Source organism: Paroedura picta, unplaced genomic scaffold, assembly GCF_049243985.1.
Source record: "Paroedura picta isolate Pp20150507F unplaced genomic scaffold, Ppicta_v3.0 Ppicta_v3_sca21, whole genome shotgun sequence".
In the NCBI taxonomy this organism is placed as follows: Eukaryota; Metazoa; Chordata; class Lepidosauria; order Squamata; family Gekkonidae; genus Paroedura; species Paroedura picta.
In genome coordinates, this window is record NW_027518618.1 from 2,380,834 (window position 1) to 2,519,356 (window position 138,523).

Genomic DNA, 138,523 nt, shown 5'->3' on the forward strand with positions numbered 1-138,523 from the left:
TGCCTTGCATAGTGCAGGGGGTTGGACTAGATGACCCAGGAGGCCCTTCTGATAATGCAGGACTGCTCAAGCCCAATGCAGTCCCAAAACCCAAAACTTAAAAATCACACTGTAGGTCTGGTTTCATTCAATGCACCCCACCAAACCATCACACACACACACACATGCACAACGCACAAAAACAACCCAGTGGAGGGCTGCTTGGATCCAACATTCTCCTAAAAATCCAACATTTAAAAAATCACAACACGGGGGGAGGGGGGTTGCTGGAATACAGAGCACTCCTAAAATAAGATTCTCATCCGGGGCCTGATTCCCGTCTGTGGGTGCTCTTTAGATGTGGTCGTGGGACTTGGGGGGCTCGTTCCAACCCCTGCTCAGCAAACCTCATTGAATTATCACCCCCCCACACACACCCCATGCATGCGAAAGGTGAGAAAGGCAGGGTGCAAATGGGGGGGGGGAGGAGCCTCCCCCGCCCTGCCTCTTCCCTCCGCCTCCCTGGAGGTGGCCTGGTCTGGTGCTGATGCGGATGCTGATGGTGGTGCTGATGCTGCGGGGCGGCGCATGAGCGCAGGGCCTCCTCCCCTCCCTCCCTCCCTCCCTCCCTCCCTCCCTGCCTCCTTCCCTCTCTCCCTCCCCAGCACCCAGGCAGCCGCATCAGGATCCGCCAGCCGCCCTCCGCTCGCTCCTCCGGTAGGTAGGGGAGGCCTCCGTCCTCCCCGCTCTCTGGGGTGACCCCCTTGCAATGGGGAGAAGCCACGGGGCCTTTCGAGGCAGGACCCCTCCCCTCAGTCTCCCTCCCCTCCCCAGAAAGACCTTCCAGGAGGCTGCCTGTGGCCCCTACCCCCAAGCCTCTGCTAAATGGATCCTCCCCCCGGAAAAACTCAAATGCACCCCACATCTTCCATTATGCATTCCCCCCTGCTCCCCCCTCCTGGCCTTTCCCTATTCAGGACTGCCCCCAACTGCTCATTGTGCCCCCACCCCCAATATCCCCCCCACTCGCCCCCTCCCAGAGACCCCCTCTGCCCCACGGAGAAGCAGCCACACCCCTCCCCTGTTCCCCAAAGCCAGCCCCATCTCTGTCTGCTTTCCCCTCCCTCTTGTTATGCCAGGGTAACCCCCCCCCCATATAACACCATCTCCCTACCCATGGATCCCACCTGGCAAAGATTTCTCCTTCCCTCTCCCAATATAACGGGGGGGGGGGCTACAGTCTTCCTATCCACATCTCTGTCTGCTCCCTGTCTGCTCCCCCTTCTCCCCAAAAAGGGGTGGATCTCTCTCCTCTCATCCTTCTACTGTGCCCCATGGTTGACCCCCCCTCCCTGGGTAGTTCTTTCTTTGTTTCCCAGCCCTGAAATCCTGCCTCACCCCTTCCCCTCATGGACCCCCCTTCCCGAGATGCTCCGTACCCCCAGTCTCCCCTCTCCGTGGGTCTGCCCTAGACCCTTCGTCCAGGCGTTGGTCTGACGTGCTCCTGAGATTGCAGGGAACTGGGTCTGTCCAAAGGGGGAGGAATGCCGCGGCCAAAATAGCAGCCCTCCAGAGCTAGCTGGCTGCGCATCTCTTGTTTTGGTCGGCCTTGGCGGAAGAAAAGCCCCGCTCTTAGCAAACCCTCTTGGTCAGGAACCATAGCTAGCCTTCAAGGTTTATTTTGCATTGTGCCCGCTGCGGCTGGGGGTGGGGGTGGGATTTCGCCTGACTGGTAATTGCATTAGGGGGCCGTGATCGAGATCTGGTCTTTATTCTTGGATCGAGGGATCCCCCGTCCCATTGGCACAGGCCATTTTTAATTTCCCGGTCCTTGGAAAAGAAAGGAGATGGAAGGGAGGCCAAATAATAATTCCTCTATTTAACAGTGGAGGGAATGTCGCATAGCTTTGATGCCCACATAGGAGTGTCAAGGAGTTTTGGTCCCCCCCCCCTCTGCCTGAATACTGAGAATAGGCCACAGTCGGGTTTCCAGCAGGTGATGAGGGGGGTCAGGTTGCCAACTCCAGTTTGGGAAATCCCTGGAGGTTGGGGTGTGCAGTCAGGGAGGACAGAAATCTCAGTGGGATGCAGTACCATAGAATCTGCCCTCCAAATAGTCCCTTTTCTCCAGGGGAACTGATCTCTGTAGTCTGGAGATGAGCTGTTATTCCAGGGGATCCCCAGGTCCCGCCTGGAGGCTGGCATCCTGAGCCCCCAGGCTTGGACCTCTTATTCCTGCAATCACCAAACCGCTGCTTCTTTCTGTTAGTAATTTCTGTTAAGAGACCGTGCAAAGAGGCAGGCAGCTGGACGGAAATAAAATTAATCAAGCAGAAAGAAAGACCAGTGGTAGAACAGAATGAAATAATTCACAGAGCAGTTAATAAAATAGCAGCCCCTCGTCAATAAATTCGACATCGAATGTAGGAAAAAAAACCCAAACTGCCAGAAATCTGCCATATAGAGGCTGTAGCTGACAGTCGACAATCTCTGAGTGGTTAAACATGACAGGATACCCCCAAACGACTGTTGTTATTTTTTCCCCAAAAGGATTTGCACCTTTTGGGGTGTGGTTCAGACATGTGGTCAAAAGCTAAATTGCTTATTTTTGGCCGCCCCCCACTACAAAATGCCCCGTTCCCTTCTGCCAATGCCGTCTGTGACTTGCAGAAATCCCGCCATCAGCCCAAATGTATAAATTGTTGGAGGATGTTTTATTCCTTTATTTCAAGCTCTCAGATCTCAGACTCTCTATCCCTCGATTCCCGAGGCAGATAAACATTGTCTGAAACGCTCTTAAGGTCGTTCCTAATGTATCCTCCTTCCGGAGAGCCCGTAATCGACGGGTTTTTACAGAGCGTTTTCCACCTGTGAATTGCTTAAGTGCTGGGCACGTCGCATTTGCTGTGTCTCCCTGTTAAACGCAGTTTATTTTCAGGGGGTAAAGGTAGCGGTATTATTCCCGTCTCCGCTCACGAACCGGCCCCACGGGTTGTGATGGAGGATGGCGGTGGGAAGAGCTGTCCAGTTGTGGCAGACATCAGGGGGGGTTCAAGGCCAGAGATATTCAGAGATGTTTTGGGAGGGACCATCTCACTGGGCATAGCTGGTGTGCGCATGAGCAGCACAACAACTGATTTATGACAATCCTGTGCAGGGGGAGTCAAACTGCGGCCCTCCAGATGTCCATGGACTACAATCCCCATGAGCCCCTGCCAGTGGCAGGGGCTCATGGGGGTTGTAGTCCATGGGCATCTGGAGGGCCACAGTTTGACTCCCCCTGCAGGCAAGGGATGTTAAGATGTGGTTTTTCCTTGCCTGTCTCTGTGTAGGGACCCTGGTCTTCCTTGGGGGTCTCCCACCCAGATACTTATCAGAGCCAGCCCTGCTTAGATTCCAAGATATGCCATATCCATACCCAGGTTCAAGAAACCCTGAGAATTGTAGTTGGGCAGGGGACTGAGGAATTGTAGAGGTTCCTTGGCCTGGGTATAATAATGCCACACAGTCCCCTTCCAGAGCAGCCAATTTCTCCAGGGGAACAGACCTCTGTAGCCTGAAGACCAATGATAACCCCAGGGGATCTCCAGCTACTACCTGGAGAATAGCAAACCTACATGGGGCGGGGGAGGTGGAAACCAGGAGGTCAGAGTGACTTCAGAGCCACGATCTCACGTCTAGGACAGAAATGCAGCTTGATGCTCAAGATTTGCCACCTCTTATTCGCCTTTAGTTGGCATTCCCTTCTGCCATTACAGGGCTGCAGAGAAGCCAAATACCCACTTGTCAAAACTCTCATTTCAATTTATCGTCAGGAAGAATAATTGGGTTTTACAGCCCTTCACTGCCCCAAGGACTCTCAAAGCGGCTTCCCTTCCTCTCCCCACAACAAACGCCCTGTGAGGTAGGTGCGGGCTGAGAGAGTCCTGAGAGATCTGCTCAGTCAGAACAGTACTACCAGGACTGTGATGAGCCCAAGCTGGCTGCATATGAAGGAGGAGGGAATCAAACCCGACTTGCCAGGTGAAAAGCCACCCCTCTTAATCACACAGCATGAGAGTGCCCCACTGGGTCTGGTATTTTACATTAGAAGAAATTTCCAGTGGGGAAAAACTGCTAGGCATTTACCAGCAGGAGGATCAGAACCCTGATTAACTCATTTATCGTGGTGTCAGAGGCTGGACTGGATGGGCCCTCCCTGGTCTGATCCAAAAAGGCTCTTCTTATGTTCTTATATCCTGATGTGTTTTTAAACTGTAGTTTTCAAATTGGACTACCCTGTTTTGCTGCTGATGTATTTTGTTGGATTGTTAGTGTTATGGACAGCTGGTTTCCTTGGACTGTGTCTGATACCTGACAGGAGCTGTCTTGAGCGTGCTATGAAGGCAAGACAGAAATCTTATTAATATTAATTTATTTTAAATAAATATAAGCCAGCTTTTCTCCAACACTTGAGATCCATCTACAGTTATAAATATTCGAAAATAAACAATGCAACAGGACAAGGTTTGAATCCAGGACCACCTAAAAGACTAACAAGATTTCTAGGACAAAGTGGAACCTTCAGGCACACAAACACTACATGAATGCACATGAAAACCTCTACCCAGATTTAATCTTGTTAGTGAAACGGGGCCCTCAGTCCAGCAACTGACCAAAGAGATGACACAAAAATGCAAGATGCAATTGAGATGATGCGGCTGTTAGTGAAAGATTATTTTCAAGATGGGTTTAAATAGTTTACGTTTATTTTAATTTCGCATTATTTGATTGATGCTCTGTCCCACCCTGAGCTGGCATCCTGGGAGGGCAGGATATGAATGGAATAAATAAATTCAAGGTGCTACCTGAATGAAGACTTGGTTCTATTGCTTTAGAACAACACAGTTTCAAGTTTTTGAGAATGTCAGTTTCCTCCATCTGATATTTCTGAGAAAATGAGCTTTGATTCGTCAGCCCTGATAGATTTAGTGAGTCTTTGAAGTGCTGCTGAATTTGAATCTTGCTCTTCCATTGTAGAACAACATGGCAACATAGAACAACAGAGGGTTGGTGGAGATTATAAGGCGATTGTTTTCTGCTCATCTGGTTACCTTTTCAAATGTCTAGACTCATCTCTCAATTTCCCCCCTCTTCTCTTCCTTGATCTCCGCCCAGAGGAAACAACTTCCAACAAGCATGACCAAAGATGACTCCGCAGAGGGCCCGTCCGAAGAGGACCACCAACCCCCGGAGTTCCAGAGCCCCGACATGGAGAGGAGGAAGAAGCCCATTGTCCACCCCTCAGCCCCTGCTCCACTCCCCAAAGATTATGGCAAGTCCTTTCCTTTAATTCAGAGTTTTCAGAGTATGATTTAGGCCTCTCTACAGAAGTGTGGAGCGAGAGACCCCAACAGGGTGCCCCTGGGTGCGGTAGCACCCACCAAGTACGTGGAGAATATGGGTGGGGATAGGTGATACTCTTGCCCAGCAGCATTTCTGATGGTCTGTGCAGATTTAAAAGGCATCCTGCTAAAAAGAAAAGAAGTTCATTCTATACAACTTCTCTGACGTTTTGTAGTTGGCTTCTCTGCCCCGCAGGCAGAAAAATGTGGGGGGCCAGTGGGACAGATGCTTAATAGAGAAGGCTTGTGCGAGTATGTTTTACTTGGGTCAAGAGATAAATTACGAATGCGCCATCCACTTATGTTCAGTGTCCCTTCGGAGTCAGGATTGTGCCCTGGATCCTGCAGATCCGTTCTGTGCCTTGGCACAGGGCTGGTCAAATTGTGGCTCTCCAGATGTCCATGGACTACAGTTACCATGAGCCCCTTCCAGCATGGAACTGGGAGGGGCTCATGGTAATTATAGTCGTTGGTGAGTTGCACCCTGTCCAGGGTGGGCAATCGCACTTCCTGATCTGGTCTCTTCCTACCTACCCCAGGACCCCCATCATGGCCGAGTTGAGTTTCAGGCGACTCTGCTCTAACCATTCAACTACAGCTTCCAAACTTTGGCAAATGTATCTGGGGGGGGGGGAGCTGTCCATCAGGAGATAGAGCTGGGTGTCATCCGCATAATGGTGACAACCCAGCCCAAAACTCTGGACCAGCTGGGCTAGAGGGCGCATAAAGATGTTGAACCATGTGGGGGAGAGCACTGCCCCCTGTGGAACTCCACAAGGGGAGTTGAAAGGGGCACAACAGCTCTTCCCCCTACCCCAACCCTCTGTGTCCAGTTCTGGAAAAAGGAGATCAGCCACTGAAGGTCTGTCCCACGTATCCCAGCCCCGGCGAGAAGGCAGGTCAACAACTCGTGGTCAACCTCATCAAAAGCGGCTGGCCAGGGGATCTTCTCCCAATTCAAGGGTTTTCCTTCTGTGGCCTCTGTTAGTGGAACGGATTCACAAAATTCCAACCCAGTCAATGCTTTGTGCTTAAATGGTAGTCAGAATTTCTGTGCCAAGAAATACTCCATTTTGCCTCTCAAAATGAAAGAAACAAGTTGGCACCTTCATCTGCATGGTTTACTCTTACGCAGGTAGAGGGGACGGGTGGGTCTGTATTGTGTGAGGCACTGAGCATCTGCCCATGGCCCCTGGAAATGGTGCTCATTCTCGGAATAGCTTTGCAGAGTTAGCATGGCATGTCCGCTGTGTCTTAAATCTTAGGTTTACCAGCTTCCAGGTCAGGCCTGGAAATCTCTCGGAATGATAGCTCACCTCTAAGCTACAGAAATCAGTCCTCCTGGAGGAAATGGCTAATCTGGACTCTATGGCCTTGTACCCCACTGAGATCCCTGTCCTCCCCAGGCCCCACCACCAGATCTCCGAGAGTTTCCCAACCTGAAGCTGGAAGCTCAACCCCCTTCCCCCTTTGGTTGACAGCAGGGATGCTTAGCAACCCCAATCCTATATGTGAACCATCAAGATTAAAAACATCCCCCCTCCCCCAATTAACAGAGTTGGGATTCCAAGGTGCTGAATTGTGCAGTGCCCAGTTCTGTAGATTTATGTGTTTGCAGGTAATGGCAGAATTCACTCAGCCCATATCCTGGTCTTCTCTGCATCCCACCCATCCCCATCCCTGCCTCTCGCTAGCCACTGCTTGTCAACTGCCCCACTGGCTTTCTAAATTCTTGCATATTGAGGTCTGCCTTCATTCAGGCACACACCCTTCTGTTACTTACGAATGGTCTGCTCTGCAGGGCTGGTATCCAGGACTGGCACTAGGATTGCCAGCCTCCAGGCAGGGCCTCGATACTCCCTTCATTGTCAACCGATCGACAGATGACAGATTGTGGGGGAGGTGAGGTTTTGGGATGGAAGGGCCTCAAATGGGTACAATGACGTGGAGTCCACCTCCCCCCCACCCCCCAAAGCAGTCATTTTCTCCTGGGCGGACCGATCTTCATCATCTGGAATTCAGTTGTAATTGGAGTGGGGGACGTGATGGGGGGGGGGTGACATGATAGAAGTTTACAAAACTATGGAAGAGAGAAGGCAGAGAAAGAAGTCCTTTTCCCTTTTATCCCAATGCAAGAACTGGTGGGTGCTCTAGGAAATTAATGAGCAGTAAGTTTAGAACAGATCAAAGGAAGTGCTTCCTGACCCAGAGAGTCATTCACCTGTGGAATTCACTGCTGCAGGAAATGATGGGGGCTACAAACCTAGATAGTTTCCAGAGGTTGTTGGATAAAGATCTCGAGTAGAGATCCATCAGTGGCTATGAGCCACAAGAGATAGAAGAAACACTCTGTCTGGGGCAGCAATGCTCTGTCTTCTTGGGGGGCAAAAGTGGAAGGGCTTCTGGAATTTTGGACCCCCGGTGAACCTCCTAATGGCCCCTGGGTTTTTACCACTAAGTGACACAGAGTGTTGGACTGGGTGGGCCACTGGCTTGATCCAACATGGCTTCTCTTCCATACTTAAGTTCTCTTTATCCTTGGTAAATGGGGGGCTGCAGTGGGAGGGCTTTTGGAGTTCTGGCCCTGTTGGTAGACCTCCTGATGGCCCCTGGGTTTTGGCCACTGTGTGACACAAAGTGCTGGACTGGACTGGGCGGGCCACTGGCCCAATCTAACATGGCTTCTCATATGTTCTTATGTGTAGGGTGCTTTGGGGCCATTGTTCTGACCCAACATAGCTTTCTTATGCTCTTATGAGAAGTTGATAACCTCAATTCTGGGAGATTTCCAGGCCTCACCTCCAGTTGGCCACCCTAGATACATGATATGCCATATGCTACATTTACATGCCCATTGAGAGAGCCACAGGATGGACTGAAATCTGAAGAAGAGCAATGCACACTCACAAAGACACCCCAAAGGGAAAAGTAGGAACTGTTTTTTTAACTAAAAATTAGGGTCTTTTATTGGTTATCACTGGAGAACAGGCTGAGGGTAGAGTTGCCATCTTTGCCCTGGGAAATTCCTGCAGATTTGGGAACAGTACCTGGGAAGGGCAGAGTTTGAAGAGGCATGTCACTCTAGGAATTCTGTTACTTCCAGACTCTACGATATACCATGGAGTCTGTCCTCTGTAGGTGTTCTTTCCTCCAGGGAACTGATTTCTAAATAGTGGCGATCCATTATAGTTCCAGGAGAACTCCCTGCCCCACCTGGAGTCTGGCAACCTTGAGGGCAAAAGGTTCATGCAGTGGCCCCTGGATCTGGACCAGTCGTTGCCCAGTTTCTTATTACTCTTTTTGTGGGCTGCAGCCTGGCATGTCAAAACAGGCCCTGGGGAGCCTGCCTTAAAAGGCAGCCCACGTAATGTAGCGAAGAAACTGAGCTTTGGGGGACGCCCTCCTCGGTGAGGGCTCTGGCATGGGGTCCTGTGCCACTCTGGGCATGCCAGGCCTCCACCGCAGGGGCTTTGTGTTTCATTGGGATGCCGTGCCCAGGGAGGGCTGCCAAGGAGGCTGAGGCGAAGGGAGAGAGTGAATAAGCTGGGAGGGGCGGGGGGGGGGAGAAAGCCGAAAAGGCTGGACCCGATTTAGGAAGGAAGGAAGGCCAAGGACGGCGTAGGCCCAGGGAACCGACGTGGTGGAAGGCTGGAGGTTGCCATGGAGACGACAGGGCCCATTCTTCGCTCTACTTGGCGACGGAGGGAAGAACAAGAGCCGATTCAAAGGGTGTTGCGGCTGAGGCTGCACACGCCACAAGGAGCTCGGACATCTCCGTTGCTGCTTTGCAACGCAACCTAAAAAAAAAACCCAAAACGTAGTGTGTGATGTGATGTTGCTGGTGGTACCAGGAGATCTCCCAGAAATGCATCTGCTCTACGCACTGCAAAACAGAGATCAGTTCCCCTGGGGAAAAAACGTTGTTTTATGGTGTTAGGTCCTGCTGGGGTCCCTCTCTGGGCACTGCTCCAAATCTCCAGGAATTTCCCAGCCTGGAGCTGGTAACCACAGTTGTTCACCTCTTTCTCTGAGTCTTTTGCAGTTAAACTTATGAGTGCGGAATGGATGCTGCTCGACTGTAGCCAGCACATATTTGAGAATTGCCTGCTCTGGACTGGGACATTTCCAGAGATTTGGGGGAGGTCTCTTGGGGGGGGGGGGAGTCTAGGAAAAGATTTCACCCAGAATCTATGGTATGCTATAGAGTCTGCCTTTCTATGCCCATACATAGTAATGGAGAGCACTGTGGCATAAATTAACATGGTCTTGATCACTTGTGACATATCACTACCCTAGCAAACTCCATATTTCTCAACCCCAAAGCTCTCCCCTCCTGCTGTCGTTAAAAGCCACCTACCATTCAAATGCTGTCTTGGATGACCTACTTCCCAAAACAGAACAGCTCGGGTGACTCAGGGGTACTGGCAGAAGCCCATGAGTCACAGGATGGATTGAAGTGACACTTTTAAAAGCCCCCCACACACACACACACACAACTGTTTTCCCATCAGTTGACTCTGCACACAACACAGTGCAATATTTGTCAGAGAAGTGGAGCACGAGAAAAGGGGGGGACGATATCTTTAAAAATAGAGAACAGCTCCCCCCACAAAAATAAATCAGGATTTGGGATTTGTCATCTCGCCGTTTTGCCCTGACCCAGATAACCTGGTCTTGTCAGATCTCAGAAGTGAGGCAGGATCAGCCCTGGCTAATATTTGGATTACAGGCCTCCAAGAAATACTAGGGTCATGGCACGGAGGCAGGTAATGGCAAACCACCTCTGATAATTTCTTGCCTTGAAAACCCTCCAGAGTCACCATAAGTCAGATGTGAATTCATGACTGTTTAGAATCATAGAATCATAGAGTTGGAAGGGGCCATACAGGCTTCCTAAAAATTAGATCTGAAATTTACACAATGACATTTCACCCTATACTTCTTGCATGTCCTTGAGAACCTGGGATCGCCTAGGCCAGCCGGATCCCGTCAGATCCAAGCAGGAAGCCAAGGAGGGCGGGCCCTGGCTAGTATTTGGATGGGAGACCTCTGAGAAATTGGGTGGTGGTTCCTCAAAGCAAGATGGTGGGGAGGCAGGCAGTGGCGAACCACCTCCAAGCATCCCTGGTTAGATTTGTATGAGAGACTTCCAAGCATTTGGGTGGAAGTTCCTCCAAGGAACACTGGGGGTCCTGATACAGGGGCGGGCAGTGGCAAACCACCTCCAAGCATTCCTGGCCCACCTGCCAGACAATCCTCGAATCTCCTGGAGCTACTGGATTGTGTCGAACACACCTGTAAGCAAAGAAAACGTTTGAGTGGGGATGTGTGTTGCGAGACCAAAGCAGAGGTTGTGCTATGAGAGGTGAAAAATACTATTGCAGGGTAGCTTTTGATGGTGCCCAGCGTGGGTAAGCGTGGCTAAGGTTAAGAGTAGTGGCCTCTAATCTGGAGAACTGGGTTTGACTCCCCACCTCCCCTCCACATGCAGCCAACCAGGTGACCTTGGAGCTGTCACAGTTCTCTCAGAGCTCTCTCAGCCTCACCGATGGGGGCAGGGAGCGAAAGGTGTTTTCGTTCCCTTCTAGGTAACCACCCATTCTAGGTAACACTGTGTGTGAATGAGACCTTGGGGTACTTGTGGATTGTAAACTAAACATGAGCAGGCAGTGTGATGTAGCAGTAAAAAAGGCGAATGCCATTTTGGTCTGTATCCACAGGGGCATCACATCAAAATCACAAGAGGTCATAGTCCCTTTGTATACGGCACTGGTCAGACCACACCTGGAGTACTGTGTGCAGTTCTGGAGGCCTCACTTCAAGAAGGACGTTGATAAAATTGAAAGGGTACAGAGGAGAGCGACGAAGATGATCTGGGGCCAAGGGACCAAGCCCTATGAAGATAGGCTGAGGGACTTGGGAATGTTCAGCCTAGAGAAAAGGAGGTTGAGAGGGGACATGATAGCCCTCTTTAAGTATTTGAAAGGTTGTCACTTAGAGGAGGGCAGGATGCTGTTTCTGTTGGCTGCAGAGGAGAGGACACGCAGTAATGGGTTTAAACTTCAAGTACAACGATATACGCTAGATATCAGGAAAAAAAATTTCACGGTCAGTGTAGTTCAGCAGTGGAATAGGCTGCCTAAGGAGGTGGTGAGCTCCCCCTCACTGGCAGTATTCAAGCAAAGGTTGGATACACACTTTTCTTGGATGCTTTAGGATGCTTTGGGCTGATCCTGCGTTGAGCAGGGGGTTGGACTAGATGGCCTGTATGGCGCCTTCCAATTCCATGATTCTATGATTCTATGTAACCCTCTTCAGGTAGTAAAAAAGCAGAGTAACCCCCACTCCCAGCTCTTCTTCTGACAAGCTGTTTCTCAGGTTTCCATCTCCCTTGTCCCCTTCCCTTCTCCCACCAGGACTGCTCTCCTCCAGTTAAGGGCCAAAATCAAGAGGTGTGGAGTGGATACCACAATAGACCAGGAATCCTTGTGCTAGAAAAAGCCACGCACAATCAGCAAGATTTTTTAAAACAAAACATTGTAATCAATTTTGGGGGGGAGAATTTTTAATCACAGTGCACCCAAAGTGATTATAAATGCTGTCTCGTCTTAAATGTCATGCTGTAATCAACACGAAGATCTGGCACGCTTTGTTTCACCAGACTTCTGCTTCTTCTGTGGACTTTGAGTTACAAACTGTGAATATTATGAATAATTCTTCTAGGACAGGGGTGGCTAAACTGTGGCTCTCCACCTGCACATGGACTACAATTACCATGAGCCCCTGCCATTTACTCCCGCTGGCAGGGACTCATGGTTATTGTAGTCCATAGAAATCTGGGTAGCCTCAGTTTTAGAACATTGGAATTTTGAGGTCCTTTCTTTTGGGAAAATTTGAAGCACCCAAAATCTAAATGGAAATTGAATAGGGAGGGGGGCGTTATTTGGGCTGAGAGCAGATAAAAAGCAAAGTGCAGACTTGACCTTGGTCTATTGTGTTATCCTCCAAGGGAGACTGATATCCAAAACAACAGGGAAAATGACAGTTTCAGAAAGCACACTCCCAGACATTATAGCCAGCTCCCCTACCCCCCACCCTGCCACCAGACCCTGCCCTCCCTGGGCTTCACGATCCAAATCTCTAAGAATTTCCCATCCAGGATTGGCAAAAACCCAAGTCCCAGGGCTTTGTTTGACCTAGGCTGGCTACCCCCTGCCCCTGAATCTGTGATCTTAGTTCAGTCTTTAAAGATGGATGGTATTAAGAGTGTCTGAGTACGTACAGAGTGCCTCTCCGCCAACATTTCCCCTTCTCTCCCCCTCCAACTAAACATCTTCTCTTTCCTTCCTGACTGCTGTAGCCTTTACATTTTTTGACCCCAACGATCCAGCCTGTCAGGAGATCCTATACGACCCCATCACCACCGTCCCCGAACTGTTTGCAATCATCCGCCAGTGGGTACCCCAGGTGCAGCACAAGATCGACATTATTGGCAATGAGGTGAGTGCTGGGGGGGGGTGGGGGGTTCACTTGCTACCAACCTCCAGGTTAGCCTGGGCAAATCCCATGAGAAGCAAACAATAGGAAAGAATGTAGATTGTAACATAGCTTATTCTGACCCCAGAGTCTTTCCAGAAATACTTCAAGTGTGTCCAGACTAGAAAATCCCTCCAAAAAAAGCTTTGCGTAGCTACCAATTAAAGCTATTTTCAGGAAGTATTCCTTTCTTCAGAAGATATTTCATCTGTGTGAATAACAATAACAAACAACAAGATCTGTACAAACAATGAACAATCTGTGTGGCCAATCTATTTCCCCCCAACCTCCAGGTTAGGCCTGGGTTGAGTCTGCACTGGGCTTTTTATCCACTCCCAGCCCAAATATATCCCTCCCCTGCACTATATTCCGATTTCATTATGATTTTGGATGCTTTAAATTTTCCCTCTGCAACATGCATGATTGATTTGCGGTGACCCTCCCTTTCCCCCGTCATATCCAGGAGCGGATATAAGCCTAGATATATGAAAAACCACCACCAGTATAAGTGTAGATTTCTCCTTTTTGCGAATTAACTTACTGCTCCGTGCCGTAGCAATGTAGTCTTCCCTGATTGGCCAGGGCATCAATTCAAAGACTTCCTGGTTCCTGGTTGCAAGGCTTCCATCCCTGTTTTAAAGTGACAGCACTCCAGATGCTCACAATTCTCTCAGCAGATATTTGCCTCATTCTCTGAGAGGCTGCTACTGGTTCGGGAGTCAAAAGGGAAGAAATAAAGCACTAGTGCCAGCTGGACTTCACACAACCCCTCCCCTCACCAGTTAAGGGAAGGTAGTTCACCTTTGTGACCACCACTCCCCTCCCCGCTCTGAGCTTCCCCAGTCAAGTGCAGAAGGATTTCTGTTTCAATTTGAGCAAGGGGGAGAGGAAGACCCAGGTTCAAATCAATCTGAATTCAGCAGGATTGACAACGGGGTAAAGAAAAGTAAGTGCAGAATCAGCCCTGGAGTTCTTCCGGAAGTATACCTGAGCTATTGATGACAGAGTTCAGTTCTGCTGGAGAAAATGGCAAAGGATGGACTCTATGGCCTTGCACCTCTGCCAAGCTTTTGCTTGTCCCCAAATTCTACTTCTCCCAGGCTTTAGCCTCAAATCTCCAGAAATGTCCCAACTCAGAGCTGGCAACTGTGCCAGCTCACTGCTCCCAGGAGAGCCATCAAGGGTAAGGTTGGCAGTCTGGTGTGCCACTGCACAATTCCCAATTATGGCAATAGCTCTTCTGACACATTTAGTGGGGATTTCTTCTACTGGCCTGATTTTTATTTCCCTAATAAGCACACATGGCTCCCTATCAAAATCAGCCAGCCACAGGGCAGGGAGGCTGAGGCCTTTCTAAGGACATCAGGGGAGCCCTGCTGGGTCAGGCTAGGGAGGGCCCATCCAGTCCAGCCTCCCGTCTCACCCAGGGGCCAGCCAGTTCCTCTGAAGGGCCAGCCACAGGGCAGAGAAGCTGAGGCCTTCCCAAGGACATCAGGGGAGCCCTGCTGGGTCAGACCAGGGAGGGCCCATCCAGTCCAGCCTCCCGTCTCACCCAGGGGCCAGCCAGTTCCTCTGCAGGGCCAGCCACAGGGCAGGGAGGCCGAGGCCTTCCTAAGGACATCAGGGGAGCCCTGCTGGGTCAGGCCAGGGAGGGCCCATCCAGTCCAGCCTCCCATCTCACCCAGGGGCCAGCCAGTTCCTCTGGAGGGCCAGCCACAAGGCAGAGAGGCCGAGGCCTTCCTAAGGACATCAGGGGAGCCCTGCTGGGTCAGGCCAGGGAGGGCCCATCCAGTCCAGCCTCCCGTCTCACCCAGGGGCCAGCCAGTTCCTCTGGAGGGCCAGCCACAGGGCAGGGAGGCCGAGGCCTTCCTAAGGACATCAGGGGAGCCCTGCTGGGTCAGACCAGGGAGGGCCCATCCAGTCCAGCCTCCTCTCTCACCCAGGGGCCAGCCAGTTCCCCTGCAGGGCCAGCCACAGGGCAGGGAGGCCGAGGCCTTCCTAAGGACATCAGGGGAGCCCTGCTGGGTCAGGCCAGGGAGGGTCCCTCCAGTCCAGCCTCCCGTCTCACCCAGGGGCCAGCCAGTTCCCCTGCAGGGCCAGCCACAGGGCAGGGAGGCCGAGGCCTTCCTGAGGACATCAGGGGAGCCCTGCTGGGTCAGACCAGGGAGGGCCCTTCCAGTCCAGCCTCCCATCTCTCCCAGGGGCCAGCTAGTTCCTCTGGAGGGCCAGCCACAGGGCAGAGAGGCCGAGGGTCCATCTAGTCCAGCCTCCCGTCTCACCCAGGGGCCAACTGGTTCTAGCACAGTTCTTCTCATTGCTGTTACCCAAAGTTCTCAAGCAAAACAAGTGCTACAGTTCTGAAGCCAAATACAATTCCAGAGATAAGGGTTTTGGCCTTGGTCTCCCCAGAAGGTGCAAACTGTCCCTTGACTCTGTGCCGTCTCGCTATGTCGCCTCCTCCAGATCTTGAAGCGGGCATGCCACGTGAATGACCGGGATGGGCTGACTGACATGACCTTGCTCCACTATGCTTGCAAGGCAGGAGCCCACGGCGTGGGTAAGTGGCTGCCGAGGGGCGTTCGTACTCTAGGATTGCTCCAGGACTGCTCGATCAGATCTCTTGGGGGACCTGTTTCTAGGTTGGCTCTTGGTCCACTTTGGAAACCTGATTCATCCCCTGCTTTTTTGACCCCATGGGTGTCTTGGGAATTCTCAGAGGGGAGAGTGAGCTCCAGTCCATAATGGTGGCTGAAGAAGGGGGAGCCAAGCCCCAAATGGCTGCTGCAGGAGGCAGAGCCAAAAGCCATATTCCCTCCCTTGCTTACAGAAGAATTTCAGGAGGGGAACAAAAGGAAATGAAGGCGAGCCCGAGGGGAGGGAGGGGCAAGAAAACGGGGAATAAAAATAGGGGAGAACTGGAACTGCACGATCTCCTTGGGGACTGCATGTTCTGTCCTGGCAAGGGCAAAGCTCATGTGAGTGCCTGGCCTTTCCTTTCTCTCCCTCCCTACTTCCACAGGTGATCCTGCTGCCGCTGTGCGTCTCTCGAATCAGCTGCTGGCCTTGGGCGCAGACGTGACCCTGCGCAGCCGCTGGACTAACATGAATGCCCTCCATTACGCTGCCTACTTTGACGTCCCGGAACTCATCCGTATCCTCCTGAAAGCCTCCAAGCCGAAAGGTATGTCCAAGGGCGAGGGGGCGGAGCCCTTCACGGAGGAGGCGGGACTTCACGACTTATAGCTGTGGGTGCCAACTCTGGGTTGGGAACTGCCTGGAGATATTGGGGGGGGGGTGGAGCCTAGGGAGGGCAGATTTGGGAAGGGGAAGGACCTCCACAAGGTATGATGCCACGGAGTCCCCCGTCTAAACCCACCTTTTTATCCAGGGGAACTGATGTTGGTCAGTTTTAGTAAATGTTGTAAGACGGTTCATTCGCTTTTTAAAAAATGATGATACACCTTTGCCAAAGAATTCAGGCTCACAGACTTGACTCTCCATGATACAGGAGCGTTTGCCTAATTATACCCAAATATTAACAAGGACGGACTCACTGCCACTGACGAAAGATTGAAAACGGAAAACAAATCTAGAGACCGTTCTGGCAGAGTTGAAGCCTGAATAAATAACATAAGAGACTCTTTATCTTTTCAAGCTTTATTAAGCCACTGGATAGATTCTGTTTCTCTCTAAATGTCACTAATTTGGAATCGTCCAGTTTTTTCGTGCAGCCAAGAATTCAGGCAAGGCATCAAAAACAAGTAAAATAAATTTAAGATGCTTGCTTTAGGAGAACCTTGCTGGAAGCGGGTGGAATCTCCAGCTCAAAGTAGCCATCTGTTAGGGTTGTCAGCTCCAGGCCAGGAAATTGGGGGAACCTGGGGAGGATGAGGACTGGGGAAAGAAGGGACATCTGCAGGGCGGAATGAGCCCCCGCAGGAGCAATTTTCTGTAGCGTGCTTTCTATGTAAAGCTTTTTATCCTCATGATATGGGTTAACTATATGTATCTTTTAAAATTTTGTTCTTATGATGCCCTTGAATGTATTTCGAGTTTGAGTTTTGGAGCAGAAATGGAAGCAGATGGCTGCTTTCTCCTTGCTCTCCTGTGGGGATTCGTTCCCCTCTCTTAGCAACCTCTGTGGTTGTGCTTCAGCTACATGCGAGATCTCCCTGTGAGCTTCCAGTTCCCGTCCTCGGAGAGAAAGCGGAGTGTGCACACGGCCGCTCTTGCCTGAGAATCGGTTGTCTAAGGCAGAGCTCAGCTCTGAAATACTGGAGGTTCAGCCACAATGCGGAGAGCTGTGTGGTGCAGTGGCTGGGGTCCCCAACGTGGTTCCTGGGGGCACCACAACCCCTACCGACATCTTTTCTGGTGGCCGCCAATTGTTTTCAGAAAGTGGACAGGGCAAGGTCAGGCTTTTGCTCATCAAGGCTTTGGATGGGATTTTGCAGGCCGGGTTCTGCTGGCCATTACAGAGGCATATAGATTCATAGCCCTAGCGCTATATAAAACATTAATGTAATGCAATTCCTAGAAATTTACAATAAGGTGCTTGAAGGGACAGGCAGATTTATGGTATGGATCTTCTTTGCACGGGTTTTCTTTGGATTTGACTCTCCCTCCCTTCCTCCAACAGTGAGCCAAGTGGATCGCTAAGTACATTGGGATGATTAAAATGTTTGACAGAAATCAAACTCAGCACATCAGTACGGATTATGTTTTGTGTGCTATATTTATTGGGTGCACCCCTCTTCTTGGACGATCCCTTGGGGGGAGCATTTGGCACGTCTCCAAAGTGCTATAACATGTTCTTTAGCATTATTTCCCAAATTCATTACACAGTGAGCTTCATGACTGAGTAGTAATTTGAACTCAGCTCTTTAATACAAATCCTGTTAGACCCTTTACACCAGTGGTCCCCAACCCCCGGTCCAGAGACCGAGACCGGTCTGTGGATCATTCGGTATTGGGCCGCGGCTCCTCCTCGTCCTCTTCCCCGGCTGCTGCCTCGGGGGCTGCCCTGCCACTCTGCTGCCAGCTCACCTTTGGTGCTCTCCAGTGGCCGCCATGGCTGGGGCTCCCCCTTGGTGTGGCACTGTGCAGCTGCTGCTGGCAGCGCCCCCCAGTGGGCGGCGGGAAGTCAGGGGTGTCGGTGGGAAAGCAAGTGGAGCAGGGGCTCAGGCAGCGGCGGCGACGTCCCTCAGCAAAAGACTACCCCCCCCCCCCGCCGGGCTTTAGTAAAATAGTCAAGCGTTGACCGGTAACCATTGATAAAAAGGTTGGGCACCACTGATTTAGTCCATTAGTATGCATTAAGAAACAGAGGGCCATAAAAAGGTTGGGGAGCCCTGCTTTACACCACACTAGCTTTCAGTCTTCAGCACGGGTGAAGATGGGTGGCCATGTCAGCCTGCCCAGAAAAGAGCCAGAGTCCAGCAGCACCTTCAAGACTAACATTTGTAGCAAGGAAGGAGCATTCATGGAACCATAGAGTTGGAAGGCTACCTCAAAGGTCATCTAGTCCAACCCCCTGCACAATGCAGGAACTCAAAACTAACTGCCCACACACCCACTCATAATCTGCCCTCCTCTGGACACGCTCCAGTTTCTTTACATCTCTCTTCAGTTGTGGTGCCCAAAACCAAACTCAGTACTCCAAGTGAAGTCTTAGCAGAGCAGAGTAAAGTGGTACCATCACCTCTCGTAATCTGGACAACCGTTCTTCTTTTAATACCCCAAATACTTCTTTTAAGCCCAAAATTCCATTTGCCTTCTTAGCCACCGAGTCACACTGCTGACTCATGTTCAGTGTCTGGGCTACTAAGACCCCCAGATCCTTTTCACGAGTATTACTGCCAAGACAGGTCTCTCCCATTCCTATAATGATGAATTTGATTTTTCCTACCCAAATGCGGAACTATAGATTTTTCACTACTGAAATTCATTTTAGCCCAGTTTTCCAGCCTGTCAAGATCATCCTGTATTCTGATTCTGTCTTCTGTTGTGTAATCTGCAAATTTAATATGCACCCCTTCTGTTCCTTCATCCAAATCACTTATGAATATGTTGAACAACACAGGCCCAGGGCAGATCTCTGAGGCCCTCCACTTGTCACGAATCATGTCCAAGCAATTTTTGGGTGTGATCTGTCAACCAGTTCTCGATCCACCTAACAGTAATAGGATCCATACTGGTCTAGTACTGTAATAATAAAGATTTAACTTAATTTAAATTTAATAGGATCCATACCACGGGCAAAAACTGCTAACTAATGCAAATCAGGTAATGCAATTAGCTGCAGTCCCCCACCACCCAGGCAAGGAGCAGACAAGAAAAACAAGACTCAAACAGCCTCCACTCTCATGCAACCTATATACCAGGGGTAGTCAAACTGCGGCCCTCCAGATGTCCATGGACTACAATTTCCAGGAGCCCCTGCCAGCGAATGCTGGCAGGGGCTCCTGGGAATTGTAGTCCATGGACATCTGGAGGGCCGCAGTTTGACTACCCCTGCTTTATACCCTCACACACTGTAAGAAAAAAAGCAACACTCACCAGTAGCTCCCGAGCTGGCACTTTCTCCTTCTCCCTGCCCAGCTGCCTGTGCATTCATGAGACACTGCTCACTTCTCCAGACAGAGTATGATGGGTGGCTGTGTTTGTCTGTAGCAGAAGAAAAGAGCCAGAGTCCAGGAGCCCCAACATTTGTGGCAGGGGATGAGCTTTTGGGAATCTCTGCTCACTTGAGCAAAAATCAAGATCAGTGGCTGTTGTAGTTGTCTGGCACAGCAGAAAAGAGCACGAGTCCTGGAGCACCTTGACTAACAACATTTGTGGCAGGGGATGAGCTTTTGGGAGTCGCTGCTCACTTCAGATTCTTCTTGGGATCTGAAGAAGTGAGCATTGACTTACGGAAGCTCCTACCTTGCCACAAATGTTGTTAGACTTTAGCATGTTGGGAGCTCAGACTGATGCTGCTTCAGCACGGCCTGCTTATTTCCCACCTGCTTCACCTGTATACATGAAAGCATTTAATACTCTTTGTAGTTACTTTATCCTTTGATAGGCACCCAAGAACCCACAGCAGGGTAGTTCAACACCAGGGAAGGTTATTGCAGACTGCCCCTTGAAACGCCTTTATGCGTATAAGACCATTTGACATCCAGTGGATATGCAAGGGACCTCCACTTGGATATAGAGGTTGGTTTCCCACCCTGGTGAAGGAAAAATGATATAAAAACATGTTTTATGTATATCTTTGTGTTTTTCTAAAACAATTGTGTGTACTTAATATTGACCTCTGACACAGCTAACTTTCATACGTGTGACTTGTGTCCCTCCTTGCTGTTTTTATCGTTTTTTACTTTTATATATTTGAGCTCCATAAATAAAATTCAAACGAAATACGTTTCTGTCATATAAAGTATCAACAGAAAAACAAGGAACCTTTCCAAAGCAATATTCTCACATTAATAATAATATATATATTCAATTTCAATACAATTTTTTTATATACATGAAGAGTCAACCATCACAGTTTCTAGATAATATCCGTTTTCAATATCTTGTTCAGGACTTGAGCACTCCAATATAAGATTGTTGTAACAGTAGTGGAAAAATCCTACAGCCTTTCCTTATATTAGTGTTTTAATATCAAGAGGCCATTGGCTCGAAGGTACCAGGGATATTATCTAGAAACCGTTATTGCACTGGAATTGAATATAAATATTATTACAAGAATATTGCCTTGGAAAGCTTCGTTGTTTTTCTGTTGATATTCTATTGTGAACCTTCCTTTTTTCGTGTTGTAATTTTATTATATACAGTAGCAGTTTTCTCTGCTTCCTATCATGCCAGGCCCTACCTGATCCTCCCTCCACCTGCTAACACCCAACTCTCTTCTGCCCACTCCAACAATTCACTTGTTGGTTCCTCCTCTCTCTTTGTCTTCAATGCACCCTCTCTGGACAAGAATATCCATAATCGACCCTGAGCCTAGCATCCTGCGAGGAATAGTTGCCGCCTGAATTTCATGCCTTCTTGACCTGCATATGTTTTCCCCTTCAGTTCTCAACTCAACGTGTAGCGATTTCAACCACGGGACAGCTCTCCACATTGCTGCTTCGAACCTGTGTCTTGGCGCCGTGAAGTGTCTCCTGGAACATGGCGCCAATCCTGCTGTGCGGGTGAGGATGGGGGGAGACGTGGAGGAGCAAGAGGGATGGGAGTAGTTGGGGGTATTTGGTTAGTAGAAGTAGAGTTTTGTCCCATCCTAGAGGCAGGAAATAAATCGCCCAAGAAGTCTATCACAAAAAGTAAAAATGTATGTTTATCTGGGTAGATCCAGTTCGCGTTCAAGTTGCAACTGAGAGGAGAGAGAAGAAAGAGTCCTTTCCCTACCACAAATGACCAGCTTGTCCAGCATCATGTGTGGGGTGTTGTCTGTGGAGACTTATGGCTCCACGGAAGGCCATGTGGAGAAAGTGAAAGGACAAACGAACAACACAGAGAGTCAACCTCTGAATCCCGGAGCCAGGAAGCAACATCAGGGGAATGCCTCGGCCTCTCTGCCCTGTTGTCATTACTAGCATCCCTGCAGTGCAGAGCCAAAGGCCAGGGTATACTTTAAACCAGGGGTAGTCAAACTGCGGCCCTCCAGATGTCCATGGACCACAATTCCCAGGAGCCCCTGCCAGCGAATGCTGGCAGGGGCTTCTGGGAATTGTGGTCCATGGACATCTGGAGGGCCATAGTTTGACTACCCCTGCTTTAAACAATTGAATAGGTGTAATAGTGGCGTTGAAGTACCGATTTACTTACAAGTGAGAGGAACAACCACTGAGGAAAATTACCCTTTGAAAATGGGAGACATCTATAAACCGTTCTGGTTGGATCCTACAATAAAACAACATAGGAAGAAGATACTTTTTACTTTATTTTGTGTAAATTTTGAAAATATTGGGAGTAGCCTTGGGATAGGTTTTTCTCTCTTTTTGATTGTAGACACTACAAACCCATCCCTCTTGTCTGTTTTGGCTTCTATGTGAGACGGGAGGCTGGACTAGATGGACCCTCCCTGGTCTGACCCAGCAGGGCTCTACCTACGTTCTATGAAGGGCTCAGCCTCTGTGCTTTGATGTTGGCCTAGCCCAGGGGTAGTCAAACTGCGGCCCTCCAGATGTCCATGGACTACAATTCCCAGAAGCCCCTGCCAGCATTTGCTGGCAGGGGCTTCTGGGAACTGTAGTCCATGGACATCTGGAGGGCCGCAGTTTGACTACCCCTGGCCTAGCCACTGCGTGAGATAAGATGCTGGACTAGAGGGACCACTAGTCTGATCCAGCTGGGTTCTTCTGATGTTCTTATGAAGGCCTCGGCCTCTCTGCCCTGTTGTCGGATGTTCAGAGCAACTGACTGATCAAGGGATGAGGCAGGATGTCTTCAGAGAAAGGCTGAGGAGTTGGACTCCAGGCCTTACCTGGAGAGGTTGAGAGAGTTGGGGATGTGTGGCTTGGGGAAGGGGTGATATGATAGCTGTGTTTAACTGCGTAAAGGTAGACATGTCGGAGTGGAGGCCAACCTGATTACTGCAGCTTTAAATGCAAGGATTAGGAGTAACAGGTTCAAATTCTGGAAGGGGTTCCATTACGATATTTAAAAACATTTTCTGAGGTTGAGGGATGTTCACAGATGGACCACGCTGCCTGGGAGGGTGGTGGAGTGTCCTTTAGGCTTTTAGGAGGAATTTGGAAGAGCACCTGTCAGGAAGGTGTGATTCTTAAGTCCCCGAGAAGGTGGGGGGCTGGACTGTGGATGGCCCTTGGTGGTTTCTTCCAGCTCTGTGTGATTCTGGACTAGATGGAATCTCACTGGTCTGATCCAGCAGGGCTCTCCTGATGTTCTCTACTGGGACATCTTTGGGTTCTTTGCTCCCCCCAGCCCAGTGACTCCCCTCTCTCTGCCCTCTTCCCAACAGAACAGCAAAGGTCAGGTCCCGGCAGACGTGGTGCCCGACCCGATGGACATGACCTTGGATAAGGCTGAGGCTGCCATGATTGCCAAGGAGCTGAAGCAGCTGCTGCTGGACGCCGTGCCGCTGAGCTGCAACCTCCCCAAGGTCACACTGCCCAATTACGACAACATCCCCGGCAACCTCATGCTCATCTCTCTTGGCCTCAAGCTGGGCGACCGAGTCCTTGTGGACGGGCAGAAGGTGAGGCCGGAAGGACTCCAGTGGGGAGAGCCTGCGTGGCATTGTGGTCAAGAGCAGTGGGCTCTAATCGGGAGAACTGGGTTTGGCTCCCCATTCCTCCTCCACAGGCTGGGAGCCAGTCAAAGTTCTCTCGGCCCCACCTCCCTCACAGGGTGTCTGTTGTGGGGAGGGGAAGCGAAGGCGATTGTGAGCTGCCTTGAGACTCCTTATTTATTTATTTTATTTTTTATATTTATGTACCGCCCTCGCCGAAGGGTCAGGCACCTCCTGATAGTGAAAAGCGGGTTATAAAAACCAACTTCTTCATCTTCTGTCTGTTGTGGGGAGAGAAAGGGGAAAGTGTTTGTAAGTTGCTGTGGGACCCTTTCAGGTAGTAAAAAGCGGAATATAAAAAACAGCTCTTCTTCTCCCTCTCCCTCTCCCTCTCCCTCTCCCTCTCCCTCTCCCTCTCCCTCTCCCTCTCCCTCTCCCTCTCCCTCTCCCTCTCCCTTCTTCTTCTTCTTCTTCTTCTTCTTCTTCTTCTTCTTCTTGGGGACTGGGGATGTGTGATCTGGGGCTGTTCTTGCCTGTGAGCACATTTGGAATTTGGAGAAGGGGAGAACGTGGTGAACGCCACCCCACAATGGCTGCCACAGGAGGTGGAGCCAAGCTCCAAATGGCCAGCTCAGGAGGCGGAGCCAAATGGCATACTGGAGAGCAAGTGTAGTTTAGTGGTTAGGAATGTCAGACTAGTATCCGGAAGACCCTGGTTCGAAACTTGTCTTGTGGCATGGAAGCTCACTGGCTGAGCTTAGGGGCTAGACACATTCTCTTAGGCGAGTCATCTTTACAGGGTTGTTGTGAGGACAAAACAGAGGACAGGAGAAGGATGTAAGCCGCTTTGGGTCACCTCTGCAGAGAAAGGCAGGATATAAATGAATGACACCTTCTGGGAAGAAGAAAACCCCAAAGGGAGAATGGAACCACCCACTGACTCAGAAAGCTCAGATGTGTTTGCCAGTTCTCTTCTTCCTCCCATGGAAAATCCTTCCCCTTGAATGAGGGCAGCCCCGCGTAAGCCCTGATGCAACAGTGGCCCTGTCTGATTTCTGAAAAGCTTGGTGGCCACCAAGGGAAGTTCCATCGGGCCCTTTTGTGCTCAGGGGCCACGTTCTAAACCCTCCTCTGATTCTGCAGGTGGGCACGTTGCGTTTCTGCGGCACAACGGAGTTTGCCAGCGGCCAGTGGGTCGGCGTGGAGCTGGATGAGCCGGACGGCAAGAACGACGGCAGCGTGGGAGGAATCCGCTACTTCATCTGCCCTCCGAAGCACGGTAGGAGCCGTGGAAGCTTTTAACACGGGTAGTCAAACTGCGGCCCTCCAGATGTACATGGACTACAATTCCCATGAGCCCCTGCCAGCATTCGCTGGCAGGGGCTCATGGGAATTGTAGTCCATGGACATACACACTCTGTATCGGGGATTATTGTGAATGGGACTGATATAAAACGGCCAGCACTGTGTTGCCCCGCTGAATACAACTATGGGGTGGCCTCATTTGGAGTACCGTGTGCCACTCTGGTCACCGTGTCTGGGAAAAAAGTACGGGAGGCAGCAGCCCAGATGATGACGGGGCTGGAGCCCCTTCCCTAGGAGGAAAAGCTGAAGACTCTGGGACTTTTCCGCTTAGAAGAGATGACATGTGTGTGTCTGTGTGTAATAGAGGTTTATAAAATGATGCACAGGGAGGAGAGAGTTGGCAAAGAGAACTTTTTCTCCCTCTCCCAAAAGGCTAGAACTCCGGGGGCCTCCAGTGAAGCTGATGGGCAGTAGGGTCAGGACAGGGACAAGGAAAGACTACTTTACACAGAGAGGGATTCAAGCGCAGGATTCACCACCAGAGGATGGCTTTAGGAATAGGCAGTTTTAGGAGGGGATTAAATAGATTCATGCAGGAGACGTCTACCCATGACTGCTATGGTGGCTAAAGGGAACCTCCATGTTCAACCTCTGAATCCCGGTGCCAGAAGGCAACATCAGGGGAAGACCTCGGTACCTCTAGAGGAAGTGGATGGCCACTGTGCAAGACCGGATTCTGGACTGGATGGACCACCGGTCTGATCCAGCAGGGCTCTTCTGATGCTCTTGTGTTCTCAAATTCTATTTCCTTCCACGGAAGAAGACATTAAATCTGCAGAAATGTAGAAAGTTTGCTTGATTCTTACCAGGCTCTGATGGTTTTTCCCCTTCCTGGCTCCTGCAGGGGTCTTTGCTTCTGTGTCCAAGATCACCAAAGCCACGGACCAGACGCCTTCTTCAGTAACCTCGACCCCCCGCACTCCCCGGGTGGACTTTTCCCGCATGACTGCAAAGGGACGCAAAGAGAAGGACAAGGACAAGAAAGGTAAAAGAAACAGGAGCCAGGATTCCCAGCTCTCAGAGGGGTTAAGGAAGGAGGGTGGGTGTTCTAGTGAAGGACCAAGGAAGATTTCCAGTGGAGGATGATGCACCACTTCATTTAGTCGTGTAATGTTCTGGCCGGTGTCCATTTTGATCGTGTCTGGTTTCATTTTTCCACTGACCAGTCCTAGCAGAATTGCTTTCTCCATTGAGTTGGATCGCATGATATAGCCAAGTAACTGAGCTGGGGTTTGGTGGTTTTGCCTCCCAGTGATAGATCAGGCTTTATGTGCTGCAGGTTTTCCTTGTTGGTGACGTCTGCTGTCCGGGGGACCCAAAGAAGCCTTCTCCAGCACCAGGGTTCAAATGAATCGATTCTCCTCTTGTCTAATTTTTCCATCATCCAGCTCTCACAGCCATAAGTGGCTCTTGGGAATATGACGGACCGAACTCATCTCCATTTAGGAGTCAGGCTCATGTCCTTGCTGGTCCATGTCTGTTTCAAGCTCTTCATTGCTGAGCGACCCAGAGCAATTAAACGTTTTATTTCCATACTAAGATCACCAGCCTCATCAATTTGTGATCCAAGAAAAATGAATTCTTGAGCACATTCGATCTCCTCGCCATCAATTGTCATTGTGAAAGGTCTGGTTTTTGCATTGTTTTTGTCTTTTTAGTGTTTAAGAAAAGGCCAAATTTCCTTCTTACTTCATTTACCTTTATAATCAGCTGTTCTAGACCTTCCTTAGTATCCCTCCAATCTTTGATTCTTTGAGTTCAATCTCTCCCATAATGATCTCAGCAGACACGTTAAACAGGAAGGGGGAGAGAATACAATCTTGGCGCACTCCTTTCTCTATTTTGAACCAGCCGGTGTCACCAAATGGTGTACGTACAGTGGCTTCTTGGTTTGCTTACAGTGACTGCATCAGTTTGTTATAATGTCCCCCAAATTTTGCAGGGCTTCCCACAATTGGTTGTGATCCACACAATCAAAAGCTTTTTTTGTAGTCAATAGAGCAGATGTAGACATCCTTCTGATATTCCTGTGACTTTTCCAAAATCCAGCACAGGTTTGCTTTATGATCATGAATGCCACACCCCCATTGAAAGCCAGCTGGAATCCTAGTAATTCTATTTCAATGGTTGTTGCTATGCATTGTTGTATTATTTTAAGCAGGGTCTTACTAGCATGAGAAATGAGGGTTATTGTATGGAACCGCTTTTCAAGTCACCTTTTGTTGTTAATGGGATATTTATTTATTTATTTATTTATTTATTTATTTATTTATTTATTTATTTATTTATTTATTTATTTATATTTCTATACCGCCCATTTCTTTGCAGCTCTGGGCGGTTTACACAGAACATTATAACTTACATAGAATATTACATAACATCAAAACAACTTTTAAAAAACATCAAAAGATTGCAAAACCACAGTTATAATATAATACCAATTAACAGTAACTTTGGGAGAGTCATGGGCAGGTGTCTGGGGGACCAGCAGGTGTTCTGAGTCGGTCGGCCTCAAGCAAATGCCTGGTGGAAGAGCTCCCTCTTGCAGGCCCTGCAGAACTGTGGAAGTTCGGGCAGGGGTCTGATCTCCTCAGGGAGCTCGTTCCACCAGGTGGGGGCCAGGATCGAGAAGGCTCTGGCCCTTGTTGAGGTCCGACGCGCTTCTCTGGGGCCAGGGATGAACATAGATCGTTTCCACTTCCCTGGCCAGTTATTAGATTCCCAGATGTTCTTGCACTAAGCTGTAAGGGTTTTGATTGGGACACATCTCAGCAGTTTCATGGGTATGATGTCAATGCCTGAGGCCTTGTTTGACAATTAACTCAAGGCCTGTTCAACTTCCTCCTTAAGAATGACCAGTTCAGGTTTTATTTCTACTTCTTTTTCATTTTGAAGAGAGCGAACTTCTGTTCTCCATGCATACAGTTCTTCTGTGTATTTCCACCAGCTGTACTTGATGTTTTGTTGGTCAGTCAGTTCCTTCCCCTGTCTATCTTTGATAATGCTTTTGCGAGCAGCAAATGACATTTGGAACCTCTTTACTTGTGCAACAGCATTTCTCACGTGTCCCTTTTTGTAATCTTCTTCTAACTGCTTGCATTTCTGATTCCAATAAGCTTCACTGTCTATTCTTGCTGCATTTAATTTTCTTGCTTCCTCCTTTTTGCCTGTGGTTTTTGCTGCTTTTCTACATTCAGCTATTCGTATAGTTTCATCTGAGAGCCATTTTGGTCTTTTTTCTGGCTTCTTGTGCGGTATGGGTTTAACTGCTGTTTCAACAACAGTTGATTGAATTTCCTGCCACAGTTCATCAGGCATCTTCTCTGTTGCATCCAATAGCCGAAATTGATTTTTCACCTCCACTGCAAATGTGAGCAGAATTTTATTTACATCGAACTTCCTTAACCCTGATGTTTCCTTGATGTTGCAGAGTTTTGTTTTGATTTTAGCCAGTAACAGTTCATGATCTGAACCACAATCAGCACCTGGATATGTTTTGACCACAAGGATTGAACTGGACCATCACTGGCTGCATAAGATATTGTCGATTTGGTTCCAGTGTAGCCCATTGGGGGATATCCAAGTGTATAGGTGACGTTTATGCTTTTTGAACCTAGTGGTCATGATGTGAAACTGATTTTCATGGCAGAATTGTTCCAGATGATCACCTGCATCGTTCCTTTCTCCAGGTCCAAAGTTGCCAGTAATGTCTCTCTCTGCTTGTGTGCATTAAAGTCATTTTTTGCATTAAAGTCACCTATTTTGCATTAAAGTCACCCATTATGTAAATGACTTCCTTCTTGGGTACTATTTTAGAGTGTCTTGAATGGCGATATACAAGTCTTCAATTTCGACCTCTGTTGCATCAGTTGTGGGAGTGTATATTTGGCCAGCTGTGATATTTAGTGGCTTGGCACAAATCTAAACTGTCACGATTTGATCATGGATCGGCAAAATACTTTCCACTGCTTGAGAAATTTTTTTGCTTGCATGAAAACCATGCCATTCCTTCTTATGGAATTCTGTCCTGAATAGTAGATGGTAAAATCCTCCGACTGAAAGAAACCATCATCTGTCCAACGTAATTCACTGATGCCAAGGAGGTCAGAGTTCAACCTGACCATTTCTCTTTTGACCATTTCCAATGTTCCTTGAGTCAGACCTCTAACATCCCTAGTTACTCTTTGGGGCGTCTTCATCTTGCTTTCACCATTGGCAGCATCCTCACCTTGGGGTCCTTGCTGGATTTGCCCCAGGCATATCGTTAAATCCAGGGCTACTTGCAGCAGGTCCTTGCTCCTGCCCAGTCACTTGTTGGGGACCTCCTGGCCTGAGGGGCATACTGGGCACCATATTGACCTTGTTTGAGAGCTGTACCATGGGATTCTCTTGGCAACATTTTTACAAGGTAGATTGCCAGGTCTTGGGAACAACATGCTCAAGTGTGCATGGCTGAGTTGAATAATTATATAAATGCCTATTATTATTATTATTATTATTATTATTATTATTATTATTATTATTATTATTATTATTATTATTATTATTATTGTCGGTGGTGGTGGTGGTGGTGGTGGTGGTGTTGGTGTAGTGATTAAGAGCTGTGGCTTCTAATCTGGTGAGCCGGCTTGATTCCTTGCTCCTCCACATGCATCAGCTGGATGACCATGGGCTAGTCACAGTCTCAGTAGTGCTGTTCTCATAGAGCAGTCAAGAGCTCTCTCAGCCCCACCTGTGTCTGTTGTGGGGAGAAGAAGGGAAGGCAATTGTAAGCTGCTTCTTTTTCTTCTTCTTAGTCCATGTTAGATCGAACAAGGTAAAGGTAAAGGTATCCGCTGTACAATGTCTGACCCTTGGGGTGACGCCCTCTAGCGTTTTCATGGCAGACTCAATACGGGGTGGTTTGCCAGTGCCTTCCCCAGTCATTACTGTTTTACCTCCCAGCAAGCTGGGTGCTCATTTTACCGACCTCGGAAGGATGGAAGGCTGAGTCAACCTTGAGCTGGCTGCTGGGATCGAACTCCCAGCCTCATGGGCAGAGCTTTCAGACTGCATGTCTGCTGCCTTACCACCCTGCACCACAAGAGGCTCTGTATAGATCGAACAAAGAATCACAGAATTATGGAGTTGGAATTTCCTTCTCACAGTAGAAAATCCAGAACTAGGACTCAGGACTTACAGTATTGGACCAGAGGTTGAGAGACCTGGATTCACATTCACACTCAGCCATAAAGCTCACTTGGTTGACCCCACTTTCTTTCCACCTAGTAAACCTCACTGGATCCTCATGAAGATTAAAACGGGGGCGTGAGCGTCTTGTGAGTTCCTGAGGATATCAATGTGCTAGTCCTGACGAGGGACAGCCAAACTCCCTTCCGGGGCACAGGCTCTGCTGTCACACTGCTCTTGCCATTAAGACATTTCTCCTAACGTCTGATCGAAATCTCCGTTCCGGGAACACCGGTTCTTGGCCGTCCCTCTCATTCCTGTTCCTTGTGCCTCCCCCAGCTCTCAGGAAGAAGTCCTTGTCTGTTGGCAGCCTGGACCGCGAAGGACTGAAGATTGAAATCGGGGACCAGGTCATGGTGGCGGGTCAGAAACAGGGTGTCATCCGCTTCTACGGGAAAACGGACTTTGCGCCAGGTAAATAAGCGGGATGGGATTGGGTATCCGGCCACCTGAGAGGCATTGTGACCAGCTACAAAGAGGGAAGGATCTGGCAGAATGGATTTTTCATTGCTACTTTTAAAAAAGTCACCTCAGGACCTTCTCCCTTGTCCTCCTGGTCTAGGCTAAGCAACAATGGGGCCTGTATTTCTTCTGAAATTACATCTGATATCCAGATTACAGGTTCAGTTCCTCTGGGGTCAATAGCAGCTTTGGAGGCTGGCTTGGGAGGGATACCATAGAGTCTAGGAAAAATGGAAGTCCTAGAGTGGCATCATATTCCTGATGAGCTTCACCCATCCCCAAGCCCTACTCTATCCTGACATAGCCCCCAAATCTCCTGGAAATTCTGAAGCCAGAGTTGCTCCCTAACCTTTTTCTATGTAATAGAATCCTAGAGTTAGAAGGAGTCATCTAGCCCCACCCCCTGCTCAGAGCAGGATCAGCCTCCAGCATCCAGGAGAAGGATCTGTCCAGCCGCTGCTTGAAGACGGCCAGTGAGGGGGAGCTCCCCACCTCCTTAGGCAGCCCCTTCCACTGCTGAACTAGACAAATAGAATCCTAGAGTGGGAAGGGGCCATAGAGGCCATCTAGTCCAACCCCTGCTCAGTGCAGGATCAGCCTCCAGCATCCAGGAGAAGGATCTGTCCAGCCCCTGCTTGAAGATGGCCAGTGAGGGGGAGCTCCCCACCTCCTTAGGCAGCCAATTCCACTGCTGAACTAAAAGGTCCTGGACCTTTTCTGAGTTTTCAGCTTGACCCATAAAAAAGGGACACATCTGACTTCAGTCTATGATGAACAACTCTTTCCCTCATAGAGACTGAACTGCAAACATTCTGACAGTTCTTCTTTTCGCCTTTCTTCTCTTCTCAGGCTACTGGTTTGGTATCGAACTCGACAAACCCACGGGCAAGCATGATGGCTCCGTCTTTGGCGTCCGCTATTTCACCTGCCCTGCGAAGCACGGAGTCTTTGCCCCTCCCTCCAGAGTCCAGAGGTGGGCTGGGTCATTTTGCACGCCAAGAATGTGGGGAATGGTTAATATATGCCTATAAACATGTACAGAGTTTATTCTGAGTGATCCAGAAATACACCACGCATAGGAGTTTCAAGCCCTGTTATATAATAGTCCGCTTTAATATAATTGTAATAATTTTAATAATTTTACAAGCAGTAATAGGTTTAAACTACAAGTACAACGATATAGGCTAGATATCAGGGGGAAAATTTTTCACAGTCAGAGTAGTTCAGCAGTGGAATAGGCTGCCTAAGGAGGCGGTGAGCTCCCCCTCACTGGCAGTCTTCAAGCAAAGGTTGGATACACACTTTTCTTGGATGCTTTAGGATGCTCTGGGCTGATCCTGCGTTGAGCAGGGGGTTGGACTAGATGGCCTATATGGTCCCTTCCAACTCTATGAATCTATGATTCTATGAAAATCTTCTTAATTTAATTGTCAACTTGTAATATAGATAATATAGATGATATAGATACATACATACATACATACATACATACATACATACATACATACATACATACATAAAGGTAAAGGTAAAGGTATCCCCTGTGCAAGCACCGAGTCATGTCTGACCCGTGGGGTGACGCCCTCCAGCGTTTTCATGGCAGACTCCATACGGGGTGGTTTGCCAGTGCCTTCCCCAGTCATGACCGTTTACCCCCCAGCAAGCAAGCTGGGTACTCATTTTACCGACCTCGGAAGGATGGAAGGCTGAGTCAACCTTGAGCCGGCTGCTGGGATTGAACTCCCAGCCTCATGGGCAAAGCTGTCAGACGGCTGCCTTACCACTCTGCGCCACAAGAGGCCCTATACATACATACATACATACATACAATTTGTATTGTTTTATCTGATGTTACCTGCCCTGTGTTTACTGAGAAGAGAGGGATATAAGACTAAATTTATTAATTTATGGATAAAACAATAAACTTACTTCAATAAATTATTTATTATTATTAATATTATTGATAGGCTAGACTCACCTCTTGAGGCCAAATATATTGCAAATTTGGGCCACTTGTTCTTTGTCTAACACAGCCAGGCCAACCCCACAGGGTTGTTGTAAGGAGAGAATGGAGGAGGGGGGAAATCATGTATACCAGAGGTAGTCAACCTGTGGTCCCCCAGATGTTCATGGACTACAATTCCCATGAGCCCCTGCCAGCATTTGCTGGCAGGGGCTCATGGGAATTGTAGTCCATGAACATCTGGAGGACCACAGGTTGACTACCCCTGATGTAGACCACCCTGAGCGATAAAATTGCAGTAAGTTAGATGAAGCTTAGTATGTTCATTCGTAGGTTTAACACTGAAATGACATACTGTTTCTTTGCATTCTTATTGTCGGGTTTTTTCCCCCTTGCCATTTATTTATTTATTTATTTATTTATTTATCATACTTCTATACCGCCCTCCCCGGAGGCTCAGGGCGGTTTTATAATTTATAATTTATAATACAGATTGTTGTTTCGTTCCTGTCTTTCGTCTGCAAGTGGCCTTGGGTGTTATTGTAATAATGAAGCAGAGCAAAAGGAGGTCCACTTTAATGACAGTATTATTTATTATAATAACCCGGGTCAGGTCCTGAGGACGGAGGCCATGAGATCTGCTCTTGACCTTCGGGCTGCACAGAGAGGGTGTGCTAACTGTGTTTTTCTCTGTGGCAGGACTGGGGGCCCCAAGGACGCACAGGGGGACGGCACTTCTGCCAAGAAGGTTCACCAAGTCACTAGTAGGTACACTCTGGATTTTCTTTGCCATTATTTTTGTCCTTTCTTTCTTTTCCGCAATGATTCAGCAAGCAGGGCTGTTCTGCCGGCAGGACTTGTCCACTTATCTGAGCGGTGCTGTAAGCAGGAATTCAGCCAGTGGATCTTTTCCTCCAAATGCAAAAGCGTCAATCCGGGGAGGGGGGGGGGAAATGATTCCCTTGCTGAATTCCTGTGAAAGGCACAGGAGCCTTTAGAATAGAAAACCTAAAAATTGAGAACTCTGCAGAGTAATCTGGAAGAAGCAAAAGGGAGGATTGGCGTTGTAAGTTAGAAGGAAAATGTTCCACCACTGGTGGGGAAAGATTTCATTTCAGCAGATCATTTTGATTTTTTGCAAGCACAGTTGGGTAGGGAGAGATCGGCCTGGGGGTGAAAGGCGACTGATCACAAAGCGTGGGGTCCAGGATCTCTCCCCCCTTCTGTTGGGACTCTGGCCAGGAGCTCTAGGTTTGCAGAAATCCCAGTGAAATGGCATGGACGATCCAGGTTTGCTTACAAGGTGGTTTTAATAAACAGTGACAAAGCTTACAGAAATAGCAGGCTGGGTCTTGAATGAACAGCAAAACTTAGCCAGACCTCGAGACAAGATTCATGGCTAAAGCTCAGTTTAATTGCTGTTTACCAGTCAAGAAATCATTAATCAAGGTATCCCAAACACTAGAATGAGCCCGTCCATCATGCACCTGGCATCACAGAGTTGGAAGGGCCCTCCAGGGTCACCTAGTCCAACCCTCTGCAGAATGCAAGAAATTCACAACTACCTACCTACCCACAGTGACACCAATTCCATGTCCAGATAATACCCCCCCCCCCCAATCCCTGGTCAGTCTGGTCTGGAGGAAATTCGCCTTCTGACCCCAAAGTGGTGATGGGCATTTCGCTGGGCATGCAATAAAGGGCCACGAGAGCCAAGCTCAGACACAAACTCTTCTGCCCACCCACTTACACCCACTTAAGTTCACACAATCAGCATTTCTGTGAGATGGCTCTCTAGCCTCTGTTTAAAAATTTCCAAAGATGGAGAACCCACCACCTCCCGAGGAAGCCTGTTCCACTGAGGAACTGCTCTCACTATCAGGAACTTCTTCCGGCTGTTTAGACGGAATTTCTTTTGAATTAATTTCATCCCATTCGTTCTGATCTGTCCCTCTGGGGCAACAGAAAACAACTCTGCCGCGTGTTCTCTATGATAGCCCCTCAAGTACTTGACGACGGTTATCGTTTCACCTCTCAGTCGCCTCCTCTCCAGGCTAAACAGACCAAGCTCCCTCAACCTTTCCTCATAGGACTTGGTCTCCAAACCCCTCACCATCTTTGTTGCCCTCTTCTGGACACGCTCCACATTCTGTACATCATTCTTCAGTTATGGTCCCCAAAACCAGAGTACTTGAAATGAGGTATTACCAGAGCAAAGTGGTAAGTTTGCACCCAATGCATTTTCAATTTCCATACTTGCCCACCCCTGTCACCTTTTTCTCTCTCCAACAGTTTCCCAGCCAAAGCGCAGCTTCACGGCAGTCAGGACCCCCAAAGACATCACGTCCGAAAACTCCATCTCTAGGTAAAAAGGACGGGGGGGGGACCTCCCTAGGGTTTCCAAGCTACAGGATGCAACTGGAGACCTCCTGCTATGCCAGATAACTGAGCTCAGTTCCCTGGAGAAAATGGCTGCTGAGGAAGGCGTATTCTGTGGCATTGAACCCCGTTGAAATCCTTCCCCTCTCCAATCCCCCACCTTCTCCAGAGTTCCACCCCAAAATATCCAACCTGGAGACGGTAACCTTCCATCTTCCTTCAAAACCTAGTGGCCCCATTGGTGTAGTATTTGGGAGCCTCTAATCTGGGCTCGATTCCCCACTCCTCCTCCACATGCAGCTAGGTGGGTGACCTTGGGCCACTCACAGTTCTCTCAGAGCTCTCTCAGACTCACCGACCTCTCAGGGTGGCTGTTATGGAGAGAGGAAGGGAAGGCCATTGTAAGCTGCTTGGAGACTCCTTCAGGTATGAAAAGCAGAGTATGAAATACAACAGTCCTTTCTGTTTCTCCTCTTTCATCCCTGGCCTTCCTGATTCACCGCTGTTTGTGAGAGGAACATGCCCCCGTTCTGCTTTGCTTCCTGCAGGTTACTGTTCTGCTGCTGGTTCCCTTGGATGCTGCGGGCAGAGATGCAGTCCTAAGAGTCCCAGAGAGAGTTCTGCTTCTCCTCTTCCTCCTCCTCCTCCTCCTCCTCCGCTGTTCCCTGGCTCTTCAAATAACCCAAGACTGCTCTTTGGTTCGTTCGCTCATCTCTCCTTCCCTGACTCGATTGAGCCCCAGTGCCTTGTTGACAACATATTAACACTAACCCTCCGGTAGTTGGCAGGAAAGCTATAATGGTCTCTTCTGTTCCCCGTTTCGCAGACAGGTCAGATTTGGGGCTAGTCTGGCACCCTCCTTTTCCAGCAGACACCCCGATCTGGGCCAAAGCAACTCTCCGGTGTTTGTGAGGGTGATCAAAGGAGCTGTTAGGACCACTGCCGGATGATTAGTTTTACCGAGAAATCTTTGGCTTGAGACCTTCCAAATTATTTTTGAAAGAGGCCCTGACCACTTGGAAGCTCTTTTAGGTACTCCTCTTCTGTCTGTCTGTCTGTCTTCCCCTTCTAAATTGACACTTGCCTATTTAAGAACATCAGGATAGTCTTGCTGGATTAGACCAGTGAGAGGGTCCATCCAGTCCAGCCTCCTGTCTCACACAGGGGTCAGCCAGTTCCCTTGGAGGGCCAGTAATGGCAGGGATGCTAAGGCCTTCATAAGGACATCAGGGGAGCCCTGCTGGGCCAGACAAGGGAGGGCCCATCCAGTCCTGCTTCCTGTCTCACACAGGGGCCAGCCAGTTCCCCTGGAGGGCCATTAAAGGGGCAGAAATGCTGAGGCCCTCATAAGAACATCAGGGGAGCCCTGCTGGGCCAGACCATGAGGGGTCCATCTAGTCCAGCATCCTGTCTCACACAGGGGCCAGCTGGTTCTACTGGAGGGCCAAGAGAACTTCATAAGAACCTCAGGAGAGCCCTGCTGGATCAGACAAGGGAAGGTCCAACTAGTCCAGCCTTCCATCTAACACAGTGGCCAGCCAGTTCCCCTGGAGGGCCAGCCACAGGGCAGAGAGGCCAGGAGAACCCTGCTGGGTCAGACCAGGGAGGACCCATCCAGTCCAGCCTCCCATCTCACCCAGGGGCCAGCCAGTTCCCCTGGAGGGCCAGCCACAGGGCATGGAGGCTGAGGCCTTCCTAAGGACATCAGGAGAGCCCTGCTGGGTCAGGCCAGGGAGGGCCCATCCAGTCCAGCCTCCTGTCTCACCCAGGGGCCAGCCAGTTCCTCTGGAGGGCCAGCCACAGGGCAGGGAAGCCGAGGCCTTCCTAAGGACATCAGGGGAGCCCTGCTGGGTCAGACCAGGGAGGGTCCATCCAGTCCAGCCTCCCTTCTCACCCAAGGGCCAGCCAGTTCCCCTGGAGGGCCAGCCACAGGGCAGGGAGGCCGAGGCCTTCCTAAGGACATCAGGGGAGACCTGCTGGGTCAGACCAGGGAGGGCCCATCCAGTCCAGCCTCCTGTCTCACCCAGGGGCCAGCCAGTTCCTCTGGAGGGCCAGCCACAGGGCAGGGAAGCCGAGGCCTTCCTAAGGACATCAGGGGAGCCCTGCTGGGTCAGACCAGGGAGGGCCCATCCAGTCCAGCCTCCTGTCTCACCCAGGGGCCAGCCAGTTCCTCTGCAGGGCCAGCCACAGGGCAGGGAGGCCGAGGCCTTAATAAGGACATCAGGGGAGCCCTGCTGGGTCAGGCCAGGGAGGGCCCATCCAGTCCAGCCTCCTGTCTCACCCAGGGGCCAGCCAGTTCCCCTGGAGGGCCAGCCACAGGGTAGGGAGGCCAAGGCCTTCCTAAGGACATCAGGGGAGCCCTGCTGGGTCAGGCCAGGGAGGGCCCGTCCAGTCCAGCCTCCCATCTCACCCAGGGGCCAGCCAGTTCCCCTGGAGGGCCAGCCACAGGGCAGGAAGGCTGAGGCCTTCACCTGAGAAGACCCTCAGAAGAGCCCTGCTGGGTCAGACCAGGGGTCCCTCCAGTCCAGCCTCCTGTTTCACCCAGGGGCCAGCCCGTTCCTCTGCAGGGCCAGCCACAGGGCAGGGAGGCCGAGGCCTTCCTAAGGACATCAGGGGAGCCCTGCTGGGTCAGGCCAGGGAGGGCCCATCCAGTCCAGCCTCCTGTCTCACCCAGGGGCCAGCCAGTTCCCCTGGAGGGCCAGCCACAGGGTAGGGAGGCCAAGGCCTTCCTAAGGACATCAGGGGAGCCCTGCTGGGTCAGGCCAGGGAGGGCCCGTCCAGTCCAGCCTCCCATCTCACCCAGGGGCCAGCCAGTTCCCCTGGAGGGCCAGCCACAGGGCAGGAAGGCTGAGGCCTTCACCTGAGAAGACCCTCAGAAGAGCCCTGCTGGGTCAGACCAGGGGTCCCTCCAGTCCAGCCTCCTGTTTCACCCAGGGGCCAGCCCGTTCCTCTGCAGGGCCAGCCACAGGGCAGGGAGGCCGAGGCCTTCCTAAGGACATCAGGGGAGCCCTGCTGGGTCAGACCAGGGAGGGTCCCTCCAGTCCAGCCTCCCATCTCACCCAGGGGGCAGCCAGTTCCTCTGGAGGGCCAGCCACAGGGCAGGGAGGCCGAGGCCTTCCTAAGGACATCAGGAGAGCCCTGCTGGGTCAGACCAGGGAGGGCCCATCCAGCCTCCCGTCTCACCCAGGGGCCAGCCAGTTCCTCTGGAGATCCACCCACAGGGCAGGGAGGCCGAGGCCTTCCTAAGGACATCAGGAGAGCCCTGCTGGGTCAGACCAGGGAGGGTCCATCCAGTCCAGCCTCCCGTCTCACCCAGGGGCCAGCCAGTTCCCCTGGAGGGCCAGCCACAGGGCAGGGAGGCCGAGGCCTTCCTGAGGACATCAGGAGAGCCCTGCTGGGTCAGACCAGGGAGGGCCCGTCCAGTCCAGCCTCCCGTCTCACCCAGGGGCCAGCCAGTTCCTCTGCAGGGCCAGCCACAGGGCAGGGAGGCCGAGGCCTTCCTAAGGACATCAGGAGAGCCCTGCTGGGTCAGACCAGGGAGGGTCCATCCAGTCCAGCCTCCCGTCTCACCCAGGGGCCAGCCAGTTCCCCTGGAGGGCCAGCCACAGGGCAGGGAGGCCGAGGCCTTCCTGAGGACATCAGGAGAGCCCTGCTGGGTCAGACCAGGGAGGGCCCATCCAGTCCAGCCTCCCATCTCACCCAGGGGCCAGCCAGTTCCTCTGTAGGGCCAGCCACAGGGCAGGGAGGCCGAGGCCTTCCTAAGGACATCAGGAGAGCCCTGCTGGGTCAGACCAGGGAGTGCCCATGTTGCTTGGCGTCTTATAGAAAGCAACAGGGCATGGGGGCTGAGGCCTTCCCCTGATGCTGCCTCCTGGCCCTGGGATTCAGGGATTTGGTGCCTCTAAATGTGGAGGTTCATCTCAGTCACCAAGACCAGTAGACATTGATAAATTTTTCCTCTACGAATCTTTCTAATCCCCATTTAAAGCTGTTTATTCCTGTGGCCAGCTGGCAGCAAGTTCCCCTTTTTAGTCCTTCTCCATGTAAAGAAAGAACCCCCCACACCCATCCAGCCGCCGCTTGGGGGAAAGGGGTCAGATCCCTGAGGTCTCATGTGCAGCTCCTCTTGTCATCTGCATCCTGCTGCTCAGAGGAGGCCATTAGGTAAGAGTGAAGGCCCTTTCTGTCTGAATAGGTTGAAATCCCAGACATTTCCTTGGAGGTAAGCCCCTGTGAAGCCCCGCTGATTTATTTTCCCAGTTGCCCAGTTCCACAGAAGGAGTGGCCCTTGCACGCCCCCGACCTTGAACTGCTGGCTGTATGCACACCTAGATTTAATTAATGAACCAAATGCTGAATTCTCTGAACCCCCCGGATTTGATTGATGAGGAATTCTTGAAGGGGGTGCCAGCCCTAAGAACTGTGGTTTGGAGGCAACTCTCCAGCCTCCCCCCCCCTCCCCCAGTTCTTGACCCTCCCTGCCAATGATTCCTGTGTGCAAAACGCCACTTCCTTGTTGTCTGCCCCATGCTGTGTGTATATACTTGGAAGTAACCCCATAGAGCTTGGCAGAATTTCCTCCCAAGTGCGCCTCGGATCGCTGCTGCGGACGTCTAACCCTGTTGCTGAAGATAAATTCCGGTGAGTGGCTGGGTCCGTCTGAAGCAGCAGAACCAAGTTTGAGCCCAGCGGCCCCTTTGAGACCAAGATCAGGAATACAACTTTGTCAGTCTTAAAGGGGTGTTACCACACTCAGATGAGCCTCTTGTGGCGCAGAGTGGTAAGGCAGCCGTCTGAAAGCTTTGCTCATGAGGCTGGGAGTTCAATCCCAGCAGCCGGCTCAAGGTTGACTCAGCCTTCCATCCTTCCGAGGTCGGTAAAATGAGCACCCAGCTTGCTGGGGGGTAAACGGTCATGACTGGGGAAGGCACTGGCAAACCACCCCGTATTGAGTCTGCTAAGAAAACGCTGGAGGGCGTCACCCCAAGGGTCAGACATGACTCGGTGCTTGCACAGGGGATACCTTTACCTTTACCACACTCAGAGTTGTTCTGCTTCTACTGAAGAGGAGATTCATGTGATCCAGGCTCCGTCCTCTACCGAGGCCATCTTCTTCTTATTTTAACCCGCAAAAGTGCATTCTAGGCAGCGATTCAGAGGCAGTTGCTGGACTCTGGGGTCCGTTTGTGTAACGAACAGGGGGAGGAGGGAATCTACCGTGTAAAGAAATCTCTCTGCGTTTTGCTCCTCTTCCCTCTGAGTCGACAGTCCTCTGAGCGCCTCTCTTTCCGTTTGCTTTTCCTAAATTATCCACGGGGCACAGATGCAAGGAGACCCTTCTGCGACTCCAAACGCAATTCGTGCGAGGAGCCGTACTCTGCATACGTGTGTGTGCCGGGTTATCACACAGGGAGGAGCGAACCATCCAGTTAACGACTTTTGACAGTGTCTCGTGTGTATGTCTCTCCCTCTCTCTTTCTCTCTGTGTATATATATATCAAATCTATATTTCCAGAAGTCACTTTACTAAAAAGGGGTTGTGAGGGGATAATACAATGGTATCTGGCTTTTATTGCATCCCTGCTTTCATCAGTTGTAAGTGTTAGGAAAAATATGTACCTCGATGGTCATTTGTAAACGTGCCTCATTAGCTCTCTTGGCCTCCTAGCCCTGAGGCTGACCAGCCAGGTACAGCAGGGTTCTTGGGAAATCTGTGGTGGGCAGGAGGAGACAGGAAAAGGTGTGAACAAATGAGGGTTGAAACCAACTCAAATTCTAAAAAATCTGCAAACCCCAAATGCAAATTTGAGGGCGCAGTGGACCCAACCACAATTCATCTCGGTTGATCTATGAACTACTTCTAATCTTTAGAAATTGGGGGTATGAATTTGGAAGACTGCCAGAATTTGGAATGCAGATATGGCCTAACTTCATTTCAGACCTGAACCAGGGCGCTGGGCACACTCTTTCAACCTAGGAGAAGAGTGAAGGGCAGATACTGAACATCCCCAAATGCACAGCTTCATCGCCCACCGTTTTGTGTGTGCTTCTCTTCCATTCCTCACCATGCCTGTAAAATCAACATTTGTTGGCTGTGAGAGGCCAACCCGAAACATGAACCTAGGCCTGAGACTAAGGAGTGTGCCACTGCTGTCCTGGAAACCCAACAGGTATGCCCATCTGTGGCACACACTGACAGGAGAGAAGGCCACACCTATTGAATCTCTGCCTGTCTTGCCCGTTGTTCAAAGCGCAAGGGCTCTTTCATGAAAATGAAAACGTTCAGTTCGGTTTACCATTGGCCATTTCAAACAAATTAACAGCTGTATATAAAATCAGTTAAAATGGGAATATAAAACTGATAAAAAGGATTTAAAAGTTGTCAAATGGTATATAAAATTAACAGATAGGACTGTACAATATTAGAAAAAAGCCATGATCGTTAGTGTTTTAACTCTGATTACACAATTCGGGCCTTATTTTCCTCTCTATCTAAGTCTCTATCGTAAAAATGAAAATGGCGTCAGGGCCAGAGAAGAGGGGTGTTTTGATTGGCGCTTCTGACAGATGAGCAGAGAGGGCATGTTTTGTCTTTTGAAAGGTAGATCGGTACGGATATATTAAGCAGTATCAAGAGTTTTAGCCTGTTTCTCACGCCTGCCGATTGACGTCTCCCTCCATCCCTCAGATTCTCTTTTCTGTTGTCTTTTGGGATGCCAAGATGGCTCCTGGCTCGTATCAGACTTGGCCATCCGTGAGCTATCACCGCAGTGTAAATACACACCACGCCCTCATTTGTAGTTCTGTCGCTATCCGCTTAGGATACCCTTTTTGTAGTCCTTAATTGATCAGCAATAAAAATCCACCTTCTGTTGATTTCAGCTGCACACACTGGCCAGAGTGGGAAGACGCGAGATCCCCCTGCCCCTTCTAAGCCCAAGTAAGCCCCCCTGCAAATGGGTTTTCAGAGGGGCTTGTGTCGTCTTTCCCCAGTCATGATTACAACTTGCCACTAGAATACCAAACTCAAGTTGCAGCCCTTGACATTTCTTTTTTGGGGGGATGGGGGGGGGTACAGGTCAGACAAAATAGTGTCCTTCCATTTACACGTATATTCTTTATTTTTTAAAGGACAATAACTTTGTAAATCGTCGCGTGAGTAGCTTGCCGTGCCTCTGGTGAGCTCTCTGTTAAATCTTGCATGATTTCGACCCTTCCCTCATCCCCGTCTATCCAGGCACTCTGGAAGGAAAAGAATAAAAAATAAAATTTAGCATGGAAAAAAAAAGAATAACTATGCTTATTGCTTATCTGTTATTAACAAATTAATAAAAAGTGTTTCTATGTGCATTGCGTTAACGGTTCTTTCTTCGTGCTCTCTTGGGGACGACCTTTGGGCGATCTGGCCCTAGAGATAACAAATAAGGGGCTGGCATAAACAAAAAGAAAACCTCAGGGGTCAGAACCCACATGAAGGTCAGCCGGATCTAAGGAGGGTTTTGAGATATGCTTCAAAAATGGGCGCACGGAAGAGCTGAGGGTATGGACATTCCTGCCTGAATAGCTAAGGCCGTGGAGAAAAGCCCTCTTGGAGATCCTGTTGACCAGCAAAGCTCATCCGGTGGGTATACACAGCAAGCCTTTTCAGTGGCAGCCCCACAACTGTGAAGAAATCTCCCAGGGAAGTACCCCTGGCCCTCTTTTAGGAGTGCACGCCACTCAGGTTTAGAACTGATCGGTTTAATTCTTCCACCCTACCAGCTGTTATCCATTATTGGTTTTAAATGAGTGCGTTTCTACCGTAAGCCTCCTTGAGTTCTTGTAGGTACCAAGGTGGTTCATAAATGTTTTGGGGGTGGAAAGTGCCATCTGTTCTGACCGGGCTGTGATATCAGGGCTCTCTCAGCCTCACCTACCCCATAGGGTGCCTGTTGTGGGGAGAGGAAGGGGACTGTAAGCCACTTTGAGCCTCCTTCGGGTAGAGAAAAGCGGCATATGAGAGCCAACTCTTCTTCTTCTTCAGTAATATCAGGGCTCTCTCAGCTTCCCCTCCCTCTCAGGGTGTCTGTTGTGGGGAGAGGAAAGGGAAGGCGACAGGAAGCCGCTTTGAGCCTCCTTCGGGTAGGGAAAAGCGGCATATAAGAACCAACTCTTCTTCTTCTTCTTCTTCTTCAATTTCCAGTTGACTTATGGCGTCCCCATAGGGCGGGGGTGGCCAAATGGTGGCTCTCCAGATGCCTATGAACTACACTGACCAGCTGATATCTTCTCTCCCACAACTCTGGTTCCCCTTGCCATTGGGTTGCCAGCCACCAGACAGTGACTGGAGATCTAGGATTACGACTGAAGATTGTCAGGGGAAGAGATCAGCTCCCCTGGAGGGAAAACGGCAGCTTTGGATGATGGACTCCTTGACGTTATGCCCTACTGACACCCCTTTCTCCTGAAAACCCACCCTCCTCAGGCCCCAACCCCAAATCTCCCAGGGTTTCCAGGCTGGAGTTGGCAAGTTGTAACGCAGTGTGAGTCCTGCCATTAATTCCCTCGCCTGGGAGGACCACCTGAGACTCCCAAAATAAGTGGCGGGGGAGGAGCTTTTGGGAAGTCACCGCTCACTTCTTCAGAAGGACAGATCTGCATTAAGAGGAAAGAGCTCCTCAGTTAGTGCTGGGGAAGGGGGGGCACTTCCCCCTACCAATTCCAAAAGGAACCCAATCCTGGCGCGCACAAAAGCAAAAATCCCTCCAATATCCAGGATGCCAACCTCCAGGTGTGACCTGGGGATGCCCTGGAATTGCAGCTCATCTCCAGACGACAGAGATCAGCCCCCCTCCTGCAGAAAACGGGGAGGGGAGAGATCCACTGAGATCCCTCCCTCCCCAAAATCCTTCCCACTCCCGGCCACACCCCCAAAGTCTCCGGGTGTTTCCCAACCCAAAGGTGGCAACCCGCCCCAGGAGCCTGGCTCCTCCCCTCCCCTCCTCTCCTCCCTAGCCAGTAAGCTCAAAGACCCCGCCCCGGGCACGCCGGCAGTTGATTGGCTGTCTTGCTTTCCGAAGGGCGGGGCCTACTCTGCGTTCTGCTTTTTCATTGCGGGAGGAGCTGCCAGTCCCCGGGAGACCCGGAAGCTCGCGCCTCAGCGGTCTGCTGCAGTGATTGGGTGAGCAAGGGGGAAGGAACGGATGCCAGCCTCCAGGCGGGGCCTGGGGATCCCCCGGGAGGACAGTCCCACTCCAGACTGCAGAGAAAGGGGTACGTGGTGGTGGTGGTGGTGGAGGGCTCTAGGGCAGCGGTAGTCCAACTGCGGCCCTCCAGATGTCCATGGACTACAATTCCCATGAGCCCCTGCCAGGGGCTCATGGGAATTGTAGTCCATGGACATCTGGAGGGCCGCAGTTGGACTACCGCTGCTCTAGGGCGCTGCGCCCCACTCAGGTCCCTGCCCTCCCCAGGCTCCAGCCCCAAATCGCCAGGAGTTTTGCAGCTTGGAGCTGGCATCCAAGCCCCCCCCCATCCCCTGCCTGGGGTCCTTTTCTGGTTTGGGGAGGCAGGACTCCTGGGGTCTTTTTAGAAAGGGCCATCTAGTCCTACCCTCAGCTCAGTGCAGGATCAGCCTCAAGCATCCAGGATAAGGATCTGTCCAGCCACTGCTTGTAGACCACCAGGGAGGGGGAGCTCCCCACCTCCTTAGGCAGCCCATCCAACTGCTCAACTACTCTGACTATGAAAATCCCCCCCTCCCTCATTTCTAGCTGGCAACGTTCTGTACATATGTTAATGTTCTGCCCTTCCAGTATTGCTCAGGGTGGGTAACAACATTAATAAAAATGTTTAAAGGCAAAGTGCAGCAGGTTTCCAGCCGACCGCCCTGGAGGAAACGGTTGCTTTGAAGGGTTATTCCCACCCTTTCTATCAACACCCCAATTAGACACCATGCGGGGCTGGTGAGTTCTCTGCCTCTCCTTCCTTCCTTCCCATTGTAATTTCAGAAATAGCCAACTGCGGTGGAATTGCTTGAGATGTTTTAAATTTTAACTATTGTATACCACGTTTTTCTTTTTTATGGATAGATAGATGGGTGGATGGGGGATGGACTGATTCTCTGGACTGGCAAATTTTGGTAGGCCTTCCAAGCTAACACCACAAAACGGGGCCAGCCACCATTGTGGTTTAGGGTTCCACAAAACTGGGGGAGTCTCCAGGTTTGCAGGAAACTGTGACCCCAACAAATAACCCACGTGGCTTTTGGATTACCCCCGACACTTAATAACGACCTTGCAGTAATGCACAGACTGCAGAATGATGTCAACTCCACACACGAATATTGTTGTTGGCAAGCAGAAGAAGATGCACCAGAGTGACCCGATGGGGGAAGGAGAACCATTGACAGCCACGGGGCAGACTGGGAGATGTGAGATTCCCGCTGCCTTCTGAACCTGCAAAGGACTTTCCCTAACACTCCCTCCCCCTCCTTTTTGTGTATAAATGGGATTATTTACCTGCGGAATATTTTGTCTTGCCTACCCTACAACTGGCCTCCACCAGGTCATTTTGAATTCTTAGCTCTCTCTTACATGCTTTTGTTCTTCCCCAGGTAGCTACAGCAGCTCTTCCCGACCTTCCTGCAGCTGCCGTTATTCAAGGGGCAGTCTGGAAGGTTCACCTCCGCATGCTTTCAAGATGTCGGAGTCAGGTGCTGGTACTCTAGCGCTGGAGCCGTTTCGGGTAGGCCAGGTACTGTCTGGGTGGGAGAGTTTGTCGCTTCTGTAGAGTGGGGGGGGGGGCCTTCCAAGCGATTGACGTAGAAAGCTTTTCAATACCCACCTCAACGATGAGGGGGCAGGGGCACTTTGGTAGAGAATACATCCGGGAGATCTCCGTTTCATATGGACACATTTTGAAAGAGCCTTTTGCTTTCGCGCATATTGGTGGTGGTGGGATGATATGTGCCATCAAGTCCGGCTGATGGAGATTGGGTTTTCAATGCAGTAGAAGTTCAGAGGCGGCTTGCCATTGCCTGGCTCTGCACAGCGACCCTGGTCTCCCATCCAAGCACTAATTAGGGCTGACCCCGCTTAGCTTCTGAGATCTTGTGAGGTCAGGCTAGCTTGGACCATCCAGGTCAGGGCAAACAGAGACAAACAGAGGGGGTTGGCCCTTGCTTGCCTCTGCGTAGCAACCCTGGGATGTCTCTGAGGTTTCCCACCCAAATACTAACAAGGGTCAGCCCCATTTAGCATCTGATCTGGCAAGATCAGGCCAGCCTGGGCCATCCGGTCAAGGCCCAACCCGGTATTCACTGTAGACTTCTCACAATTGTACAATATTACCAGTTCACCAGTTTAAAACAAAGGGCTGTTCTGCCTTTGTGAAGTTCCACAGCACAGGGAGAAAAAGTCTGTCCACGACGTGGAGTTAAGGGCACGGCTGCTGTTTGCATTGCTTCTCCCTGATGGTGACCCTGCGAATTCATGGCCTCCCAAGTGTCCATGTTAACACCTTTATCAAGTCAATCCTCCTTGCATTGAGTCCTCCTTTTTTGTTGCTTTAGTTAGCTGGAGAGCTGACTTGTTCACTCAGCCCTGTGCTGACCCATGATAACTTGCCATGCTTTTCTCCCTTCCTGCATTGTATTTGCTCAACTACAACCCTGCTAGGTAGGCCAGGCGGAGAGACTGACTGGCCTGAGGTCACCCAGTGAGCTTCCGTGGCACAGTGGGGATTTGAATTTGGGCCCCCTCAAAGTGTTTTGAAAGCTTTTACTCTGCCTGAAGTCTCTTTGTTCTTCCCAGTGTCCACCCACTGCCTATTATATCCCGGATTTCATCACGGAGGCCGAGGAAGTGCATCTTTTGCAACAGGTGTGTGCATTTATTCCACCCTTTCTGTGATGGGTTAAGAATATTTTTGTGGGATTAGTTTATAGCCTGTCAAGATCCCTTATCTTTCTCCAACAGGGATCAGCTGGATGCTTTTGGGGAGGCAGGGTAAAAATCCAGTTTCCGGGTGTGTTGGCCACGCCCCCCCCCTGTTGTGTGGTCCTCGGAGGTAGACTGCCTCTTGACATGGAAACTCTGCAGCTGTTGACAGATGCATCTCTCCTAAATTTGATCCATTCCTTAATTTTTTTTAAAGTTTTTCTACAAGTGTTTGCATAACACTTATAACACATAACACATAATAAATAACACATAACACATAACACATAATAAATATAATAATAATAAATAACATGTTTTCACCTTCAGGTTTACGGTGCCCCCAAGCCGAAATGGACTCAACTTTCTGGGAGGAGACTGCAGAATTGGGGTAAACTTTTGACATATGGGTGTGAATCTGATGTGGATTGCATGATGTGAAAGGTCTACTCTTCAGCTCACAGATTTGTGGCTTGATTCCATGTAGCTTCTGTGTAGGGATCATTTTTCCCGCACAAGAGTTGGCCCAGGCATCCCCATCGGGCCGGCCACCACTGCTTCCTCTACTGCAGGCAGGCTTATCAAAAAGTGGGCGGGGCCATGGTAAGTGGGCGGGGCCATGGTAAGTGGGTGGGGCCATTGTTATCGGCGGCTCTCGTGAAGCAAAAGCAACAGCAGCCATTTTGAGTTTGCCCCCAACTCCTGCGGCAGCCTTTTTAGGGTCACACTCAGCACCACCCAACTTGAAATCCCAAAAGTACCCGCAGGCTCAAAAAGATTGGGGACCCTTGAGTTAGATACTCCAGGTCAGGGCTAGTCAACCTGTGGTCCTCCAGATGTCCATGGACTACAATTCCCATGAGCCCCTGCCAGCGATGCTGGCAGGGGCTCATGGGAATTGTAGTCCATGGACATCTGGAGGGCCACAGTTGGCCCACCCCTGGTTTAGAGTCAAACCTTCCTTTGTCGGATACTCTGCGTTATTTAGCAAGTGTGAAAGCTCTTTACCTGTTCTACCAGCAGGCCCTCAGAAACTACCTCAGATCAGCTACAAAGTATGTGGTAAAATTTCCCTTGCTCTTTTGCAGGATGGTCCCAGTTTTTTAGCCATACTGTGACATTAGACTTGACCACCCCCACCCCCATGGTGGTTTATGCGTGTCTGTGGGACGTACATCTTTCCAAAAAGGGAAAACAGCCATCAACATTAATGTCTTTCATTCCCGTATCGGCTTCACATTCACAAGAGTTTCAAGAAAGGAAAAATAACTCAATCAAAGTCACTAAGACCAGTAGCACCTTTGATAGGTGACATAAAATATCAGAAATTCGGTTTTCTGTAAAGGAATTGTCCAAAAAGCAGAAGAATTTCAGTCACAGTTGGAGAGACAAGTAGAACCAGAGATAAGCAAGATAAAATATCAGTGATTCATTTTTTAAAAGAATACATTGAAAGAGCAGCAGAAGAAATCCACTGAAATCCCTCCCCCAAAAAAAGACAGCAGTCAAATTTAGCAACAGTAAAAAAATAATTCTTCCCCCGACAATCAGCTTCTTGGCTGTTATGTGGAATTCATAACTTAGTCTTTATTATGGTACCAGACCAGTAATCAAATTACAACGTACATAAAAGAATTCATTGATAATTAAAATAGTATAGAATTTAAAACGTTCCAACTGTAAGAATAAACAAAATCACATTTTAAAATCCATTATCTCTAGCAATTGAGGCTCTCTTTCACCCAGCTGTTCCTTGTTTTGATTGCCCTCCGAGCAAATTTGGCAACAGCAGAAGTTATTTCACTGTCTTTATCTGACAACATGTCTTTAATTGCCTCCGAGTTGGATCTATTCTGTGGGGACGATAAAATAAGTTCTCTCCTGATTTGATCGTTTAATTTACATCGGAGTAACACGTGTTCCGATGTCTCAATGCTCCCATCCTGGCAGATGCGTAAACGATTATAGATAGGAATTTTTTTGAATACGCCTTCCCTAAAAGCAGAATATAATTACTGCACTCTTCAAACGGACCGTGGGCAATGCATGATCCTGTCGTGCTCCAGTTGTCTGCTGAGCAGGTCTTCCTATGTTAATGGGCCAGCTGCTCATGCACACAGTCAAACTGCGGCCCTCCAGATGTCCATGGACTACAATTCCCATGAGCCCCTGCCAGCGTTCGCTGGCAGGGGCTCATGGGAATTGTAGTCCATGGACATCTGGAGGGCCGCAGTTTGACTACCCCTGGCTTAGAGGAAACACTGATGAGAAGCCAGATTCTTGTGCATATACACGACTCCTTGTAAGGAAGCACCAATGTTTTCCAGTCCTTCAGTTCCAGCCCTGTGGCATGCTTCCGTTTATTAGAGGTCACGGCTGATTGGGCTGTAATATGCCTCAAATCGCCTTGAGAAAAGTGGTCTGTGAAGGAAGAGGAGGAAAACAAGCAAATTTATGTGTCCTTGTGCAGGGGGGCTGCCCCATCCGAAGGGGATGGTATCAGAGAGGCTTCCCCCCTGGCTTCAGGCGTATGCCAGCAAAGTGTCCTCCCTTGGCGTCTTCGGAGGGAAGCCAGCGAATCACGTCCTGGTGAATGAGTACTGCCCAGGCCAGGGGATCATGGTAACGTAACCTGGGGTTCGCGCCTTGACATGGGTGTGTGTGTGAAGGGGGGCCTTTGAGGTTCCCTTTGTCCCATCCTCTGTGAAGGCACCTTGGAGGCCAAGATGGGCAGCTCCCTTTTCTCGTCCTGATTCATCTCTTTTTCCTGGGCAGCCTCACGAGGATGGCCCGCTGTACTTCCCCACAGTCACCACTGTCAATTTAGGGTCCCACACCCTTCTGGATTTCTACCATCCTGTCGGCAGAGGGCATCAGGCGGAAGGTGAACAGGTGAGCACGAGAGGGGAAGGGTCTCCTCCACCCAGCCTCTCTCTGCTCCTGGCTGGGCAGGGCCAGGTGAGCTGCCAACTTGCTCGGGCCAGATCCCTGGGCCCTGAAGCTGGCAGAGCTCCATGGGTGGCCTGGGCCAGGGCTACTGAAGCAGAAATCCAACTTCTTCCCCCGGGGGAGAGTCCTAGAAAGTCCTGTGCACCTGTGTTATTGCCAGGTCTTGTTCCACTTCTGCTATGTCAGTTTTCCAGGCCTCTGCCAGCTAACCTTTCCTTCACCTCCTCTCCCTTTCTCTGGTTTATTTGGTTGTTGTTTTTTTTGGGTGGAGTGCCTTCACACACGTCCTCACTGTTGAGCCTTTCTTTATGATTCAGCCTGTGTGAGGTATATAAAAAAAAAAGAAAACGTTCCCCGCATGCCCTTGGGGCGGACCTCCGGCTTGGTCCTGTCACCGAGTTGTGGGAATCCCAGTTGCTTGGTGCCAGAAACCACAGCTGTGTGGAAAACACACTGGCCAAGGGGCAGATGTGCAGAGCGGAGGTAGGCAGCATGAGCTGTTTGAACCGCACCTCTGTAGGGCCAGGTTCCAGGTGGCTCACATTCGGGGGATCAGCTCTTCAGGCAGCAGTGCATCTGCTGGGCCAGGTGTTTAAAATTTGTGATGTGCAACCACCTAGGAGTTTGTTTCCTTTTTCAGGGACCGGCTTCTCAGTCTGAAGAGGAGCGCCATTTCCTCTCCTTGCTCCTCAAACCCCGCAGCCTCTTGGTCTTACGGGAAGACATGTATCTGTGTTACCTGCATGGAATCCGCTTTGTCACAGAGGACAAAGTCACAGAGAAAGTGGCTAATTTGGATGTCTGCGGATCTGAGCTCGGCGACACCTTGCACCGGGGGACGCGCGTGTCACTCACCATCCGCCATGTCCCCAAAGTGCTGAAAACATCCATTATTCTGGGCAGGAAAAAGTGACTCCCCAGGAGGACTTAGCAGAGACTCACATGACAGGGAACACTTCTGTGGGCAAGACTTCCCTGCATGTAGAAAACAAGCTTGTCAAGGTGAAGTTTCCTTCCCTGAAATGCTAATTTCCTATGTTCGAGGGATTTTGGGGTATCTGTGGACGGGACTGATGTGATGTGAGCCCCTCACCTGCTGTCTGAAATCACACAGCCCAAACAAAACTCTCCTTTTGTCCATGAGAAAGAAAGATAAGAGTGATTGTGAAATGCCAGTTCACGGGAGCTGTAAGTCACTGCCTGCCTGTCTGAATTCATTATAAAGAACAAGCGAACTCAGAAGACAGGAATGGGTGGTGTTGCAGTCAAGGAGGTGGCCTGCTCCACTGATTCTTCCAGCGGTGTGGCCTAGCTGTTGGAGCAGGTGAACAAACACCAGAGCTTATTTTCCCAGCAAAGAGGAGAAGCAATAAATCTGCATTCCAGGGTTCTTTCCCAAGGAAAGCAGAGACTGGAGAACTTAGGGGTGTCTTTCCATGAGGGCGAATAGTCAGAAGTGGGGTGACTTCAGGGGTTTACTTCCTTATTACAGGAACACCAGAAGTGATTCTCGGGGACTTCGCCAAGCCCTTACGACCAGTTTCCACACCTGGCCATTCCCCACGTGGCTTCTGATTTATTTATTTATTTATTTATTTAGATTTATATACCGCCCTCCCCAAAGGCCAAGCATCACCTCTGCGGCATTCCCTCCACCACCACCCTCGGTCGTACATTCTTTGGAGAAGGCTAGTTTTAAGGCCTGAACGCTGATCCAGCAGGGGCATTCTGACGCTACCGAGGATTCCGCACCTGCTTTCTTGCAGAACTCGTCGCGTTTCTCAGACATGCAGCGGTGTCAGCAAGGTTTCCTGACAAGGGAACCTGTGTGATTGTGGGTTCTTCAATGCCCCAGTGTGCATAGACAGCTGAGAATAGGAAGACACGGACTACAGAGTTTAACAGGAATTAATAAGAGCACTTCCACACATGCTCAATAATGCAGTTTTGATCCACTTTAGCAAGTGGAATTTTGCTGTTTAGCAAAGTGCATTATACAGTGTGTGTGGGGGGGTGAGTATTGAATAAAACCGCTGCAAAAGCAGTTACAGCCGCTAGATGGGCCACACCAGTTCACACCCACCCCCAAAACAGATATACTTTAAAAAAAAAAGATTCGGTTCAAGTTCTGCACACCCGTGCAGCATTTAAACTTGACCAATCCGCCGAGTGGTGGATATGATGAAATGAAAGAAATATTTCTCTGGATTTGGGGAGCCGGCATGGTGTACCGGTTTTAGAGAGCTGGGCTGGCAGCGGCTTGTGGGAATTGTAGTCCGTGGACATCTGGAGAGCCACAGCTGTGGCTCTCCAGATGTCCACGGACTACAATTCCCACAAGCCCTTGCCAGCACGGCCAATTTGTGAGAAGCGCTGGTTCTTGTCCCGGTTTGTGCCTGTCCCTATTCTGTGCCTCACAGGCCGCTTAATACTTTGGGGGGCAGCTCAGCTTTGGGGGGGGGAGGGAAGGGTGGTTAGTGGGAATGAGGAGTCTGGACTCAAACAGGCCCCATTGGCCATGATGCGCATTGTGATCAGACCCTAGATGGAAGGATGCATTTTATCCCGGTTATCCCCTGCTGCACTGTTTGCTCTCTTCGCTCAACTTCCACAGCAGGCGAGCTTTTCTTGGACTGCTGTTCCCCGTGTTTATCTGGACAATAAATCGTTGTGTTGGCTTGACTTCCTTGGCATCGGGAATGCCTTCTGGGGCCCGGCGGTGGCTAAGATACATCCCCGGGAGACCAGAAAAAGGCATGCCGTAATAAATCCCCTGCTGCGAGGGCTTACCAGAAACTGCTGCCAAGTGTGGCAATGAAAGACTCTGCTGGGGACCTTTTGTCGCTACCGTTCCTATGTGTGAACCAAGATCCCGTAAAGCTTGCCATGCCAAAGGACAGTTTACCAGCAATTACAGGACCACCCTGGAATTGGGTTGCCAAGAGTCCCACACACACACACCCAGCCTCAAGCGGAGGGGCGGTGTTGCCATATCCAGATTGGGAAACTTCGGAAAATTTAGGGACGGAGCCTGGGGAGGATGGGGACCATACAAGGCCTCAGAGCCCACTCTCCCGAGCATCGCTTTTCTCTGGGTGGGCAGGGAAGTGATCTGGGGAGGAGCTGGAATTCCAGGAGAGCCCCAGGCCCCACCTGGAGGCTGGCATCCCTGAACCTCCGTGGGCACAAGGCCACAACCCCCCCCCTCCCAAGCAGCCCTTGCCTCCAGGGGAACTGATCTCTGCAGTCTGGAGCTGAGCTGTAATTCTGGAGCATTTCCTAGCATCCCTATCCTTGAATGAGACCTACTCCTAAAGGTACCCTGGGTGCTGCAGGGGTTAATGACCCTGCCCTTCTTGTTTGCATTCAGTGGGTGTTTGCGAAGTCTTGTGCTTCTTCCCCCCCCCCTCCCTGCCTTTCCCCATGAAGTCGCAAGAGAGAAGCCACCTGGTTTGTACAGGTAGCAAGAGCAAATGCCTTGGGTTGGGCTTATTTCCCTGGGCACCTTTGGGGAATCAGGTTACTAGACCAACCCTCCCCTTCCCGGCTCTTCTTTTGTGCAGCAACCTGCAGATAACAGCCGCTGGGCCCCTGCTTTGATTGGGGAAGAGGGGGAGGCACCGGGACCAGCACCTGGCGGCTTTTTAAAAGGAGTCCCTTCACAACACGCGGCTGGAGCCCAGTCCAAGTGCAAGATCTGGACAGAGGTCCTGGAGTTTTTGCTTCCCCTGCTTGAAGACCCGCCGTGTCCTATATAGCTGTGGCGTTTGGGCATTGGTTTAATGATTGACAGGCAGGAGCCGTGGAAGCGTCCGGCCTGTGGTGCGGAGAAGCCCAGAGAGATGCTGGTCTGGCCCCCAGCGGGGGACACCGGAGGTCGCACGCTGAAGAGGTTGGGGTGACGTGTTGCAAATCTCCTGTCGGAGACCTAGAGCTTTCAGGTAGGCTGTGAGCTGCCCAAGTGCCACCTGAGTTACTTGCCTCCAGTGTGGGTTGGATCCTGTTCTCCAAGATCAGGGGTAGTCAAACTGCGGCCCTCCAGATGTCCATGGACTACAATTCCCAGGAGCCCCTGCCAGCGAACGCTGGCAGGGGCTCCTGGGAATTGTAGTCCATGGACATCTGGAGGGCCGCAGTTTGACTACCCCTGTCCAAGATGGATTTGGCTTCTGCAGGGGTGACAATTAAAGGCCCGAAAATTTGATAAAGGGCTGGCATGCGGTAGGACTTCAAACCTGAAGTGTCTATTTGTAAGCTGCCCAAACATACCTGGGATACTTGTCTCCAACAAGCGTTTGGATCCCGTTCTCGGACATAAGGACTTCTGGCTTTTGCCAGGATGAGAATGAGAAAGACCTAAAATTTAGGTAAATGCTGGTTGTTATTGGCATGGTGTAAGCCAGGGCTTCGAACTTTTAAATGCCAGCCTGGTGACAAAAGAAACAGGGAACCTTGTGGAAAATTCAGCAAGAGAAGAATAAACTTACCAGAAAGAAATATCAAATGCCAAAATTATTAAACAGTTGGAAAATGTATACAAACCTTTTAACTGGTAGTGCTGCAGCTGAGGGATGCATTTTGGGGCATTGGAGTGAAACAAAAATTAAGTCACCTTCTAATAGTGATCGGCAGATTTTAATGAACTATCCTACCTCCCTTTCCTTTCCTATCTTAAAAAGATGCCGCTCTCCGGATTTCTCTCCAAATTCTTTATTTATTCATGTATGTTATTCATAGCCTGCAGTTCTCTCTTGAACTCAAGGCAAATTACAAATGCCAGACAGTTGTGATTACACCATGGCAGATGAGATGCACTCTGTGTATGCTCAGAGTTTTGCTTTGTTATTGTTCGACATGTCCGTGCGGATGAAAAGGCCCTGAGTTGCACATGGCTTGGAGAAATATCCAGCAGGGGAAGCCGGACCTTTAACTGCATTCTACTCCTGCTGATAAAATCGTGCGGAAACCGGACAGGCGATGTTTCTTTGGCCGTCTCTGCCATGTGGGTGAAGGATGAATGTGTGGGCCATTTGGAAAGTTACTGGCACAATGCTCCAAAGCCAAGTCCCCGGATAGATGAGGTTTGGGAACGGTTGTATCTGTTTGCCCAAACAAGAGAGGGTTTGATTGCTGACCCATTTAGAAAAGACCAGGTTGTTTCTGAAGGTGTGGCATGTCAGTCCTTGGCTAAAGCAAAAGGGTGTATGGTGGGGGCAGGGAGGGGGGGCAGCAGAAGGCCAAATGGCGACTTTTAAGGTGCTGTTACTTAGCAGCAAGGTGCAATCCAAACAGAATGACGCAGGCAAAAAGGTCTTCTGTTCCATCTCTCAGCTTTGGAAGGTTTTCAGAGCAACATATATTGATTTTATTTATTAATTAAGGGATTTATATACGGCCCCTCTTGGAGCGGTTTAATATGCTGGGGCAGTCTCTCTCTCTCTTTCCTCCCAGCTTACCTCGCAGGGTTGTTCTGGGGATAAGCTGCAGTAACAGCCAGGCTTTCTCTCTGTCTCCTAAAGTAATGGAGTTCAAGGGCATCCCATGAAGGTGATGGGCAGGAGGTTCAGGAGGGATTAAAGGAAAGACTACTGCGAGAGGCTGTAGTGATGACCACAGGAATAGACAGATTTATGGAAGAGATTGGTCAGTGCTGCTAGTTCTGGGGATTAAAGGGAACCTTCATATTCAGAGGCAGTCAACCTCTGAATGTCAGTGCCACGAGGAAGCATTGGAGAAGGCCTCAGCCTCTCTGCCCTGTGGTCCTGTGATCGGCAGAGGAACTGGCTGGCCCCTGGGTGAGACGGGAGGCTGGACTGGATGGGCCCTCCCTGGTCTGACCCAGTAGGGCTCCCCTGATGTCCTTAGGAAGGCCTCGGCCTCCCTGCCCTGTGGCTGGCCCTGCAGAGGAACTGGGTGGCCCCTGGGTGAGACGGGAGGCTGGACTGGACGGGCCCTCCCTGGTCTGACCCAGCAGGGCTCCCCTGAGGTCCTTAGGAAGGCCTCGGCCTCCCTGCCCTGTGGCTGGCCCTCCAGAGGAACTGGCTGGCCCCTGGGTGAGACGGGAGGCTGGACTGGATGGGCCCTCCCTGGTCTGACCCAGCAGGGCTCTTCTGATGTCCTTAGGAAGGCCTCGGCCTCCCTGCCCTGTGGCTGGCCCCTGGGTGAGACGGGAGGCTGGACTGGATGGGCCCTCCCTGGTCTGACCCAGCAGGGCTCCCCTGATGTCCTTAGGAAGGCCTCGGCCTCTCTGCCCTGTGGTTGGCCCTGCAGAGGAACTGGCTGGCCCCTAGGTGAGACGGGAGGCTGGACTGGATGGGCCCTCCCTGGCCTGACCCAGCAGGGCTCTCCTGATGTCCTTAGGAAGGCCTCGGCCTCCCTGCCCTGTGGCTGGCCCTGCAGAGGAACTGGCTGGCCCCTGGGTCAGACGGGAGGCTGGACTGGATGGGCCCTCCCTGGTCTGACCCAGCAGGGCTCTCCTGACGTCCTTAGGAAGGCCTCGGCCTCCCTGCCCTGTGGCTGGCCCTGCAGAGGAACTGGCTGGCCCCTGGGTCAGACGGGAGGCTGGACTGGATGGGCCCTCCCTGGCCTGACCCAGCAGGGCTCTCCTGACGTCCTTAGGAAGGCCTCGGCCTCCCTGCCCTGTGGCTGGCCCTCCAGATGAACTGGCTGGCCCCTGGGTCAGACGGGAGGCTGGACTGGATGGGCCCTCCCTGGCCTGACCCAGCAGGGCTCTCCTGACGTCCTTAGGAAGGCCTCGGCCTCCCTGCCCTGTGGCTGGCCCTCCAGATGAACTGGCTGGCCCCTGGGTCAGACGGGAGGCTGGACTGGATGGGCCCTCCCTGGCCTGACCCAGCAGGGCTCTCCTGATGTCCTTAGGAAGGCCTCGGCCTCCCTGCCCTGTGGCCGGCCCTGCAGAGGAACTGGCTGGCCCCTGGGTCAGACGGGAGGCTGGACTGGATGGGCCCTCCCTGGCCTGACCCAGCAGGGCTCTCCTGACGTCCTTAGGAAGGCCTCGGCCTCCCTGCCCTGTGGCTGGCCCTGCAGAGGAACTGGCTGGCCCCTGGGTCAGACGGGAGGCTGGACTGGATGGGCCCTCCCTGGTCTGACCCAGCAGGGCTCCTCTGATGTCCTTAGGAAGTCCTCGGCCTCTCTGCCCTGTGGCTGGCCCTGCAGAGGAACTGGCTGGCCCCTGTGTGAGACGGGAGGCTGGACTGGATGGGCCCTCCCTGGTCTGACCCAGCAGGGCTCCCCTGATGTCCTTAGGAAGGCCTCGGCCTCCCTGCCCTGTGGCTGGCCCTGCAGAGGAACTGGCTGGCCCCTGTGTGAGACGGGAGGCTGGACTGGATGGGCCCTCCTTGGTCTGACCCAGCAGGGCTCCCCTGATGTCCTTAGGAAGGCCTCGGCCTCCCTGCCCTGTGGCTGGCCCTCCAGAGGAACTGGCTGGCCCCTGTGTGAGACAGGAGGCTGGACTGGATGGGCCCTCCCTGATCTGACCCAGCAGGGCTCCCCTGATGTCCTTAGGAAGGCCTCGGCCTCCCTGCCTTGTGGCTGGCCCTGCAGAGGAACTGGCTGGCCCCTGTGTGAGACAGGAGGCTGGACTGGATGGGCCCTCCCTGATCTGACCCAGCAGGGCTCCCCTGACGTCCTTAGGAAGGCCACAGCCTCTCTGCCCTGTGGTCCTGTGATCGGCAGAGGAACTGGCTGGCTCCTGAGTGAGATGGGAGGCTGGACTGGATGGGCCCTCCCTGGTCTGACCCAGCAGGGCTCCCCTGATGTCCTTAGGAAGGCCTCGGCCTCTCTGTCCTGTGGCTGGCCCTGCAGAGGAACTGGCTGGCCCCTGGGTGAGACGGGAGGCTGGACTGGATGGGCCCTCCCTGGTCTGACCCAGCAGGGCTCTCCTGATGTCCTTAGGAAGGCCTCGGCCTCTCTGTCCTGTGGCTGGCCCTGCAGAGGAACTGGCTGGCCCCTGGGTGAGACGGGAGGCTGGACTGGATGGGCCCTCCCTGGTCTGACCCAGCAGGGCTCCCCTGATGTCCTTAGGAAGGCCTCGGCCTCTCTGTCCTGTGGCTGGCCCTGCAGAGGAACTGGCTGGCCCCTGGGTGAGACGGGAGGCTGGACTGGATGGGCCCTCCCTGGTCTGACCCAGCAGGGCTCTCCTGATGTTAATACTCTTGGAAGAAGGGCCAATCAATAATGTAATACTTTAATTAAAAAACCTAGCATGTAAATATCTATTTTTAGCTATTAAGAATTACAAAAGAACAGCCCTTCGTCAACAGAAAGAGCAAGGATTAAAATAGCAGATGTTTTACTGTTTTATTTGTAAAAGGAGTCCAAGCAAGCCAGAGGGGACACAATTGGTGAAGACAGTCCAATGAAACCAGAAACTTAGATGAATAAAAATGGGTTGCCAACCTCCAGATGGCACCTGGCGATCTCCCAGTATTAAAGTTTATCTGCATCCCACCGAGATGTTTTCCTCTGGAGAAAATGGCTGCTTTGAGGGGCGGAGTCTGGGACGTTGAATTCTGCTGACATCTCTCCCCTCCGCCAATCCCACCCTCCCCAGGCTCCATCCCCCAATCCTCCAGGTACTGCCCAACCCAGAGCTGGCAACCCCCTGTCCTGCAGAGAAAGTCTTGTCTCTGGTGGTCCCGCAACTGCATTTCAGAAGGGCCCAGGAGAAGACTCCCAGGAGAGGGACATTTCCCTCCCTCTGTCAGAATAACAGAATGTCAGTTCATGCTTCAGGATGGGCAGGAAGCAGGCAGCCACCAGGATGTGGAAGCAAAGCTAATATTTAGATGGGAGACCCCCAAGGAGACCCCCAAGGTGGTTGTTCATCCAGGGAACACGAGGGGTCAGGACACAGACCCCGAAACGTCTCTTGCCCGGCTGCCAGACAGTCCTCGGATCACCTGGCTACATGACCCATGCCACGTATCCACTAATCACACAGCTATGTGGAACCTCCATGTACAGAAGCAGTGCAACTCGCTGTAACTAGGAATAAGCAACAGGAGAGTCCCACTCCCCTTATGCAGGATATCCCCCTGGAGAACAGATCTTGGCTTGATCCTGCCGGGTACAAGAGCCGATGTGGCACGTTTTATTTTTTAAATGACTTATGTCCTTTGGAATTGGCTTTTATTATTTGTTTCTGAAATGAATCTCCCATGATGTGGCTTGCAGCATCCCCCCCCTCCCTTGCTGGAAGCAAACAAAAAGCCACGGGGACCGTACTTTGACATTTGCAGATCCCTGTCTGCATTTGAGCAGGAGCCAGGGATACACCAGGGATCTGGGACGTGCAGATAACTAGAGGAGCCGCGTACCTTGGAACAGGTGGTAGCAGGGAGGGCCTCCTTCACCTATATTCTTCCAAGCATCTCTCTAGGGACAGAGTAGGGTTGCCAGTCTCCAGGTGGCACCTGGGGATCTTGCACTATTACAATTGATCTCCGGATGGCCGGGATCAGTTTCCCCGGAGAAAGTGGCTGCTTGGGCGGGTAGACTGGGCACTATAAGCCCCTGAAGACCCTCCTCTTCCCAAGCCTGCCAGTTTGGTGTAGTGGTTAGGAGTGCGGACTTCTAATCTGGCATGCCGGGTTCGATTCCCTGCTCCCCCACATGCAACCAGCTGGGTGACCTTGGGCTCGCCACGGCACTCATAAAACTGTTCTGACCGGGCAGTGATATCAGGGCTCTCTCAGCCTCACCCACCTCACAGGGTGTCTGTTGTGGGGAGAGGAAAGGGAAGGCGACTGTAAGCCGCTTTGAGACTCCTTCGGGTAGGGAAAAGCGGCATCTAAGAACCAACTCTTCTTCTTCTGCCCACTCCACCCCCAAAATCTCCAGATGTTTCCCATCCTAAGACACCAGGATTTCTAGCAGGCAACAGGTTTAGTGCCCAATGTCACAATCCCATTCCAAGGGGGCTCAGCAATGCCCACCCCCAGGAAAGTTAAGAAGAGTTGGTTTTTATATGCCGCTTTTCACTACCTAAAGGAGTTTCAAAGCAGCTTACAGTCACCTTCCTCTCCCCACTGCAGGCACCCTGTGAGATAGGTGGGGCAGAGAGAGTTTTGTGAAAGCAGAACTATCAGAACTGTGACTAGCACAAGGTCACATGTAGAGGAGCGGGGAATTGAACCCAGCTTGCTAGATTAGAAGCCACTGCTCTTAATCACGACACCAAGCTGCGCAAAAGACAAGTATCACATACACTGAGGCAAGATCTGCCTGCAAATAATTGTGGAAGCGCATTGAAATTAGGCCAGAAGTCCACGATTAAGGAGGCTTTAGAGTAGGGGTCTCCAACCTCTTTGTGTCTGCAGGTGTGTGAGGAATTCTGGTGCAGCAACAAAATGGCTGCCACAAAATGGCCGCCTCAGGAGGCGGAGCCACCCGCCCAATGATTGCCAATACAGTAACAGTGCAGATCCTCATGATGCGACAGATCCTTGTTCTGTGCTTTCAAAACTCCGCATAACCAATCAGATCTCCAATAGTCTGTCAGAAGCTTTGCTGGCCAAAAGGCCCCGCCTGGCCCCGCCCACTTCCTAAAAGCGCCAGAAAAGGCATCAATGGGGGTATGGTGCCTGGGGGATCTCCTGCCTTAGAGTCTGAATCAGGGGTAGTCAAACTGCGGCCCTCCAGATGTCCATGGACTACAATTCCCAGGAGCCCCTGCCAGCGAATGCTGGCAGGGGCTCCTGGGAATTGTAGTCCATGGACATCTGGAGGGCCGCAGTTTGACTACCCCTGGTCTGAATTGTTGCACCTCAGTCCCAGGGAGAGGGGAGCAGCTGAGGAGGAGGTTCTTTGTAACACTCAAAGCTATTAAAACTTTGCTGCCTACAGACAAAATATCCCAACACCATGCTGAAGCGGGAAGCCTAATCAGCTGCCAGTTCTGCCAAAGTCTGCTGGCAGGTTGTGTATGTGTGTGTGTTTGTGTGTGTGTGTGTGTGCCTGTGTCCATGTGCTCACGCAGGCAGCAGCCCAGGGGAGAGAGCTGTTTGCTTTGGAGCAGCCATAACAGTGCCGCAGCCAGGAGAGAATCACACGCTGTTTGTTTTGGCCGCAATGAGTATATTTGCAATGTTTGAGAAGGCCAGAGGGGCTGATAAGGAGGAGCACAGCCAAGGCAGCTGCTGACCCACACTTAAAAACGGAGGCAGGTTGGCCCATTCCTGAACCGCTGCGCAAAAGACGGGCAGAAATCTCCCCTGGCCTCTTGGAAGGGAAGGAGAGCCCAATGGGACTTAATAATTCTGAGCCAAGCACCCCATCTCAGAACCTGCTTTGAGTTAGGGTTGCCAACTCGCTGGCAGGGGCTCATGGGAATTGTAGTCCATGGACATCTGGAGGGCTGCAGTTTGACTACCCCTGCTCTAGAGCAAAACCAAAGAACACCTGGCTTTGTTTCCTCCCAGCGATTCCCTGTTCCAACAAGGACTGCTAGTTCCCCCCAGCTACTCGGGGGGGGGGGGGATGTTTAGAACACTTGAGTTGCCAACACCAAGCTGGGAAATTCCTGGAGATTTGGGGATGGAGCCTGGGGAGGAGGCTGGGCCTTCAGGGGGGTCCAAGGCCACAGAGTCCCCCCTCCAGAGCATCCCTTTTCTCCAGGGGAATTAAGCCCTGTTGTCTGGAGATGAGCTGTGATTGCAGAGAGATCTCCAGGCCCCGCCAGGAAGCTGGCATCCCTAGTTTCTGTGTTTAGGCTGGAGATCCATATTATTTGTTCTTGACTCCATCTTTAGTGATTCACAAGATTTTTGGTGTTTGAGCTTTGGAGAGTCTAGCCCAGCACCCTTCTTTGGACACGGGTGCTACTGGGTTGAAAAGCAATTGTTCCCCTGCTGGCCAACGCAGCTGCCCTCTGAAATTATTTTCTTTTGCCAGCAGTCTTGCTTGGCTCTTCCCTCCCGGGGTGGGCCCTGCGATAAGGCAAGGGACAATGCCAGTCTTGAAAACCCAATCCTGCTTCTGATGTTCTCTCACCTTTCCCGTGGGTCATCTCATTTTCCACTCCTCCGTTTTATCCACACAACACCCCTTAAAGGTTGATCAGGCTGAGAGGGTACAATTGGCCCCAGGCTGGTGAACTTCCACAGCCCTTGGGGGTGAGGGGGTTTGAACCTGGGTCTGTCTGGATCCTAGTTTGAACCTGTTAACCACTTTGCCACCTGGCAGAACAAAATGGGCTCTGTCTGGTCTTCTCATCTTCTACAGAACATTTCCTATGATGATGACCAGGCTCCAGGTGGGGGCTGGAGATCTCCAGGGATGACAACTAATCTCAAGGTGAAAGAGATCAGTTCCCCTGGAGAAAGTGGCTGCTCTGGAAGGTGGCATTATACCCTGCTGAGGCTTTTCCCCTCCCAAACTCCACCTCCTTGGGCTCTGCCCCCCAAATCTCCAGGTATTTCACACCCTGGAGTTGGCAACCCCGTTTGCTGCTCTTTAGACTAGCTCTTGATCTTGCAGGCCTTGGGAATGTGTCTGCTCAGTGCTATTCCCTGGTCCCTTCTTGAAGGGGGAGATGAGGAATGGAGGATCTTAAACTTTTCCTTGTCGTTTCAGCTCCTTTCCTAGAGAAACTCCAAATCAGGGCCTGTCGGGGATCCGAAAAATCCCCTTTCTGGATTGTGTCCTGTTTTCCAAGGCTGAACTTAGCAGCAAGGCTGGTTCCCAGGCCTTGGAGACCCGCCTTCTCTCTTCTTTCTGGCTCTGTGTGGGCAGACTGGCCTTGGAGGAAGGTTGGTTGCAGTCAGCTTGCTTTGTTAGATGGCGGGCCTTGTGTGGTTTTGGCCTCCCCTGCCAGAAAAACAGCTGGATTCAAGGCCAGCAGCACTTTAGAGCAGGGGTAGTCAAACTACGGCCCTCCAGATGTCCATGGACTACAATTCCCATAAGCCCCTGCCAGCATTCGCTGGCAGGGGCTCATGGGAATTGTGGTCCATGGACCTCTGGAGGGCCGCAGTTTGACTACCCCTGCTTTAGAGAGACCAGCAGGATTTGGGATGGGCGGAGAGAGGGTGAGATATTCGATGAAGGCGGCTTGGACTCTGAAAACCTTGTTGGTCCCTCCACGGGATCAGGAGATCAGGTATGAATCCAAGACATTCCAGGCCCCACCTGAAGGTTGGCAGCCCTGAGGTCCCAAGCAGAATCCCCAAACAAAAGGCATCCACTGTTCAGTTGGGACCATCCAAAATAACACAGGATTGTATGCAGGAGGCGGGGATTTGAAAACGATGTCCGGGTTCCGATCTTAAGGCCTTTCGTTGGTATCCTGTGCAAAAGGTCTGTGTGGGTTGGACAGATAAAACAGAGACAGGTTGGTGGAGTGGTTAGGAGTGCGGACGTCTAATCTGGCATGCCAGGTTCGATTCTGCACTCCCCCACATGCAGCCAGCTGGGTGACCTTGGGCTAGTCACAGCACTGATAAAGCTGTTCTGACCGGGCAGTGATATCAGGGCTCTCTCAGCCTCCCCTCCCTCACAAGGTGTCTGTTGTGGGGAGAGGAAAGGGAAGGCGACTGGAAGCCGCTTTGAGCCTCCTTCAGGTAAAGAAAAGTGGCATATAAGAACCAACTCTTCTTCTTCTTCCTCAGTAATCTCAGGGCTCTCTCAGCCTCACCCACCTCACAGGGTGTCTGTTGTGGGGAGAGGAAAGGGAAGGTAACTGTAAGCCACTTTGAGCCTCCTTTGGGTAGAGAAAAGCGGCATATAAGAACCAAGTCTTCTTCTTCTTCTTCTTCTTCTTCTTCTTCTTCTTCTTCTTCTTCTTCTTCTTCTTCTTCTTCTTCTTCTTCTCCTTCTCCTTCTCCTTCTCCTTCTCCTTCTCCTTCTCCTTCTCCTTCTCCTTCTCCTTCTCCTTCTTCTTCAGTAATCTCAGGGCTCTCTCAGCCTCACCCACCTCACAGGGTGTCTGTTGTGGGGAGAGGAAGGGAAGGCAACTGTAAGCCACTTTGAGCCTCCTTTGGGTAGAGAAAAGCGGCATCTAAGAACCAGCTCTTCTTCTTCTCCTGGTTGGGGAGGGTATCAGAAAGTTCCTTTGGCCTTGTGGAATTAGACCTCTGTGCTTCACAGGGCCTGGGTTGGGGAGGGGTTTGTGGACTCTCTTGTCTGATTTTTCCCACTTCAAGCTGTAGAGGCAGAAAACATCTTTCTTGGTTAAGAGCAGCACCCTCTAATCTGGAGAACCAAGTTTGATTCCCCACTCCTCCTCCACATGCAGCCAGCTGGGTGACTTTGGGCTAGTCCCAGTTCTTTCAGAGCTCTCTCAGTCGCACTTACCTCACAGGTTACCCGTTGTGGGGAGTGGGAAGAAAGGTGATTGTCAGCCACTTTGAGATTCCTTCGGGTAGTAAACAGTAGGGAACAACCCCCCCCCCCAACTTCTCTCCTTCAAAGTGCAGCTAACTGCCAGCCCCAATATCTTCCAGGAAAGAAGAAGAGCTGGATTTTTATTCTGTGCTTTTTACTACTTGAAGAAGTCCCAAAGCAAATTACAAACACCTTTCTCTTCGCTCCCCACACCAGATTGAGGGATGAAAGAGCTCTGAGAGAACAGCTCTAGGAGAACTCTAAGTGAACTGTCACCCAGATGGCGGCATGTGGAAGAGTAGGGAATTTAACCCAGTTCTCCAGATTAGAGTCTGCTGCTCTTTAACCAACATAGTGGCTGGATGCCTTGGGTTCAGGGGTCTGCCTAGGCCCCTGGTTCTCTGATCTTTGCACCCCTGAATGGGCACAGCTGAGCAGGTGGTATGGAAAATACGTAGCCGGCCTCTCCTTCCTTTTTTTACGAGAGCCCTGGGCCATAAACCTCCTTGTGTTTATTTGCACAGAAGTAGATAATTCAGCTGCAGATTTTACTGTCTTCTGTGCAAGAGGAAGAGTCGGAGACCCCTGCTTCCGTGGCTCAAAGAAGCCTTAAGATGTGAACTGCCTGGGGTTGCCAGTCTCCAGGGGGTGCCTGGAGATCTCCCAGAATCCCAAGTGATCTCCAGGCGATAGAGGCCAGTTCCCCTCGAGAAAATGAAACTGGCTTTTTTGGAACCCCACTTTTTACTGGTTGAAGAAGTCTCAAAGTGGTCACCTTTCCCTTCCCTTCCCCTCCCCAGAACAGGCACCCTGTGAGGTAGGTTGGGTGGAGGGAGCTCTGAGAGAACTGGGACTGGCCCAAGATCACCCAGCTGGTCTTCCCACAAAAACCTTGGAAAGTGGACTCTTGTGACATTATACCCACTGACATCCATCCCCTCTCTGCATCTCCAGGTATTTCGCAACCCACAGCTGGCAACCCGAAATTAACTGCCCTTCCTCGCCCCCGTCTTTTTTACCCTAACCGCCAATGTTTGGTTGACACGCTCTGAACATGCTCAGGAAACTGTTCCTTATTGGAATCATATTTTCCAGGGTTGAGCATCCAAAGTGGCTCTGGGGCTTTGAGTCCGTGCTCCATTTATCTCTCCTCCCCTCTCTCTCTTCCGATGCTTTCGGTTACCCTCTGCTTGTTTACCTGTCTCAGGAGTTACCCTTGGCCAGCCTGAGCGCTTTCCCTCCCTCCCTCCCCCTCCTTCTCCCACTAAACTCTGCTCCTTCCCAGGCAGGGCTAACGGTGACTTCAGCAGACCCTGAACTTGCCGCTCCAACAGCCGTCATGAGCCATTTATGGTTTCCTGGGCTGTGCGCACACCCCTCCTGGCGCACTCGGCCGCATCCTCAGCCCAGGGGATAGGAGGCTCAAGCCTTTGAGGACTCCAAGGATGCAGAAGGCAGCCCCTTGTGGCAATCTTCCCCACATCCGTCGCCAGGACAATTGCACGCAATGTGGTCTCGCTGGCCAGACGCCTGAAGTGGCCGCTTGCAGCTTGAGCACCGTGTCAGTGGAGAAGTGCCTCAGGTGAGACGTGGGGCAGGGGGCGACTAGAGATATTTTTAATAAATGGGGCATTTCTGCTTAAGGAAATGAGCCCATCTGTAACCAGGGACAACGGGCACTCCCTACAAGGAACGATGTTTTTAAAAGGCAGAAACTCTCCCTGGAGGAGTTTTCAAGCTCAAGGCCACCCTGGTCCTTTACGCAATCCTGGAAAAAGAACAACAGCAACAAACAACAGAACCCTGTTTGCTGCTCACACAGAGAGTGAAACTGTGAATGATGTGGCAATGCAGTGGTGGCTACCTAAATATAAAGAGCAAATTTACAAATATGCATGAAAGAATTAACCTTATTATTATTTACTATAAAACCATCCCAAATAAGAAAACAACAATTTCTTTAATGCAATTCCGTTGCCAGCAAAAATGTCTGCGTATCGTGTTAGAAGAATAGCAGACTAAAAACCGAAGAGTTTTCTTCTTTTTCTTGTTTGCATTGTCCACCTCTGTGGCCTCTGCTTATTCCTAACAGAGTGAGCAAGGCAAGACGGGGTGAAGGGGGTAGCTTGGAGGAAGTTATAGAACAAAATCTGAGTCCAGTGGACACCTTTAAGACCAACAAAGTTTCATTCTGGGCAGAAGCTTTTGGGCACAAGCACAGAAAGAAATTATAGAGTGAAGTTTGAGACCAACGAAGTTTAATTCTGGCTGGAATCTTTTATGTGCATGCCAGGATGGTGTGCATGTGAAGAGTGACTCATGCAGCTCCCATCTCCCCTACTGCGAATGTGGCTTGTTTTTAAGGTCCCAAAGGACTACACATCTTGATCTATCTGAAGAAGTGAGCAGGGACTCATAAAGACTTGCCACAAATTTTGTTAGTCTCAAAGGTGCTCTTGGATTCTTGCTGCTACAGACAGATCCACACGGCCACCTGTCTTGATCCAGCTATACACCTGACATGCTTAACCTGGGCACCTGCTGGCTCTCAACCAGATATGGCCCTGCATCCGTCATTCGCACCTGGATTCTCGTCTCCATGCAGGAAAATCCAGTTGTGACTGACAGTCATAGGGCGATATCTGGCGACACCGGGGGGCCTCCCCTTAAGTTTTGTCCCCCCCCCCACGTGATTCCTCTCCTCACGCCAGGTCGGAGCAGACATGGCAGCAGCAGGAGGCCTTCCAGGACGCACTCTTCCGCCTCCAGGACTGGCTGTGGGCGGCTGAAGGGGTGGCCGCCTCCGCCAACTCCTCCCAGGTCTCCTACGCCAATTCCAAGAAAGAGCTGCAACGCCTGGAGGTAAGGAAATCTCCTTCGGGTTGTGGAATGCCCTTTGCACCTTGCTCTCCCAGGAGGGGACGGATCTGATACCTGCGATTCTGCTAGCCCTTTTATCTCAGAGGCGTGGCGATGCACCAAATCGAACAGCAAACAAATGAGTCTTTAAGAACAAATGAGTTTTTAAGAGGCTGGCGGGGGGAAGAGTCCCTCTTTGTCCTCCCCTTCCCAAATCTTGCATTTCGACTTGAGTGTAGGAAATAAATCACCCAAGAGGTATATTGCAAAAAAGAGAGGTGTCTCTGAGTATTAAACTGACTTTTATTCAAGGAGATCACGTTCACCTCTTAGCAGCATTTTAAGGAGATCGCTTTTGCCAAATATTTGCCGATAGGTCGTGCTATTTCTATTGGGATATTTGGTTAATAGAGCGGCGTTCTGCCCAGGCATGGAAGTGTGATCCTGAGGGCAGGGAACAAATGTCCCAAAATGTACATCTTGGCAAGCTTGAATCTATTTGAGCAGACCCGGTTCAGATTCTGGTTGCAGTCAAAAGGAGAGAAGCCAATCTCAGGCTGCTTTCTCCATTGCAAACGGCCAGCTTGACCGGCATGGGGGGGGAGGACGGTCTCTACAGGAGAGATGTGTGGAGACCTGTGTTTCCAAGGAAGGCCATGTTGAGAAAGGGAGAGGACAAAGCGAGCGAGAGATGAGAGGTGACTGGGTAGCTCCCAGGTTAAGACAGAGAGGTATCCCATTCAAGGAGGGAACATCCTTTCACCCTGCAGTTCCCTTAATGTCCTGTCATGCTGAGTATCTCTTGGTTCTGGGACAAAGCTCTATGGTTAGAAGCAAATTCTACCATAGAGTTTTGTGCCAAAGCCAGATTGCCTCCCTCCCGCCAAGGCAACCTCTCCCCATTCTTTTGACTTCCTCCTTTTAGATTCTGCAGAAGCAGGTCCTGGAGAAATTGGTGCCCCTCGAAGACTTGAACCGGCAGTACCGGCGGCTGGCGAGGACTGGCAGCAGTGGCTTGTACTTCCGAGCCGTTGTTCGGGAGGTCAACCAGCGCTGGGATGACCTGCAGAGAAAAGCTGCTGCCATTTACAAGAGACTGAAGGTGGGAACTGGCAAGGCCAGGCGTCCCCGCCCGTTTCGGAATTCTGACACAACCACAAAATGGCTGCCACAAAATGGTGGCCAGAGGAGGCGGGGCCAGCCACAACATGGCTGCCCCAGCTTACCTTCAGTGCCACAGTGAAGATCAGGGGTAGTCAAACTGCGGCCCTCCAGATGTCCATGGACTACAATTCCCAGGAGCCCCTGCCAGCGAATGCTGGCAGGGGCTTCTGGGAATTGTAGTCCATGGACATCTGGAGGGCCGCAGTTTGACTACCCCTGGTGAAGATTATTGTGCTGGGGGGAGGGGCTTTAAACAGAAAAAATGTCTATACAGCCAATCATAACCCTTGCTGGGGCAAAGTCCTGTCCCCATCTACTTTCTACAAAAACTTGACAAGCAACTGGGGTGCCCCATCGGGCCCCCTGAGTTAGCTGCGCCAAGCAGAATTTAATTTAGTGGAATATTCTGTGCCAGTGCAGGAGGGTTGGCTGGGTGGAAGAGGATGCTAAATGGGTTTGTTTAAAAACTAGTTTAAATGGGTTAATTTAACTAGGGTCTCCCTGATCATTCAAGAAATAAAAATGCACATCTTATTCTTGAAAGACAATGAAGAGTTCAGCTCTGTTTGATAAAACACTCTCAGTACCTTTTAACTGTTAACCTTGATCAGCTCAGGTGGGCGGGAAATCTCCGAAAGTCCAGGGTTACTTGGCAGAGTCAGACGATGCGTCTTGCAGGGATGCCAGCCTCCAGGTGGGACTTGGGAATCTCCTGAATTTATAGCTCATTTCCAGACTAAAGAGATCACTTTGGAGGGTGTCTCCTTAGCGTTATCCTCCAATGAGGCTCCTCCCTGCCCAAAATCCCGCCCACTCATGGCTCCACCCCCAAAGTCTCCAGGTGTTTCCCAGCCCAGAGCTGGCAGGGGATGGGGGGATGGGATTGTCTGATCCAGGTTAGGAAACTCTCAAGATTTGGAGATGGAGGATGGGGAGGAGAGGCACGTCAGAGGGTTGCAGTGCCATAGTGTGCGGTGCGGGAGTACACCAGTGTAGAAGTCCCCATGGTGGCTCTCTGCTTTGAGAAGGAAGAATGTTTTTCTTTTCTTCTTCTTCTCCCCTCGCCCCCCCCCAGTATTTCGTGAGCCAATGGGAAGAGTTTGAATCGGAGAGGGAAACGATCTGGGTGTGGCTGACAGAGCTCGATCTCCGCCTCGCCAATGTGGAGCACGTTTCCGGAGGCACATCGCTGGAAAAAATGATGCAGCTGCAGGTACGACAGCGGCCTGGGGGGGTTTTAAAGTATAAAGAGAAAACCAATCCGTGCGTGCAGACCTCTCCCCACTCTCAAGATTTCATTGCGTTTCCCAAGTCATTCATTGGGTGGCTTCAGAATTCTCGAGTGATAATTAGGGCCATTCCGCACAACTGCCAATGTAGCTAAATGTAAGCGTTATCGTAAAGTGCTACAATGAATAGCGGCAGGTCTTGATAACGCGCACAGCCGTTTCTAGCAGAAAAAAAAGGCTCTCCCACTAGCACTGTTTTTGTTACCCACAAGTTTCCGGTCTTGCCTGAATCGCTACAAACGAGACATAATTTGTGGCATTTCTGCTGTCCTCTGGCCGTCAATCAAATTGAAGAGCCAATAAAATCCATATCCTAGTGCCAACAAAAAACCCTTTTCCATGTAAATTTCTTTTAAAAAAACGAAAATACAAGTGGCAACGAATATGTTTTTACTCATTACTCCATAGCGAGCCGTCTTTCGGTTTCTCTTCCCAAAACATTCCTTTATTGGACAAAACATGGCGCGCTCACGTGTATTCGTTGACACGCGTTTCCATTAAAACAAATTTTTTTCGAGCAACGACTGTGGGTGACGGGGCTTGGAAAGTTTTAATACATTTGAAGAAGGGTGATTTCTGTTTGGCACTGCTGCATTAGTTGTCCAGGAACTTTGGTTAAAGAAGCCGCGTATGTTCGTTGCTATCGTATGTTCGTATGTTCGTTGCTATCGGCGGCTTGAAGGGGAAAAAAAGCCTTCCCCTTCTCCTGGAAGTTTGGGGGCGGGAGCGAAGGAGGAACCTTCTTCCTGCCGCTATATTGAGAATGCACATGTCTTTTTCGGATGTGTTGCAGGTTGTTCTCAGGAGTGAAGTGGTTTTTTAAGGGGGAATCCACTTTTTACGAGTGTTACAGATTGTGTACGATGTCATGCGTAATGTTAAAAAAATAGCTTTTCACAGCAGTTAGACTTCAGCAACATTAGCGCTGTGCGGAATGGCCCTTAGAGTTCGGCATTATGTCCTACTGACTTCCCCCCCCTCCCCTAACTCTGCCTTTGTGAGCCCCCAAATCAACATCTACTTCCCAACCCAGAGCTGGTAGCCTCCATCAGCGTGTCTTCTGCATCCAGAGCTGGAGCATAGGATATCAACAAGAATGCTTCTGTGCATGGGCAAAGTGCATTTTGCTACCTACAGTGCCACATCCTTCTGCTTCGAAACAGGTCTGGACCTTGGGCATTTAGCATTTCAAAGAGAGATGAGATTTTTATCTGTGGGGGAAAGTGGAGGGTTCAGGAGAGGCCCTCAGCTGTATCCTGGCAGAGCAGAAGGAACCTGCACCTGCCGGTTTGTTTACTTAGAAACCATCACGTAGGAGCTCTACTGGGAAAAGGTTATCTCATGGTAATTATGTCCAAATTCACTGTGCTTCCCAGAATAATTAACCCCTTAAAAGGCTCGTGGCTAAAATCTGGTTTGCACAGGATTGTGTGTAAGTGAGCACCGACTTCAGTCCCGATAAACTCTACATGCCATGATTGAAAAGCCTTAATTAAGGCAGGGTGGAAAATTCAACTGGCTTATCATTTGGTTACTTGGCTATTCAGTTTTCAACATGTGCAGCCTGGACTGGGTAACCCTACCTGAATTGGAAGCCAACCCCCCGGCCCCTGTTTGATCCCTTTGAGATTTTTTTTCTCAGTAGAAATTAGCTGCATCATGGTTCTGCTTCAAGGCATTCTTTACACCTCACGAGCCTTTATTAACAAGGACTAGAAATATCTGCTTGGCCTGCAGAAGGTCCCCAGTTCAATCCCCTGCATCTCTGGTTAAAAGGTCCAGGCAGGAGGGGATGGGAAAAACCTCTGCCCAAGACCCTGGAGAACCAGGAAGTGGGGCTGTAGCTCAGTGGAAGGGCTTCTGCTTGGCCTGCAGAAGGTCCCAGGTTCAGTTCCCAGCATCTGCTGTTTAAAAGATCAGGCAGAAGGTGATGGGAAAGACCCTGGAGAGCCAGGAAGTGGGGCTGGAGCTCAGTGGCAGAGCCCCTGCTTGGCATGCAGAAGGTCCCAGGTTCAATCCCTGGCATCTCCAGTTAAAAGGTCCAAGCAGGAGGGGATGGGAAAGACCTCAGCCTGAGACCCTGTAGAGTGGCTGCTGGTCTGAGTAGACAATACTGACCTTGATGGACCAAAGATCGGATCCGGTATAAGCCAGCTTTATGCATTCAAGACATGTTTCTTCTGTTTGAGTCCTGCAATGGCCCAGGGGCTTACCTGTGGACACAGTTGCGGGGGTCAGACTCAAGGGCTGTGGAAATCTGCTGTTGGGAAAGTGAGGCTTGGCTCATCTCCTGTCATGGCTCTGTCTCTGTCCAGGCCTTCCAGCAAGACGTCCAAAGCAATGCGCAGCGCATGGACCACCTGCTGGTTCGCGGGGAATGCTTGATCCAGAAGAGCCAGCCTGAGGATGCAGAGGTCCTGGAGGAGGAGCTGCAGGACCTCAGCTGCTTCTGCCAGGAGGTCTTCCGCCGAGTGTTCCACTTCCGCAGGCGCTTGGTCAGCATGAGGCTGGTACGTCCCAAGGCCTCGATTTTCTGAGAAGGAAGAGGCAGGCAGGCGTGAAGGGACCCAGCAGGATGGAGAAGGTGGACAGACAGAGGGCAAGACATAAGAGAAGCCATGTTGGATCAGGCCAATGGCTCATCCAGGCCAACACTCTATGCCACACAGTGGCCAAAACCCAGTGGCCATCAGGAGGTCCAGAAGCCCTCCCACCTCTGCCCCCAAGCATCAAGAAGACAGAGCATTCCATGAGATAGGAGGTCCGGGAGTGCCAGCTTAGTAATATGATTAATAAATAAATTAAATAAAAAAGAGATACCATGTTGGATCAGGCCAATGGCCCATCTGGTCCAGCATTCTGTGCCACACAGTGGTCAAAACCCAGGAGGTCCACCATCATGAAATCACATCTGGATAAAATATAGCAATAAAAGCATAACATTAATAAATTAACACTACAATGTAAGTGAAATTTCAGTGACCCTCTGATAGTTCTTCTGGTACTAAAAGAGGAGAGAGGCTCTTCCAGACCTAAATAAGGCTTTGGTGGGGAGGTACATGGAAATAATTTGTACCTTTTCACCTGTATTTATATATTTAGACATTTGTCTCGAGTTACTTATAAATGCAGAACCATTAGAAGGTGGTTTTAAATGTTATTTTAACACTTTTAAATGTATAATTACAGTGCATTTGATATTTTGTGCATTAGTACTGTGCATTTAGCTGTATGTTGATTTGGATTTTTTGTGTAGGGTTGGGTTTCCCGCCCCCTTTTGGTTGCACACCAGGTCCCATTCTGCACACAGGCGTAGTCAAACTGCAGCCCTCCAGATGTCCATGGACTACAATTCCCATGGACATCTGGAGGGTTGCAGTTTGACTACCCCTGTGTTGGATAATGTGCTTTCACTGTGCTTTTGCGGCTGGATTTTCCTGTGCGGAACAGGAAAATCTACTTCTAAAGTGCATTGAAAGTGCATTATCCAACAAGTGCAGAATGGGCCCAGCTGCACACCCACTGGCCTTCTCTCTGCCTCTCTCCCTCAGGTCTTCGAGAACGAGTGGATGTCGGACCGAGGGAGCGACTTGGAATCGGATTCTTCCATGGAAGAATCACTGGATGCAGAAACCGACCCCCTGCCGCCTGCCCTTGGCCAGATCCGCCTCTCCACTCCAAAAAAGTCCCCCCAAAAGATCCAATGTCTGGCTTGCAATTTAGGGACCACCTTGGATCTGGAATGGGATCCTTCTGTGGACGTAGGGGGATCCACCTCGCATGATGAGGAAGATTCCTCATATTACAGCGCTCTCACAGGTCAGTGGTGGAGGGATCTACATGAAGGAGGCACATTGCCGTGGTGGGGTCTGAACCAAATTGGAAATTATTATGGGATGGGAGCCATGGCTTAGTGATAGAGAATCTGCTTGGCATGCAGACGGCCCCAGGTTCGATCCCTGGCATCTCCACTTAAAAAGGGCCGGGCAGTTGATGATGGGAAAGACCTCTGCCTGGGATCTTGGGCATTCGCCACCATTCAGAGCAGATTTGGTATAAGGCGGGTTCATGAATTTATTTGCCATTTTGATCCCGAGCATCTCGGAATCTCATGAAGTCCTCTTCAGCACCACCTTCCCTTCTATTGTTCCCGTCGTGAAATGTTGCATTGCTGACCTCCATAAGGACTAGAAACTTGTTTTTCGCAAATGAAACCTGAGGCTCCTTGCTTGTCAGTTGGGATGACCTTGAGGTTCTTTCACCTGCTCTTCCTTCTGACAGGTGTGGGACAGTGGGAGGAACCCAGCTGGAAGGGCCGAAACTCTTGCCAGATGTGTGAACCCTTACCTTTGAGAAGTGGCAGCCAGGAAGATTCGTCTGTAGGTATCAGGAGGGGGGGGGGGAGAGGGGAAAGAAAGAGGGTCTCTATAGCCCAGGGGTAGTCAAACTGCGGCCCTCCAGATGTCCATGGACTACACTTCCCAGGAGCCCCTGCCAGCATTCGCTGGCGAATGCTGGCAGGGGCTCCTGGGAAGTGTAGTCCATGGACATCTGGAGGGCCGCAGTTTGACTACCCCTGCTATAGCCTATTGTTGGCCACCCAAAGTAGCTAGTTGGCCACTGCATGAGAAAGGATGCTGGACTGGATTGACTGGATTGACCACAGGTCTTTATGAAGGCCTTGGCATCTCTGCCCTGTTGCTGACTGTCCAGAGGAACTGGCTGGCCCTGGGTGAGACGGGAGGCTGGACTAGATGGATCACTAGTCTGATCCACAAGGGCTCTTCTGATGTTCTTATGTTATGCCTACCTGGAGGAGTAATTCATGTAGGTAGCCTTGTTGGTCTGAAGCAGCACAATAAATCAAAATCAGAGCCCAATAGCGCCTTAAAGACCAACAAAGATTTATTCAAGGTGTGAGCTTTCGGGTGCAAGCACTCTTCGTAGCCACTGGACTCTGATTTTGTTTTATTGGAGGAGTGATGTTAGCTGAACAGTTCTTATTTTTGGTGTGGAGCACATTTCTGGCGCACCCCCTGAAACGGAAAAGGCTACGGACCTGTTGTCCATAATTCCACCCAGGAAGCACGCCAGCAGAGGCAGGGAGGTGGCCGGTGGAGGAGGCCGAGGGAAGTGGGACCAGCCTCGGAAGGTGGCCACTGGAGACAGAGGCTGGAGAGCTGTGAGGCCCAGTGCTGACCCCGGCTTGGTGCTTTGTTGCTGCCGCCTCTGCCCATTTTCCAAGGCCAATCCTGTCCTCGAGAGAGCAGGGACAGTCTTCGCTTCCTTCACCATGGAACAGCAGGTGTGTTTACGTGGAAGCAAGGCCTGCTGAATTAAATCTGAACCCAGCTGAATCCATAATCATTCCTCTGTTCTCCCCCCGCCATCTAGTATTGAAAGGTAAACTACTTTTGAACATGGAGGTTTTTCTTGCATCTTGGAGGCATAGCTAGAACCACCCTTTATAGATTCATGTAAAGAGATAAAATTTTCCATTGTTCTTCAGGAGAGACTAAACAACCCAAAATTGCGTGTCCTGTTTTTCAGCACAGATGCATATTTAAGAGTTTGCAAAATATTTTGGACAAAAGCAGGAAAAGCATTCATTGCTTGTTCCTTTTACTTAAAAATGTTTTTTTTCCTGATGACTTCACAGGTGCAAAGCGGCTTCCAGGAAGACTCAGAGCCGCACAATTGCCCTTTAACAGACCAGATGCACAAAGAAATAAAAACCAGCCATTCTAGTAAGTAAGCCCATTTTATCTTCCTGAGACCCCTGCTCCATCCTGGGCTGATTCTGCACTTCCTTTGTTTTTTTCTGTTGTGGATCCTGCTGAATTCAAATGGATTTGAACTCAGGTCTTCATCTGTCCCCCCCCCCCCCATTGAAACAGAAAGTGTTCTGCACTTGATTGGGAAGCTCAGAACAGGGGAGGGGAGGGAGCCAAGCGCAGCAAAAGTCTCTTTCATTCTTTTCTTGAATGGGGCGGGGGGGGGGAGAGGATTGGAGACAGCAGAGGAGGGAGGAATAAATCCAAGAGACAAATCTCTGCTGAGAGAATTTAGGGCTTCTGGAGCACAGTCACTTTAAAGGAAGCCATGCAACTGGGAACCAGGAAATCTTTGAACTGACGCCCTGGCCAATCAGGGAAGACTGTTTTGCTACCAGGCATGGAGAAGGAAGTTAATTCGCAAAAAGCAGGAAGCTGCACACTTACTAATGCTGATTTTTCAAATATCACTTCTGGATATCGCGGGGAAAAGGAAGGGTCACCACAAATCAATCATGCATGCTGCAGAGGGAAAATTTAAAGCACCCAAAATCAACATGGAAATTGAATTCACTGTAGATGGAGGGATTTATTCGGACTGGAAGTGGGTAAAAAGCGCTATGCAGATGACACCCTGGTGGGTAAGTTTGGGCCTGAAAGTACCCACCGTTTTCAGGATATCTTCGCTGGATCTTTACCAGTTGTTTTCAGTTCTGCAGAAAACCCCAGCAAATCCAAATTCTTTATTGGCATATAAAACTATATATGCCATTTAGAATAAGTATAAAAAGTCAAAGTAAAATTAGAACAAGCATAAACAGACCAAGTAAATACAAAGAACTCAGAAGGAATTAAAAGTCTACAGCAGATTGTCCTTAACAGCGGTCCTGATGCAATTTGATGGCACCTTGCAAAAATCTGGCCACATTTTCTATTATTTCAATGTTGAATTTGAATTGAATTGAATAGACTTTATTGTTTCCAGCCAGAAGCCATTATAATGCTAAGCAATATCACAATAGTTAATGTCAGATGAAAAAAAATTAAAACAGTATATGCAATAATCAATGTGTAACAAATTATAATAAGAATTCAGATCTCTAATTCTCTGATGGCATAAATTTGGCTTGAATTTTCCTTGCTTCTAATGCAAATAACCATACATTATAACTGATTAGGGGATATGTATCCAATAATAAGAAAATCATTTTGTTTAAATTCGCAGTTCTGTCCAAGAAGAAATTAAAAGTATCCAGCATGTGATTCTTCATGAGATCCTTGTCTTCCAGTGTTGTGGGGCTCTCAACATCTGTAGCTTAAAACCTTGCTGGATTTTAAACACATGCTTGTGTCTTCTTACTGCCTTTCCTGATAGGAGAGACTCTGTTTTGGCACCTGGATAAGGGATCGCACCTGTGTTCCTCAAACATACTGCTGGGAAAGAGGACCAGCTGCCAGACAGAACCAATGGGATTCGACCCCAAACGTATTGAAAGCTGGCTGGGGCAGACCCACTGGGAGAAGCTAGAAATGCAACTGGAAACAGGACAGGTAAGCTCTTCTCTGGATATTCAGGTGTAAAGGTCTTTGTTCTCCTTTGACCAAAGGTCTTGGGCAAAAAACCAAGGCAATAGAAATAAAACAGGATGGATCCGTCCGTCCGTCCGTCCGTCCGTCCATCCATCCATCCATCCATGCATCCATGCATCCATGCATCCATGCATCCATCCATCCATCGTCTGTCTGTCTGTCATCCACCCACCCACCGACCACCCACCCATCCATCCATCCATCCATCCATCCATCCATCCATCCATCCATCCATCCATCCATCGTCTGTCTGTCATCCATCCATCCATCCATCCATCCATCCATCCATCCATCCATCCATCCATCCATCCATCGTCTGTCTGTCATCTATCCGTCCGTCCGTCCGTCGGTCGGTCCGTCCGTCCGTCCGTCTGTCCATCATCCATCCATCCATCCATCCATCCATCCATCCATCCATCCATCCATCCATCCATCCATCCATCCATCCATCCATCCATCCATCCATTTTTCAGAATGCCCTCCCAGCAAGTGGACTCAGGGCGGTGTATAAAGTAGTGTAAAATACAGGAGCGATTCTCCTGTAGAGTAGCTGTCCGCAACCTTTTTCTTGTTGCGGCCCGCTGCCAAGGGGTGGGGGGAGAGGGCGACCCGGGTCAGTGCGCATGTGCGGCAGCCCTGTGCAAACACACATACGTGGAGCTGCAAACGCACACGCGTGGCAGTTCTGCACATGTGTGAAATGGCCATGCGCACGCGTTTGCACCCTGGCGGGCGCATGCACATTTGCGCCCAGCGGTGTGCCGGCAGCCATGCTTCCCCCTTGCTTGCCCCAACCAAAAGCCTGGCAGAAGAGCTCTGTCTTGTAGGCCCTGTGGCATTGTGCCAACTCCAGCAAGGCCCGGAGATGTTCCGGGAGCTCATTCCACCAGGTTGGGAAATACCTGGTGATTTGAGGGCTGAAGCCAGGAGTTTGGAGAAGGGAAGGACCTCTTCAGGGTATAATGCCTTACAATCTACCCTCCAAAGCGACCCTTTTCTCCAAGGGACTGATCTCTGTCGCCTGGGAATCAGTCACAATAGCAGGAGATCTCCAGGCACCGCCTGGAGGTTAGCTAGTCACAGTCTGGTCCGTTTTTCTCAGGACACTGTGGGCCCTTTCTTGGCTGCCCAACAGGATATGCCTCTCTGCTCTGCTAGTAAATTGGCCTCTGAGCCACAACTTTTAATCCACGCTGCAGGTTGCAGGGTCGGTTGGGGTTGTCCCTCTGCCTGCCGCAGGATTGCAGTTCCCTGTGGAACCTCAGAAAAGGGGTCGACAAGCGGAGCGGCAGATGAAGAAGAAATCCAGGGCGACTCCGGTCCCCCAGGCTGGGCAGGTGAGTAAACAGGATCATCCCAGTAACTTTTGTCGGTGCTAATTACCAGTTTAATTGTGATTTTATAGATTTTGAATTTGTTAATTTTTTGTAGAATTTTAATTGAATTGCTTATGGCTTTTGTCTGCTGTTTTACCTGAACACCACCCTGAGACGAAAATAAATTCAGGCCCAAGGGTTATTGTTGCAAATCCCTTAGGAGCTGCAGATTAGAAGAGAAACCTGGTCAAGTTTGTGCAGGGTTTGGGAGATCCTGAAACTGTAGGGGACCTACCTCACAGGGGTGTTGTGAGGAGAAGAGAATAATTTGAGCTCCTTTGGATGCCCATCGGGGAGAAGGGCGGGGAAGAAGGAAACCAAGCAAATAGGAACGTGGCAGAATGTCTGGGCCAGACCCTCCTCTTGACGCTCATGGCCGTGATGGATTTCTGCTTTGCTGCAAAACAGTGTTTGGGGAAGGGGATTCCCATCCTCCTCCTCCTCCTCCTCACTCTCTCCAATTTTCTTTTCTTTTCCTGCCGGGCATCTGTTTGTAGTCTTGCAAGAGGAAACCGATGGGATCCTGCCCAGGAGAAATCGCAGTCACCATTGAAAAGGGGTAAGGGAACTGCCCGGAACGCAGCCTCTGCATTCCTAATATTTCTGCTTCACGCTTCAGCACCTGGGGCTTTTCTGCATTTCCATTTTCTTTGCTTGTAAAATTCCGGTTTCTCTGGGATAGTCTTCCATGGCCTGTTCTCCATGAGTTCTGTTCCCTCTAGTGGCCAATTTGATATGAACGGCAGGGTTTTGTACCCAAGATCATTCATTTGTTCATTCAGGGGCTGGTATTGACCAATTTAAGGTGTTGGTATTGAGGGCAAAAGAAGAAGGGGACGACAGAGAATGAGGTGGCTGGATGGAGTCACTGAAGCAGTCGGTGCAAACTTAAATGGACTCCGGGGAATGGTAGAGGACAGGAAGGCCTGGAGGGTCATTGTCCATGGGGTCGCGATGGGTCAGACACGACTTCGCACCTAACAACAACAAATTAACATTTAGGGCCTTATGTGGTCAGGGCCTGGCATACATGAGAGACCCCTTGGCTGACTGTGCCTTTCAAAGGACACTGTCCAACATGAACAAATTAGCGATCCTTGGCCCAAAAAAAATTCTTTTGGCCTTACCCAGGGCCAGGGCCTGGTTAACACCGTCTGGGCTCCTCTGAACAGACACTTCCCTCTGAAAATGAACACTCTCCTTTGTGTTATATGTTTTTATGTAATAATATTGGAAGCTGACCCGAGGAGCGTGGCATAAGTAAGCAAGTAAATAAGTAACCCGTGACCCATGCACCTCAACATTCAAGAATTTACAAAAACAACAACCTTAGCTTATCAGGAAAGAACAAATCCACTTCTGCTTTGTCTTTTGGACAGCGAATGAGAACAGGGGATGTTGAATCAAGCTCTGTTGTTCGGCAGCCACAGGAGTGTTGGTTTGAAGGTGCCCGACATAAACAGGTGCAATATTGAATTGACCACTAGTGGGCAGAAAAACTCACGTGGAACAATGAAATCGGAGTCCAAGGTGTGAGCTTGAATACATCTTTGTTGGTCTTAAAGGTGCTCTTGAACTCTGGTTTTGTTGTGCTACTTCAGACCCACTTGAATGTATTCATGCGGAACAGATACCCTCGCCCCTGATGAAGCAGGGACTTATAAGCAAGGGAACTAAGAATGCAAGAAAACCCTTCACATCTGTATTCCTGCCCTCCTTAGATCAACCAGCGTCACCATATTTTGAAAAGCAAACTAGAGAACACATTGCCCGACTGACTACTCCAAACAAGTGATCAGGATGGGGTTGCCAGGCCCTTCCTGGCCACTGGAGGGGACCTGGGGGTGGGGAGTGGGGTCGCCAGATCCAGGCTGGGAAACTCCTGGAGATTTGGAAGTGGAGCCCCCAGGGACGACAGGGATCTCAGTGGGGTCTCAGAGCCCACCCTCCAGAGCAACCATTATCTCCAGAGAGATAATGTCTGGAGATGAGCTGTAACTCCAGGGGACCCCCAGGTGCTACCTGGTGGCTGGCTTCCCACTTCATTTTAAATGCCCCTACAATTTAAGCCAAGTAGGAATGTTCCCAAGCTTCCAAAACCGAAAGAAGATATTTTCATCTGTTTTTTTTTTTAAAGAGCCCAAGAAGACAGACACCAAAAAAGAGAGAGGATGTCTCCTCTAAAAAGAGGACATCTGGTGACCACAGGATAAGTCCTTTGCCACTTGGATTTGTTTCCTCTCCACAATTTCCAACGTAGGGCTGAAGCCCCTTGGTCCTTTCCACAAAGAGCAACACCCCCCACCCCCCATGAAAGACCCTCTTGCATCTAGTTCAACCCCCAACTCAACACAGGCTATGCAAAGCTAACAACCACCCCTGACAGACAGCTGCCTGCAACCTCTAGCAAGGGTGAGCTGCCTGCCCCTGTGCCCATTCCTCCCGGGAACTGTTTCCTTTATCAAACTGCCCTTCCTGGTAAGATGTTGCTCTTCATAGCCATCCAACATCTACCCTCCTTTAACTTAAGCTCACTCTTTTCTCCTAGTGGTTAAGAGCAGTCGACTCTAACCAGGAGAACTGGATTGGATTCCTCAGTCCTCCTCCACATGCAGCCAGCTGGGTGGCCTTGGGCCAGTTACAGTTCTCTTAGAGTTGTTCTCACAGAGCAGGTCTCTTAATGCTCTCTCCTCATGGGGCGCCTGTGGTGGGGAGAGGAAGGGAAAAGTGCTTGTAAGCGGCTTTGGTGAACAAGCAGGGTATAAAACATCAACTCTTCTTCTCCTTCTCCTCCTCCTCCTCCTCCTCTTCCTCTTCCTCTTCCTCTCCTTCTCCTCCTCCTCCTCCCCCTCCTCTTCTTCTCCTTCTCCTCCTCCTCCTCCTCCTCCTCCTCTTCCCCTTCCCCTTCCCCTCCTCCTCCTCCTCCTCCTCCTCCTCCTCCTCCTCCTCCTCCTCTTCCTCTTCCTCTCCTTCTCCTCCTCCTCCTCCTCCTCCTCCTCCTCCTCTTCTCTTTCTCCTTCTCCTCCTCCTCCTCCTCCTCCTCCTCCTCTTCCCCTTCCCCTTCCCCTTCCCCTCCTCCTCCTCCTCCTCCTCTTCCTCTTCCTCTCCTTCTCCTCCTCCTCCTCCTCCTCCTCCTCCTCCTCTTCTTCTCCTTCTCCTTCTCCTTCTCCTTCTCTTCCTCCTCCTCCTCTTCTTCTCCTTCTCCTTCTCCTCCTCCTCCTCCTCCTCTTCCTCTTCCTCTTCCTCTTCCTCTTCCTCTTCCTCTTCCTCTTCCTCTTCCTCTTCCTCTTCCTCTTCCTCTTCCTCTTCCTCTCCTTCTCCTCCTCCTCCTCCTCCTCCTCCTCTTCTTCTTCTTCTTCTTCTTCTTCTTCTTCTTCTAGATACAACCTGCCACAATGCTCAGGGATCTCCACTCAGCCCGAGAAATTCCCCAGAATCCCCTCCCTACTGAACCGACTGCTGCTGTTCACCATTGGCCTGCTGCTTCTCGTCCTATTGGCCAGCGCTTGCGTCCTCTCCCTGGTGGATCCCTCCTGCCTCCGGACCAATGGCTACACCAGATCCGTCCACCTGGTGTTCAAGTACATCAACGGGCCGCCCCCCACGTAGCCAGAGTGGCAAACTGGAGGGGCCTCTTCTGAAGGACGAGGGCGTCACGTCCCTCGTGGAGAAGGAAACATCCAGAATTTGCTTCTCCAGGGAGACTGCGGTGACTCAAAACAAAGGAGAAAAAGAAAAAGGATCACAAATCCCCAACGACGAATCTGCAGGCTTGCATAACCTGCGTTTGCATCGGGGCCGTGGCGGGAAGGGAGAGGAAGCCGGTCTTTTCAGGCTCCCTGCTGACTCAGGGCTTGCTACTTTGGCACTAGCATCTCTCGGAAGGGGGAAAGCGGAGTGCTTCTAAAGGCCACATCTGTTTCGCTTTCAAATACTGACAGCAGGGTGGGAGAGGCCGCAGCAAAAGGGGAAAGGGCTCCTGATGCAAATTGTGGCTGACAATATGCATTTCCTCGTCTCTGTTTTGCCCTGGGCAGTGGGGCACGTCACCATCTGGAGAGCAGAGAGATCTTGAATCCATCCTTAAAGACAGGCTCTGCTTCCTCTTCCGTGGATTTATTTTGTTAAAGGTGTCTTTCCAAGTCAGCTGGGCATACCCGGGGGGCCCTGAGTCCCACCCGGTAGAATTGCTTATGCCCAGCAGAGGAGTGACCTTGCTCTGTACTTTGGCAATCCCTATCCCGTTGGCTGGATTTGGGGACAGTTTAACCAAGTCTATCGGCTCCCTTGCGGCAGCCACAGGACGAGTTATGTACGTTTCAGCTCAGCGTTGGTGACTGAGGACTTCGTTTTGACTGTTGCTGGGCAAATGTATTTGCAGCAGAATGTGGTGGTTTCTTAAAATAAAGAGCCAAGAAGATCTCGACTTGGCATTCAAGACAGGCACGCTGGTACGAAGCGGGATCTTGTACCACAAATGGCAGAGCGAGGTTCAAATCCAGTAGCACCAGTATGGTGGACTTCTAATCTGGTGAGCCAGGTTTGATTCTGCACTCCCCCACATGCAGCCAGCTGGGTGACCTTGGGCTCCCCACAGCACTGAGAAAGCTGTTCTGACCGAGCAAGAATCTCTGGGCTCTCTCAGCCTCACCCACCTCACAGGGTGTCTGTTGTGGGGAGAGGAAAGGGAAGGCGAATGGAAGCCGCTTTGAGACTCCTTCGGGTAGAGAAAAATGGCATCTAAGAACCAACTCTTCTTCTTCTTCAGTAATATCAGGGCTCTCTCAGCCTCACCCACTTCATAGGGCAGGGGTAGTCAAACTGCGGCCCTCCAGATGTCCATGGACTACAATTCCCAGGAGCCCCCTGCCAGCATTCGCTGGCAGGGGGCTCCTGGGAATTGTAGTCCATGGACATCTGGAGGGCCGCAGTTTGACTACCCCTGTCATAGGGTGTCTGTTGTGGGGAGGGGAAGGGAAGGAGATTGGAAGCCGCTTTTCAAACCAACTGCCTTCTTCTTTCCTGGTTTCATGTTTGGGCTCTCTGGTCTGTGAAAGACAATCTACCCTGTCTTTAAACCTGCTTTGGAAATGCAATAGGTCCGCATGCCAGGTTTAAGCATTTGAAAACATTTACAACATTTTCCCCTAGTTTAGAAATCTGTTAACAGGCGAAGTGGATGCCAGCCTCCAGGGGGGACCTGGGGATCCCCCAGAATTACAGCTCATCTCCAGGCTACAGAGATCAGTTTCCCTGATGCAAACAGCTGCTTCGGAGGTCTCTGTCCTCCCCAGGGTCCTTCTCCAAATCTCCAGGAATGTCCCAACCTGGAGCTGGCAACCTCCATTTCCCCACGGTGGCAAGGGGGGAGTTGGCACCTGATCCACTTTTCAGAAACCATTGCAAAAGCATGGGGAGTCCGTGTATGAGGGGAAGCAGAAATCTCGCAATTCCAACAATGTACCCATTTTATGGAAGGGAAAAACTGAGGCTGGTATGCAGGGGGGGAACCCCACTGTGAAGGGGCATGCAAGCCCCCATGCAGGCATGCGGCTTCCCTGTGTGCATGAGGAGCCTGCCGCCCTCCCCCTGTCTCCTCGAAGGAGGGTGCATCCCGATCCCTCCCCCACCTGCTCTGGGAGCAGCTGCACAGACCCAGCCGGCAGGTAAAGATCAAGAGCCAGCCATGCATGCATGAGTGTGTGTCTGTCTCCCTCCCTCCTCCCGCCCCCCAATTTTCTGCACAGCTGCATCCCTGCCCCTTGAGCAGGCTGGTTGCTGTAGTAACCAGTGGGGGGGGGGGAAGAGAGAGGCGATGAGCGGGCTGTTTCGGTGTCTTTGCAGAAGGGTTGCAGCCGGGTCAGCTTGGAGAGATGTGGAGGAAGGAGACAGCCGAGATTCTGGGCTGAGCACAGCCAAGGCAGCTAACAGGTAAAGGTGGCAGGGGGCGGGGTGCATCCTGGGGGCTGGGAGGGGGGCAAGACCCAGACAGAGAATGTCTTCGCAGGACCCAGACGGAGAATGTCTTTGCTCGATCAGGTTTCCCATGCTGGTATTCTGCCGTGCTGTCGTGGAGACGTGCGTTGCTGAGACAGATGTGTGCCTCTGGGAAGAGGGCTTAACCCTAGGTTCCCCCCTGTCCAGGACCGGTTTATCCATAGAGCACATCCTATGAGCTTCCAGGAGCACACACGGTGCCTCCCCCCCCCACCCCCCATGGATCAGGACTGTAGCCTCTCTTCTCCCCACCCTCCCTTCTTTAAGTACACTTGGGGTGACATCCCTTCCCCCTGTGTGTGAGTGTGTGTGTGTGTGTGGGGGGCTCTCTGTCCCCAGTCTGGCTGCCCCCACCGCAGTTGTACTCCACGGGGGCCCTGCAAGCCACTGGCTGTGGTGCTGCAGGCCCCGCAAATCCTTAAACCGCTCCTGCCCCTAATCACTATATGCCACAGCCGTCCCGGAACCCAAAGGCTCAGGGCCAAGCTTCCCAGCGTCCTACTGTTTTCTCTCTTCCCCCAAAGGAGGAAATCAGATCGCCAGAAGAGAGGTCTCTTCCGCCTTCCCACGCACCACTCGATCCTCCCTTAATCTCCAAGACTCTCTGCCCTACAGCCACTAAACAAGAGATGTTCCCAACTAGAAGTCCAGCTGCAGGCTCTTTCCCCCTCCCGAGCCTGGCTCCAATTCCCAGCTAACAATCGGAAGGAGGCAATTCCAGATTAGGTCCTTCCAGCTGGGAATGATCCCGACAGTTCCTGTTTTCCCAGAGAGCGACGCGGTGGACCCTAAATAAATGCTCTTTGGACCTCCTGCCTGGACCCCAGAAAAACAGGCATCCTGTACCCCTATTGGCTTTCTTGTAGGGTGATTCTTCTTAAGATCAAGTAGGTATTTACCGGAATAAAAGCAGGACTGGGGACGGCAGAAGGGTTCCAGAAGCCCCCGCTGGTCGTTTTGACTGGCACCAGGCAGGTATGCAACTGATCCAGCCCCATCTGACATGCAGTGGCAGTGTTAAGGCTGAAGTTCACCCGGTGGAATCACACCCACCCACCCCCCGTGCGCTTGCAAAGGGCCCTCAAGTCAAGCGACTGATGTCCACGTTGTGAATTTGGGGCCTCCCAGGCACTCTCTCCTTAATGCTCTTGTGAGCTGAGTCCCGGATTGAGTCAATGCATCTCAGGTGGAGTCCCCCACTTTCCCTGGCATTATCGTCTTTTCCAGTGTCTTTTCCCTTCTCACCGCGTGGACAAAGTACAGTAGGGTCTTTTGAGCTTCTAGGGAGAGTCCAGGCTTGATTTGACCAAGAGCCCACTTCTGCTTCTCTTGGGTAGCTTCTCTTGGGTATCCGCTAAACCAGGGGTAGTCAAACTGTGGCCCTCCAGATGTCCATGGACTACAATTCCCAGGAGCCCCCTGCCAGCGTTCGCTGGCAGGGGGCTCCTGGGAATTGTAGTCCATGGACATCTGGAGGGCCGCAGTTTGACTACCCCTGCGCTAAACCCTCCTCTGAGACCACATCTCAAAGGAATCCACTTTCTTCGCAGTCCAACTTTCACTCCCCACTTCAGTTCCAAAAAGGGGCTGGGGTCTCGCCCGAAGCCACCCTTTGTATGATCCCAAAATGCATGAAGATAGTTTGTGGTTATTTGGGTGAAAAATACCAAGCCAGCTTGGTGTCCTGGTTAAGAGCAGTGGCTTCTTTGGTGTAGTGGTTAGGAGTGTGGACTTCTAATCTGGCAAGCCGGGTTTGAATCTGCACTCCCCAGATGCAGCCAGCTGGGTGACCTTGGGCTAGTCACAGCACTGATAAAGCTGTCCTGACAGAGCAGGAATATCAGGACTCTCTCAGCCTCACCCACCCCTCCTGTTGTGAGGAGGGGAAGGGAAGGCGACTGGAAGCCGCTTTGAGCCTCCTTCGGGTAGGGAAAAGCGGCATATAAGAACCAACACTTCTTCAGTAATCTTAGGGCTCTCTCAGCCTCCCCTCCCTCACAGGGTGTCTGTTGTGGGGAGAGGGAAGGGAAGGTGAATGTAAGCCAGTTTGAAACTCCTTCGGGTAGAGAAAAGTGGCATAAAAGAACTTCATCATCATCACCACCAATCTGGCGAGCCAGGTTTGATTTCCTGACCCTCCTCCACCTGCATCCGGCTGGGTGACCTTGGGCCATTCACAGCCCTGTTAGAGCTGTCCTCATAGAGGACTCCTGTCAGGGCTCTCTCAGCCTCCCCTCCCTCACAGGGTGTCTGTTGTGGGGAGAGGAAGGTATGGTGATTGGAGGCCGCTTTGAGACTCCTTTGAGTAGTGAAAAGCAGGGTATAAATCCCAACTCTTCTCCTCCTGCTCTTCCTACACTCAGACACAACCTCGGGAATTTTGTGACAAGAGCTCGTATTGAAAATCTCCACGATTCTCCATTGAAAACAAAAATGTCCCCGCTGCTTGTCTTTTCCCACTGCCTGCTCGAGATCGGCTTCTCTCTCAGTATCCACGGCAGCGTAAGGATGGTCGCGCAATCTCTTCTAGCTCATTGCCACAACATCTGCCATTCAGAGCGCCCTTGAGGGCCGCCGGCCACGGCAAACACACCGAGGGGGCCAATGAGCCACGGGCTGGAAGACACGCTGATTCCCGGCCTTAGAGAAGGAAGTGACCTGCGGCAGATCAGGCCGAGAGATGCTTTTGGGCTAGGGCCTTCGGTTTCTGGGATTCTTGCTCCCCTAAAATACAGAACACAAAAGTGGGCAAAGGTTTTCTAGTGAAGGAGGTGCAAAGAAAAACCAAGGGATTTAAAAAACACGTTCAGCCTCTTCCAAGTCCACTTCACACATCAGATGCGTCAGGGAGAGCAGGAACTGTTGCATATTTAATTGCAAACCTGGTGAGCTTCTAGCACTGAGCTCTCTCTCTCTCTCACCTGACCTAGCTTAAGAGACTCAGAAATCACTTGTTCTAAAGTTGCCAACTCTGGTTCAGGAAATGCCTGGAGCCTGGGGAAAATGAGGTTTGTGCCTCATGGGGGTCCTGTGCCAGAGAGTCCACCCGAAAAGTACCCATCTCCTCCAGAGGAACGGGTGTCTGTAGTCTGGGGATGAGCTGGGATTCCAGGGGATCTCCAGGCCCCACCTGGGGGATTACACAAGAGAAGGCAAGTTGGTCTGTAAATGCAAAGAAGAGAAAAACCAACTCCAACGGCATGCCAAATATTCTGAAATGTCTCTTACATAATCTTATGTTCGTTTATTATAGTTCAGCGGATCTCAACATGGGGGCTGGGACCTCTTTGGGGGACCCCTGGGACCTTCACAGGGGTTGCAGCAGGGCAAGCAGCTTGGCTGGGAGAGGGCACCATCTACACAACAGCCTTGCGGGGTAGATCGGAATGGAATGTTCATCTGTTTGGAGCAGCGGAACAGAGCGAGATCAGCATGGTGGGACAAGAGGCAGAGCTGAACTGAGAAACCCAGGAAAAAAATTATATACAATCATGAACAATGGATCTTCTCGCCATTGGCCAGTTTTGGTTTAATTTCTGTGAAAGAACTCTTGCCTAATTTTATGGTTGGGGGTCACCACAACAGGAAGAACTGTATTAAAGGGTCACTGTATGAGGAAGCTTGAGAACCATTGTTATAGTTCAAGATGGGTCAAGCCCAAACGGTATCCAAATGCTGGCAGGGGCTCATGGGAACTGTAGTCCATGGACATCTGGAGGGCCGCAGTTGGACTACCCCTGGTATAATTGCTTATGCAGATCTGATAATGATGCTTAAATGTTTATTATTGTATATTATTTAGGGACTGGCCACTGAGGAGAGATGAGTGTTTGAAAAATCTGGATACCATTTTGGCTTGACCGATCTTGAGTGAACTATAATAAAAGAACACAAGAATATAGGAGAGACATTCAAGAATTATTTATTTTGGACGCCGTTGGAGTTGGTTTTTCTCTTCTGCCCACCTGGAGGGTGGCAGCCCTAACTTGTTCCCCACATCTACATCCTCTCTGTCTCTCCTATCCATTTCACGCACAACCGGTTGAAGGAAATCAGGGATGTTTTTACAGGGCGATTTCATCCGTGGCTCCTCACGCTGCCTGCGGTTACGTCCTCTCACATTTCCCCCTACAAAAGATGAATCTATGAAAACTACTGGGGCAGAATTCACATACCTTGTTTTTTTTTAAAGAGGGGATGGAGGAATTCTGTCAGCAGTTTTTTTTTTAATGTTAGCATCTGCCCCCACATGACAAGAAGGTGCTTTAGCTGCAAGGAAAAGGAGCAAGCAGGTTTAATAGCCAGCGTGAAATCCCATCAGGCCTTGCTCTTCCATGTGCCCCCAGAGGCACTTTTCAATTCACACAAATGGGTTTCGGAGGGCAACGGTTCGTGGCTAAAATTGCGGTGAATAGTTTGCTGCTAGGATTGCCGCAGACGGCAGGCAAAGCGTATTTGGTGTTTCCGCCTGAAAGGACCTTTCCTTTGAATCCGTAGAACAAAAGTTGGAGTCCAGGAGCGCCTTTAAGATGAGCACACTAATTCTGGGAATGTGCTTCTATGCACATGGACACTTGGTCCATGTTGTCTTCTCAGACTTGTAGCCGCAGAATTTCGGGATTAGATCTTTCCCATCCCCTCCAACTTCTGGCAACTCTATGAATGAATGACCCCCAAAACGTGCTGGCCATAACAGCCTGGCTCAAGAACAGAATTAGAGTCCAGGGGCACCTTGAAGACCAACAAGTTTTATTCACGGTGTTAGGTTTTGTGGGCAAGCAAAGTTCTTCAGATATATCTGCCTGAAGAATTACATCAGACTAGGGGCCAAACCCGTTGCATTCAGGAATACAATGGACGCAAGATTGCAGGTGGGGGTAGAAGAACTCTGTGGATGGCCTCCACCCCACCCCCCAGGACCTGGAAGGGCTGCAGGCAGCTGTTAGGGAACTCACCGGCAGGGGCAGCTCTCATGCGGCAGGGATCTGCAGCCTCCGAGCCTCAGAGGGAAGTGGAAGGAGGAGGGGGTGGTCAGGGGTGGGGGGGCGGAAGGTGATTGGCTGGCTGCTGGATAGAAAGGCAAGCCGGTTGGAGGAAGAGCCACTCAGGGGCAGGACAGTCACCCTGAGTGGATGTTAAGCGCTGAGTGGCATTTAAGCCATGACAGTAGCTCCTCCTCCAAGCCCTTACAAGGAATATTAAGTGGAACAGATATATTGGAAGAAGCACATGAAAACTCATATACCTTGAATAAAACTTTGTTGGTCTTCAAGGTGGCCCTGGACTCGAACTTCCTTCTGTTGCTTCAGACCAAGACAGCAAACCACCTGAACCTATCCTTATGAATGAATGCACTCCCAAAGCATCCTATTCTTAGCAGCCTTACTCCGATCCTACAATTTGAGGCAGTTGATGAATTTAATGTTGAGCGCTCCTCTGTGCCCGCTGCCTTCATCTTCTCCTAGCAACCTTGCCTTTTCCCGGGAGCAGTGTCCTCTCAAACGTGACTAAATTATAATAGAGCCTCAGTTACTATTGTTTCTTTTACCTGGAGATGCTGGGGATTGTGCCAGGTATCCTTTGCGTGCCAAGAAGATGCTGTACCCCTGAGTCACAGCCCATATTCATGGGAATCAAAGGTAACTGATTGACTGTAGGGTTTATGTTTTGTGCAAGATATTTTTTTAGGTAACTGCTGGATAAGTTAATGTTTCTAATTTTCCACAAATAATTCAGTCAGTCGTTTTTGTTTTTGTGGTGCGTGTACATTCTGTAGGAGGCCTCGCGAGATAACTGTGAACTCCTTTTGACTTTCTGCAGTAAGAGAACGGACTCTTCTCGTTCAAATGATTACGCAAATACTTCTGCCTGAGAAAAGCACCGGGTGGGGAGGGGGGCAAGTTTTTGAAGAAATCCGGGAGACTTCAAGAGAGCGTTGAAACTTTAGTGGGATTATAATTAAAAGAAGATGGGCAAGAGTAAAAGAGACCAGTCTGTGGAGGGCAGCGCATAGCCGAGACTGGCAAAACCAGAAGCAGCACCCAGGAGAGAAAAAAGCTTCCCTTCCGAGAACAATACAAGAAATAACAAAAACTGATCAGAGGTCTGAGAAAGGAAGCATGCAGCAGACCACCGTAGAGATAACGGAGGCCCATCCAATCTCGTGTGGTGATGGAAATAAGCTTGGGTCTCCCACGGGTCAAGGAACAAGCCATGTGCCCATCTCCCAGCCTTCCCCAGGGAGCAGAGGAATGACTTTCCAAGCCAAGGCTGCAGGGAGATCTCCCTCAGGAAAACATTTCTTTGACAGGAAGTTGCCATCATGGCTGAGGAGAAAAGGGCCCACCGACTCTCCTCAGGGACTGGTGGTCTCCCGGAGCCGCCTGTGCATAGAAGCCACCCACGAGAGCCCCATTCAAGCTGTCAGGAAACCAACTCCGGGAATGTCCCTTGGTTTGAACACTGAGGACGCGACCCAAGAGAAAACGGGGCCCTCTTTGCTCAGGAAACTTTGGTGTCTGAAGGCGACGAACTCCAAGCTGAAGAAACCACCCATCGGAGCAGAGGTGTCACCTCTTCAGGGAGCGAGATGCAGGACCGTCGCTGCCCTCAGTAGAACGGCAGACCCTCATGGCGAATCTCCGCTGAGGTGGAAGCCCAGAGCTGAGACGCAGAGTCCCGAAGAGGTTGGCTCGCTCTCCGAGCCGGAGAAGGCGGAAACAGCCCGTCACCAAGAGGCCTCATGGTTGGCCAAGCCATGGAGAACATTCAGGACCATAATGGCCACCAGAGCAAAGAAAGGGTCTGTCCTCTCAGGGAACAAGAGAAATCCAGGGGCTACAGGAGGAAAGGTCCTCTCCCTGCCAGCGGAGTTGGAAACCTCTCCAGCCACCAGTGCAAACAATCCCACTGGAGAACAACAGGACAGTGTCGTAGTGGCAGAGGACAAGACCCCGCCATCAACGCCTCCTTCTGTGGTGGAAGAGCTTTGTGGATCCCGAGAGGACGAAGGAGTCAATGGATCGCCTCAGCGTAGACTGGAGAGCCACAGGAGGGTGGAAGCCATCTTGAAACCTGTTCCCAAGCTGCCAGCCCATGAGGGACACGGGTGTTGCGAAGACCACCCAGTCCTCCAGGTTGCTTCTGAACTGGAAGGGATCCAAAACGAAGCTGGCTACCTTCCTCTGGGAAGGGCTCTGGAGCCAGGAGGGGCTGGTCCAGAAGACGACGGAGATGAAGAGGAAGAGCAGGACTGGCCGGAACTGTCTGCAGGGGAGGACTTGGCGGAGCTTGCTGAGAATCCCGGAGGACAGGGGATGCTCATGGCGACGAGGGGATGGTCGAACAGCGAGGGAGTGGGAGGCCAGAAGCTGGAAGGAAAGGCAGCCAAGTCCACGGGGAGCTATCCCAATATGCAAGGGAGCAAACAAAACACGGTGGCATCAGCAGAGAGTCCCAGGGAGATTAAGCACTCTGACGAGGGTGTGTCGGACGTATCCCCAGACAAAACCTGCAGAGGCAGCGGCCTCTTTCCACCGGCCCCCTCAGCAAATGGCACCCGCAGCGTGGTCCCTTCCTACCGTCCCAGCCCCTCCCACCCCACCTTCTCACAGGAAGTGGACCGGCTGGCACCAATGGGGCCGTGTCCATCTGGGGAGGTCGGGAGGGGAGCTGAAGGCAGCCTGACCTGTGGGCCTGATCAGGCAGCTGCCAGGGACCCAGCCGGGGAAAGCAGCTCCTCCTCTCCAGGAAGTCCAAAGGGGGAGCTTCAGGCGGCCACGCCGTGCCCGGGCACCACCGGGCCAGAAGAGAAGCAGAAGCACTTGCTCTACGTGGCCGCAGTAGAAATAGTGGGAGCTGCCATTGACGCAGCGACAGAGCAGCTGGCTAAGAAGAGAGCGCGGGAGAACGCTGCATCCGGGGGTCCTGCAGACGCAAAGGCCGATCCCCTGGCCGGGGCTGCAATGCAACCAAGTGGGTGGCCAGCTTAATTTTTTCAAAGTCCCCCCACCAACTCCCTCTGTCTCTCCCTCCCACTGCCCAATTTTGATATTCCCAAAGCACCACTGAAGGACAAGGATTCCCCCTCTGTGGCTGTCTGGGAGGAGATGTGGTCCCATAACGGAAGAAAAGGCTTTCTGTGCATGCTCAGAGGGCCCCCCTACGATTTGCGCTCCCTTCCAGGCTGAATCCCTGAACAGACGAGACAGCCCGTGACTGAAAAGCCATGGATAATCACACACACCAAATGAACCCAGTTATACGCTTGAAACAGAGTGTGTAATTTTCTCTTTTCTTTTTAAAATTTTTACTGTGCAACACACACACACACACAGGTTTTCCTCCCCAAGAGAAGACATTATGTACAATTGCAAAATAAATAAAGGTTACCGAAGAAGAAATCTGATTTTTCTCTTGTCCTCCTCCTCCCCTCCCCATCAATTATCTAGGTCACCTCAGAGGCATCATGCTGGGACAGAGAGAAAGTACCCAAGTGTGAAAACAGGCCTGTAAGTGTGGAGGTCCGGGGGGGGGGGGGGGGGAGCTGTTTCCAAAGCAACTCAGACCTCTGGGAGATTTCAGGCCATGGCTCTGATCAAACATGTGATTTCGTTTTTAAAACAATTAAAGAAAAGTGTGAAAGGAAACAGAGCTAACTCTGAGAAGGGGTCTCTCTTCTGACTGAAGAAGCAGGAGAGAGTCAGAGATTGCAGGCTTAGAGCAGAAAAATGTGGGGAAAAGGATTCCCCCCCTCGTCTGACATTACTCCCCCCACAGGTGGAGGGGAGGAGGAATGTTCTGCTGCCCCACGAAAAACCCGCTCCAAGGTAACAGGCTGCGGCATTTGGTTGCACGTAAGAACCCCTCTCCCCCCCCCTCTAGCAGCCACATCCAGCCAAGCACCAAAGGCCAGCAGCTGTCCATTTTCACAGCCGAGCTTCTCTGCAAGACCCCCCCTCCCCTCATCCCAGTATGAGAAACAGTTTCTGGGGGGCTTGGAAGGGATCGCCGTCATGGGGACTCCAACCCAGAACCGTCCCCTTCCTGAGTACCTGCCCGGATGTGCTGCAGAAAGCAACAAATCTGTTCCTGTTTGCAGCGAGGGACTGGGCCTCTGTCCCCGGCGAAGGTTTGCTGGCTGCCCGGTGATCATCTCTGCCACGCAGCCGGGTGTCTGCCCCTCTCCGAAAGGCCCCAAACCCCTCCGTCTAGCCCTGGCTGGACCTCCTGCAACCCCCGAAGGCCTACCTGAAACGTCCGTCACAATCAAATACGCATTTTCATACACCCCTTTGGTGATGGCCGACTAACAAGGCTTGGAAAGTGGAGAGAGAGAAACGACTCCTCTGCGGACCCCACGGGCCCCAATTCCAACCGGGGAGTCTCTTGTGCAACTGATTCTTTCCTGTGCCGAATGCGGAGGAGGCAGGATGACGGGAAGGAGGCGCGGCAAAACCACCCTCGTGTCAACAGCTGGGAAGACGCTCGTTCCAAATGCAGTCGGGGAGAAGGCAGGTGGGGCGTCGGATCTCCCGCCCTCCTCTCCGGGGGGCACGGCCATTTCAGAATTCGTCCTGTGGCCGATGGGGGGCCGAGCAGCACCCCCTGTTCGACGAAAGCCCCGAAACTTCAGTCAGAAACGCAAACGGTAATAAAATAATCTTCTTAACAATATACAAATATATATATATGTGTGTGTGTGTGTGTATATATATATATCTATATATATCTATGCGTGTGTAAAAAGGAACAGAGAGACCATCTGTGAGTCCTCATCGGCACAAAATTCAACAGGGAGAGAGCCGCCTTGACTTCATTCCATCTTGGACATTTCGAACTTCGTGGTTACGATTTCCTAAAAAAAGGGGAGGGGGGAGGAGACAAACAATGAAGTCTTAAAGCAGCCTTTTCCCACTTGCTTTCCATTGAGAAACCCCTGAAACATTTTTCAGGCTTCGAGAACCCCCAGAGGAGTAGGGCTGGAAGCACAGCTGTGGTCGCCCCCCCCCCCAGGGCCCCTCCAGGCCCATCCTTGGGGTCCATGTGTGTTTAGTGTCACCACTTAGACACCCTTGGGTGGAGACTCCATTGGGAAGTCTGCACAGATGGTCAGTCAGGTGGTACAAACTGTCAACCGCGAGCCTCTTCCCTCATTGGCTGAGCTCTCGTGACATCACAGCAGCCAGAGAACAAGAAGGGTCCCACAGCCTGTTTTGCCGTGCTAGTTGGAGGAGGTGGGAAAAAGGCCCCGGCGGAGGGTTAGCAGAAGGACGGTGGTAGGAATGTGATGGACCATAGATCCTTGGGGATGGAGAGGCCCACCCCAGCTGGAAGGAGGGCAGAGTAAACCACTGGGAAGAAAGAAGCGGGGTTAAAAGCTGGCTCACCTCGTCAGAGTCCAACAAAGGGGGCAGCACACTAGAAAAAGGAAGAAGAAGAGAGTTGCAAATATGAATCGAACGCCTCCCTCTGGCTCAAGGCTTAGTTATCTCTACGGCTGGCCATAGAGATAACTAAGATTGCTAACAAAGCTCCCCAATTCTCGTTCGCTGGCAGGGGCTCATGGGAATTGTAGTCCATGTAGTCCATGGACATCTGGAGGGCCACAGTTTGACCACTCCTGGTCTATTCTATTCCTAGATCACGCGTAATACTGACAGGTTATGAACTGGTATATTTCTATTCTTTTAGGACAGGGGAATTCGATCAGGCGGAGGGAAGAGGAGAGTAATGAGAATTAAATGAGAATTAAAAACAAAACACCTACACATCGGCCATGGAGGAGGGGATATTTTCCTCAACCCATTTCAAGTCTTCGTCCTGCCAAGGGAGAAAAGAGGAAGACAAGGTGAAACCCAGAAATGAGAGCTGACTTGGTGATAATGTTTTTGGAAAGCAAACTATGTGGAATGAAAGGAAAAGCATTGAGGTTTTGGCACCTGTTGGAAGACACGCCCTCTAGGCAGCCTGGACTGGAGGCCAGAGGGTGAGAGGGCGCCCTCCAGGATGCCCCCCAGCCCCCAATGCAAGCTGGCCAGCTGCTCAGGATGGCGTGACCAGCTGCCTCAGCACTCCCTTGCCAATGCGGTGGAAGGTAGTGTGTGTCTGTGGGGAAATAGCACCAAAGGCGACTGCTGACACTCTAGGATCTCTATGGGCTTCTTGACAGACTGTGGGGATTCCTAGAGCATCACCCTGAAAGGGAGAGGCTCAGCGGAAAAGCCTCTGCTTGGCATGCAGAAGGTCCCAGGTTCAATCCCCAACGTCTCCAGTGAAAAGGAGCAGGCTGTAGGTGATGCTATGTCCAAGTGCAGCAAATTTTTGGATATCAAATTTCAAAACTTAGTAGTGGTCACGTGATGCGCAGAAACAAAGATTGTCCAGTGCAAAAGTTACACTGACGAAAAAAAACCTGGAGCCCAATGCTGGCTGCCCCGTTTGAATTTCCTCCTGTCTTTTAATGCTCGTCAACAGGTAGAAGACTTGCCAGAACGTCCCCCAGTTCTCTAACGCTCTCAGAAAAGGGTTTCTTCAGCGACAAGTCTTCCTTCTATAGCAGCTCTCAAAAGGAACTGCAGTCCAGTGCAAATCATCCTCTCTTTGAAGCCAATGACTGAAGTTTCAATAAATAGAAAATTGTGTTATAAATTGTTGCTTGGTGGTTATGATGTTGTATTGAAACTTGTGTGTTATAGATGAGAATTATAACGTTCCATGTAAAATTACATAATGTTCCATGTAAACCACCCAGAGCTGTAAAGAACGGGCGGTATAAAAATCCAAACAAGCAAACAAACAAATGAATAAATAAATGTTGGAACACAAGGTGGAAGGCTACGGATCGTGGCCAAAAGGAGCCCTTGCCACTGAAGAAATCCTCTTCTGAAAGCGTTTACAAAACTAGGGGGACGCTCTGGCAAGTCTCCGACTTGTTGACTAGCATTAAGGGACAGGAAGAAATTCTAATGGTGCAGCGTTGGGTTCCAGTTGGGTTCAAGTGAAGGCACTTCCAGGTTGGCCCATAATTTCTCCCCTTTTCCCCTGCCACATCTGAGAGCACATGAGCCCCCAAGTACCTGGAGGAATCACCCTTCAGCAGCTGACCTTTTGCCCAATTCCATTTCCGTAGTAGAGGTTCCCACCCTTCACCCCTGCCTCCGATTATTTGAGTTCTTGAGAAGAAATCAAGCTGCATTCTAGTCTGATGCGAGGGAGATTTTTACCAAAAATCCAGCAAGGGAAGCCATCTAGAAACAACCCCCTGAGCATGGTACCCAAATCCAAATTGCCTTCCCCTACCCTGGCTGCTTTGTGATGTAAAATTACACAATGGAAGGATATCCCTTTTAAATCTTGGACATATATGGAATGCGCAGGGTGTTTTGCAATGCATTTCTAACCCCCACCGCCACAAGAATGACGGATCCTGGCCAGGAAGTTTACAATCTTGAGTTTAGGCAAGGGGACATGCTGGGGTGAACAGCGGATACGTGTGTGGAGGGTCTTACCACACGACTCCCCCTGAGGATCCCGTTGGCTTCAGGCTTCGTGCCTCGCATCTTCATCCCTGAAGGAGGAAAAACCCGAAAATAAAGGAGGCCTAAAGCAGCCGCCTCTGATACTGAGAGGGAATTATCTTTGCTTGTGCTTACTGGGCGGGGCAGATTGGCCACCCAAAATGGCAGCCTCAAGAGGTGGGGCCAAAGGCAACATGGCTGCTTCCGGAGGTGGAGCTAGAATACTTCCCTCCAGACACTTCCTGGGAAGGAGGTAACCTTGAAAGGGGATGGGGATCATCCCTAGGGTTGGGTGCTTCGGCCGCCGAAGCACCCAACCCTATCACCCACTGACGAAGGAGAACACAGATCATACCGGGTCTTCTCCAGTGGAAAGCTCTTCCCTTTGGGATGCCAGCCAGATACAAGCCCTCCCAACCCACTCTCTGTAATACTTGTTGTCCTCGTGGACACCACGGTGCGGAGCCCTGACCCAGGCTCTTAACCGCTTCAGGATTTCGGAGGGACATGCCTGTTGCTCAAGGAGCAGGTGGGCTTTGCTGCAGTCCCTCCCTGGGCCCTTCGAGAACCAACCGAAGCACATTACCAAAGCAGTCAGCTGTCCCAAGAAGGGAGACCCACTAACGCCCCTGGCCTGTCCCCACCCCACACGTCATGCCCCAAGATCCAGAGAGGTGCTGGTGCTGCCTCAACCCGCTGGTGCTGCCTGGCCAGTTCGGCCCAACGTACCAAAAGCCTTGTTGACCATCTGCTCATCTTCCTCGTCTTCCGGCTCGCTGCCTTCGTCCACCAAAGGCATAAAGGCGTATCTGTGGGGAAAGTCGGACAGCTGAACCTCAGGAGGCACGAGAGTTTCTTTGTTCCCACCCACGGCCGGGAGCATGAAGAATTCCCAGTTAACCACCACAAAGCAAATAAGAGTGGAAGAGGCCTGGCAGCTGGAGGGGAGGGGAGGGGAGGGGTGGTGGCTCAGTGGCAGAGCCTCTGCTGGGCATGCAGAAGGTTGCAAGTTCAATCCCCGGCAGCACCTCCAGTTAAAAGGACCAGGCAAGGGGGGATGGGAAAGGCCTCTGCCAGAGACCCTGGAGAGCGGCTGCCGGTCTGAGCAGACAAGGCTGCCTTTGGGGGGCAATGGCCTCATTTGGTGCCAGGCAGCTTCATGAGCTCATGCAGACGGAGACCACTGCTCAGCCCAATAGCTGGAGATACCAATTTTATTTACGGTCATAGACCAACCAGTAGGAAGCATAAGATTACAGATATAAAATCAATCACGAATGGATAAAAACTCAGAAATAAGAACAATTGTATATGGATCCAGTGTAAGGAGGAATGGGAAGGCGACTGTAAGCCGCTTTGGGCCTCCTTCGGGTAGGGAAAAGCGGCATATAAGAACCAACTCTTCTTCTTCTTCTAAATGTATTAGGGATTATAGCGTTGGTCCAGCTCTGCCTTATTTTTGTAGCTACCCAAGCAAATTTAGCAATAGTCTTCGTTAGGCCTTTATTTGTGCCTGACAGTAGTAGCTTAAGACGCTGTTTCCTCAGACCTCTGGGGCATTCTGCAAGCAACGAGGCCGGTGAGTCTGTGCGGAGGTGGCGATAGAGTCCGCATTCAAATAGGACATTTTCAGCTGTCTCCATTTGACCTTCGCCACAGACACACTTGCGTGCTTCTATCGGTAGCCCCTTTCCTTCCAGAAAAGTGGAAGAGAGCAGAGTGAACGGAGAAGAGCTTCTTTGTTCTAGCTAGAGATAAATAAGAACCTCTTGTGGCACAGAGTGTGGCAGCTGTCTGAAAGCTTTGCCCATGAGGCTGGGAGTTCGATCCCAGCAGCCGGCTCAAGGTTGACTCAGCCTTCCATCCTTCTGAGGTCGGTAAAATGAGGACCCAGCTTGCTGCTGGGGGGTAAACGGTAATGACTGGGGAAGGCACTGGCAAACCACCCCGTATTGAGTCTGCCATGAAAACGCTAGAGGGCATCACCCCAAGGGTCAGACATGACTCGGTGCTTGCACAGGGGATACCTTTACCTTTAGAGATAAATGTTGTACCTTCTGCATTAAAAGTGCAGCTCCACAACAGACCCTCTGTGAGGTAGGTGGGGCTGAGAGAGCTCTAAGAGAACTTACACACTTTACTACTGAACTCTCTTGCTTCCTTCGGCTGAAAACAGAGCGGTAGATTTTTGCTGTCTTCCACCGAGCTGGACCCTTCTCTTAACCTGCAGTTCCAACTAGCTTTCGGGACCTGGAGCCAGGGGATCTCCCCCAGTCCAACTGCCCGAGACCCTTCCGTGGGCAGAAGAGCTGCTCAGCTACTAAGCACAGGGGGGCGCACCGATCCAGGGCCCTGTCGCTTGCAGAACCAGCTGCCGAGGCCTGCCGGGAGTCTGCTGTACCTTTGGTTGTTGGCCGAGGGTCTCCAGAGGAACATGATAACCAAGAGGATGATGGAGAAGAGGAACCTCCAGAAAGCGTCGTCTATCCAGAGCTCCCGCCAGTCCTGGCCAGCCGGAAAAGAGAAAGGAGGGTTAGCGGACAGGGACCCCCCCCAAAAAAAAAGGGTTTAATGCCCCCTCCACCTTTTGAGTGATGGCCTGGGGGTAAAGGAAATGACGGCAGCCTTCTGACTGATCATACAGTTCTGCATATTGGCTTGACTGTTTCTGACCCCAGTTCTTATCAAGAGAGCAGCATGTTCCCCCCCCCCACCAGATCACAGCTTCCCCAGGAGTCGGAGGAGGGAGCGTTTTGAGCAGGGCCAGAAGGCATGAGGAAGCCATGAAGGGTGGGCTGGGATTGAGGCCAGGCAGTTCCTGGAGGTCTGGCGTAACGGCTGTAGGGTGTTCCCAGGAGGTGGGGAGTTAGAGACCTCAGGCTCATCCTGCAAGGGCATCACCTTTCCCAGCCTCCAAGGAAAGGGTATTTAACGCTATGTGATCCTAGTGCCCTCTGTGCAGATCTGCGAACTGCTCTTTCTTTGCTACAGCAAATAAATATTTAAAAGGCTTTCCTCTCAGTGTGATCAGATTCGGAGCACTGCACTGGACAAAAGAACCCTGAGTGGGCCGCTTGGCTACCACAAGCTGTGCGGACCTCCTGTGGGTCTCCCCTGCAGGCACACACAGGAAACATCCGGGGAATAAGATATTTTTACTGGACAGAATAATCTGTATGTTCACAAAATGGAAACTCTATTTACTGACATTAGTCTTTAAAAAAAAAAAAGACAAAGTTTAGACTGCAGCCTCCAACCAGTTTTGAGTCTTTGCACACCTTTGGAATTCGGGCTCAGGGTGCTGGGCCCATTCACAAAATGGCTGCCGCAGGAGGCGGAGCCAGCAGCAAAATGTCAGAGAGCTAGGTTATATATAACTCCAGTAATAACTCTTCCAGCGTTTCAGGCAGATACCTTTTTATTATTCTTACAATATTATTATTAAATTTATATACTGCCCTCCCAGATGGCTCAGGGCAGTGTACAGCACAGTAATTAACAATACAAAAATTTATACTTATGATTAATCTCATTAAAATACTCTAATATCACATTAATAGTTAAAACACTTAGAACCATAATTACCAATTGTCCAGTCCTTGGTACTGGCTGATTTCAGATGTTCCCGTTGGGCACAACCAATCAGAAGCCCTGCTGGGCAAAAGCTTAACCTAGCCCCACCCACTTTCTGAAAGCGTGTGGCCGGCGCCAGGAAGGGCATTGGCCAGTGCCAAGGTGTCTGTGGGCTCCCTGTTGGGGACCCATGTTGGGCTCAGACTGTCTCTCACACATTATTATTATTAAATTTATATCCCGCCTTCCCCCGGAGGCTCGAAGCTGCTGCCCCTCGAAGCCGATGTGTCTACTCACCGACTGGCATGTGGCGAGCCGGAACGTCTTGGTGGTCCAGATGATGAAGATGATGGATGCTGGGGAGAAAAAGCGTCTCTACCTTTAGCAGCGAAACGTCCTACGTAGCCGTTTTAGGCTCCTGAATAAAATACTGAGCTACCACCCAGGACTCCGAGTCTGCCTTTCCGAGTTTGCCACAAAACATGATAAACACAAAACCACGATGGCTAAGGGAATCTTTAAGTCACGGGGAGTCAACCTGTGGTCTTCCAGATGTTCATGAACTACAATTCCCATGAGCCCCTGCCAGCAAACGCTGGCAGGGGCTCATGGGAATTGTAGTTCATGAACATCTGGAAGACCACAGGTTGACTACCCCTGCTGATGCCATGGGAATTGTAGTTCATGAACATCTGGAAGACCACAGGTTGACTACCCCTGCTGATGCCATGGGAATTGTAGTTCATGAACATCTGGAAGACCACAGGTTGACTACCCCTGCTGATGCCATGGGAATTGTAGTTCATGAACATCTGGAAGGCCACAGGTTGACTACCCCTGCTGATGCCAGATATTCTTTAAATGGCCTTTTCCAAGAACAGCCTTCCCACACCAGGCAGGGCTAATTAGCCGCCCACCCCCAGTCTCTGCTGAGGACAGGAGAGGCGTGGAAACAATCCCTCTGCATCTGGCTCCTTAAGGAAGAATCATAGAATCATAGAAAGGGCAGCCTCCCCTCCCCTCCCCGCCTCACCGATGACTGCGAAGATGAGGGTGTTGGTGAAGTGTCTGTAGAGGGAGAGCTTCACCAGGTTCCGGCGGAGTTTCAGCAACTTCATGGTCTGGACGAGGCTTATCAGGATGTGGCCACGGTTAAGGAAGGGGGTGTCCAAAGAAAGGCAGGGCTGTGTGTGTGGGTCGGGGGGGGGGCATACCTCAACCCTCCCCCCCCACCCCCTCTGTACACACCTCCCTCCAAGGTTAGTCAAGGCAACTGGGGAAAGAGAGCCAGCCCTGAGTCAGTTTGACTCCCAAGCTAGGAGGGGGGGGGGCTCAAACAGCACGCTGGGGAGCACCAGGGGTCCTGGGATTCCCCCACCCTATCGAGCAGAGGTGCACTCTGATGCGAACACATGGAAAGGCCTGACCCTCTTTGGACCCCAGGGGCCCATCCCAGACAGACGCCTGCTCAGGCGGGCAGAGACTCTCCAGCCATGTGTGGCTTTAAAGGACAAAACCAACCGCTGGAGCTGGGCTCAGGGATGGACGTTTCCTTCAGCACTAAAAGTTCAGTCCCCTCCAGAGAGCCAGTTTGGTGTCGTGGTTGGGAGTACGAACTTCTAATCTGGCATGCCAGGTTCGATTCTGCGCTCCCCCACATGCAGCCAGCTGGGTGACCTTGGGCTCACCACGGCACTGATAAAACTGTTCTGACCAAGCAGTGATATCAGGGCTCTCTCAGCCTCACCCACCCCACAGGGTGTCTGTTGTGGGGAGAGGAAAGGGAAGGCGACTGTAAGCCGCTCTGAGCCTCCTTCGGGTAGGGAAAAGCGGCATATAAGAACCAACTCTTCTTCTTCTTCTTCTGATTTCAAAAGAATTTACAATATTTTCAAGAGCCCCTAAAAGTATGGGGGGGGGGGATCCTACGGATCTAGGCTTGTGTGCTTCCGCCTCCGAAGCGGCCGTTCATGTCTGACCCTTGGAATAGCAGGGAAGTCGGCCCTATGTGTCAAAAGCAGCTCCCACCACAGTCTTTCAAGAAGTTGCCCGCCCAGTCTTGGGGCAAAAGCCCAGGGATCCCTCCTCCCAGTCTCCCGGCCTGTGCCTGCAGGGGACTGCACCTAGCCCCATTCCCAGAACGCCCTTCATCCGGGCATCTGGCACGAAGGCAAATGAAGGTAAAGGGCTCTAAACCCACAGAGAAGGGGATTGAAAAAGAACAACTGGGGGGGGGGGTGAAGTTGGGGGGGGGTCATGCAGGCAAAACACGCGGTACGGCCCCGCCACGGCCGGCCAGCTGCAGAAGGATATCCACCAGCAGAGGGCAGAGTCAAGCATAGCCAGGGGGATGGCAGCGAGCAACACCAAGTCGTCCTGAGCCTGGGAGAAAAGGAGAGAGAGGAGAGAGAGAGAGAGAGAGAAAAAAGCAGTAAGGGGGGTGAGAAAGGGGGACGGGGGAGGCACAGACAACGATGCATGCAGCAAGGTGAAGACAGAGGCTTGCGGATAGTTACTCGCCTGTGGCGAGCAGAAAGCCACGGCCAGGCGATCGTGCAAATTTCACTGAGGCGGTACAGGCTGGGGCCTGTGTGGACAGACTGGTTAGCGGAGATCCCCCTGGTTTGACAGCCTCTGTCGGCTTGTTCCACAAGGCCAGGGTCCACGCACGTCCCACCCCCTAAAATAACAAGGGCCAAGGGGGCCCCGAAGGGAGTGAAATCCGGATCCCTCCCACCTCCCGCCCCTCGAAAAGGATATCCACCAGACGATGCAGGAATCCACAAAGGCCAGGAAAATTTCGCAGATTAGAGCGGTCGAGTTAGTTTGCTCCTGGGGTGGGGGCACAATCAGAGACTGAGGGAGCCGAACCCCGGGCCCAGCTACCCAAGGGGCCCCCACCCCACCCTCCCCTGCGTCCCTTCTTACCGATTTCACCCGCAGGACGCCCTCGATGATGGAGAACAGCAGGTACATCAGGCCGACGCCCACCACCCGGTTCAAAAGAGCACCCAGACGGGGCCTGGAGGGGGGGGGGGGCAAGCGGGGGAAAGAGAATACATTTAGAAACAGAGCTGGAACGGGACCCTAAGCGTCTTCTAATCCAACCCGGGTGGTCTAGAAATTTAATAATAATGATGATGACGCAGAAAAATCCCTTTCTGCTCTCCCAGGGACCCCTGCTTGATGCCCAAAGAAAGGCAAGAAAACTCCAGGAACCTGGGGCCCGGAGGAAAATTCTTTCCTGATGTCAAAGTGGCCCTCGGCATCCCCCTGGGTATAGGAGAAAGGGCCACGAGAGCCAAGCACCGGTTCACCCTTTCCTGGCTCCCCCCTCTCAATTACGCCTTTATTCACACATCTCCTGTTTTTATCCCCCTGTTGGGACTCAAACATGGCTTACAACATCTGTCTCGCAACAACCCTGCGGAGAGCTAGTGATGGGCCCAAGGTCACCCACCCAGACTGCTTCTGTGGCAGAAGAGGGGATTCAAACCCAGATCCTGATCCATCGTTCTGTCCACAAGAATCCTAGAGTTGCAAGGGTACCCAGGATGATCTCGTCCAACCCCCTCCACAATGCAGGAACTCACAACTCACTACACACCACACTGTCCCTGTAAGGGGGGGGGGTTAGAGTGTCAGACTAGGGTAGAGGGAGCACGCACGATCTGTAGCATCTGTGATTTGACAGCGCATGAAGAATACCCTACAGGGGGACGTCGAGGTAGATGTGTAATTGCCACATTGAGATTAAGAACCTCCTTGGATTGTTCAAATACTCTCCCCCAGTGTCCGAACTGGCTCCGCTGGAGTTTCTGTCCCTTTGAGCACACGTCCTCCGTAACAGTTAGCCAGTTAGGACCATCTCTCTCCTCTCTTATCCCTCTTTGTCCCTCTTTCTCAAAGCTGCGTTCCCCTTCGCGTATTTAGAAGTATCCCTCTCCTCTCTTCTTTATATAGTTAAACTCTGCTGACCCTCCCTTGGGGAAAGTGTGACCCAGACCATGAAAGAGACTTCGCTTGGCTCCAGGGGCAGGGGGTGTGTGGGCAGAGGAGCAACCTTTGCCGTCTCCCCCAGGCCCAAGCTCTCCCCCTCCCCCTCCCCTCCCTGCTTGGTGGGCACTCACTTGACGATGCCGTATCCCAAGCTGGCGATGATGACCAAGACCCGGGCCAGCATCCTCTTCACGGCACACAGGATCTCCGCAAAGATCACCGCCCCTTGGACTGGGAAATGTTGTCCGGAGCAGAGGAAGAGAAGGTTATTGGGCTGCTGAGCAAAAACTTCTGCAGAACACACGGAGTCACGCAATCAGCCACGACAATTTCTAGGTAGCGGCCTGTCCCTTCCCCCTTTAAAGGCCGGTGTGGAGGAAGGCCTGTCCATGCAGGGAGCTGTTTTCTAGGAGCATCAGGGGGGGAGGGGGTGACGGACTGCTGGCACAACAAATTGAGGAAATTCACACAGCCTGAGTCCCTCAGTGGCTGTTAGTCACGGCGGCTAAATGGAGCCTCCAGCTTCTGAAGCAGCATACCCCAGAAAATGAGATACTCATGGGGGAGGCACTGTTCCCTTTGTGCCTCGCTTCCCGAATTCCTGAACATCTGGGAAGCCCGGTGAGGAGGGGGGAATCCCCAACTCCGGATTCTGGCCGAGTGCGGTGGGCACAACCACGAAATGCCACGAAATGGCAGCCCCAGTGGACCTTCCACCCCCCAGCTGGGGGCACGGCATTGGGGACCCCCGGGGCTAAGCGATCACGCAGCGATCTGTTTTTAAGGCTTGAGTTTTTCAGACATCCGGGGATCGATAGCACGAATCCAGCCGCCTTAACCATGAGCTCCAGGGCTGGTGTGGTAGGGACGCGGCTCGTGACTCACCCGACACCCCGTGCGTCTGGATGCTCTGGAACTCGGCGTAGAAGACGGCCTTCTCCAGCATGCCCAGGAAGATGACGCCGCCGATCCAGAACTGGATGCGCAGGATATCTCGCCAGTAGCAAGCCAGGAGGACGAGCCAAAGGACGCCGTAAAGGACATAGACGATGCACATCACCATGTAGAACTGCCGGGGGACGGAGGGAGGAAAGGGCTGAGGCCAGGCGACCAGGAGGGACGTCATCCCAGCGCCAGGCCGAGCTCGGTTGGAGAGTCACACCCCCGGCCGGCTAACTTCAGCGGCGGAAAGAGAGCGAGGCCCGTGCCGGTTTCAACCTCTCTCCCCAACTTATTTATTCACTTCTGGGATTTATCCTCCACCTTCTTCTCTTGCTGCGAGGCAAGGCAGATTGCAGAGAATAAATGCAAGCAATTGACGGAGCAGGACCTCCAGAGGCAGTGGAATCTCTGCCTACGAGGAGAGGGTGAGGGAGGTGGGGGTATGCCACGTGGAGAAGAGGAGGGCAACGGGGGACAGCAGAGCTGGACTTCACTACACAAGACACGTCAAAGAGGGGAGCAGCTTGTTTGCTGCAGCTGTAGAGAGCAGGACAAGGAGCAGCGGGTTAAAATGACAGGAAAGGGGGTCTCACTTAAATATTAGGAGGCATTTTGTGATGGGGAGGGCTGTTCGCAGATCGAATAGGCTGCCTCATTAAGAGGCCCCCCTGGAAGTTTTTCAAAGGATGGCCTGTATTTATACCCTGCTTTTCACTGCTCGATGGAGTCTCAAAGTGGCTTCCCATCGCCTTCCCTTCCTCTCCCCACAACAGACTCCGTGTGAGGCAAGTGGGACAGAGAGAGCTCTGAGAGAACTGGGAGTGACCCAGGTTCACCCAGCTGGCTGTATGAGGTGGAGGAGAGAACTGAACCCAGCTCTCCGGATTAGAGGCAGCTGCTCTTAACCACTAAGCTAAGCTGGAGGAGCCTGTGGGAGATTTTTAAGTCCCAGATAAGACTGGGAAGGGGGTGGGGTGGGGGGTGGGCTGGACTGGATGGCCTTTGGCAATCTCTTCCAGCCCTGTGTGATTCTGATAGGTTTGTGTGTTTCGGGTCCAATCTGGAGGGGAATCTACCAGTTTCCATGTCCCTCAGCAGGTCGAGGGCGACCACACGGGGCGTTCTTTGGAGGTTCACCCTCCAGAAAGTGGGAGGGAGCTGGACTGGGGGAGGAGCAGATCGGAGGTCCCGGGTGGGCTGTGGGACTAACGGCAAAGCTTGGATAGCAGAGCGCAGTCTGTTCCACCATTCTGGGGGGGGGGCACCCTTACTGCACAGTACAGCACCCCCTCCCCACCGCCAGACAGCTCTCCTTCCGCCACTCACCACCATGAGGGGCCACTCCGAAGCGGAAATGTAGAGATGTTCCGGGTGTTTCATCTCCACGTCGACTGCAAGAAGAAGTAGAAGAAGAAGAAGGAGTAAGCAGCCTCCATGGGACAGGCTTTTTGGCCACTCAACCCAGCAGAAGAAGGGGGAATTCTTAGAATCATAGTCAGAAGGGACCTCCGGGGTCATCTAGTCCAACCCCCTGCAGAATGCAGGAAACTCACAACTACCTGCCCACCCACAGGGACCTAATTCCATGCCTAGATGATGCCCCCCCCCAAAGAAACCCAGAGTACCCCCGCAGTCGGGCCTGGAAGGAGCGATTGGCATTTTCCTGGGTGTGCAAGAAAAGGTCACCAGAGCCAAGCCCCACCACAATCCCTTCCTGCCCACCCACTCCCCACCTGCCTACGCGTTCACAGAACTGGCATTTCTGTCTGCTTTAAAAACCCCAAAGAAGGGGAACCCACCACCTCCCGAGGAAGCCTGTTCCACTGAGGAGCCGCTCTGACTGTCAGGAACTTCTTCCGGATGTTTAGATAGAATTTCTTTTGAATTAATTTCAACCCACTGGTTTTGGTCCCCCCCTCTGGAGCAACAGAAAAGCACTCTGCTCCATCTTCTACATGACAGCCCCTCAAGTATTTGAAGATGGTGATCCTATCCCCTCTTAGTCGCCTTCTCTCCAGACTAAACAGACCAAGCTCCCCCAACCTTTCCTCTTAGGACTTGGTCTCCACCCCCCCTTGTCAATCCTGCTGATTCCAGCTGCTTCTTCCTACCCTTTCAGCAACAGCTGCAGCCGGGATTTTTGAGCGGATGACTCCCCAACAAGCCCCCGCTCACTTCCAAAGGGACAGGCTTCCTAGTGATGTGGGCCCAGCCCCGAGCTACAGAATTCCTCCGATGCCCCTCAAAGAGGAGAACCCCGGACAGGAAGGCAGACCAACTGGACCAACCGAGGTCCCCAGGCCTCACTGGGCAGTGGGATTTGGCCCTCCGGTCCTCTATTTTCTTTGCAGCTGACGTATTCTGCCATGAAGGTTTCCAAACCTCATGATGTGGCGGCCCAGGGAGAGCCAAGGGGAGGGCCCAGGAATTCCAAGCACCCGCCCCCTGCCTTTCCTTGGGGCGTCTCTGGGGAGAGAACACAAATCGGGGACTCCCTCTGGCAGCAGGTTCAAGCCCCCACCTTTTATGGGCTGCTTTCGGCCTTCCCTCCTCCCACGGTGCATTTCATTTCTTCTCTGCAGCTCAGAAGGCTGATTCAAAAGGGGGTGGGGGAAGCAGCCCGGTTGTCCAGCTGGACTCTGCCCGCCCACCAATGGCCCTCTGAGTCAAGAGAGGCGTTTCCCAATGGAGGGGGCTTGGCAGGTGCTCGTGGGACGTCCATAGTTCGAATCCCACGTGTGGCACCAGAGAGCTGTGGTTGGCTTAGCTGTGATTTTACGCGTAAGAGCTTTAGCTATCGTTACCTCTTTTATGATGTATCTTTATTTGTTTATTGATTTGTTAATTGGTGGTGCATGGCCCCAAGAGGGACAGTATGATGGGAGGGAGGAAAGAAAGAAAGAAAGGAACCCTCTTTGTTTGCAAGAGGAGAGGCGAATGAGAAGATAACCGGGCCTACTCCACAAGGCTGTTGGGAAGAGAATACCATGGTGTGCCTGCAATGGCCCAAGCTGCATTCTGCACTGGATGCTAGGGCCGAGTGTCATTTGGAGGCTGGGGGGGGGAGGGGGGTGTCCAGCCCAACTTACATTTGAGGTTCCAAGTCGGGGAGTTGCCTTCGACCTTGAGGATGAAGACGTACGGCCCGTCGTCCCACGTCGTCGTCAGTGCTGACAGCTGGGGGCAGGAAAACCCCCCCCCAACTTATTCCACCTGAGCATCGGGGCCTCTGACAACCACCAGTGGCCGCCACCCCCCTCCAACCACCCCACTCTCTCTACCCCAAACCAGCCCTGGCTTCCTCCAAACAGACAATATCGCTCTTTCCCCTGGATTCCAGGTGAGAATTGTCTCTCGGGGGGAGAGGCTGCCGCTGAGAACTTCCACCCAGGGGGCAAACAGGGGCCTCGCAGGACACACGGGGGATCCCGGCGCCCCCTGCGCACCCATCCTCCCATCCCCATCTCCACTGGTCGGTGACAGAGAGGCCACAGGCAGCCCCCACCTCTTTTTTGTCCTTCCTCGGAGGGTCGTTTTTCTGCCCATCGGCTTTTGTCGCCTCCGCCACGGGATGGATCTCTGCCTGGGCCGCTCCCGCCTCCTTCGCCGGGCTGGCCTCTGGCACGGATTCGGGCTTCTGATCGGGGGGAGCACCCTGGGCTTTCAGCGGCTCGGGGGCTTCCCTCTTCGTCTTGCCGGGCGGGCCCTGGAAGCAAAATGCTGAAAATTGGCACGGACCCCGAGGCCGGGCACTCTGGCTCCCCGGAAGAGGAGGCCCGACTCAGTGAGCCACGGCTGGCCCACCCCTCCGGCCGTCCCGCCACCTGCTTTTTAATGAAAAGAACTTTAGGGCAGGGGCAGTCAGCCTGTGGTCCTCCAGATGTCCATGGACTACAATTCCCATGAGCCCCTGCCAGCATTCGCTGGCAGGGGCTCATGGGAATTGTAGTCCATGGACATCTGGAGGGCCACAGGTTGACAAACCCCTGCTTTAGGGGACGGGTCAGTCTCCGATGTCTCCACGAGGGAAACCCACTGAGCGGGACTCGGCAATTACGGGGCGGGTCTTGGAGTGAGGGGAACACATGCAGGGGTGGGATGAAGCCCAGGACTCCCCCGCCAACAAGGCTGGGACTCAGCCCTGCTCCTGGGCCCCTGTGTCCCTCTCTCCGGACAGGGCCTGCTAGGAACCCTCCCTGCAAGGGGTGGGCACTGCTCTGTTGCGAGCAAAATCGGGGGTGCGGACAGATCCAAAAGGCAGCCGGGGGAAAGAGAGAAGAAAAGGCTTTTGAAATTTTCCTGGCTGTCTGGAGAGCCAGTTAGGCCACCCCTGACTGGATCGAGCTGCCCCCCGCCCCCCCTCTGACCCATTTTCGGGGCGCCGCAACTGACCGAACTGGGAATTTGCAATTCTTTGGGCAGCTCCAGCTTCTGGGGTGGGGGGAGCACCCAGGAGTGCAGCTGGAAGAAAAAGGAGGAAGAAGACATTGGCGACAGACTGGTTTTCTTCTCTCGCCTCCCCCCAATTCCCACCTCCCCGCTAGGAGATGAGCCTTCGCCCCTGCCGGAATCCAGCCCTTCCTGCCCACCTCTTTCCCTTTGGGGCCAAAGCAAACCCCTTTCCTTTCCCCTTCAATGTGCTTACGCTCGCTCTCCGAACCTGACCCAAGTGGCTATCCCATTCCTACTTTTATCCTCACAACAACCTGACAAGGTAGGAAACAGCTTGCGAGCTGAACAGGGATTTGGACCTGGGGTTCCTGGTGAAAGTCAGACAATCCCTAATCATCCACCCCTATGCTGAATCGTATTACAGTAAAATGCTTCTCTAGTTTCCACCTGGACTAACTGCCGTCCTCATAGTGGTGCCGTTCCAACTTGCCCTGTTCCTCCTCCTCCCCAAATCGGACAGGTGCATACTTCTTTGTGGGCTACTCCACAACACCCCCTCCCCTCCTTTCACCCTCGCTGCCAAATGCTTCCCCCACTCCATATTCATTCAGTTATTTATACTTGGATTTATATGTATTGCCTTTTGCCCCCAAACTTTCTGTCCCAGGATCTGTCTGTCTCATCGCCATCCCCACCAACCCACCCGAATTGGGGCCTCCTCCCTCCCTCCTAATTTCCCCTCCCCCCACCCAGCCGCTTGAATCTGGCGCTGTTCTTTGGAAACTTAATGCTCCGCCCCTTTCGCCCGCCATTTTGGATTTCCCACCTCGTTGAGACTGTGACAGGAAATGGTCCGGGACTGGTAGACGTACTGGCCGCCCCCCACGACACTGTCGGTGGATTTGTAATTGGCCAGGCAGCTGACCGCTTTCTTCTCCTGAAAAAAAGGAAAAGGGAGGGGGTCACTCAATATCGTTCCTGGTGGGACCGTGGCCTGAGCAAAGAGGCTGTCCTCACAATGCTCGATCCGAGTCCAGCAGCACCGAAGAGACCAACCGGAGTTTCATGGTGATAACTTTCAAGAGTTCGAGCTTCCTTTGTCGGGGAGGGCCCGTGGCTCAGTGGCAGAGCCTCTGCTTGGCATGCAGAATGTCCCACGTTCAATCCCCTGCATCTCCAGTTAAAGGGACCAGGCAGGAGGGGATGGGAAAGACCTTGGCCTGAGACCCTGGCTCAGTGGCAGAGCCTCTGCTTGGCAGGCAGAAGGTCCCTGGTTCAATCCCCGGCATCTCCAGTTGAAAAGGAAGAGGCAGGAGGTGAACTGTGAGACCTTGGAGAGCAGCTGCCAGCCTGAGCAGACAATCCTGACTCACATGGACTTGGGGTCTGATTTCATATCAGGCAGTTTCATGGGTTCAGATGCAAAATGAAGAGAGCTTCAATTTGGTTTTTAAGTGAACTTCAGGCTAATTTTTCTACGGGAGACCAACACGGGAGCCCTCTGAAACCACTGCAGCGCTGAAGCCCTTGAAGAGAAAGTTTTTGCTAAAGATTGTAACTCCCAGATAGCAGATAACATGCAAAATTGGTTCAGGGGAGTTGCCTGGCTGCTCTGAAGTGGCAGAGCAAAAGTTTAACTCCAGGGGCACCTCTAAGAGCAACTAAGTTTTACTCAGGGTAGGAGCTTTCGTGTGCCTGCAAACGAAATCAGAGAGCGAAGTCTGAGTCCGGGGGCACCTTGAAGACGAGCAAAGCTTAATTCTGGGCAGATGCTTTTGTACTCAGCCTAACAACTCAGCCTGACAGAGGACTTGAATAAGGGTGGAACTTTGAAGAATAAATAGTTTAACGTGGGCTCCAAAAGAGATATTTGGACACACTTTAGAAGAGCTCTGATATCACTATTCTCACAGAGCAGTAATCTCAGGGCTCTCTCAGCCTCCCCTCCCTCGCAGGGTGTCTGTTGTGGGGAGAGGAAGGGAAGGCGACAGGAAGCCGCTTTGAGACTCCTTTGGGTAGTGAAAAGTGGGGCATAAAACCCAAACCCTTCCTCTTCAAGAACAGGGCAGGGTGGCCGAGGCCTTCCCCTGGGGTTGTCTCCGGGCTCTGGGATTCAGAGGTTTAGTGCCTCTGAATGTGGAGGTTCCCCTCAGTTGCCATGGCTAATAGCTCTTGATAGATATATCCTCCATGAATCTACCTAACCCTCTTTTAACGCTGTTTGTTCCTGTAAACATTGTGACATCCTCTGACTTTGCAATCCACATTCTAGTCATGCTCTGTGTAAAGAAGCATCTTCTTTGGTCCATCCTGAACCTGCATCCCATCAGCTGCGCTGGGAGCCCTTGAGTTTGAGTCTTTTGGAAGAGAGAGAAGGATTTCTCTTAGCCTACTCACTCCACCCCGGGCGTGATTTGATAAACCTCTCTCACGTCCCCCCTCAGTCGTCTCTTTTTTAAAGTGACGAGTCCCACTCTCTCTGGCCTTTCCTTGTAGATAAATTTTCTCCAGATTTATCTGATGCAAAGGTAGACCACCCTTTGACTAAGAATTCTGTTCATCGTCTGGCAAGTGGGGTTCTGAAGACGTTTCCCCCTGGGGAGATGCGGCCCACCAGCAGGACTTTCCCGGATTCCTCTCCCGTCCGTCTCCCCCCGCCCCGCACAAAGACAAGCCGGGGGGGCTTACGTTTATGTAGACTTCGTCGTGGCACCGGGAGCTCCGCAGGTAGCAAGTGATGGTGAAGGTCCCCCCCTCTGAGCTGCACGTCTCGTTCAAAACTGCAAGGCCAAAGGAACGCAAAGCTGTGGAAATGCCCCCTCCCCAATTTCCCAGAAGTCTCGCTTCCGGCCGACCCAGCGGCTCCCAAGCCCCCGACAGCAGAACTCTTCTCCCAAACAAAACCGAAAGGGATCATGCCTTTTGCTGACGGAAAAGGCACGGGGCAGATCCCTTCACAGTGGGAAAATGCTCAGAGTGCTCCGCAAGGGATGGGAGTTGTGCGCTGCATCCATCAGCAGAACAAACAATTTATTTATTGGGGCTCAGGCAGCACCTCTTTTGCCTATGGGAGGCCTTCTCAACCAGGGTGGCGTGATCCCCTGCGGTTTCTTGACGGCCCTGGAAGAGTCTCCCAAATGGGTGGGGGTTCACTAATTTTTAATATGATTTTTACATTTGTTACAACATTTATCGGATGATATGACCATATGTGGTCATGTTGATTGGTCCCCCCCCCTCCCAAAATGGCCAATGAGGAGCCTGGAGGAGGTGGGAAGGGGAGGGGCCCCGGGTGGGCGTGTCCACCGCTCTGCTTCCCACCCATCTTCTGCACAGTCCTGCCACTCCTGGGGTTTCCGGAAGCCTGAAGATGGTTTCAGGGGCTTCTCAACAGTAGAAAAGTTGAGATAGGCTGGTTTAGTGTAACTATTTTACCAAAGGAAATATATTTTGAGATTATTATTATTAATAATTAAATGTCTATACCACCCTCCCAATACAGGCTCAGGGCAGTAGAGCAAAGTAGAGACAGAGTCCTAATCTAAGCAAGTTGGAGAGAAAGAGATACAGAAGCCATGTCTGCATCTTGCCCTCGGAGAGTCTTCAGAGAGAGAGACAAAGAAGACAATGAGAAGAAGAGTTGGTTCTTATATGCTGCTTTTCTCTCCCCGAAGGAGTCTCAAAGCGGCTGACAATCACCTTCCCTTCCTCTCCACACAACAGACACTCTGCGGGGTAGTGGGGCTGAGAGAGCCCTGAAAGAACTGCTCTGTGATAACAGCTCTAACAGAACTGTGAGTAGCCCAAGGTCACCCAGCTGCCTGTATGTGGAGGAGTGGGGAATCAAAGCCGGCTCTCCAGATTGGAGGCTGCTGCTCTTAATCATAACACCAGGGGCTGCAGTAGGCAGAGGAAAGAATTACACCAGAGTTTGTAACTTCTGCAAGCATCTCTCTTCCCCGCATGCCTCCTGTCTGGAAAGAGGTAAGCATGAAGAAGAGCATGAAGAGGCACAACGGCCATCCTCCTTTGAGGGCAGAGAATCATCCAGGTAAAAGGTAAAGGTATCCCCTGTGCAAGCACCGAGTCATGTCTGACCCTTGGGGTGATGCCCTCCAGCGTTTTCATGGCAGACTCAATACGGGGTGGTTTGCCAGTGCCTTCCCCAGTCATGACCGTTTACCCTCCAGCAAGCTGGGTACTCATTTTACCGACCTCGGAAGGATGGAAGGCTGAGTCAACCTTGAGCTGGCTGATGGGATCGAACTCCCAGCCACATGGGCAAAGCTTCAGACAGCATGTCTGCTGCCTTACTACTCTGTGCCACAAGAGGCTCTTAAGAGAATCATCCAAGTGAGGCGCGAAGAAGCACCTTGATGGCACCTGCTGCTCTGCAGAGACTAAGTCAGTGCATGGAATCATGCAGAGATCCAGCAGGCAGCCTCCGGGATCACAGGCGTCTCAGATTCTTTCATTACACACATATCCCCAGGCCACCACCTGCTAGGTAAGAACTCTTCAGTGGCACACAATGTAGTCTCTATTGCATAATGCGCTCTGGGAGAAACTTCAGCCCCTTTGGCTCTGTGGGTCCTGCACTGACTACCCCAATACCAGCACCAGCTGCACCCCCTCCGGCTCCAGGGTGGCCTTCTAGCAACAGCAGGTGACAGTTAACAACATAAGAGAAGCCATGTTGGATCAGGCCAGTGGCCCCTCCAGTCCAACACTCTGTGACGCCCAGTGGCCAAAACCTGGGGTCCCCAGGAGGTGCATCAGCAGGGCCAGGACTCCAAATTGATCAGCTCTTTGATCCTGGCTGCAGAAGAACCCCCCTTTTGCGGCCCCTCCCCCGCCCCCTCCAAGGAAGTCCCTTGATGGCCTCCCCAGCTGGCTCTTCTTTCCTGCAGCTCAGTGAAGCCACTTACATTTGAGGATGACTGCGGTCCTGTTAAACATCGTCTTGGGGAACACGAACAGGTGCTCGCTCGGGCCCTGGGGAGAGAAGAACAAAGGGAAGACTGCTGAAGAGGAACAAGCAGGGCCAGGGCCGGCCCCCGGGGAAGTTCCCCCTCTGGCTCAGAACGAGAGCAAACTGCAAATCTGTGAGCAGCCAGGCAAGGCGGGGCAGCCCAAAGGGTGCCAACCTCCAGGGCTGTATGCAGAAAAGAAGGAAGGGATTGAAGCGAAGGCAGGGAGCCCACCCATTCTTCCATACACAAAGCCCCCCCCCCCCACCTCCCCAGTTTGATCTCTGCATCTCGGCTCAAAAAGGATCTCGGACAACTCGGGACAAGATTTTGGCCTCTGCCTTCGGACTCTGGAGCGTCTCCGTTCAGCAAGAGGGTGCTTCGCATGTCTGGGTGAGGAAGCCTTGAGTTCGAATCACGTGTCAGACACTCTCACCAGGCGGGCCGTGGGTGCCTAAAGCCTTAGGAAGGGGAAATGGCGTCCCTCCCTCGCTCTCTGGAGGGGCCAGAAACAAAACCCAGGATTTGGTGTGGAGTCCCTGGGCCCAAACACTGCAGGTCTTTTGGCCATGTTTTCCTGTATCAAAGAGCTGGGAGTGGGGCTGAGAACAGGGCACGCTAATCCTGCTTATCCCAAACCTTCCCACCTACACACAGACACAACCAGTGATCCGCCCAATGCAAATCCCCCTGGTCTGATAGGAACACGCGTGAAACTGAATCAGAAGGCGACTGCGCAGACTGGCAGCTGCTCTCCAGGGTCTCAGGCCGAGGTCTTTCCCATCCCCTCCTGGCTGGTCTTTTTAACTGGAGATGCCGGGGATTGAACCTGGGACCTTCTGTGTCCCAAGCAGAGATTCCTCCTTAAAGCTACAGCCCCACTTCACCAGTCCCCAGGGTCTCAGCCACCCCCTCCTGCCCAGTCCTTTTAACTGGAGATGTCAGGGGTTGAACCTGGGACCCTCTGCATGTCTTCCACTGAGCCATGGCCCTACCCATCACAGCAACCTGGGCTCCTGCAGCACAGCCTGCATTTCTTCCTCCTCCTCCTGAGTAGGCCAGGGGAAAGCCAAGGCGCAGCAGAGGAAAAGACGGCCCCAACTCCGCCTTGCACTAACCAAGGAGTCCAGGAAGTGCGGTGTTTATTGAACGTCCTCATTAAGATAACGGTTTGCTGATTACCCAGGTAAATGAGTAACCCACAGTGAGGTTACACGGAGGAGTGTAAGAGTTTTGCCCAGATATAAAGGCGAGTCTGACCAAGGCACTGCCCCTCTCGGCCCTAAAACAGCACGCCAAAAATCCGGGAAGCCAAGGCCATCAGGAACCAGCAGGATCAGGATCTGTCCACACAGGTCTCAGGGACTGCTGCTTAGCAACCACAGGGCTGCTACCGCTGGGTTCCCATGGGGGGGGTGCCTCTCCAGCACAGCTGTTTACCCCACGGGAAACCCCCGGTTCTCTGCAAATTGCCCAGCGCAGTCCCCCATCCCTCCTGCCGGCACGGGGCCTTCCTTGCTCATTAATTACCACTATTTAGGTCATACCGCAGGTGATGAACACAGCCTCCGCGGATTCTCTGGATGGCTGGCGCTGCTTGCCCTGGGACGCCGGATCTGCACACATGGCTGCCAAGCGGATGGCCTCCAGACCCCCCTCAAAAACAACACCCCTGCCCGTGAAGAAGATTGCACCGGGAGCCCTGACTAACGACCAGGAACGGCAGACCGATCGCTGATGGGGCACGCTAGCAAGGGGGGAACTTCCCAGCAATTCGAGCAAAGTTAGACTGTGGCTATGCGGCTATCTGCACAGGAGGCCCTAAGTTTTCATTCATTCATTCATTCATTCATTCATTCATTCATTCATTCATTCATTCATTCATTCATTCATTCATTCATTCATTCATTCATATTAATTGCACTCCCAGACAAAGCCAGCTTGCCACAGTTCGCATAAGGACCCATAACTCATAATAAAATACAATAAAGGTAAAAGGTAAAGGTATCCCCTGTGCAAGCACCAGGTCATGTCTGACCCTTGGGGTGACGCCCTCCAGCGTTTTCATGGCAGACTCAACACAGGGTGGTTTGCCAGTGCCTTCCCCAGTCATGACCGTTTCCCCCCCAGCAAGCTGGGTACTCATTTTACCGACCTCGGAAGGATGGAAGGTGGAGTCAACCTTGAGCCGGCTGCTGGGATTGAACTCCCAGCCTCATGGGCAAAGCTTTCAGGCGGCTGCCTTACCACTCTGCGCCACAAGAGGCTCTTTGCGCCACAAGAGGCTCTTTAAAAATACAATAACTAGCAGCCAAATCCCATCTATTCCCTCCCTGCCCCCCAGTCCAGACCCAGCACACAACCGCCCCCCAGCCTCGGGAGAGGCCTCCCCTGCCTGCATGGTCTGGCATACGGAGGGCCACCAGGGGCCTCTAGCGGAGGGGGGGGGACCCAGATCTTCCTTAGCCCGGCCTCAACCAAACGCCAGAACTCCAGAACCCCTCCTACTCCCCCCCCCCAACCACCAAGAAGACGAAGCTTCCCTGCGCCAGACACAGGCCCCAAAGAGAAGTCATGTGTCCCTGTTTCCCCCACAGAAAGAGAGGAGCTGCCCGTACTGGGTGCAAAAATGGCTCTTCCCACCCCGAAGCTGATCCCCAAAGCGGCTGCCCCACTGTTCTTTTGGACTGGGTCCCCTAATGAAAGAGCAGCCAGGGGTCTAGTTGAGATAAAAGTTTTCGGCATCTCCAAAATCATTCCTCTCCTTCTCCCGCCGGCCCCATGATACCCCCTCCCAGTCTCCAGAACTCTGATCTCCCCATCCCTGCAGGTTTCAGCCCCCTCTAACGCCCGCCCCACCCAACCCTCCCTCCACAGACCAGACCTGCCCAGCAGTTAGAGAACTTTGCCCCGGGAAATCCCTCCTGGGAGACAAACCCTCTTCCCACCTGCAGGCAAAATCACTGGGGCTGCCCCAGACCGAGATGCCAAACCGGGGGTGCTGTGGGGGTCAACCAAGACAGTCTCTGTGCACTTATGGGAATCAACGCCCCACTTCATCAGGAAATGAAGGCTGAAGCTTCTCTATATGACTATTTTGTTTGTATTCACCAAACGCCCACAGGAACACACATGAAGCCGCCTTAAAGCAGATCAGGCTCCATGGAGGCCACTATTGTCTGCTCAGCCCGGCAGCTCCAAGGTCTCGAGGAGAGGACTCCATCTCACCTGCAGCCTGGTCCTTTCCAGTGGAGATGCTGGGGATTGAACCTGGGGCCTTCCGTATGACAAACAGCTATTCTGCCCCTGTCACAGTTCCTCCCCAGTCCCTTAAGATCAAGACTGTCTGCTCAGGTTGGGAGCAGCTCTGCAGGGTCTCAGGCAGGGGTATTTCATATCACCTCCTGCCTGGTCCTTTGGACCTGGAGATGCCAGGGATCGATCCAGGGACCTCCTGTGTGCCAAGCAGAGGCTCTGACATTGAGCCATGACCCCTCTCCGTGGCCTCAGGACTTTCCCTGCCGGGTCCTTTTAAGTGGAGATGCTATGGAGAAGGGGGGGGGGAGTTTTGAACCTGGGTCCTCCTGCATGCCGAGCAGAGGCTCTCCCGCTGAGCCAGAGGTCCTCTTCACAGCTCTGCAGGGTCTCAGGCAAAGTCTTTCCCATCACCCACTCCCTGGGCCCTTTCAGCTGGAGATGCTGGAGGTGGGACCTGAGCCGCGGCCTCTCCCCACCACGGAGACTGGCAAGGGCCTGTGAGTGCAGGAGGGAAGGAGGTCACATGCTGCAGGTGCCCACTTCCATCTCCGTGGGGAAGGCAGACAATGGAATATGCCTGCCCAGCCTTGGTTTAAGGCTCCAAGCACCAGAACCAGGTTAAGGATACCTGGATGCCTTAGCAGAGCACAACTGCTGCTGACACTGGTGCTGCAGGGTGTGCAAGCACCATGCGCCAGGGCCTTCACGCTTATCTGGCTTCTGGTCAGCAAGCATGCTCAATGAGAGATGCACATGCTCATTTACTGAGCATGCGTACTGCCCTGTTTTTGTTCTCACAGGACACAAGCTGCCGAAGTATGAAGACCCCCTAACAATCAGTGTGTGACAACCCCCTAAAGATAAGGCGTCGCAGGTGCCCGTAGCATGTGCTATACGTGCCACATGGTTAAACCGCTCCTGTGCACACTCCTGCCAATGTCTGCAGTAGGGAGATGGGGTGGAATTCTATGGCAGAAGCACCACCAAGAATGACATTTCACCTCTCTAAGGGTACACGGGGGAGCTCCTTTTACATTTCAAAGGCTCTTGCGCATGGACGCACCCCACGTCAACATCAGAGTGGGCAGAGGTGCTCAGAATCAGAGCTGGGTGAAGAAATCCGTCTGCATCAACACAATCTCTCTCGTGTTGTCCCGTGTTGGGAAAAGGCTTCGGCAGATTCCACGGAAAGCAAAAGCCACCAACAAGGAAACACTGGAGCGCATAAAGCCTGAACTTAGGTAGGAAGGGATGTTCCAGTGTTGGTCTCTTGGGGCCCTTCCTTGCTTCCCCAGGGAATTGCTGGCTGCCACTGTGGGATGACAGGGGCCTGTGCCCTGGCTTTAGGATGCTTAGGGCTGATCCTGCGTTGAGCAGGGGGTTGGACTAGATGGCCTGTGTGGCCCCTTCCAACTCTAGGATTCTGTGATTCTATGGTGGGTGAATTTCCTCCAGGCCAGGCTGGATTCTGGAGATTTGGGGGTGGTGATGCTGGGGGATATTTTTAACTATGCTGTGAACAGCTCAGAGCCCATTTTGGGAGAGGGGCGTTATAAAAGTATAATATGAATAAATACGAGCATAGCCAAAGAACAATTATTAATATACTAATTATTAATAATATATTAATAGTAATAACAAGGATTATCATCACCAATCAAGGGTGACGAGGCTGCTATGAGGAAGGCTGCCGCTCCCCCTCCCCCAAAACTTTTCTCTCTCTGGGCAGACCTGGGGCGGAGGGGACCCTGCCTGGGGGGGGAGACCCCCGCACCAGAAGGCCCCTCCCCCTCCGCATGCCCCGCCCCCTCCCGAGAAGGCCCCGCCCCCTCCCCGGCCATGCCCCGCCCAGACTCACGTTGACCTCGAGGTGCCAGCGGCCGGGCTCGGACCCTGCCCCGCCGGCCCCGCCCGGCCCCAGCCCGGCCGCCAAGGCCAGCAGCAGCCCCAGCCGCGGAGCCCCCGCGCCGCCCGCCCGCCAGCGCCGCCATCCCGCCGCCATCCTCTTCCGGAACCGCGCGTCACGTGGCTCGGGGGCGGGGCGGAAAGGAGGGAGGGAGGGGCCGGGGGGAAAGTGACAGCTCCGGCCGCCGCGAACCCTGGCCCCGCCCCCTTTCCCCAGGCAGGCACCGGGGGCAAAGAGGCCTCCCTGGCGGAGAACGAAAAAGGCTGTTCTGCGGAGTTCGTGCCAACCTCCCGCTGGGACCTGGAGCGCTCGCTTACTCGCAGCGCAGAGAGGGCAGCTTGAGAGGGGGGAGGCTGAGCCCCTTCCGCGCCCCCCATATCCCCCCCCAGAATTGGGGATGCCAGCTTGGGGATTACAGCTCATCTCCAGCTAACGGAGCTCAGTTCCTCTGCAGGATAATGTGTGGGATTTACCCCACCGAAGCCCCGCCCCTCTCCAAACCCCGCCCCCTGCAAGCTCCACCCCCAAAGTCCCCCCAGGGTCCATTCTGCATACGTCAGATAATGCACTTTCAATGCACTTTCAAAGTAGATTATCCTGTTCCGCACAGGAAAATCCAGCTGCAAAAGCACTTTGAAGGTTCATTATCCAATGTGTGCAGAATAAGCCCAGGTTTCCCCACAACTGAGACGGCAGCCCTGCCAGAAGTATATACCTGGGCTGGGGGATGGAGGAGGCAAGGCGGGGGGACTCTCCCGGCAGCTGGGCTGGAAGCTCTGCCCTGTCATTGTTCCGCACTCTGCACATGTTCAGGACAGGGCACCGTTTCCTGCTTTGAAAGCTCCCCTGCGAGGTGGCTCCCCTCGAGATTTCGGGGTGGAAGGAGGGGAGGGTTTCGGGGCAGGAGGGACTTCAGTGGGGTAGTACAATGCCGAGGTCGTCTGGCGGTCGTTTGTATTTCTGGGAGCTCTCCAGGCTCTACCTGGAGGTTGGCAACTTCGCTGGAGACACGGCTCTCTGAGACTGGGCGAAAGGAAACCCAAATGCCACGTCTGGCAATCCTCTCCCGTGTTCTACCCACCGCTTCGTCCCAAAGAGGCTTGGGAAAAATATAGGGGCGATCAATGTATTTCTGCAGGAACGGGTTGGCGGGCAAAACGGCCCATAACGGGTTGCCAACTCCGGGCTGACGTTTCCTGTATATTTGGGGGGCTTGGGGAGGAGGGAAGTAACGCCATTCAGTTCCCCCTCCAAAGCGGTCGCCCCCAGCCCCATTAGCTGTAATTCCAGGACGTCTTCAGGGCTGGGGGTTGCCAGGTCTCAGTCGGGAGATGGCGGGAACCTTTGGGGGTGGAGCTTTGGGGAGGGGCCTCAGGGAGGCTAAATGCCATAGACTGCAGGGGTAGTCAAACTGCGGCCCTCCAGATGTCCATGGACTACAATTCCCAGGAGCCCTTGCCAGCATTCGCCAGCGAATGCTGGCAAGGGCTCCTGGGAATTGTAGTCCATGGACATCTGGAGGGCCGCAGTTTGACTACCCCTGCCATAGAGAGTTCACCCTCCAAAACAGCCGTTCTGCACCAGGGAAGCAAGCTCTAGTCTTTAGATCACTTCTAGAAGCGGGAGACCTCCAGTCCCCACCTGGAGGTTGGCCACCCTAGATTGGCACTATGGCCTGACTTCTGAACAAACGAGCACAGCTTTGCGCTGAAAGAAACCCTCCGGTTACAGCGCCGCTGTTATGTCACTTTATTGCCAAACCCTTGGCATTCCGGACTTAAACCAGTTCGAATCCGGGTCGGCCTTCCCCGCCGGGCTGGAGCGGGAAGCGTTGTGGGCGGCTTCCAGCCCAGGGGCGTTGGCCGCTTGCCCCAGCCCGCGTTCCAGGGGCCTGATTCAGCGCCGGAGGAGGCTGCCCGCCAGCCCCAAACGGAGCCACTCCGGAGCTGAGCCAGCCCCTAGCGGGGAGCTGGCAAAGAGGGTTCGTGGTGGGAACAGAAATGACACAAAACCGGTTAAAATCGAAACTCAGCACACACACAAGGGTTTCTGCATGCCCTTGAGCCACTTTTAGGGTCTGGTTATAAGGAACTTCGGATTTCTCAGCGTTTGACTATATTTTTGCTCCGGCTTTTGCAAAAAAAGACCAAAGTTGTTTAGGAAGCCCAGATTCACCTGGCAATAAGGATGCTTGTCCTTTTTCGGCAAGGTGGGGCCAAGAAGGGACCGAATCAGGACCAGGTGCCCCAGTATCCTGTTTCCAAGAGGGAAACTGCTTGCAAACGTGGCACAAAGTTAGCCCCCACCCCCTGGCAATTGGGACAGGGATAGACTGCCTCTGAACATGGAGGTTCTGTTTATTTATCTGTTCCTTTGTTTGACATTTATATACTGCCCTCCTCTGGGGTTCACGGCAGTTTACATAAAAACTTGGCGGAAAAGGAACACTACAGAGAAATCAGTGGCTATAAATAACAATAACAATAGAACACTAATATGGTAGAACAATGGAACAGTAGTGGACAAAAGGCCATTGCAGTATCCTAAGGCCCCGTGGCTGGACGGTACAGATGATGATTTACATGGGAGGGGGGCTGGAGGGGCAGAGGAAGGAGTAGTTCTGGTCGGCCTCAGGCCAATGCCTGGCAGAGGAGCTCCCTTTTGCAGGCCCTGCGGAACTGTTTGAGCTCCACCAGGGCCCTGATCTCCCCTGAGAGCTCGTTCCACCAGGTGGGGGCCAGGATGGAGAAGGCTCTGGCCCTGGTTGAAGTCAAGCGAGCTTCTTTGGGGCCAGGGATGACCAGCCAGTTGGCGGTAGAGCTCTCTTAGTGTAGAGCTCTTTTGGGGGCATAGGCAGAGAGACGGTCTCTCAGCTACACTGGGCCCAGACCATGTATGGCCTTGAAGGGGATTACCAGAACCTGAAGCCTGATCCGGAATTCGACTGGTAACCAGCTCGGTTGTTGGAGGATAGGCCGGAGGTGGGACCTCCGAGATGTTGCTGTGAGGAGCCTGGCTGCTGCATTCTGGACCAGTTATAGTTTCTGGAGCAAGCTGAAGGGCAGGCCTGCGTAAATCGAGTTGCAGAAATCCGATCTAGAGGTGACTGTCACATAGATCACTGTGGCTAGGCGTTCGAGGGCCAGGTGGTAGGTGGTAAAATGCCAGCCGGGTGACTCTCGTGACCTGGGCCTCCATCGAGAGGGAAGCATCCAGGATCACACCCAGGTTCCACTGACAGCTGTGCCCCATCCAGGTTGGGCAGATGCGCTTCCTCGCATGGTCCCTTCCTGCCCAGCCACAAGACCTCCGTCTTTGCAGGGTTGAGCTTCAGACGACTCTGCTTGAGCCACCCCATCACCGCTTCCAGACATCTGGCTAAGGGTTCTGGGGGGGGGATCAGGGTGGTCATCCATGTCCATCTGGAGCAGGGGCAGTCAAACTGCAGCCCTCTAGATGTCCCTGCCATTCGCTGGCAGGGGCTCATGGGAATTGTAGTCCACTGATATCTGGAGGGCTGCAATTAGACTACCCCTGATCTGGAGGAAGGGCTGGGTGTCAGCAGCATGTTGGAGACAGCCCGGCCCAAACCTCCGGACCAGGTGAGCGAGAGGGCACAAGAGGATGCTGAATAGGACTGGAGAGAGAAACCATCCTGGCTCAGAAGAAGAAGAAGATGAAGAAGAAGAAGAAGAGTTGGTTCTTATATGCCGCTTTTCTCTCCCCGAAGGAGTCTCAAAGCGGCTTACAGTCGCCTTCACATTCCTCTCCCCACAACAGACACCCTGTGGGGTGGGTGAGGCTGAGAGAGCCCTGATATTCCTGCTCGGTCAGAACAGTTTTATCAGTGCTGTGACTAGCCCAAGGTCACCCAGCTGGCTGCATGTGGGAGAGTGCAGAATCGAACCCGGCATGCCAGATTAGAAGTCCGCACTCCTGACCACGACACCAAGCTGGCTCACCACAAGCGTTGGTGGAGGACTTGCATTCTGTTCTTTAAACAAATGTAAGGTTTAGGCCGGAGGTCTGGCTTTCTTTTCCCAAAAGTGGGTATCCAGTCAGGGGGTTTAATATTCAGAGGTAGACTCCTGCTGAACTTGGAGGTTCTACTGAACCACCCTTGGAGTTTTGATTTGTGGGGCAGCCAAGAAGTACCCTTATATGAAACACAGTAGACATGGAAAGGAAGGATGGAAGGAAGGAAGGAGGTGGAGTGGCTGCTTTTAATTTGGGAAATATGCTTCCTTGCAACGCCTGGAAACGGCAGCCAGCCATTCATCTGGAAGCTTCACCTGCTGAACTGCTGCCTGCCGCGGCCAGCCCTGGGAGCGAGAGTAATGGAGAGAGCGGCGCTAGGACCCGGAGGGAAGGCCCGGGCGGCCCCGCCGCAGTGACTCGCTCTCGGGCGTGGTAGATCCCGCAGAGGCTCCGCCGGAGATCCGCCCGCAGCGAGATCTACGAGCCCAACGGCGCCTGCGAGGAGGTAAGCCGGGAAGGAACCCGAAGAGGGAAGCCGGGATCTTCCTCTCTCCCGCCTGGATCCCCCCGCCCAGATCCCTTTCCTTGTAGCTGATCCCCTGGGGATCCCGTTCCGGAGAGGAGATCTGCCCTTCTTTAGCCAAGATCCGCTTCCTCCGTTGGGCCTCTTCTGCTGCAATCCTTCCCCGCACCTTTCGAAGTCCGCTTTAAGTGGCCCGGGGATCCAGTTGAGGCCGCCAGGATCCCTTCTTCTGGCTATTAGATCCTTTCCGCCATTATGTGCCCTCGGGGAATCCTTCCAGGCACGTCATTTCCAGCCCTTTTCTCAAGCGATTCCTCCCCCCCCGCAAGGATTTCCATTTCCTTTCTGGAAATTTCCCCCGACTCGATCCCTCGGGATCCGCTGCCTTCTGCTTTGCCCCTGAAGGGTTTCCCTCACCCCCCCCCCCACTTCCTGGAATCTTTTGCTTGTTTCCAACTTCAGCCTTTCTGTGTCTCCGGAGCCCGCTTTTCTCTCCCTGCCTCTTCCACTTGGCTGCGATTTCTAGATGACTTTTCTCTAGATTTAATCGCCTGCCCTAGGAAACACTTCTCTTTCTGGACTTTTCAAGAGTTTTAATTTTTTTTTTCGAGGGGGGGGGGAGATACCAATAAATAAGGGATCTGGCTACTGCATAGGATTCAATATTCATTTACTTAATCTCCATCCTGCCTTTCATTCCAGCAGGGACCCAAGCCGGGTCAACCTCTCCTCTCCCTGTGAGGTAGGCCAAGCTAAAAATTTGCGACTGGCCCAAAGTCCCCCAGCATGCAGGGATTCGAATTCAGGACTCCCAGAGCCTGGTTGGATGCTGTCACCCAGGAGTAGTCAAACTGCGGCCCTCCAGATGTCCATGGACTACAATTCCCATGAGCCCCTGCCAGCTGGCAGGGGCTCATGGGAATTGTAGTCCATGGACATCTGGAGGGCCGCAGTATGACTACCCCTGCATAACCACTAGGCCACACTGTCGTATCCGTTTTATCTTGGGAGGGATATTTGCGTGCCTTTACTTCCTCTTTGGGCTGGAACTCCAGGGGCACCCTGTGGCCAACCTTTGGAGATCGGGGGGCGATTTATTATGTCTGCAGTCTGGGGGTATTTTGGGACCCTCATCTGATCTCTAGGTCCCTGGGTGCATCCCTACTCCAGTGTGTATTTCTCCCTGAAGGTTACACTCTTAGTTACCTCACTTCTTTTATTCCAAAGACTTTTGAATACCGTCAATCTGGCCATTCACGGCTCCCTCGTTGCTTTTGGCCACTAGAGAACTACAATTCCCAGAGATCCTTGGGGATAGGGTGGCCAACTCCAGGCTGGGAGATTCCTGGAGGCCTGGGGAAGGGGAGGGTTTATAATGCCCACAAAATCACCCACCAAAACATCAGTTTCCTCCCGGTGAAAATGATTTGTTGTTTAGTTACAGATTCAGGATATCTCCAGGCTGTGCCTGTAGGATGGGAACCTTACGACCGGATGCAATTCATCTGGTTTGGTTCTGCAGCAAATTGGTTCTGGAAAATTGGTTATTGCAGCCTATAGAACAGTTTCTTTCCCCCACCCCCAATGTTTGACATGGGATTTTCTCATCAGATTGAACTTCTAGCTGTTTTCCTGTCTGAAACATTCTCCCCCCCCCCCCCCCCAATTTTTTTTCTTTAAGAATCAGGGCAGAAGATACGACTATTCCAGGGCTAAAACTGGCGCCTTGGAGAAGAGGAAGGAATTCAGATTTCCAGTGCGCAAAACAGGCTCGTGGGGGTTAAGAGCAGTGGCTTTTAATCTGGAGAGCTGGGTTTGATTCCCCATTCAGCCATTTGGGTGACCCTGGGCCAGGCACAGTTCTCCCAGAGCTCTCTCAGCTTCACCTCCCTCACAGGGTGCCTGTTGTGGAAAGAGGAAGGGAAGGCCATTGTACACCCCTTTGAGACTCCTTCAGGCCATAAAAAGTGGGGAACAAACCCCAGCTCTTTCTTTTTTCTTTTTCAATTTATTTCTCCGTTTGTACGCTGCCCTTCCCTGGAGACTCTGAGTTGCTCACAACAATCATAAATATAACAATGTCTTCTTCTCCTCCTCCTCCTCCTCCTCTCAATTTTACCCTCTCAGCTGGCTGAGAGTGTGCAGTTATCAAATATAATAATATAATAAATTTAAACAAAACAACCCTGTCAAGTGGGTTAGGTTGAGAGGCTGGGACTGGCCCAAGGCTTCCGTGGCATGTGGAGATTCGAACCTGGGTCTCCCAGCCCTAGTCCAGGGGTCCCCAGCCTCCTTGAGCCTACAAGCACATTTGGGATTCTTATGGGGCATGGTGGGCGTAGCAGCAAAATGGAACGGCCACTTTGGCCACCGAAGCACACAACCGTAGTGGCCACAGGAAGCCAAGCCATCCACCACAGGATTGTCACAGGTTTGCCTCGGTCACATGGTGCAGATCGTGGCACGGTGGCAGCTGCTGCCAAAGTAACGTTTTAAAAATATGTACCACCATCTATTGACTTAATTCAATTTATAAGACCGCCCCTCTAGGCATAGCCGTCTCGGGTCAGTGGACAACAGCTCAAGACCAACATGCAACAAAACACATAATCACTTAACCGATCTAAAATGGCCTTTCTCAACTTTTTCACCACTGAGGGACCCCAGAAGTGGCAGATTGTGCAGAGTTGGGTTGGGAAGCAGAGCTGTGCATATGCCCATCTGGGACCCCTCCCCTTCCTTCTTCCTACAGGCCCATCATTGGCCATGGGGAGGGGGTCAACATGGCCAGATACGGTCATGTAACCTGATAAATGTTTAACAGATTACATTATTAAAATGTCTGTATATAAAAATAAATTAATTCTCACCCCTTTGGGAAACCTTTCCAGGGTCGTCAAGAAATCCCAGGGTTTCCCGGAACACCATGAGTTCTGACAAGGCCCCGGTCTCGTTGAGGCCAGGCCAACCTCTCTCGGGCCAGGGTCCACCAGCCTGCTGGAACCCGGCCCAGGACATATTCGGTGAATCTCCAAGAGCCAGTTAAAGGGGAGAGAAATATGTAGGATCCTGGGGGGAGGGGGATGGATTTGGCGGAAGGGCATGGAGCTTCCAAACTGTCCCACCCCAGTTCCTCAGTTGCCAAAGAAATGTGGGCTGCAGTGTAGTAAACATCCAGAATATAAACAGTCTTTGATACGACTCAGTATGGAAATCATGCAGCCTTTACTTAAAATAGCGTCTTAAAATAGTGTCGTAATTTATAGAACGCACCGGAAGGTGCCTAATACTGCTGCACATCGAAATAGTTGTGTTAGCATACAGACAAAGGCCTATTTCCATATATCATCCATCAGCTTGATTAGGTACCGAATCCGGATCTCTGTTTTGGGTTGGACAGCCTTGCGTTGTAAACCGTTAAGGTCAGAGAGTTGTAAATCACATTAATTGCTTGAAGTTAGGACATAGTAAAAAGCTTGGGGGGGGGGGGAACGCGTGTCCGGATTTAAACTCCTTGTTTCGTCCTCTTGGGCTGTTTCTTCAAGGTTTCTCAAAATTAATATTTCTGAAATTTCAACCGGAGCCCTTCGATTTTAGGCTGGCACATTACAGTGCTCCTCCTAACATGTGTCATCTTCTGTCTTTCGGGAAGAATTTGCTCTCCAGATTGGCCCACACCAATTCCTAGCAGGCTCCTCACTTGTCAGATCTACCAACAGAGTTTTGTGACTTCTGCTTGGCCTTTATAACATCCTTCCTCCTTTTTTTTGCAAATCCAGGTGAGAGGAAGAGAATCTTCCTCTCGGTCCTGGTTTCTTTTCTCGGTGTTTATTCTGCAAAGGCAGCCATTTCGATCCAGCAAGCACAGCCGAGAGGGACCGGCCCCAGGGCAAAGAGGGACTTTATTTTTAGACAGTTCAGTCAGCTGATCTCTTTTAATTCCGGCTGTTCCTTTGTGTGTGTGTGTCGTTAAACGGGTTTTTCTGCACACATCGTGATGGACGGAGTTTGCTGTTACGAGTGAATTGAGTTTCCCTGCAGTAATTTGAGCAGGTGCTCCAAGTCCATGGTGTTCACTCCCCCCGCCCCCAGATCCCAAACTAGATTCCAAGGTAGAACTATTTGTTTGGAGGAATCTTGGATTACGTGGAAGCACAAAACATGGAGGATTAGTCAATGTGAGACTCTGCTCCCACTTTTTTATTTAAGTGTGAATTATTTTTGATTGGGTACTTTGGTGCCTGTTGCCAGAAGGTTGACCGCTGAACCATTCGGACACCGCTCTGTTTGGACGTCTCAGAGTACGTGAGTTCCTCACCTGCTGAATGGCTGTACCCTGTACCCTCTAGTATAGGGATCCCCAACCCAGTGCCTGTGGGTAAGCTGCGGTGGCCATTTTGTGGCTGGCTCCGCCCCTTAGGGCAGCCATTTTGTCACTGCGCCCACCACACTGCCAGAATTTCAAGGGTGCCCACTGGAGCAAAAAGATTGGGGACCCAGCTCTAGCTACTCTGCAGGGATGTGCTGGGTTCTAATTCTGCTTGCTTATAACTCTGGTTGGGTGTTTTTTGAAACATAATTTTATTAGTGCTACAGGAAAGTAAACTTTTAACTAGCTACACGTTTGCTCCTTGAGCATTACAAACAAAACCTGGGTTACCTAGCTGTTGTTTTGAGCCAGCATCAACTTTTAACAGACATGATTCCCCGAAATGCTGCTGTTCCAACATGCCGGGGACGTTTGACCCTCCATTCTGTGAGGTGAGGGAAGCGGCTCGAACAAACCAAGTACGACCATCTTGGCGTCCCCTTTGCAAAACATTTCTAAAAATCAGTTTTGTTTGTTTCGACTAGGATTTCCCGTCAATTCCTGAGGCTGTGGATGCTCCCACAGCTTCCCTTGGCCGGTTTTCCGTAGATGCTTTTCCGCTGGTGCTTTGGTGGCAGCGATTAGATAGCTTGGCTTTTCCTGCTGAGTTTGCAAACTAACCAGGAGTTCAGCACTTTTCAACTGTCTGTGAACTCTGTTTGCTTCCCGTGCCTTTTATCTTGGACGGTTAGTTGGAACGGGTACAGAAAAAGTAGATTAACTGCTTTTTAAATGGTGGTTCGGCGTTGAGACTGGTCTGGTCTCGTTTCATCAGATAGCTCAAATATAAACACCTGCTGTTATTTGCACTTACCTTGCTTAGCTCTTATTTTTGGAACAGAGTGATAGATATTTATTTGTATATGGCCGTAGGCCGTATTATCTCCTGTTTACTCACGTCATCTAGATAATATTATGTTATTATGATAGAACAGGCTTGGAAAAAGAGAAGACTGATATTTTCCTATAAATATGTACTCCTGTGACAAGCAAATCGGGTTTCCTTGGATGGAAGAGTCAGCAGGAGAATGAGATTAACTTGGTGAGAAGAAGAGAAGTAGAGAGAGCTGGTGTATTGTACTTTTTACTATCCGAAGGGTTCTCAAAGTGGCTTACAATCACCTTCCCATCCTCTCCCCACAACACAGCAACTAGAATAATAGAATCATAGAATAATATAGTTGGAAGGGACCTCCTGGGTCATCTAGTCCAACCCCCTGCACTATGCAGGACACTCACATCCCAATTGCTCATCTACTGTCACCTGCCACCCCCTTGAGCCTTCACAGAATCAGCCTCTCCGTCAGATGGCTCTCCAGCCTCTGTTTAAAAATCTCCAAAGGTGGAGAACCCACCACCTCCCGAGGAAGCCTGTTCCACTGAGAAATCGCTCTAACTGTCAGGAACTTCTTCCAGATGTTTAGATGGAATTTCTTTTGAATTAATTTCATTCCATTTGTTCTGGTCCGTCCCTCTGGGGCAAGAAAGAACAATTGTGCTCCATCCTCCATATGGCACCTTATGGCAATTGAAGATGGTTCTCAGATTCCCTCTCAGTCATCTCCTCTCCAGGCTAAACAGACCAAACTCCCCCAACTGTGAGGTTGGTGGGGCTGAGAGAGCCCTGGAAGAACAGTTCTGTGAGAATAGCTCTGAGAGAACTGACTGTCCCAAGATCACAAAGCTGGCTGCATGTGGAAGACGAGTGGGGAATTGAACCCAGTGCTCCAGATTAGAATCTGACCCTCTTAACCAGGGGTAGTCAAACTGCGGCCCTCCAGATGTCCATGGACTACAATTCCCAGAAGCCCCTGCCAGCATTCGCTGGAATTCTAGTCCATGGACATCTGGAGGGCCGCAGTTTGACTACCCCTGCTCTTAACCAAACACCACACTGGCTCTCTGGTAATTTGTTAATCCATAAAAACCAGAGACAAGTGAAACCTGATTCAGGTGGGTCTGAAGCAACAGAAGAAAGTTTAAATCCAGGGGCACCTGGAAGGCCGACAGAGTTAAATTCTGGGTAGAAGATTTTGAAATTAAACTCTTAAAGGTGCTTCTGGACTCAGACTGAAACCTGATTTGCTTTTAAAAACATTACTTGCTAAAAACAACGCTAGCACTTTGATAATTTTAAAATTCATCTTCACTGTAGATGTAGGTTCAGGTGTTTAGCCATGTTGAATTGTGACACCTGAACAAAGTGTTGGCGGCTACAAGCATAGACATCTTCAAGAGGGGATGGGAGAAACGTATGAGAAGGAGATCGATCAATTTCTAAGAGCCACAAGATCTAGAGCAGGGGTAGTCAAACTGCGGCCCTCCAGATGTCCATGGACTACAATTCCCAGAAGCCCCTGCTAGCGTTCGCTGGCAGGGGCTCCTGGGAATTGTAGTCCATGGACATCTGGAGGGCCGCAGTTTGACTACCCCTGATCAAGAGTATACATTGTGGGCCAGGGATGATCTATATTCTGGGTACTTGGGGGGCAATCGCAAGAGAGCCTCTGTAGTTCTGGTCCCACTAGTGGATCTCCAGATAGCCCCTGTGTTTGGGACACTGTGTGACATACAGCGTTGGACTGGATGGGCCCCTGGCCTGATCCAACATGGCTTCTCTTGTGTTCTTGTGAGTCCAGTAGCAACTTAAGAAACCAGCAAAAGGTTCAGGCTGTAAACATTCAGGAAGCCCTGAAACTCTTGTGGATCTCAAAGGTGTTTCTGGATTCCAATCCTAACTCACTGTTGTGTGTTTCCCGGGTTGTGGGGCCAAACTGGTCTGGTAGTTTTTGCCAGGAACTGTGGCTGCATCTTAAGAGGTAGGTCACGGCAAGATGGGAATCTTTCCCTGCCAATGTGTGTAATTGTAACTTCCCGTCTTGCCTGTGTCCCGCCTCTGAAGATGCCAGCCACGCATCCTGGAAGACCCACAACAGTCAATTGGCTCCAGCCACGAAAACCCTCACAAATTAATCCAACCTTTTGACTGGGGACTAGCAGGGCAGCCTTCGGACGTTGACCCAGGACCGTTCCTGAAGAATAGCCAGCTTGCGCCAATTTCTTTGGCCGTATCTGTTTTAAAATGCCTCCTGACGGGCGCCTGTCTTCCTCTCTTCCAGGCCTTCTGCGCTAGCCCCTCTTCTTCTCGACAACTGCGGGAAATGTTCCTGGTCAAGAACTTCCTCGGAGGCGGCGGCGGTGGGGGTGGCGGCGGCGGCGGAAACATCAACATCGGCAATGTGATTGGAGGATTTCTCAGCGGAGGCGGCGGGGGAGGCGGCGGCGGGAGGGGAGGAGGAGGAGGAGGCGGAGGAGGAGGCAGCAGCGCTCTCGGGATCCTGGGAGGAGTCATCAGCGCTATCAGGTGAGTCTGCAGCGATGGCCGGAGGAGCTTTGTACCCCAATGAAAGAGAAGGCGCAGGGTCTTTTCTTGACGTGCAGGCCAGGAGCACTTGCTTGCAAGGCTGTGCTTCCCTGCGTGCCACTACGGGAGCTGGGGTGGTCTAGACTAGGGGTAGTCAACCTGTGGTCCTACAGATGTTCATGGACTACAATTCCCATGAGCCCCTGCCAGCATTCGCTGGCAGGGGCTCATGGGAATTGTAGTCCATGAACATCTGGAGGACCACAGGTTGACTACCCTTGGTAGATGGTTTTTTTGTTTTGTGTCAGTGTTCCCCAACGTGGCACCTGCTAAGTTTTTAAAGAAATGGGCGGAGCAAAATGGGGCTCCAGCCCGGTTGGCCATTAAGAGATCCAATTGACTGTATGGATTCAAATAACCACAGTGCTGGTTTTATTTCTCTTGTTCTTTCCCAGCGTATTCTAAATAAATTGGGCCACTTGTCCTAGGCACTCTGTGCGTGTGTGTGTGTTGGGTGGGGGGTTGGTTCTGCCACTTGTGGGGGCCATTTTGAAATTGCACCCACCACCCTGAGGCCCCCACAGGCTCAAGAAGGTTGGAGACCCTGATTTGTTTATCTGTTTAGTTACATTTTAAACATTTTTTTTCAGTTGCCTCTCCTGTTCATGCAGCTCGAGATGGTTTAGGATACAAAGGAAAGGCATAAATTAGAATACATGAAAAAAAAAGACATAAAACCCCAAATTTAAATTTGCAATTTTGTTCTGAGGTCTTAAATAAAACCATCTCTAGCTGCCTCCTAAAGATCACAAGTGAGGGGTCCCAAAACACCTCTCTGGAGAAATTGTTCTATAATTGTGGGGTTGCCACCAAAAAGGCTCTGTCTCATGTACCTTTTAATCTGAGATACCCGTGATCTGCCCCTCTGGGGGTTCCAGAGATGAAAGCTCGGTAGCTATAAGAAGTATATTAGAACTTGTTTGAGAAAACCACAAGTTTCTGTCTGAGGCTGAGCTCAGGAGTTGTTTTCAGTGCTGGCAGCCAGCCCCTGGAAATGGGAAAGAATAAGGAAGACCCCTCCTGCCCCTATATCCCTGTGGCTAGGCTGCCGGAAGAATCTATAGTGAGAAAACCAAATCAGAGAGGACTGAAGTCTTGCTGGAAGCTAACAAGTTAACTAGTTTGTAACTCAGGCATAATATGCATATTAAGGTCTATCCCCTGCAGTAATTAATAAGTTGCTGGGTTTTGAAACGCTCGAAGCTCCGGAACTGTCTTCAAGGTAGTCCTATACTGAGCATGTTACAGTAGTCTAGTCTTGGGGTGACACATGGCAAGTCAGCAGGAACAAGGCAGGGGGCCAGTGCCTATGGCAGGCAAAGACCAAAGAAAAGACTTTCTGGATTTACCTGCCTTTCTAAATAAATGCCACTGAACCCCATCAAAATGGACAGTCCAGAATTACAGCTTTCCTGTCCAGGTTACAGCTCCTGTAACTTCTTTGGAGAGACGAAATGAACCAAAGGCAGTTTAAAAAAACGTTTAAATGCAAATTAACTCCCAAACAGAAGTTCTTGGGAATTAAGCTTCTGGGTTCTGTAAATCAAGTATTGCTTAGTAACTAGAATGGGGTAGAGGGTGCCAGTCATGATGTGAAAGCCTGTAGATCATCTTGAATACTGCAATGAAAGAAAAGTTGGGTTCATGAACAGAATACCAGCCTACCTTATAGGGCTGTTGTAAAGATTACAATACAATAATAGCTTCGAGCATGTAGCTATATATAAGTGCTAAGTCAGTGGTCCCCAACCTTTTTGAGCCTGTGGGCGCAGTTGCAATTTTGAGAGGGGGGTGGTGGTGTCGTCCCAAAATGGCTGCCACAAGAGGCGGAGACAAATTCAAAATGGCTGCCACGAGAGAAGAAGAAGCAGAAGGAAAGTTGGTTTTTATACCCTGCTTTTCTGTACCCAAAGAAGTCCTTACAGTCACCTTCACTTCTTCTCCCCACCATAGATAGCCTGTGAGGTAGGTAGGGCTGAGAGAACTCAACAGGACTGCTCTGGGAGCAGAGCTCTAAAAGGACTGGGACTGGCCCAAGATCACCCAGCCGGCAGCATGTGGAGGAGCAGGAAATCAAACTCGGCTTGTCAGATTAGAAGCTGCTGCTCTTAACCACGACACTAAGAGGTGGAGCCATATTGCAAAATGGCTGCCTCAGGAGCTGGGACCCAGTGGAACATTTCCTGGCTCAGTCCTCTTAGAAAGAAGGAAGCATTGACGGGACCGACTACGAAAGCCCATATATTAAGAATGCCAAGTTCTGCCTGGGAAATACCTGGAAATTTCAGGGTGGGGCCAAGAGAGGGCACAGTTTAGAAAGGGGAAGAAACTCTGTCCTCCCTTGAAAGAAGCCATTTCTTCCAGGGATCTAAGATGTATTGTCTGGAATTCTGTTGTAATTCTGGGAGAGCTCCATTCCTCACCTGGAGACTGGCAATCCTCGCACTTACCTTTCCTCATTTTCTGGTGGCAAACCCTTTCATTTGAATGAGGGCAAACAAGCCTTGCCCTACAGTGGCCCCCACCCACTCCCTGGAAAGCTTATTTCTGCCAGGTCTCTTGGTCCCTACCGTTACGCTCAGAAAAACACAAGTGTAATAAAAGTTTGCAGAGCACCTGCTTCGCATCACTTGTTCTGTGCCCGGCCGTTGGGGTGGGGCTGACGGCCGATCCTGGAAGCGTATTGTCCTTGTGGTTTGCAGGAGGGGCCTCGGCCCATTCAGGGCTGCCTTTCTGGCTCTGTCTGAGCCCAGGGAGAGAGTGAGAGAGCGTTCAGGAATGCCCCAGGCCTCCACCCCGGACAGGACGGGTTTTCTTTTGAGGGCTCAGCCCTGCCCTCCTCGCAGGGAGGACCTGGGGGGGGTGGGCAGGACCGAAACTCTCTGCCTTATTTTGGACTGGTTTGGGAAGCCCAGATAATCCACTGAGACGGGTGGCGTCCACTGCCCAGTCCTCGCTGAAGTCTGGTTTTTATACCCAAATGAGAGCTGGAATTCCCTCCGTCGACACACACGTTCATTAAGGGATTCTGTTGGGGGCCGTGGACGAGAGGTTTGGGTGTCAGGCCGGTGTGTCTCTTTGGGCAACACCTGTCAAATGGGGCCTCCTTCTGCCCACCTCTGGCAGAACTTGTGGGTAATCTAGAATCCGGCCTTGCTGCTTTTGGGCACCTTAAAATGCTGGGGGAGGGATTTGGGAGGGGGATTCTGACCTCCTTCTTGGCCCCCCCTCCCAATTAATTAGAGGTCTTAATTAGAGCAGATGAAAGGCAGGGTGTGTGTTTGCAAAATAAGATTTAATTTCTTGCAGAATCCTCCTTAAAAGCTGTTTTTTTGTACCCTGTTTTACTGTACCTGAAGGAAACTCAAAGCAGTTTACAGTCGCCTTTCTTTCCCCACAACAGACGCCCTGTGAGGGAGGGGGGACTGAGAGAGTCTTGAGAGAACTGTGACTGGCCCAAGGTCACCCAGCTGGTTGCATGGAGAAGAGGAGAAATGGGGAACTGAACCCGGTTCTCTGGATTAGAGGCCGCTGCTCTTAACCCCAAACCCACACTGGCTGTCAGCTCCCCCAATTATCTCCTGCTTGGAAGCTGAAGGCATCTCCTGCTCATGAGGACATGATTAATAGTGCTTGGAGCCAGCTTGGTGTAGTGCAGGGGTAAGTCAAACTGAGGCCCTCCAGATGTCCATGGACTACAATTCCCATGAGCCCCTGCCAGCGAATGCTGGCAGGGGCTCATGGGAATTGTAGTCCATGGACATCTGGAGGGCCGCCGTTTGACTACCCCTGGTGTAGTGGTTAAGAGTGCAGACTTCTAATCTGGCAAGCTGAGTTTGATTCCCCGCTCCTCCCCCACATGCAGCCAGCTGGGTGACCCTGGCACTGATAAAACTGTTCTGATTGAGCAGGAATCTCAGGGCTCTCTCAGCCTCCCCTCCCTCACTAGTTGTCTGTTGTGGGGAGAGGAATGGAAAGGCAACAGTAAGCTACTTTGAGCCTCCTTTGGGTAAAGAAAAGCAGCATCTAAGAACCAACTCTTCTTCTTCTTGAGCAATCTCAGGGCTCTCTCAGCCTCCCTCCCTCCCTCACAGGGTGTCTGTTGTGGGGAGAGGAAAGGGAAGGTGATTGGAAACCACTCTGAGACTCCTTCGGGTAGAGCAAAGCGGCATATAAGAACCAACTCTTCTTCTTCTAATTTGGAGAACTGTGTTTCAGTCCCCACTTCTCCCCCTTGCAGCAAGCTGGGTGACCTTGGGTCAGTCCCACATCTCCCGGAGCTCTCTCAGCCTCACAGGGTGTCTGTCTGTTGTTTGGAGAGTAAGGGAAGGCGATTGTATGCCGCTTGGAGACTCCCTCCAGAAGTAAAAAAAAATCCAGCTCTTCTTCTCTTCTTAGCCTTTCGATGCCGTATTCAAGGCGTTTTACGTATGTTTGACCAGTTTGACAACGACCTTGTGAGGCGGGCTGGTGTTGCAGATATGGAGCACGGAAATCCAGCCATAAGGCCTCTTGAGGAGGACTTATGGCTGGATTGAGACCTCAACTTGGAGCTGCTAGTTTGGGGCCGCCCTGCACCGTGTTCTGTGCTTTTTGGTCTTTGGAGTGTGATTCAGTTGTGGGCATGAAGCTTAGCAGGGCGCGAAGGGAGTGGGGAAGAGACTTCTGCCCGAGACGCTGGAGAGGCGTGGAAAGGGGCCGTGTCTCGGTGGCAGGCCATCTGTTTGGTGAGTCGCTTGAGTGAAGTTTCATTTGAAGAACCTTTTTTCCCTTTCTGTCTGTTTGCAGCGAAGCAGCGGCTCAGTATAACCCAGAACCGCCGGTAAGTCTTTATTCCGTTCCAGAATAGAGGAAGGGTTTCTCCTTGAGGTCCCACAATCCCCTTTGCATCCCAGGCCAGCAGCAGCAGCAACGGGAGAATCACTGGGCAGGGCAGGAATCCCCCGTGTCTTTGAGATGGAGGGCACCTTTGGAATTCTGGTGCTTGCAGCTCCAAAATGGTTGTCACAGGAGGCGGAGCCAGCTGCAAAATGGCTTCCTTTCAGTCGCACTCTGAATATCTTTGTGCAGCAGTGGCGGCACCTGCCAAAGTAATGTTTTTAAAAATCTGCACAGCCCATCAAATCTGCAGTGGCCACTTAGAACCTTTGTTGGACAGGAGTCCCACCTGGCCTCACCCACTTTTGAAAAAACACCTGGGGCTGGAGGCCACCCTGGCCCTGCCGGGCACTGTGTTGGGGACCCGTGGTGTAGAGCAGGGGTGGGCAAACCGTGGCCCTCCAGATGTCCACGGACTACAATCCCCATGAGCCCCTGTGTCAGGAAGACAGACTTGAAAACAACAGCTTCTTAATAAAAGCAAGCGTTTATTTCAAAGCAATGCTATCCAGGACGATTCAAAGCCGAAACTAACCTGCCAACCCAAAAACGCAGTTCTTCATCCCGACTTTCCCGCGCAACTCTGTTCTCACACAATTATACAAAACAGGCTTTCATGTGCAGGGAAGGCGTCCATGATAATATATTCAGCATTGACCTTGTGCCATCCAGTGTTGCTACTTACAATGATAACAAGTCTTGTTACACTACAGCAGGGGTAGTCAAACTGCGGCCCTCCAGATGTCCATGGACTACAATTCCCAGGAGTCCCTGCCAGCGAATGCTGGCAGGGGCTCCTGGGAATTGTAGTCCATGGACATCTGGAGGGCCGCAGTTTGACTACCCCTGCACTACAGAATGCAAGCAGACAGTTCAGGGCTAGGAATCAGACAAGGAAACGGCAACACAGAGGCTAAGACGCATTAAATCATGGTAGTAATCAGGGGATTCTGACACCCTGCAGCTGGCAGGGGCTCATGGGAACTGTAGTCCACGGGCATCGGGAGGGCCACAGTTGGCCCACCCCTGGTGTAGAGTTCCATGAGCCACAGCTCAGTTCATCCGTCGTCAAAGGATGGTCGAAGCAGCCTTTGGCCGATGACTTGTGCAGGGCAGCAGTGGCTTATTTGTACATGAACCTTCCCCCCAAGCTCTTTGTGAGCTCACTTTGCTCGTCTTTCCAGCCTCCTCGTAGCCACTTCTCCAACATCGAAGCAAACGAGAGCGACGAGGTGCGCCAGTTCCGGAGGCTCTTCACCCAGCTGGCAGGAGACGTGAGTCTGGGGCACGTTCCCCGGTGGGCCATCCCTTAAACGCTGAGGACTAGCCTCCTGGGGCTGAGCGAGGAGGGCGTGGGTGGAAGGGGGGGAAGGATTGGGGAACCGGAGCTGTGGGGGGGCCTCGCAAACGTTCCTCCGCAGCCGGGGCCAGGCCTCCGCTCTGACTGGGCAGTGCGGCCTACGTGCCTCTCTTGTGTTGCCCCCAGGACATGGAAGTGAGCGCCTCGGAGCTGATGAACATCCTCAACAAAGTGGTGACCAGGCGTAAGTGGTGTTTCTCGGGGAGCGGAGCGGAGTTTGTTTTCTGGGGCAGGTGAACCCACTTTCTGCCCGTTTTTATCTCACTGAATTCTCGCCTTTCTAGATCCCGACTTGAAGACTGACGGTTTTGGGATTGACACCTGTCGTAGCATGGTGGCTGTAATGGATGTATCCTCTCGCCAAACGCCGTTCCCAGTTCCGTCTTGCTTTTAAATTTAAAAATGCGGTTCCCAGACAGAAAGAAATGATGATAACAAGAGTTGGTTTCTTGTCTCTTTGCTGCCTTTCCCTGAATTTAGCAACATGTCGTAGGAGGGCCTCCCAAGACCCTGGCTCCGACAGCCCCTCTGTCTCCAAGCATTGTTGTGTTTTGCTGGCCCCCTGACCAATTTGGGTCTGCCACGTGCCTTGGACACCCTCGCACCATGCATCCGGGCAGAGGCGAGGGGT

The 138,523-nt window shown here is 51.6% G+C and overlaps 6 protein-coding genes across 13 annotated transcripts in view; 5 read left to right on the plus strand and 1 right to left on the minus strand.

Moving 5' to 3' along the window:
- The first annotated feature begins 587 nt into the window (after positions 1 to 587).
- Positions 588 to 41,894, plus strand: CLIP3 (CAP-Gly domain containing linker protein 3). The gene is made up of 14 exons (XM_077318436.1): positions 588 to 696; positions 5,137 to 5,293; positions 12,724 to 12,863; positions 15,363 to 15,456; positions 15,919 to 16,080; positions 20,970 to 21,088; positions 22,879 to 23,115; positions 24,292 to 24,427; positions 25,358 to 25,498; positions 30,022 to 30,156; positions 31,054 to 31,177; positions 32,867 to 32,931; positions 34,460 to 34,532; positions 35,095 to 41,894. The coding sequence occupies exons 2-14, from the start codon at positions 5,158 to 5,160 to the stop codon at positions 35,147 to 35,149; spliced, it is 1,617 nt and encodes a 538-aa protein (XP_077174551.1). The 5' UTR covers positions 588 to 696; positions 5,137 to 5,157; the 3' UTR covers positions 35,150 to 41,894.
- A 1,773-nt stretch (positions 41,895 to 43,667) lies between these two features.
- On the plus strand, positions 43,668 to 50,142 carry ALKBH6 (alkB homolog 6). 2 transcript variants are annotated; one of them, XM_077318667.1, is made up of 6 exons: positions 43,668 to 43,798; positions 45,141 to 45,280; positions 46,339 to 46,407; positions 46,795 to 46,855; positions 49,240 to 49,356; positions 50,054 to 50,076. In XM_077318667.1, the coding sequence occupies exons 1-5, from the start codon at positions 43,729 to 43,731 to the stop codon at positions 49,350 to 49,352; spliced, it is 453 nt and encodes a 150-aa protein (XP_077174782.1). In that variant the 5' UTR covers positions 43,668 to 43,728; the 3' UTR covers positions 49,353 to 49,356; positions 50,054 to 50,076. The 2 variants fall into 2 exon arrangements, with proteins under 2 accessions (XP_077174782.1, XP_077174783.1); XM_077318668.1 differs by lacking the exon at positions 49,240 to 49,356 and having other exon boundaries at positions 50,054 to 50,142.
- A 2,261-nt stretch (positions 50,143 to 52,403) lies between these two features.
- SYNE4 (spectrin repeat containing nuclear envelope family member 4) lies at positions 52,404 to 82,231 on the plus strand. 4 transcript variants are annotated; one of them, XM_077318662.1, is made up of 15 exons: positions 52,404 to 53,354; positions 61,654 to 61,769; positions 62,005 to 62,180; positions 65,039 to 65,335; positions 66,465 to 66,615; positions 67,538 to 67,714; positions 68,852 to 68,989; positions 71,381 to 71,575; positions 72,617 to 72,884; positions 73,347 to 73,444; positions 74,725 to 74,812; positions 76,215 to 76,390; positions 77,629 to 77,766; positions 78,303 to 78,364; positions 81,186 to 82,231. In XM_077318662.1, the coding sequence occupies exons 4-15, from the start codon at positions 65,199 to 65,201 to the stop codon at positions 81,412 to 81,414; spliced, it is 1,857 nt and encodes a 618-aa protein (XP_077174777.1). In that variant the 5' UTR covers positions 52,404 to 53,354; positions 61,654 to 61,769; positions 62,005 to 62,180; positions 65,039 to 65,198; the 3' UTR covers positions 81,415 to 82,231. The 4 variants fall into 4 exon arrangements, with proteins under 4 accessions (XP_077174777.1, XP_077174779.1, XP_077174778.1 ...); XM_077318664.1 differs by lacking the exon at positions 62,005 to 62,180; XM_077318663.1 differs by lacking the exon at positions 61,654 to 61,769.
- A 19-nt stretch (positions 82,232 to 82,250) lies between these two features.
- On the plus strand, positions 82,251 to 91,944 carry LOC143828316 (uncharacterized). Of its 3 annotated transcripts, none has more exons than XM_077318660.1 (2): positions 82,251 to 82,336; positions 89,623 to 91,944. In XM_077318660.1, the coding sequence occupies exon 2, from the start codon at positions 89,922 to 89,924 to the stop codon at positions 91,791 to 91,793; it is 1,872 nt and encodes a 623-aa protein (XP_077174775.1). In that variant the 5' UTR covers positions 82,251 to 82,336; positions 89,623 to 89,921; the 3' UTR covers positions 91,794 to 91,944. The 3 variants fall into 3 exon arrangements, with proteins under 3 accessions (XP_077174775.1, XP_077174773.1, XP_077174774.1); XM_077318658.1 differs by lacking the exon at positions 82,251 to 82,336 and adding an exon at positions 82,823 to 83,736 and having other exon boundaries at positions 89,579 to 91,944; XM_077318659.1 differs by lacking the exon at positions 82,251 to 82,336 and adding an exon at positions 82,823 to 83,736.
- Positions 91,945 to 92,083: 139 nt separating this feature from the next.
- LOC143828319 (transmembrane protein 87A-like) lies at positions 92,084 to 119,467 on the minus strand. 2 transcript variants are annotated; one of them, XM_077318666.1, is made up of 20 exons: positions 119,313 to 119,467; positions 114,155 to 114,221; positions 111,915 to 112,006; positions 110,053 to 110,163; positions 109,227 to 109,295; positions 108,340 to 108,540; positions 107,924 to 108,011; positions 106,161 to 106,225; positions 104,778 to 104,961; positions 104,024 to 104,123; positions 102,822 to 102,915; positions 102,205 to 102,275; positions 100,927 to 101,033; positions 100,191 to 100,249; positions 98,722 to 98,825; positions 97,050 to 97,129; positions 96,312 to 96,370; positions 94,571 to 94,623; positions 94,191 to 94,221; positions 92,084 to 93,658 (listed from the first exon to the last, which is right to left on the minus strand). In XM_077318666.1, the coding sequence occupies exons 1-20, from the start codon at positions 119,454 to 119,456 to the stop codon at positions 93,617 to 93,619; spliced, it is 1,821 nt and encodes a 606-aa protein (XP_077174781.1). In that variant the 5' UTR covers positions 119,457 to 119,467; the 3' UTR covers positions 92,084 to 93,616. The 2 variants fall into 2 exon arrangements, with proteins under 2 accessions (XP_077174781.1, XP_077174780.1); XM_077318665.1 differs by lacking the exon at positions 102,205 to 102,275 and adding an exon at positions 102,652 to 102,725.
- Positions 119,468 to 123,687: 4,220 nt separating this feature from the next.
- Positions 123,688 to 138,523, plus strand: part of CAPNS1 (calpain small subunit 1) — a 20,276-nt gene continuing 5,440 nt past the window's right edge. The window contains exons 1-6 of the mRNA XM_077318454.1: positions 123,688 to 123,843; positions 131,350 to 131,594; positions 136,443 to 136,476; positions 137,717 to 137,806; positions 138,019 to 138,076; positions 138,177 to 138,241. Coding sequence (XP_077174569.1) covers positions 131,392 to 131,594; positions 136,443 to 136,476; positions 137,717 to 137,806; positions 138,019 to 138,076; positions 138,177 to 138,241 — 450 coding nt within the window. The 5' untranslated portion in view covers positions 123,688 to 123,843; positions 131,350 to 131,391. The remainder of the gene's footprint in view (positions 123,844 to 131,349; positions 131,595 to 136,442; positions 136,477 to 137,716; positions 137,807 to 138,018; positions 138,077 to 138,176; positions 138,242 to 138,523) is intronic.

Coding starts and splice junctions, on each gene's coding strand:
- CLIP3 (XM_077318436.1), top strand. CDS start 5,158: ATGACCAAAGATGACTCCGCAGAGGGCCCGTCCGAAGAGGACCACCAA. Junction 21,089..22,878: donor GCGCCAATCCTGCTGTGCGG/GTGAGGATGGGG, acceptor TCTTCCCAACAG/AACAGCAAAGGTCAGGTCCC. Junction 24,428..25,357: donor CATCTGCCCTCCGAAGCACG/GTAGGAGCCGTG, acceptor TGGCTCCTGCAG/GGGTCTTTGCTTCTGTGTCC.
- ALKBH6 (XM_077318667.1), top strand. CDS start 43,729: ATGCCAGCCTCCAGGCGGGGCCTGGGGATCCCCCGGGAGGACAGTCCC. Junction 43,799..45,140: donor TCCAGACTGCAGAGAAAGGG/GTACGTGGTGGT, acceptor GTTCTTCCCCAG/GTAGCTACAGCAGCTCTTCC. Junction 46,856..49,239: donor GAGGAGACTGCAGAATTGGG/GTAAACTTTTGA, acceptor TTTCCTGGGCAG/CCTCACGAGGATGGCCCGCT.
- SYNE4 (XM_077318662.1), top strand. CDS start 65,199: ATGCAGAAGGCAGCCCCTTGTGGCAATCTTCCCCACATCCGTCGCCAG. Junction 66,616..67,537: donor AAGAGCTGCAACGCCTGGAG/GTAAGGAAATCT, acceptor TCCTCCTTTTAG/ATTCTGCAGAAGCAGGTCCT. Junction 71,576..72,616: donor GCTTGGTCAGCATGAGGCTG/GTACGTCCCAAG, acceptor TCTCTCCCTCAG/GTCTTCGAGAACGAGTGGAT.
- LOC143828316 (XM_077318660.1), top strand. CDS start 89,922: ATGCAGCAGACCACCGTAGAGATAACGGAGGCCCATCCAATCTCGTGT.
- LOC143828319 (XM_077318665.1), bottom strand. CDS start 119,456: ATGGCGGCGGGATGGCGGCGCTGGCGGGCGGGCGGCGCGGGGGCTCCG. Junction 106,226..107,923: donor CCCGACTTGGAACCTCAAAT/GTAAGTTGGGCT, acceptor TTCTTCTTGCAG/TCGACGTGGAGATGAAACAC. Junction 94,624..96,311: donor TCCTCAGGGGGAGTCGTGTG/GTAAGACCCTCC, acceptor CTCCCTTGGCAG/GACGAAGACTTGAAATGGGT.